Source organism: Lygodium microphyllum, chromosome 15 (assembly GCF_053477565.2).
Source record: "Lygodium microphyllum isolate KBCC chromosome 15, Lygodium_microphyllum_v1.1.10, whole genome shotgun sequence".
NCBI lineage: Eukaryota > Viridiplantae > Streptophyta > Polypodiopsida > Schizaeales > Lygodiaceae > Lygodium > Lygodium microphyllum.
In genome coordinates, this window is record NC_141149.1 from 142016006 (window position 1) to 142160184 (window position 144179).

General features: G+C 40.9%; 1 protein-coding gene across 5 annotated transcripts; it reads right to left on the reverse strand.

The window, feature by feature from the left end:
- Positions 1-46650: 46650 nt before the first annotated feature.
- LOC148025156 (beta-glucosidase 25-like) lies at positions 46651-110514 on the reverse strand. 5 transcript variants are annotated; one of them, XM_087694905.1, is made up of 13 exons: positions 110107-110514; positions 109479-109542; positions 74468-74529; positions 74295-74370; positions 74128-74202; positions 53143-53230; positions 52650-52914; positions 52363-52481; positions 51969-52192; positions 51461-51492; positions 51271-51367; positions 47183-47285; positions 46651-46985 (listed from the first exon to the last, which is right to left on the reverse strand). In XM_087694905.1, the coding sequence occupies exons 1-13, from the start codon at positions 110347-110349 to the stop codon at positions 46949-46951; spliced, it is 1485 nt and encodes a 494-aa protein (XP_087551031.1). In that variant the 5' UTR covers positions 110350-110514; the 3' UTR covers positions 46651-46948. The 5 variants fall into 5 exon arrangements, with proteins under 5 accessions (XP_087551031.1, XP_087551030.1, XP_087551034.1 ...); XM_087694904.1 differs by having other exon boundaries at positions 46651-47050; positions 110107-110513; XM_087694908.1 differs by lacking the exons at positions 109479-109542; positions 110107-110514 and adding an exon at positions 104948-105249 and having other exon boundaries at positions 46651-47050.
- Between the last annotated feature and the right edge of the window lie 33665 nt (positions 110515-144179).

Below are 144179 nucleotides of genomic sequence, written 5' to 3' on the forward strand. Positions count from 1 at the left end.
TCTTTAGCGCACTTAGCGCGTACGAAGTGAACGGCGGGTTTATTTTAATTTTTTTTAAAAATGGTGTGTTTAGCGCGAATACGGGTGCCAGGGTGGTGTTTAGGTTTTATTTTTTATTATTTGTTTGTTTGTTTTTTGTTTGTTTGTTTTTTTTCATTTGTTTTTTATTTTTATATTAACCGTGGGTTTTGGGATAGCTGAAAAATATAACAAATAAAAAGGAAAATACCTGGTAGTGGGTGTATGGAAATGCAAAGAATGCGCTCTCCTCAATCCAAAAATATCTGGATTTTTTTTCTAGATGTTTAGTTCATGTTGGATGAAAAATGTGTTTTTATTTTTTTTATTTTTTTATTTTTAAGAAATTTAGGTGGAAAATAAAATATTATGAAAACTGAGAAAAATATGCAAAAAATAAGGAAAAATGTTGATGGAAGTGTTAGGAATTTTAATTAATTTGGAAATTTTAAGCATTGTTTAATGATTTTTTTTATATTTTTTGGTATTTTAAAAAATATGTAATTTTAAAATGTTTTGAATTTTTTTTTCTTGAAATTTACAGGTTTTAAAAAAATAGACAATTGGTTGCAGAAATAGTAGGAAGTTTTCTAGATTTTTCTGGATTTTTTTTAGAATTTTAAGTGCTTTTTTTTAAATGATTTGTTTGTATTTTTCAATGTTTTTGTTTTTTGTTTTTTTTTTTTAATTTAAAAAAGGTTTGCGGGTGTGTGAATTAAAAATCTGGGAAAATACCCAGAAATAAGCTGCGTGGCAGCTGCATGTTAGCAACCGACGATCAAAGTCCCGCAGCCGCGCACGAACACGCACAAGCAATCTCAATCACGCACTCGCGCGTATACACCCGCACGTGTGTCGACGTCTCGAGGGAAAACCGGGGTTTGGATGGGGTTGTGTGCGAGTTGCTGCGTGACGGGGGGTTAAGGAGGGGTCAGGTGCTGCGGGGCTGCTGGGGTAGGACAGGGGGCTTACAGAAGGGTAGGGGGTTTTGTGTGTTTGTGGTGAGAGAAAGGGGGGCGGGTGTGGGACGGGGGGCTTGGGTAGGGGTTGAGGGTGTGTGTGCTTGGGTGTGCTTGGGTAGGGGTAGGGTGGAACAAGGGGGGGAAAGGGGGCTTAGATGGGGTAGGAGTGTGGGTGTGTAATGGTGGCAGGGGGGGAAGGGGGTTTAGTGGGGGGGGTAGGTTTGAATGGGGGTGGGAAGTGGGTTTAGTGGGGGGGGTAGGGTATGGGGGGTGGGAACAGGGAGTAGAGGAGGGGGGGGGGGGGGGGGGGGGGGGTAGGTTATGGGGGGTGGGAACAGGGAGTAGTGAGGGGGTAGGTTATGGGGGGGAAAGGATTTGAATTGGCGGGGCTAGAGCGGAAGGCGGCAGGAGGTGCGGGCGGAGCAAGCTCGCGAGGCGGGCACTGCGGGCGACACAGGGCGAACGCAGGCACTGCAGGACGATGACGAGGGCGGCGGGGTGGTAGAAGACGAGGCAGGCCGGGCGCTGCGAGCAGGAACGGCCGACGACGAGGCGGCTCGAGTGGAGCACGAGCGCTGTGCACGACAGCGAGGGGGCTCGGCCTGGAGCACGAGCGCTGCGACACGGCAGCGAGGCGGCGCGGCCTGGAGCGCGAGGTGACGTGTGGCGCTGTAGGGGCGGCCAACGACGAGGCGTAGGGCGGCGTTGAGGGCCACAAGGCGCTGCTGCAAGGTTGGCCGGGGAGGGAGGACGAGGGCAGGAGGGAGAGGAAGGAGGGGAAGGAGAGGGGAGGAGGGGAGAGAAGGAGATGGAGGTAGGGAGGGAGGGCACGCAGAAGGAGCGGGAGAGGGAGAGAGGGAAGGGAGGCAGTTGGGATGGGGAGGGGTCGGGGGAGGGGGGGAGATAGAGAAGGACATGGGGGGGGTGGAAAGGGATAGGGCAGGGGGGTCCATAGGGGGGGTGCCCAAGGGTTGGGAATGGGCGGGGTGCCCAGGGGGTGGGGGAGGGGTAGGGGTTGGGGGTAGGGTAGGGTGGGAAGATGGGCAGGGCCCAAAGGGGGAAAATGGGCAGGGGGTCCCATAAAGGAGAGGCGTACCCCCCGGTCCCGCGCGTGTGCACGGGGCGGGGTAAAAAAAATTTGTCGTGACGGGAGTGAAAGGGCACACGGATACGGGGACGAGACACGCGGATGCGACCGGGGCGCGTTAAGATGCGTAAAATCGAAAACGGACGCGTTCACGCGTAGGACGGGGCGCGTAAAAACTCATAAAAATAAAGAAAATTTAATAACTCCCAATCCGGACGTCAAAATGAAATGACGTAAAAACAAAAAGTGGGCAGGACGGCAGGGGGAAGACAAAGAAAATATGCAACGGAGTTTTCGGGAGGGGTAAAGGACAGTCACGTGCAAAAAACACAAAAAACGTATCAAAAAACACAATTAAAAATTAATATCAGAAAATTCGTACATCGGAATGAGGCGCAGAAAAAAGGAAAACTGTGCAGAAAGGCGTGCCCGACAATCGTATCACATTAGAACATAGTTCCGACTGAGATAAGACACGTTCACGTGGGAAAAACCCAAAAAATAAACCTAAAAATGGGATCGGAAATTAATACTAGACGAACCGGTCACCGGAATGACATGCAATAAGAAGGAAAAATCTCCCAGGAAGAAGTGGCACAGGGTTGTCATGTTAAACCACAGTTCCGGTGGAAATAGGAGGAGCTCACATGCAAAAAACACCAAAAATACACCCGAAAACTCATTTAAAAATTAATAATAATAAACACAGAAGGCGAAAGAGGGTGGAGGAAAAAGGAGAAAGGTGGGGGAAGACACAGGGACACGACTGTCAAATCAAATTGGAATTCCGATGCAATTAGGGCAGGTTCACATGGAAAAATGTCAAAAAGATGCACGAAAAAATCTTAAAAAACTGGAAAATTAATATTGGACAAACCGTGCATCAGAAGGACTCGGAATAAAAAGGAAAAATGTCAAGGAAAAAGTGGTTGTCAGGGCTATGATGTCAGATCACGGTTCCGAAGCAAGAAAAGCGTGTTCATATGGAAAACCGGCTAATTTGCGTAAAATGCTTCAAAAATTAATAACTCGAAAACCGTGCATCGGAACAGGGGTAGGTAAAAAGGAAAAATGGTCAGTTCAGAGGGAGGTACAGAGCTATAAGGTTGGATTTGGACTTCGGTGAACGTAGGATCCATTCAAATGACAGGACCTCAAAATCAGGGAATGAAGGAAAACTGCAAGGGAACAGCCCCAAAGGTGGGTGGAAAATAAACGATCGGGTGGGAAGGGACCCCATTAGGGTAACAGCAAGTCATGGCATACATGCATGAGCAGGTTGAGGCATATGCAGAAGGGTATGCAATGAAGACGCGCAGGGATGCGTCCCCACACTTAAAACCTTAACGGATAAGGTTAACCAAGCAACAGGGACCTAGGACCATGCTACAGACCATCCACTAACGTCCCCACACTTAAAACATGAACGTCACTGAGAAACAGACTGTGTAGGGTTAGAAAAACTTGGCCCATGTTGTAGAGAATCAAGGTTGATTGTCAATGGCACTTCCTGTGTCGTTGTCGGCTGCTAGAGGTACCAAGGCATCTTCTCGGCACACGTCCTTCATGGCAGGGACCACACGGCAGCACCTAGGGAGGTAGCTGGTTGAAGGAATCGCAGAAAATTTATCGATGATGAGGGATGTTGCACTCAACTCACAATCACTCAAATGGAATGAAAGAACTGTCACTTGCCCCATGACTAATATCACTCAAGGAAGAATGATTGACACCCATATCTCATACCCGGTTTAGAAATCGATAAAGGAGAATGGTGCAGAGGGAGTATGCCAGGGTGCATCACGATCACTTGTGCAAAGGTTGTATGCCTTGTGCGCATTTGATGGTGCAACTATGCATCCTGCCTTGTGCTGGCATACGGTGCGAGAAAGAAGGCCAGGGAGCCTTATAGTGCAGTGCATAGAAACAAATCGTGCTTTGTGCATTGAGAGGCCCATCCCATGCGTACAACACTTCATTCACACTACAAACCTCTCATTTGATTTGAAGGAAAAAGACTGGTCACTCGACCCACCCTCTGTCTCACTCTTTATTGATAGTTACAGAGGGCAACCCTACTCACGTCCTCATCTGGTTAGGATGAAAACTCACATCACTCGATTGTTTGTCGATGAAGATCGCATCATCAGTTGTTGAAGAGGCGTACCCAGGGAGATAGCCATCAAATCGAACGTTGAGTTGGATAGGACATGTCGTCTGCTAGAAGACAGTTAGACACTCTGCAGAGAGACCCAGGACACAGCGTATCAAGGGAGGTAGTTTCGGAACTGGATCCTAGGGATATCAATTAATGAATCCACTTTCTGGACTGCTGGGTGTTGCCACCTTTTCCACAGCCAGCTTCCCATCCAAGGGTGTGTGCCACCTTTTCTTGGAACGAGGCCTGCTATGACAGGGAATTGCTTCCTTTTCTCCCATAACAGATTTTTTTTCTTGTTTTTTTTCTTTCTCTTTTTTTTCTTGTTTTTCCCTATTCCCGAGGGTGTTTCCACCTTTTCCCGAAGAATAGGTCGGCATGACAGGGACCTAAGTCCTTTTCTCCCATGACCGATATGTATATCTTTTTCTTTTTGTTTTTTTTTTTTGAATTAAGCAAGGGAATGGTAGAAAGACCACTTATCAGAACCCACCTCGCCACTGTCGCCGGTGAAAAATAGAGGATAAGAGATCGGGGCTGGAAGGTGGGGTTGAGGGGACAGAGGGTTGCGTCCACCTCATCAGGATGGGTTGAAGAATGGCTATCAGAATTAGCATCATAAGAAGTACAGTGCCACGCCAACGAGGGAAAGGATCAAGTGACCGTAATTGTCAAGATCCCCAAGGAGGGAAGTACTTCTTCAGACGATATCCATTGATCAGGAAGGGATCATCAGAGGCATCAACGGTATGCACTTGGACAGAGCCATTAGGGTTGACGGCAAGTACCTTATATGGGCCCATCCACCATTGTTGGAGCTTGCCAGGAAACTTGCCAAATCGTGAATCATAGGCTAGGACCAAATCACCTTCTTTGAACTCCTTGTGCTTGATGAAGCTGTCATGGTAAGCCTTGCGTCGAGCTTGCGTGGCTTCCATGCACTGTAGAGCCATCCTACGAATTTCGTCCAAACATTCCAGGTGCAGGAGACGGCGTTGAAGTGAATCATCGTCCCCCAAACGCTCGTTGATAGCCACTCTCAAAGAGGGTAATTCCAGTTCAACAGGGAAAACAGCTTCTGTACCATACACTAGCTGGAAGGGTGTCTGTCCTGTTGCTGCTTTATGGGAGGTTCTGTACGCCCAGAGGGCCTCTGTAAGTCGATCATCCCAATCACGACGATGTGCGGCAATTGTTCTTGTCAAAATCGAGCAGAGGATGCGATTCGTGACTTCGACTTGGCCGTTAGCTCTGGGGTAGTAAGGAGTGAACTTGCGATGGCGGATCTTATACAACTCTGTCAACTCTTCCATGACTTTGTTAAGAAAATGAGTACCTCTGTCACTGATCAGCTCTAAGGGACTGCCAAAACGGGTGATGATATTCTCATACATGAACAGGGCCACGCTGTTACCATCGTCCCGCTTTAGGGCTTTAGCTTCACACCACTTTGTAACATAATCTGTACATACGAGGATGTATCGATTCTGCTTCCTTTGGGTAGGAGGATCGATTGGACCTACGAAGTCGATGCCCCACTTCTCAAATGGCTTTAAGGGAAGAATAGGTTGTAGTGGCATGGCACTTGTCTTGGTGGGTTTCCCCATTCTCTGACAAGCATCACATCTTTTACAGTAATCATAGGCATCTTTATGAATGGTAGGCCACCAATATCCTGCTAGCAGAGCCTTCCTGGCTGTAGCTTCTCCTGCAAAGTGACCTCCACATGGCTCGTCATGGCAAGCCTTCAAAACAATCCCAATCTCATCTCCTGCAACACATCTTCTGAGCACTTCATCTTTGCCTTTCTTGTACAGTGCACCGCCTAACAGGGTGTAGGGGGCTGATTCTAGCATAAGCTTCTTCCTTTCCCGACTAGAAATGCCAGGAGGGTACTGTTGGGTTGCCAGCAGATTGGCAATGTCTACATACCAGGGGGTTACAGTTTCTACCAGGAATAGGGAAGCATCAGGGAGGTCTGGATCCTCCCGCTCCTCATCTGCAGTTTGTGGGATACGCGACAGATGATCAGCCAAAACATGGGAACGACCAGGCTTAGTAATCACCTCAAAGTCGAACTCCTGAAATAGAAGGAGCCATCTCATCATTCGTCCTTTCACATCTGCTTTGTTCATTAGGAAGGACAGGGCCTCATGATCCACATAAAATTTAAAGTGGGTGGATAGGAGATAGTGGCGGAACTTCTCTAGGGAAAACACCATTGCCAAGCACTCCAGCTCTATCACTGTATAGTTCCGTTCCCTATCAGTGACTTTTCGGCTTGCATAATAGATCGGCTGATCCAGCTTCGAGGAACCCTTCTGGCAGAGAACTGCGCCTAAGCCTTCAATAGATGCATCAGTATGTACATGAAACTCCTTCGTTCAATCAGGAGGTTGTAGAATGCGTACCTCAATTAGACACTGTTTCAGAGTATTGAAGGCTTTGTCACATTCTTCCATCCAAGTAAACTCTGCATCTTTCCTCAGAAGCTTGTGCAAGGAGGTTGCCTTTGTTGCAAAATGGGCTATGAACCTCCTGTAGTAACCCACATGGCCTAGGAATCTCCTCAAATGTTTGAGGTTGGTGGGTGCTGTCAAAGCTGTGATCTTTTCGATCTTTACAGGGTCTGTTGATATCCCTTGTGCAGAGACAATGTGGCCCAACAGAACTCCAGAAGAGACCCCAAAGATGCATTTGTCGAGGTTGAGGGAAATCCCATACTCCCGGCATCGGTCAAAGCATTGTTCCAGGTGTCCCCAGTGTTCTCAGATCAAACTATAGACACAGAAGTCATCCAAATATACCTCAATAAAGTCGTGCAAATGACTTTGGAATGCGGCCATCATGACTCGTTGGAAAGTAGCAAGGGCATTGCAGAGCCCAAACGGCATCACTCGGTAAGCGTAGGTCCCCCATTCTGTGGTGAAGGTTGTTTTGGATTGGTCTTCTTCTGCGATTTGGACTTGGTTGTATCCACTGAATCCATCCAGAAGGGAGTAAAGCTCATGTCCTGCCACTGTGTCCAACAGTTGGTCTGTGAAAGGAATCGAAAATTGATCCTTCTTCATCTTGGAATTGAGCTTTCGAAAGTCAACACATATTCGCAGCTTGCCATTCTTCTTGGGTACAACCACGATAGGTAAAACCCATTCACTATTTGCCACTGGATAAATGAACTCGGCTTCCAGAAGCTTCAGCAGCTCTGCTTTCATCAATGTGGAATAATTCGGGTTCATTCGCCTCTGTCGTTGCCGTACTGGCTTGGCATCGGGCTCCAAGTCAATATGATGCTGACATATTGTGGGATCAATCCCCTTTAGGTCTTTGTAGGACCATGCAAACACGTCCAAATTTTCTTTCAACAAGTTGTACAAGGTTGACAACTCCTCTTCTGGGAGGCTGCTACCCACCTTCAAGTGGCGTTCAGTGCCATCTGCATCCACAAAAGTTAACTGCCTTTCACCTTCTACTTCATGGATGAAGGTTCTGCGGTTTGCTTTTGGATACAAATCCGACTCCTTCAAGGGAGTGGTATCCTCTTCTGATGTCCCACTAGACCCAACTTCCTCTTTTGGTGGAGAATTAATTTGCTCCTTGAGATGTTGAAATGGGATTAGAGCTGTTTCGGGTTTGGTTTCACAATTAATTACCTCTTGGCTGGAAGACTCATCTTCGGATGACACGTCCAGGAACGTCACATAACATGGACCCTCTGATTTCTGTTGGGATTGTGGGAATGGTGCTTGTTGGCACGGTGCATCATCATCATCTTTTCTTGGCAGAGATGAGTGAGGACAGCAAGAGCCACTGCTGAAAGACGGCTTGTTCCTCTTAACCCATGTCTTATAAAGATTTTGCATATGAGAAGATCCATTTACCAGACCAAATGGTACCATTGCCATTCTGTCCCATAGCATGAGCTCGTCTACTTCTGATGCTTCTGGAACTTCTTCTTCATATATATCCTCTTCAGGTGGGATAGACTCTTCCGTCTTACTTTCATAACCTTCTTCATCCATATCATATCCATCCTCTTCTGTCTTTGTCTCTGTCTTTGCTTCTGTCTCTGTCTCTACTGCTGCTTCTGTTTCTACTTCTGTCTCTGTAGGAGCTCTGTAGGAGAAGAACAGGTTCTCTGTTTCCTCTTCTGCCTCTATCTCTGGCTCTGCTATGGCCATGTAACAGGGAGAGCAGTACATCCATGCTTCTATCTCACTGTCAGAAGTGATTTCAGAAATCATTCCTGGTTCAGGCAGGAAGTATTCACCCATTGATAATGGCTTTGCATCTTTTGGAAGTCAGCTTACAGTATCCACTGTTAAGGAACGTGCCATTGTTTTCTTGGGAAGGATCTGTTTGACAGCATCTTTGTCTGCTGATGTTCCATCTGTAGCCTCATTAGGGGAGTCAAAAGATAATTCCAAGGAGGTGGATCCATGTCCTTTTTGAGAACCATATAGCTTCAGCACCACTTTGTTGGGTCCTCTACCCAAGGTCAAGGTTCCTTTGAACCAATCCGTCCTTGCTCTGGCTTCAAAAAGCCATGGTCTACCCAGTAACAGAGGGTAGGATGTACCATAAGAGTTTGGCTTCACCACCAGATAGGTTAGCCAATAATCTTTTCCAGCCACTGTAATCTTCACATATGGGAGAATGCCCAAATGCTTGATTCTGCTCTGATCTGCCAGTCTGATGAGCCATTGGGTTGGTTGCACACCTTGTAGGCCTAGATCCTTCATTGTTACATCCGTCATAATATTCACTGATGAACCTCCATCAATCAGTGCATTTGCAATAAAGCAGCCTTCTATCCACACACCAGTCTCTGGAGTACCCGGATCTAGGAAGGCGTTAGCTACATCCACTTCTTTGATAGGCTCTAGAGCTTTATTGGACTTTGTTGCTGTTGAGGGAGCAATCTTTAAGCCACGTCTTCTTGTCAGTATACTTTTGAACCTTTTTCGGCAACTGGGAGACAACATCAATAATTGTCCGAATGTGAGGTTTGGTTTAAAGGTATCTAGATCTCTGACCAGATCGTATTCCTTAATAGGATCCACTGGCTTCTCTAACCGGTTAGGGAATGGGGCAACACCCATTTTCATTTTCCCTCTTTCTTCCGACAGAGGAATTATGGGAACTTATTCTGCCACTAATGGCACTTCCTCCTTTTCTATCTCCTGGACCTCTGGTCCTGTCTCTGTAACTATCTCTGTAACTCTCTGTGGCACTATAGTGCTCTGTATGGCACTGTCAGGCTCTGTTCTGTTATGTCCTTCTAGTGGAAGATTGAACTTCATTGTTCTGGCAGGAGGGTTATTTTCTTTCTAGATAGGTGGTTCCTTCTTCTTTGCACGTGTGATGGTAGCAACTTCCAATTCCACTAAATTGGAGGTAGGCTCTTGGGCCTTAGCCAGATTATCAGTAGCATTGTTTTTCACTGGGGCTGGGCTTGGACAGTCTTTTGCAGTGTGGCCTTCTCCTTTGCATCGACTGCATAAGGGCTTGTAATCCACTGACCTTCTGGGATTTGGACGATTTGGTGAGATGCGTCCCTTTTCTCCACATCTGTAACACTCCACTTCTGTTCTCTGACCACCGCCAGACTGTCTTCCTCTGTAACTTTGGGAGGGAAATCTTCTGGGTCCGAAATTAGGACCAAACTCTCTAGGCTTGGGTCCAATATCCTGTGTTGTCATTTTGGATTCCAGCAAGTTGAATCTTGCATCTTCTTCATTCCTTCTCCTATCATGCATCTCCTTTAGAGAGCAAATGTCCTCTGTATGGTTCTTCCGCAAACAGTAGGAACAGAAGGCCCCAGGAATAGTTGGTTTTCGTGTACATTCAGTGGCTAAATGGCCTGCTTGATGACACTTACCACACCAAGTATTTGACCGCATCACATCTCTTCCTGCTCCTGCAACGTTGGATATGCTAGCGATATTCACTTTTAGCGTCTGTAGCTGCTCTGTAATCACATCCATCAACTCCTTTTTTATATTTGCAATTGAGTTGGATAAGTAATCCTTTAAGCTTTCTCCTCCTGAGGTACTGGCAGGAGGGTTTTGAGGAGTCTCTTAGAAACTAGAGCCTAAATAGAACATGTTATGATGGTCTTAGAAGATTCTTAAAAATTTATCATTATTTATAATGGTACTACTCCTATCATTGGCAAAATGGCCAAGGATTAGTTGGTCTTAATTTGAAAGTGATATGCTTAGAGGGTATCTAAATTGACTTCCTCCTACATCAACTACCCTAAAGCATTGATACATATTGCAAAAACAAGGATAGCCAATGGACAACCCTATTTGATGGACATTCTGAGGATAAAAGGCAAACCACCACCCTCCATCTTAATACACAATACATTCACTATGCTATTTCAAAATTGATGATCATTATATTATGTAGACCATATTTATGAACTATTTGTATTAACAAAGAAAAAAAAAGTCTACAAATAATGAATTTGAAAAAAGAAAGAAAGAAAAACCCATTGTGTGCCCTCCCCACCCTAACCTATGCCCTCTATCCCCTCTCTCTCTCTCTCTCTCTCTCTCTCTCTCTCTCTCTCTCTCTCTCTCTCTCTCTCTCTTCTTTTTCTTTCTTCTTCTTTTTCCTCACTTGCCCCACTCTTTAGCAAGAGCTTCACCATAAAGACACCATCACTTATCCCTTGTCCAAAAAAGAATTCATCCAAGTATTGCTAGCATCTCCATAGGTAGTCCATTGCCTTTGCCTCTCATCCTTGAAGAAAGAACCATGACAAGAAAAAATAGCATAAGAAGACGACGATTACCACAAAAGGATACGTTGCATAGTTAGGCCATCTTTCAATCTTCTCATAGGCTCAATATTAGAAGAAGAAGAAAAAGAACATGAATAAACATATGAAGAAGATAGAGAAGGAAAAGAGAAGAATGAGGGTATTGCAATCAAGTTGAAAAGACAGAATGAAAAGGAAGCATCGATGAAGAATCCCTTTGGATCGAATCCTCCAATTTGTTAGTCAAAGATGAAGAATCCCTATGGATTATTAGCTTGGCCATGAAAATTTTGTTAACAATGCTTTCAGCTCTGCTGACATCCTTCTATGAACAATAATTTTATAATTATTTTTACTTTCGTTGATTTTAACAAGGATACTTATATGCATGATCTTGATTTTCATGATCCATGGCCTTGCATTTTAAATTGCAATTGGGGGTTTTAGTAACTTCACTTATTTTGATGGTTTTCTTTCCTTTGAGAAACTTATTTATGTCACCCAACCATTTCGCTCTCTTGTGCTTTAAGAAGTATCTAATCCTCCATATGGGCCATTAGGATATTCTCTCTACTCTTGATAATTTGCAAGATGACTTTTATTGGCCAAATATGGATAAGGATGTTGACAACTTTGTTTATGAATGTTAAACTTGTCTCTAGGTTAAATTACACTATGGGAAACAATATGGGTTGCTCATACCTCTTCTGATTCCTAGCCTACTTGCGAAACAAATTTTAGTGTATATTATCTCATTGATTGTTGGACTATTGTTGATCACTTTAGTAAACAAGCTTATTTTCTTCCTTTTAAGGAAACATTGACTATTTATTAAGCTGCTCAATATTTTCTTAAGACTATTTTCATCCATCATGGTTTGCCTAAAGTTATTATTATTTATTGTGATTCTCATTTTTATTTGTTGCATATACACACCAACTCACGTCTTGGACTTGGGACACATACATTCATTTAGTTCAGTTTGTATAGAACCATAAACCGCACATTACTACTAAAAAGGTACAATTTAAAATTCTTTATAGTAGATTTATGCCCACACTTGCATTTCATTTGTTTAATGACATATGAGCTAAATTTGGTGCAAAGATCATTTTGATATTTTTGAGCAAGTGAAACAAGTTGCTAAAATCCAACAATCATGTATGGCTCAAGTCAACAAGAAAAGGCAAGCCATGGAATTTAAGAAATGTGCTTCTGTATGGTTAAGAATTGAGAAACATAGACGAAAAAGTCTTGGGAGAAATCCAAATGTTGAGCTTGTCCCTAAATTTTATTATCCTTTCAAAATCACTAGTGAGATCCATAAAAGGGCATTAAACATGAGCTTTCTTTACATTGGAATATTCATAACACCTTTTATGTTAGTCTTCTTCGACCCTTTAGTGAAACTCTAGATAACACATTTGGAATATTCATAACATATTTTATGTTAGCTTTCGTCCACCCTTTAGAGAAACTCTACATATTTACTATCCTTATGATCAACCATCTTTGATAGAAGAAGACAAATGTATATTGCTAGGAGGCATTAGCTAGAGGCATGATGGCCTTAGATGGTTCTATTCCATGCATCAAGGCACGTTTTCATCAAGAGGATGATGGTCTTAGATGGTTCTCAAGGGGATTCCTATTTTCTAAGTGAACTTGCTCCATTGCCATTTCCTTTAAGATTCTGATTGTTGCTTTAGGCTCCAGCATAAATGGAGGTTCAAGACGAGATGAACAAGATTGGTCAAGTGCAAGATTGTCTCGCTTTTGAGGTTTTTATATTTGTTAACCTCAACATAAGAAGAAAGCGGAAAGAAATCATGCTCGATGAAAAAAGTAAGAAGGGAAATTGCCAAAAGTGCAAGGGTGGCTTCAAAGATCAAGTCAAAGGAAAAAACACATTTTTAAATGCAAGGCGCCCCTAAAGGAGCACCAGGCTCCCTCTTGTGCAAATTGTAAAAGGTAGGTGGGCATAGGTAAAGAGATAAGGCAAATAGAAGGAAATGGAAAAGAGGACCTTGCCACAATGGCCGGTCATGTAAAAAAGGGATGACTGCCTGAAAGGGATTTAGGGTTATGTATAAAAACCAAAAAGTGAATAGAGAAGCTCATTCTTTGGTGTGTAACAAAAGTGGACTCATCTTCTTCTCTTCTCTTTGCTTGATTGTGTGTGCTTGAGAGAGGGAGTGTGAGGGAGTGAGTGTGTGAGGGTGAGGGATCTTGGAGGTGAAGCTCTCCATCTTCTCCTCTCTTCTTCTTCTCTTCTCTCGTCTCCTGTGTGACTATGGGGGATGGAGCTTGGAGGTGGAGGTTTGAGGATGCTTGAGATTGCATCACGAATCGTGGAGCTATGGGCATGCTTGAGGGAGGAGGCAACTCATTCGGGCATCAAGGTAAGCTCGCTACACCCTAGTAGGATTGAAGGCGTATCGGCTAGGTGAGAGATAGCCATAGGTGCTCACTTGAAATGATTGAAGGGATGAGCGGCCCGTGGGTCTTAGCGGTTGAGTGGTGAGCTCGCTCTCTACATTTTGGTTATTCTGTTGCATCCGAGACAAATGAATTCAAGCTTGAGTGCCTAAACTCGAGCATCAAAGTAAGGGTTCATCCCTGAATCGGCACTTGAGATAGATAGGAGGTTTTGGGTTTTTAATTTTTGAAGCAAGTAAGTATTTTGTGTTTTTGATGATTAGGCAAAAAGAAGAAATCATTTCAATACTTTACTTTTTATTTTTGTTGCATTCAGAGTAGGTAGGATTGAGAAATCGAAGTAGAAAGCTTAAGGGTTGTTGTTGTAAAATAAGCCCAAACAGGGCACAAATCAAGGAAAAAAGGGGAAAAAAGAGTGCTTGAATGGATTTATGCCACTAAGAGAGTGATTGTGAAGGTCAACCTTAGTTAAGGAAGGGTTGATAACCCAAGAAGCCAAGGGAGAGCTCATTTGCAACTAACTGTAGCATTGAGAGAGAGAGAGAGAGAGAGAGAGACCCGTTGCCTGCATTGGATTGATCTCTTCACCCAAGAGTTTTTTGCGCATTGCATGTATATACAACTCTTCCTCTCTATCCATAGCTTTGATCTGGAGGTGCGTGCTACATGTAGTGACCGAAATCATGCAATTGGATTGATTCATCATTGTATTTGCCAAAATCGAGTCGAGTTTAGCCCGTCCGAGTGACGGTGATTCTGGGGCAAACCCCAAAATCGGAATCCCAAAATTGATCCTTGGCCCCTCTTGTGTTCAGCCAGCCATTTGTCCCACTACCATTCAGACATTCACCACTCAGCCCAACCCCACTTGAACAAGTTGACATTTGGCCCCAACCGAATTAACCATTTAGACCAACTTGGCATTCGGCCCTTCTGACTCGGCCCTTGGCCATTCATCCATTGGGCCCTCAGACAACCACATTCAGATAGTCTGACTTTGACATTTAGCCTAGTTGCATTCGGCCCTTTCTCATTTGGCCGTTGTCCATTTGGACAATCCGAATCAGACATTCAGCCCTTGCAATTTGGACCTAATGGCTGAATTTGGATTTTTTCAAAATTTTAACCTGTAGACCTTGGTTGACCCAAACCACTACCATGCGAACCCCCGAAGGCCATACAAACTCTTAAAACACCTTTCTAGCATGAGAAATAGGAAAATCGATGAAACATAGACTTAGAAGCGACTCTAGTCGACTAACTAGTAGTCCAAGCCACTAGTAGCACTAGACTGAGGCATAGATCCTCAACCAGATCTCGATCGAGCTAAAAAACACAGCACAAACCCTAGGACTAGTGAGAACAGGGCCAGAAGTCAAAAGTACAGCCTATTAGGCCAAACTCGTAAACGAGAGTGTGAGAGCCGCATACTCCCTTTACCTTCGCACTTGTATTGTTTTCCAACACTTGAAGTACACCTAAGAAAGGATGAAAGACTGATTGCACACAATGCATGGAAGAGAGTGCACACTCACACACTGAGTGACTGTAAATTGAGGATTGTTTGTAATTAACAAGGAACGTGCTCAGACGTAACCCCAAGACCTTGAGACATAGTCGAGTGATCCAAACCCCAAGCGTAGATGCAACAAAGAAGCCAGATGCAGCAAGGATAGACACCATTGGAGGAGTGGATCTACCCGACCTAATCAATCTCATTGATAACCGTGGTGGAGAGACAGACCGCTGACATGGCAAAGACAAGCACTAACCACGGACGGGACAAACAGCTCAACCTAGGCGGTTTCTCGACATAAATCCAACGGCTAGTCGCAAATTATGATCTATAGACTTGGACAGACCACCATGGTAGGATGTTAGAGGATATCATAGTAGACCTAGAAGAGGAGAGGAGACTAGCACAGGAAGCTTTGCAGGGCCCAGTAGCCTACAATCAGGAACAACAAGCTAGGAGCTTGTGGCAGGGCATGAAATTGCGCAAGGTTCAGGGTCCAATGCTAGCCCTAGCAAACAGAAATAGGACAGGCCTTGATGCCTAGAGGGAAAGAGCGTTGGAAGGAGATCTTACGCTGAGTGAGCTTCTTATGAGGCAACTACTAGACAACACTTTTGCCGAGCAAAGTGCCACTGCAATGGCAACCTCATTGCTTGTAGGATTAGGAGTTACCCAGGGCTCCAAGAGCCAATCTAAAATCCCTGTAGTCGTGATGAAGCAGCTAGATAAATACAAGCCAGACAATGATCCCTACAGCTTCATAGAGCAGTTTGAGCAGGTCTATGAAGCCAACGGTCTCACTGATCTCGCTCAACGATCGCAAGCTTTCAGCCTATTCTTAGGCAATAAGGGAAGGACTTGGTACACTGGTCTAAATGCCGCAGAGTGCAATGACTTCAATAACCTCAAGAATCTCTTCATTAAGAGATTCTCGGAGGAGGCTAGGTACTTAAACAACCTGATTGCACGACTCATGAATGTGAAATAGAGAGATAAGGAAGACATCAAGGAGTATGTGACCCATGTGAGGAGTCTCTTTAAGAGAATTCCATGATGAACAAACAACCCATGAAGAGAGCGGTGTCCATAGTCTTCATCAATGGGATACGAGGTGAAGAACTCTACAATGCCTTAGCAGGCAACTCAAGCTTGCAGCAAGATGCGCTAACTAGGGTCTTTGAAGAGGCCATTAGGGTGGATGACCACCTCAAGGAGAGAAGCTCAAGGAGCTCAAGTTGAGAAGAGCCTAATTCCAGAAACTTGGAGAGAGCTTCAATGTCAAGTGAAAGATCAGGCCTAAGTACTCAGGACAAAGGAAAGGATGTTGACCCAAGTCAGGAGCTAGCGGAGATGAAGATGGAGCTAGCCAAACTACAAGAGATGATGAGATGACCAATACGCCCTCACATTCAATGTGTGTATTGTGGCAGAAACTGTCTGCTAGCTGAGTGCTAGGACCCTAGGTCCTAACCTTACGCAAATTGTGGTAGGTTTGGTCACGATGCCATGCATTGTAGACTGCCAAGGAAACTTTTGTATACTCACAACCTTACAATCAACCTTACCTAGCGAATAGGCCGCCAAAATTATTTGGAAGGGAAGCCCCATTGGGTCTCCCAGCACCCAACGACACCAAACTAGCCATCCCTAGAATGGAGACAAACCCCACAGGAATACGTAGACCACTTGGACCCTACGTAACCTATTCACTGAGTGACGCTCCAGTCCACTATGTGGAGGAGCTGAATGATGAATAACCTTACGTGAACCCTTGCGTCTCATATGACGAAGAGGGTAATCTAATCCTTATGCACTACAGACCAATACCGGTAATGGCATTGGGTAGAGGTAGAGGTAGAGGCCTAGGAGGTAGACCCAAGAGCTGAGATCTCATGTTCGACTTGCAGTCGCCGAGGACATATCTCCTCACGCTATCCCGAGAGGGAGCAGGCCAACTGTGACAAGGTAGATCTTAGATGCGCGGAGTGTGGAATCACTCATCTCTTTGCCGATTGCCCTAGACGAAAACCATCCTCTAGTTTGACAATCATGCCATCAGTCCCCTTGGGGTTGTTTGGTGTTGAGACACTTGACAGGGAGGCCACCCCCATCCCGTTGCATGTCATGACCCATGCGCAGACAAAGTAGGCTGGCATATCATTGCTAGGGCCTAACAACTTAGGCACAACCTCAATTGGAAAAAAGAGTCGTAGGCGAAGAAAAAAGAAACTTGGCGCAAAGGTCATGCTAAAAACGAAGAGTGTCACAATGCTGCCTACTGGAAAAAATTTGACAGATGTAGAGGCAGAAACGTCGGCTCCTAAGATGGCTGAGAAGGGAAGTCTGAAGGTAGGGGAGTACCCCAACTCAAAGCGCCAACTCGAAGCCATCGAGAAAGTGAAGAAGTGGGTGAAAGAGGCCCAATAATACTTAAATGACATGGAGCCCATATTGGACGATGAGATTGATGATCTCTTAAGCATAAGCACACCAATCTCACCACCATGACCAAAAACAAGAGACATGACTGTACCATAATCAGTGCTGCTTAGACAGAGCTCGAATGCTACGGGCCAACAGATCCATGAAGGCCATTGGCTTGGAAATGCAGGATTTGGAGAAAAGCAAGCAACTATCAACCTCCTCACCACACTAGGGACCACCCCTATGATGCTAAGGCTAGGAGACCTACTTAAGGCAGCATTCGACGTTGTGGCAAGAGATGAAATGGTGGGTTGAATGTTCGATGGAGCAAGCTGCCACTGACTTGCAAGAGCATGATACAGAGACCCAAATATCGAGTTTGACATTGCACTCAATGCCCAAATCCTTGCACATTAATGATTTTTGGAAAGGCACAGAAATGCTTGTTGTCTTACCGATCTTAGCTCTTGAAGATACCACAAGAAAGGGAATTGTAGACATGGGGGCACGCAGTACTCCAGGCTTGGGGTAACTCGCTTGTTGAGAATGCTAGGTTTAATGTCACACTAGCTAATGGAATGAATGTGAGGCCATTCAGAGTACTAAAGAGCTGGTATTTGAGGATCACATGAGTCCAATTCTCCCTTGACTTTATAGTCGTGAAGGGGTAGACTATGGCATCTTGCTAGGCCAGCCCTTGATGCGCAATGCACGGGTTATAGAGGACTGGGGTAATGGTCTAATCTTCTTAGGCAACATAACAGAAGCAGTGAGGGTAGAGATGGACACTTGGAAGACATTACCAGTCAACCTAGATACCATCTCAACTTTGCTGAAAGGTGACGCCCAAATTAAAAAATCTTATCGGCCATTGACTAAGTATATCAATTGTCTAGAAAATGAGTGAGATTGCATGCACGTGCTAGCCACTATCCATCTGCCATTCTCAAATGGTGAATAGTACGAGTAGGCTACTAAAGCAGTTGGTAGGACGAACCTTCAGTGCCAATCTACATGATGGCTAAAGGCTCAAATGAATGACCAAACCCTATCAAATTCCACATCCCTAAGCAACAAGAAAGAACTCATTGAGATCCTAGAGCATCTGACAAACAAGATAGCAAGCAACCTAGTCGCTAACCTTAAACCTCTCCAAGATCTCTTGGACACGAACCTAAGTGGTGATGGACCAAAGTTCACGACTTAAACTTGATGTACAATTGGGCTTTTGTCTCACCAATGAAAAGGAGGAGTCATATCAAGACTTAGGAGATGATGAACAGTCAAATGAAGATAGTACTAATGATGAATATGAGGACTGTTGTTCCTTTAATGACCAAAGCAAAGGAGAGATGGATACCATAGAATATGACACATCGAGGGGAATGAGTGACAGAAAAGATACGAGCAGACTCCAAACCAAGCAAGAGGAACGCTTTTAAGATCGAGAAAGGAGTCATGCGCATGGATTGCGACCACACATGGTTGGGGCACGAGCGATAGATTACGAGCAAGTAGGCCTAGTCCAACCAAGTGCTGCACCATTATTCAGGATGGATTCACCCTCTAAGCTGGACCTCTAGGAGAGACTCCCTCTTCTAGTGAAGACAGAGAGTTTGATTCTAAGTTGGAAGTAAGCTCAGATAGTGATCCCAAAGTATCTCAACCTCCTAAAACACTATATTAGGGAGTTTGGGAATCTCCCAATTCCCATTTTTTGAATACTAAAAAGGTGGCATGCGGATAACATGCCCATAAGTTTCTCAAAACCATATGATGTGACCTATCATTGGAAAGCACTTGAAAAATGGAATCTATTGAGCTATAGAGCGCTTGGTTTGGAGTTATAGTGTTTAAGTTATGACAAAAACAAAGATTTGACCACGTGTCCCAAAATGATGGAAAATTCCCATATTCCCCAATATAGTGTTCTAAGACTAGACACACCAAAGGGGACCTACCCGTTCACCTAAGGCGCTGAAGACTGAAGGAGGAAAGGAGGAAGCAGCCCAATGAACCACATTGCTGATGAGCAAAGAAAGTTGCAAGACCTACCAAAGAAATTCACAAAGTTTAAAAAATGTAATAGGGTAGTGATCTTGCTGGGAGTCAAACGCCAGGGGCAAGCCAGTGAATCAATAGAAGGGCTCACTAAGGTTAAGGAGGTCAATTCGGCCAAGGAAGGGGAGATACCCCAACCTATGTTTATGATTGATTTCTTGATTGAGGAAGAGGAAGCAAGTCTCATTGCTCTCTTGCGAGAGCATATAGACGTGTTTTCTTGGTTTCTCGATGAGCTAAAAGGGGTATATTTGAGTGTAGTGACTCACAACATACCCATGATGCTTGATGCAAGGCTGGTTAAGCAACGACCATATCCAACGAATCCCAAGCATGCTCATGCAATGGAAGAAGAGGTTGATAAGCTGTTGAGAGCAAGATTCATTTACGAGATTGAGCACACGGACTGGGTCTCACACATAGTGATCATGTTGAAGAAGAATGGAAAGATCAGAGTGTGTGTCAACTACAAGAAGGTAAACATTGCTATGAAGAGAGACAATTATCCATTGCCATACACTGAGTACATGCTCGAGAGAGTGACTAGTAAAGAAGCCTACAATTTCCTAGATTGATTCTCAGGATACAATCAGGTCCAAGTGCATCCTTACGATATGCATAAGACTACATTTGCCACTGAGTGGGGTGTCTTCGCCTACATAGTCATGCCCTCCTTTGGGTTGACTAATGCACCAACTACCTTTCAGAGGCTCATGTGTGCCATCTTCAAAGACATGCTTAGGAAGGAGTTAGAGGTTTTCATAGATGATTTGTGTGTTCACCCTACATGGAAGGAACATCTAGATAAGCTCCGAGTGGTCTTTGAATGATATCGGTTATATCACCTCTCGCACTAAACCCCTTGAAGTGTCAGTTGTTCTGGGTAAAGCACAGATGTATCCTAGGGCACATTTCAAAGAATGGCATTGCTATGGACTTCTTGAAAGGTAGGGTTATTGTCGATCTCCCACCAACATTTGATTACAAGGGAGATCAATGCTTCCTAGGCCACATGCGATACTATCGACGCTTTGTGTTGAAGTATGCATTGATTGCTAGACCTCTATACAAGTTGCTGATTATATTTGAGTGGATTGAGGAATGCCAACACACATATGAATAATTGAAAAAGGCTCTAACCATTGCATCAATTCTAAGAGGTACCAAACTAGACAATCACCTTCCATGTCCACATCGATGCTTCGAAATTTGCTGTGGGAGCTGTGTTGTGCCAATCTGGTGAACACAACCTAGACTATCCAATGAGCTTTGCTAGCAGACAACTCACGTATACATAAATGAATTACTCAACAATAGAGAGAGAGGGTTTAGCCATGGTATTTGCTATAAGAAAATTTTGGCATTATCTTTTGGCCACACCTTTTACCTTCTTTGTTGACCACCCCATCAGGCGTTGCTTTATCTTGTTAATAAACCTTGTGCTACGGGACACATTGCTCAATGGTTACTTGTGCTTTTAGAATTTGACTTCTCCGTGGTGGTAGGTAAGGGGACGTAGCATTACATGGTCGACCATATGTCTTGCATACCCATAGGAGAAGCCGTTGGACATGGCATCCTGGACGAATTGCTATATGTGCATTTGTTTCAATTGTCCAGTGCAAGTGATCTATTTAGAGCTGATTTGATGCCATATTGGGCAGACGACATAGTCCAAGTGCTTGAGAACAAAGTCCCTAGTCGACCTATCGAGAAGGCCCAACTTAGGCAACTCATCCTTAAAATCCAACCCTAGCTAATAAGGAGCTAACTTTATAGATTGGGGCAAGATGGGTTGATGCATAGATGTTTGTGCCAGCATGAAATGCATGATGTACTATCAGAGGCACATGGCGGGATGGCAAGAGGACACTTCATTGGAGATACGATAGCCCGCAAGGTATTGTAGTCTCAACTGTGGTTGCCTACTCTATTCTGAGATGCAACATGATTCGTAAAACACTGCAATAAGTGCCAATGGACCAACGTCCCGATTCGCAAGGATCAAATGGAGCTAACCCCTATCATTGCAAGACAACCTTTTGAGAAGTGGGGAATCGGCTTCATTGGGGCCAATTAGTCCTGTGACACAGTATTCACAAGCCAAATACATCAACGTTGCCACGGATTATCTTAGCTAGTGTGCTGAAGCACGAGCAACTCGGAAGGATGACGCTAGGAGCAATGCCAAGTTCTTATGGGAGTAGGTGATCTCATGATTTGACTGCCCCATCGAAGTGATTAGTGACCAAGGCGGCACGCATTGCATTAATGAAGTGATCGTTCACCTCCTATCTACCTTTCTAATCATCCATCGAAAGTCTTCGCCATACTATCCTTAGGCGAATGGCTAGGCTGAGTCTACTAATAAAATCTTAGTGAACATCCTGATGAATGTAGTCTTTGCTTTGCACAACGACTGGGATAACAAATTGATGGCAGCTTTGTGGGCCTACCGCATAGCCTATAAAACGACTATAGGACAGACTCCCTTTAGGTTGGCCTATGGGACTGAAGCAATTCTACTCGTAAAGTTCTTCATTCCTAGCCTAAGAACTGCTCTTCAAGGGAGATGGGATGGAAGGGAGCTATGGATGGAGGGTCTAATTGAGCTCGAAAACTCAACTTCTAGCTAGCCACGCACTCATATGTGAGAAAGCAAGACACAAAAGATGGTTTGACAAGCATGTCAACAACGATATTTTGAACAAGGAGACTTAGTACTCTCGTACTATTCAATCAAGGATCATAAATAAAAGATGAAATTTAGAGGGTTGGGGCCTTTTAGAGTCCGCGCCATTAGTAGAACTGGTAATGTGGAACTCGAAACCCTAGAGGAAGAGGGCATAGGCTTTTTCAATGGCAATCGCATCAAGAAGTACTGCCCTCCCACGCACCCATTACATGAACCTCCAATGCTAGAGTCCCTTATCAACATACGAGTGGCCACAATTATGAAGATTGAAGATGAGGATGAGGAAACTATAGAACCAGCTTACCTAAGCATACATTGCCAAGCACACGACCACCCTCAATGCACTAATTGATGAGGGAGCTGACTTTGTATACCAATGATCTGTTATGTGTTTCCAAACACTAAAGACATTGGTACGGAATCTTTGTTAGGACACACACTTAAAAAGCAAGCCCATTGTAATGTCGACTACAAGTCCCAGCATATTCACCTCACCATAGGTAATGTGCGTATAGTCACTACTTTCAGTAAGGGTTGCGCAAGTCCTTCAAAGTCTGCAAAAGCCACTGGTAGAGAAACCCACCATTAAGTCTAAGGAGGGGGATTGTGACCCGTCACAACCTACCAAACCTCAAGGTAAGCAAATCACTAGAGCAAAAAGCTAAGGCCTAGAACCAAAGCTTCAATGGATACCTAAACATCAAGGCCCACCACCTAGGAGTAGACTCCCACGACCCCACAAGGCTAAGAACCCACACTCAAAACCTAGAAGGCCAAGCTAAAACTATTGACATCGACAAACGGTCATTGGGTCTCCAAGACCTTATTGCAAGCTCAAGGCTTTTACAAGGGTAATAAATGGATATGGGTACCTAAAGCCAAGCTGACCAAGGGCATTACTGAAACTTCACCCTCAAGCTTGACCACCCAAAGCATCAAGATGAATTAGACACACATGCCACGAGAGGCTCAAGCTGTTGCGAAACCCATAGAACCTCAAAAGGCTAGGCAAGTAGAGCCTAAATCAAGCTATCGATAAAAATTGCAAGCCGCTACTCTTAGAAGCTACCTCAACCTAATCCCACTTGTGCCCTTAAGGCCTCAAAAGCATCTAGTAGCATGACACTTGTAGTTCCAAGAGGCCAAGCCACAACCTTAGGAGCAACCCAAGATGCAACTGCTGAACTATCTAGTTCTGGTCAACCCCAACCACCAATCGGCCTTAGATGCTCTTATGAGTGGATATCAATTCTAACCTTGGCCATAGACTTAACAGAGAATACAAGGGATGACTTGGTTGCTTGCCTTAGACACTTGGATGCTACCTTTATGACACTTGCTAAAAGCTATGACAAGCTAGATTTAGGTCTTTTAGGCGAGCCTATAGCGATAGAAGTGTGTACACTCCCTTGTTCTTGGGAAAAATCAAAATTTGTATTCATTAAGGCTTACAAAGCAGCTAAGGAGCTAGTTGCCATCGAGATCCCTAGAAAACATGCACAAAACTGATGTCTCAATACATCCTATCACAAGAGCAGTATCCTTGCTCCACAGACCGAGAAATCGAGGAGTTAAAATAGCTCACTAACACCAACTCCTCTTTCTTGAGAAAATGGTATGCTCTTTGTCTTCAATGGGAGCTAAAGGGCTACCAAATCATGACTAATGCTGAGCAATGACATGCCATCAAAACCTCGGAGTATGACCCCACTTATGTATCTCCAACCTCTTATAAGGTATTTACCACCATTCCTAACCGACCCCTAGAAGAGCACTTCTTGAACCAGCTGCATTTAGATCAAATTCTAATTGAGGAGGAGTTACACATTGCCAGTCGAGTAGACTCTGGTGACTTCCTCATGGATGTTCTCACCTACATCACTCAAGTAGGCATCCATCCTTTCGACATGGACCACTATGCTGATCTAGAATACAATCCGAATTTCTATGCTTGGCTCATGTGGAAGTAATGCACCAAGAACACACGCTGATGAATGCCCTTGACCTCTCAACCTCTAATCCTAGAAAGGATTCTTCTCATTCACAAGGGGGGAGGGGGTGAGGTGAAGTAAGGTAAAATGAAGTAAGATGAAATCAAGAGGTGAAATCAAACATGTAAGGGGAATGAAACACGCAAGGAAAAATTTAAAGTCTCAATCAAAGTCCAAAATAGATGAAAATTAACTTGTGATTAAGGAGAAGTGTCATACAATTTTGAAAATTAATAGAACTAATCGAAGGAAAATTCTCTTTTTGTGCTTAAGCATGTTCTTCTTTCCATAAAAGCATGATCAACTCCTGTTTATCTTCTACCAAGAAAGTGTCTTAAGAACGCCAATGGTGAACCATGGTTTCATGACAAGACCTGAAGATGGAAACACAACAGGATCATGCCCATTGTCTTCCGTCACGAACTAGGAAAGAGAAAAGTATGACATTTTTCTCGAAAACTACGCCTATAACCAGCTCAAGTTCTGAAGCTCCACATAATATTGCAGAGGTGGTGGCTAAGGAGGAGGCTGCAAAAAGGGTTGTGGAGTAATGCAACCTAGCCAAGTACCTTGAGAAATTTGGACAAGAGCCAGACCACACCAATGTGTGGAATTTTTGAGGACCTATAACCCTGATAGGGAATGTGGGACAATGACTGTGGGGAGGGGAGAAGGAGCTAAGCAAGTGCAGATTCGGCTCAATAAGGCCTTGGTGGAGAAGGTGCTGGGTCTAGAATCCAAGGTGGAAAGGAGACAGAAGTAGGATGTTTATGCTATGTTGAACATGAAAAAGGAACAAGTCTTAACAAATGATGGCATAAGCATTCAAGACATCCCCGACCCAAAAATCAGAATGCAAGCAAAAGTCATCCATTCCCTCTTCTCCATCTAAAGATACAACTCCCTTATGCACAAAATCAGTGTGCCCATGCTGGAGAGCTTGGCACCTTGCTCATTGGATGAAACATATTGGAATGGCTACGTGTAGAAAACCATTGCTCAATCCACTAAGGCACTAGCCTTGGGAAGCAAGCTGGGTGGTGGGGAATCCCTGGCATCAAAAGGGAGTTGAGAAAAAGAAGCTATCATCCAAAGGCTCATTCATCAGGTATGGGGGAATTTTGATTGCTCTCATCCAGGAAGCTATGAAGGAGGTGCAAGATGGAGGTGATGAAACACTTGGAAGGTCACCTCCCCATCATGAATGAGAATAGTCAAGTGAGAGAAAAATTAGTGAGGAGGAGGGAGAACTAGAAGCCTAGTCTAGCAAAAGAAAACAAAAAAGACCCAAGAAAAAGACGACACGAGAGAATCAGGAAGAGAGAATGACAAAGAAGGAGAAGGAAGAACTACTAAAAGCGCAAAGAAAGTCCAAGAAAGCCGAAGAAGAGAGAAGAAACAAAGAGAAGACTGAACTACAAAGAATAGCAAAGGAATCTAAAATGGCAAAAGGAGAAGGAAGGTAGAAGAAGAAGACGAAGCATTGAGGAGGAAAGAAGAAGAGGACTTGGCACAAGTTGTGCATATGTCCATTGAGCAGCAATGCAGATACGAGGAATTGGCAGCAATGAGCCCACCAAGGTAAGACAGGATGGAGACCAGTATAGTCAAGTTCCAAAAGACTTGCCTCCACCTGTTCCAAAAGGAAAAGGCAAGACCTCACTCCATCCGTGCCCACCCACCATGCTACAGCCACCCCAAGCATTGCAGCAACACAAGGCACCCCAACCACTGTTGATGCGATGAGCATGTCAAGGAGCTTTACTCTCAATTGAAAAGAGAAAAAGAGGAGAAGAAAGCCATAGTGGAAAATTTAGAAGCTGAAAGAGAAATGCTAGCTACCTTCCATTTATAAAAGGCATGCCAAGTGGCCATGCGACAAAAAGAGATCAAGGAGTTAAAACCAAAGCTCAAGGCCAAGGAAGATAAGGAGGAACACTAGCAAAAATACTAGAAGAAGAGAACCAGGAGCTGGTTGGAATGCAAAGGGGAATACAAGCTCCTAGTCCTATAGCAGGCGGAGCTCGAAACGTAGATGAGAAGGCTCCAAGAGGGCATGGAAGAGCTCACCGCACTAGAGGCAGAGAGAGCACAAGAACAAGAGAAACTTCAAAGAGAGAGGGAAGAAGTGGAGCATAGAGTGCAAAGGGAGATAAAAGAACAAAGGTGATTGGAAAGAGAGATCGAGCACCTAACAAAGGAGAAAGAAGAAATGGCACATAAATTGAAGGGGTAGGAGTTGACGATAGTGCCCTTGTCACAAAGGCAAAGTGAAGGCTTGGAAGAAATGAAAAAGAAGACATAGGAATGGGAGGCCAAGAGTGAGAAGAAAGTGAAAGACCTGGCGAGCCGTTTGGCCCTTATGTGGAAGAAAGTAGAATACTAGCAGAAAGTAGGGCAAACACCACTTAGGCAAGTCTAGAGGCCCACCAACATGCCTTCCTCTTGGACATCACACTCTCTGAGGAGGGAGTTGATGCGCTTAAAAGAAAGCTAGAAATAGCTCGCAAGGCAATAAAACAAGGGATGTGCTCCCAAATCTACGACACAAGACACAAGATCAATGAGAAAATTTGCTAAGAGTGGGATTGACATAGTAGGAGGTTAATGCATTAGGACTCCAAGAGGAACAGCCACAGGAAGCAGAAGCAGGATGATCAAGCCATGACAGGGAGCAACAAGATGAGGAGTGGATTCCACCACCTCTCTCGCCACAGCTAGAACCCCCTCAAGAGCAAGATACCACAACTGAAAGGAAAGCAGATGCTAAAAAGGAAAGAGCTAGAATGATTGAAAAAGCACGCAAAAGAGCAAAGGTGCAACTGCCTTCAATCCTAGAGCCTCCTATCCCACTGAAGAAAGACTGATCACCCCATGAACTGGAACTTGGAGCTGTCAGTATGGGAGCAGTGGGAAAACCATTGCCGCCCTTTGATTTCACTTTGTGATACCAAGCAGCTCCTGAGCAAAGTGCTATCCATTGAAGAAGCGGTAAAGGAAGTGATCGGCAATGGGAAGAAGACTTGGTGACTGATGGCTCACCGAAAGATAAGAATCCAACCGCATGGGGGACGGAATCTCCTGACTACTGGGAAAATAAGGTTGAGGAGGTGCCCTACACAGTGAAAGGCTATGAATCCCAACCTAAATGGAGGAGAAGAGTCTAGAACGGTAATGTAGATGCCTAGATGTTGTTTTGCGGTTCCTTTCCCTTTGAGTGGAATGATCTGACCTACCTACCATATCCTAGGAGAGTAGGAGTAGAATTTGATCCTGACATCCATGGCCGATATGATTTCCCCAAGATCTACAACATCAATGCCACAAAGTCCGAGGAAGCACTCGCTTTCTTAGAACAAGATTTATGGGACTCCATGGCCCACTTCTTAGGCGAATTCTCTTCTTGCCTAGACCTTGCCTTTATAACAACATGTAACTATATTAGATTTCTTAGAACACTCCTCAAGCAACCCTCTGCACTGGCAGTGTACCATCTTCCGTTGCTCTTTTTTGACATCAATGCAAGAATCGATAGTTGTGCCATGATTCGATTGATGCTGCGTGCTGCTCTACTCCCATCATTTTGCATGGCCCTCCTTGAGGACATGAAGGACATCCGTTTCACCAACTATAGCCATTTATTTTTTTTCCACCACTCCTCTCCATGTTAGGATAGGCCAAAAATGGTATATACTAAGTAGGAACTTCCTTAGTAAATCATTGAAGCCCCCTACCTCCCCATCTCCACCCCACGCAGATGATGAAGACTAGCTCTCGTCGTGACCATGTAATTCAAAAAAAAAAGGGAGAAGAAGCACCTCACAAGCAAAGCAGTTAGACCATCTCACTTTACATTAGCCACAAGCACTGCATCTAGCGGTTCTCAAGTTAGATGTGTCTGATGGTTTCAGTCGGCTGGCTCCGTCCCTAAACCCCTAGCCCTTTTAATTCCCCACTACACATGCTTAGGGCACATCAAGGGCAAGACACACCTAGGGAGGTCACACTCTAGTTAGACTTGTCTCCCTAAGCCACACCCACCACACCTCCCTTATGTATGAACTGCGTCCTCAAGTGTGGGACATCACCCAGGCTTTTCCTGCAGTAAGACCCATCTCCCAGTTCCACTCGCATGAGCACAATGCACTACACGGTAAGCTAGACACATCCCCTAGGTAGCACACTTCTTCTCTTTTAAGTAATGACCGCTACTACAAACCACCAACATCAGAGGCCCCACCATCCACACAACATATCCTCAACCTCCAACAACAGAATCATTTGCCAAGCTCCTCACCCAGTACCCACCCACACAAGGCCCATCATCACCTCGGCAACCACCCTTCCAAGCACCAAGCCCTCACATCAAAGCTCCACAAGTGCCATGGGACTGGCACTAGGCTAGGAGGGGGTAATGTTAACCTCAACACAAGAAGAAAGTGGAAAAAGTGGAAAAGTGCAAGTGGGGACTTAAAAGAGGTAACCCAGGAGGAAATCAGGCACGATAGAAAAAGCAAGAAGGGAAATGGCCGAAAGTGCAAGGGCGGCCTCAAAGATCAAGTCAAAGGAAAAATCACATTTTTAAATGCAAGGCACCCCTAAAGCTATTATAAAGGAGCACCAGGCTCCCTCTTATGCAAATTGCAAAAGGTAGGCAGGCATAGGTAAAGAGATAAGGCAAATAGAAGGAAATGGAAAAGAGGACCTTGCCACAATGGCCGGTCATGTTAAAAAGGGATGACTGTCCAAAAGGGATTTAGGGTTATGTATAAAAACCTAAAAGTGAATAGAGAAGCTCATTATTTGTTGTGTGGTAAAAGTGGACTCATCTTCTTCTTCTCTTCTCTTCTCTTTTCTTGCTTATGTGTGCTTGAGAGAGGGAGTGAGTGTGTGAGGGTGAGGGATCTTGGAGGTGAAGCTCTCCATCTTCTCCTCTCTTCTTCTTCTATTATCTTCTCTTATCTCGTCTCGTGTACGACTATGGGGGATGGAGCTTGGAGGTGGAGGTTTGAGGATGCTTGAGCTTGCATCACAAATCGTGGAGTTAGGCGCATCAGCTAGGTGAGAGATAGCCATAGGTGCTTTCTTGAAACACTTGAAGGGATAAGCGGTCCATGGGTCTTGGTGGTTGAGCGGTGAGCTTGTTCTCTACAATGTTTATGGGAGAGACCAACTGTTACACAAGTGAATTAGGTTCCAAGATGGAAGCTTGGACTTATAAAGACAATCTTTTGTAATGGATTGACAAAGACAAGACACTTAACTGAAAGTACAAAGCATCATGACATTGTATTCATTCTATATGAAAAGTGGTAGTCAAGTACAATGCTTTATAGTTTTTGGATGGCTACAATTTTCCTCTTTGTGCATATGGGATTCAGTCTGCCTACATGTCCTAAGCTCAGAACTGCCTCATAGAAAGAGGCTACAATAGGTGTGATTGCAAATATCTCAACACCCCTCCTCAATCACAACCAGAAAGTACAAAGTGTATAGAGGCTTTAGTAAAAGCAACACCTGCAAAATGTGGGCACACCATAAACATGGCAAAACACCAGAGGCTGTCATAGAAAAGGCTAAGTGTGTGTACCACAAACATGATGGTTATCCTGAGGCTGTAGTAGGGGCCTTACACAGAGGCTGTAGTACAAGGCTATATGAGGAGTTTACAAGCTTATGATAAAGACATTTGGGCTAGGCAATACAAAGCTAAAAAAGTTAGTAAAAAATAAGATCAAGGACTGTGAGGCCCTTGTGGTTTTTTAGCATTTCTTTTGACATAGATCTTCGATTCATTGCGGTTCTTCTTATCTAACTTCATGTACTTGTACTTCACTTTTTTTGCCACTTCAAAGTCTTCATGATTTTTATGCTTCTTCTTCTTATTCTTTTTCTCTGTGTTCTTTTGGTCCTCTTGATCTGCTTCTTCATTGACTTTGCTTGCACCAGTTGTATTAGTCTTTATGTCCATGTCCACCTCAAGCAAAGGTATCATCATCTTTGAGGTAGCAGAAATGTCTTCAAAATCTTCAAATAAATTAATTGATTGCTCTTCAAAACAAGTAAATCCATCCATCCCTGCAAGCGGAATAAACAAGTCTTCCATGTAGTTGAATTGAGCAACAAGAGTAATGTTACTCTTAATGAGAAGCATCTTCATAAAAGACTTGATTTTGGTCATTCCCATGATGGAAATCAGCTTCAAATGACTGAGAATAACCAGCAATAAGTTGATCTTTGTATGTGTCAAAAGACACAAGCAATGGCAGTGAAGTATCAAAAGATACTAGTTTGAAATTTGATGTTTGTTGCTTGAGTTTGACTTGATGATCTTCAAAAAATCTTCATAGCTTCCCCTCCTTGCTGATTTGATGGTTGAATACTTGCTGAAACTTCAGATCAGAGTGGCCTTGGCTTGGTTTAAGTGGCAGGAGAGAGAAAATGAAGGAAAAAATGAGCTTGAAGGTAAGTGGCTATGACTGTCCTATCAAAACAGGGACCAACGACTGGTAAATGAGTTTCCACGAGCTCCACAGGTCGAATCCACTCAAACTCTTTGAGAGGGACCCTCACTAATGGTTCTAACTGCCCCTAAGAGGGTTTGTACTCATTTTTCCTCAGTTGAGAGATCTAAGCCTTCAAAGTGGTCACTGTCAAAACTACGCCCAAATTTGGAAAAATGCAAATGCTGGGCCTGGTGTGCATCAATCTCCTTGATTTTTGTGCCAAGAAGTTGCGTCTTGACCTGAAGAACAACTCTCAAGAATAAATATTTAAGAGATATGGCATGGTTGATGAGATATGGCTCCTCCAACAGAGGTAGGTAGGTGCTGTCCACAGACATAGTTATGGCAACGACTCTGAAAAGAGGAAATGTTGAAGCTATAGTTGCCCATTCTCAATGATTGAGGTGCCAGGGAGGAGCTCTGGAAATAGAGAAATACTTCTCTAGAAGGAAGTTTAGAGAGATTTGGCATGTGGAGAGAGATATGAAAGCTTCAAGCTGACAGGATGCTGCTAGCTATGGCTGCCATGGAAGCTTCATTGAAGGTAGGAATGCAAATGAAGTTGGAGATAGGATCCAGTACTCAAACTGAGCTGAGCTGAGATGGAAAGGAGCTGAGAGGAGTGAAAGGAGAGTTGGGCCATACTCAGCTGAGCTCTGATACCATGTGAAAAGCACGGATCTAGAGCATGGCAATAGCTATGGAGGATGGAAGATGAAGACAAGAATCATGTTGACATAGACAAGGAGAGACCAACTGTTACACAAGTGAATTAGGTTCCAAGATGGAAGCTTGGACTCATAAAGACAATCTTGTGTAATGGATTGACAAAGACAAGACACTTAATTGAAAATACAAAGCATCATGACATTGTATTCATTCTATATGAAAAGTGGTAGTCAAGTACAATGCTTTATAGTTGTTAGATGGATATAGTTTTCCTCTCTGTGCATATGGGATTCAGTCTGCCTACATGTCCTAAGCCCAGAACTGCCTCATACAAAGAGGCTATAATAGGTGTGATTGCAAATATCTCAATAGTAGGCACAAAAGCATTCATAGTTTGGTCTTGTGACAAGTTTACCAACTCCTTGTTATCATTGGGCTTCAATTCTGTGGCTTTTGTAGTTGCTTGCAGCAATAATTGTTTTCATTGTTTTATTTTCTTGCGTTTAGAGAATGAAGATGCAAGCTTTGGAGATTTGGTGCTTTCAATCGGGTTGGTAGTTGAGGTGCTTGGTTGGTTATCATTTTGTGGAATTCTTAGGTGAGCTTAATTGCCTTTGTCCAAGCTTGAGTTGGGCTTTGTCTTCCCATGAATTGTTGTTCTAGATTTTGTTGATATTTTTTAAACATATTTAAATTTAAAAAGACAATCCCCATGAAACCAACTAGTGGTAAGCTTTTTGGAAAGGTTGAGAGAAGAATTGTAGAAATGTAAGATTTGTCTAACATATCTTAGCCAGAATGTTCACATTGTTTGTTGTTTGACCATGTCAGCCCTATGTCTTTCCCTACATTTTCTAATGTGTTAAAGGATTTATAACACCAAGTACTTAACACATGAGGGAATGTTGCCCATTTTTGTTGTCTCTATCTTCTAAGGCTTCAACTATGTTGAAGTTGCCAAATTAAATAATTGTGATGCCAAAAACATGAAGGGATTGCCATAAAGCTAGTCCACTCTAGTTGGATTGTCTACATATATGAAAATGATTGAAAATTCTTGAACCATTTTTATTGTGATAGCTAACTTCTTGTTATCCAAAGATATGGCAAATGGAGTAAGAGAGCAAGAGAGAGAGAGACATAGTATGTGGGAACTCCAACAATGACAATGTGTGACCGTGACCTTTTCTTATTCTATAGTCATTGTGGAAGAATAAAGAGTAAAGTGAAAGTGATGGGCACTTACCACATCCAATGTACATGTGTGCAAGTATAGTGTACAGTGAGTAAATGTGGGTAGCTAGGCACATGTGCCTTTACCCCCAACAATCTCCCACTTAAAGGCAAATGTCCCTAGCTACCCACATTTACTCATTGTACATTGTACTCGAACACTTATATATCGCAAGTGGTGGTCACCCATCATTATCACTTTATTATTTATTCTTTCAATGACCATTGAATAAGGGAAGGCCACTCACAGATTGTGATTGATGGAGTTTCCACATACTCTCTCTCTCTCTCTCTCTCTCTCTCTCTCTCTCTCTCTCTCTCTCTCTCTCTCTCTCTCTCTCTCTCTCTCTCTCTCTCTCTCTCTCTCTCTCTCTCTCTCTCTCTCTCTCTCTATCCCATAGCTCTTGCTTTGTAGGGATTATACACGAGGAGATTCACCAATCATTTGTATTAATCCATAAAGAAGCTTTAGCTCAAGGTTTCATGGCACCCATTGTTTCTCCCTCTCAAGATATGCATTGAGTCTCCCCTTCTTCCGACTTATTCTAGCTTGCTCTTGGCTTTGTTGAGGAGTAGGGCTTAGTTGAGCCTTGTTGAGTGTTTATTGATCAAAGAAGCAGTCATTTTATCCATTCTAAGTGGATTTAAAGCATGTTGCAGAAGTCATGGACAACTATGGTGGCTTGATAGAACTTTCATATTTTGGCCATAACTTTTGTATATGATATTGGATTCACATGTTCTATCATTAGAAATGAAGGGAAAAGCAAGAGCTATGGCAGATGGAGAGAGAGAAATTATATGTGGAAACTCCATGAGTCACAACATGGGACCAGCCTTTCCTTATTCAATAGTCATTAAAAGAATAAAGAATAAAGCGGCATGATAGGTGCCCGCCACCCTTAGTATACAATTGTGTAGGTATAATGTAGAATGAGCAAATGTGGGTAGCTAGGTACATGGACCTTTACCCCCAACAAGTGTAGGGAAAGAAAAAAGGGAGATTTGGATTTGCATTGGTGGGTTTACAATATAAGTGACTACTTACCACTAGGGTAGTCAATTGACTTTGAAAGAGAGAGAGAGAGAGAGAGAGAGAGAGAGAGAGAGAGAGAGAGAGAGAGAGAGAGAGAGAGTTATATTAACATCTACAAGAGGCCAAGTTGACCTATGAGACCAAAAGGTTACATACAAAATGTCTGGGAAGTTTTCCAAGTCCCAGTAAAGCTACTATCTGGTGTGATGGTGAACTAGGTGAGTAGGTAGAAAATAGTATACAAACTCGATACAATCTAGATGCACTTCAAGTGTAGTGTGGAACTGCTCATGGAGGGTGGTCATCTTAAGATGTCCTGCATGGGCATGTCTAGCATGGAGAGGCTGAAGCGGCGGAGTATGGCTCCCCGGTGGTGCTGTAGTATCCGTTGTATTTATAGGTGATGTCTCTTGTGGGGGCGTGGGCCTACTAGGTGTGGGCAACGAGCTCTGCCTCTCTCTTTAGCTCTATCCAAGGTGACTCCTTGGGGTGGGGCCGTTGAAATGACTTGTTTTTGGGCTAATTTTTGTTGTTTTTGAGAGCTGAATGGTTGATTTTATGAGATGATTGATTTGTTTGGAAGTGGTTTGAGAGTGTTTTGGATGATATTGATTGTGTTTTGGAAGTTCATAATGTTTATTAGTGGTTATGTGATGTTCTGATAGGTTCTGATTGGTTCTGTATACCTTCTGTATAGCTTCTGTTTTGATCTGTTTTGTTCTGATTGTCTTTTGTAAGAAAGGATGGAGTATTGATTGATGAAGATTGAGATCTTGTGAAAGTTTATTGAATGGTTTTTGAGAGTTTGGAATGGTTTGAGTATGAGTTAAGTGGGTTTGATGACCTTCTGTAACCTTTTGTAGGTCTTCTGTAGAGTCTCTGTTTCTGTTCTGTTCTGTTCTGTACGGTAGCTGTTCTGGTACTGTTCTGTATGCTTCTGTATGTGTTCTGATGGATGAGAGTGTAGCTTGGGAAAGTTTTTTAGCCTTGGAAAGAGGTGAATACAAGTGTAAAAGAGCTGAAAGAAGTGAAAGAAGTAGCTGCTGAAGACTCAAGTGAAGACTGAAGTGAAGTGACAGTAGTGAGCTATGAAAGAACACTGTAGTGGCTCTGGTGACTCTTCATATCAGACATACCTCTTGGGAGGGGTATCCACGACCTAAGAAGGATTATTGAGAGTTATTTTGAGAGATTGTGGTGAGGAGATGATATATTATTGATGGAGAGAGAGAGAGAGAGTCAGAGATAGCCAATTCTACAAAAACAGAGTGATTGTATATGAGAGATTGAGAGAGAAGACATTGAAGACATTGAAGATGAATATTATGTGATGTATTTCCATTCAAAGATGGTGTATTCCTTTGCTTTCTTTGTTTTATTGATGGATTTTGTAAAGTTATTGAAGAATATGGTTGATTCTATCAAATCCGTGGGAGATCTACATGATGTTGTATGAAGATTTGTTGTGCCTGGTGTTCTTTTCTTCATTGTGATCATATGAAACATAATAAAAAAGCTTGTTGATGTTACAAGATATATTTTATTGCAAGAGAATTCCCTTTTCCTTGGTGTTCCTCTTGGGGCTCCATGTTTTTGGTGCGCAGCCGGGGAAACTTGCTATCAACAAGCACCAGAAGAGGCTGAAAATGAAGGAAATTGCATTGCCAAGAAGAGAAGAATCCAATGGATGTTTGTAAAGTTCCTTCTTCCACTGAAGAGTTGGAGTTTCTCATAATCAAAGCTACTTTCCACAAGAAGTTCATCCTACAATGGCGGAAATACATCACCATCATGATGCATGCTCTATGTGGTGGACAGTTTCCTCTTCCTGTTGAAGCAGCAGAAACTTGCATCTTGGTGGCAAACTGTTTGGGAACAAACTGAAGAGCAGAAATAGAGAGAATGACCATCCATGGAAGATTTGGCATTCATTGAGAAGTTTCCAGACATCTTCAAGTGGGAGATTGTGAAGAAGCTTCAGGAGTCTTGGTCTATGGAGGTTCACAGAGACAAGAAGGAAAAGAGTTGGAATTTGTTCGTGGATGCTCAACAGCAAGATACATGGGATACTTGGTGCACTGATAACCTTCTGTTTTTTCAATTAGTAACCCACTGGAAGTTGGTAGACAGAGTGTTTTTCACAACATACACTGTTGAAACCATCAGAACCTGGCATTACTATGATGATGGCACCACCACAATGCTTAGACGTATGCATTTTGACACCTTCAGAACCGAATACCTTCCTCTGTGTAGTGGCATGAAAGCAGAATTCAGAGACGTTGAAAAGGAAGAAGTAGAAGAAATGTTAGCAAGATAGTCCTCCAGAGACTGAAGCCTTCTATTAACCCTCTGTGGAGCACTAACAACATAGTGGAGCCAACCTCCTGATGAATGACGCAATAAAGAGGCAAGCGTTAGAACGAGTCCAGAGGTACGTGAGAAGAGAGAAAGTAAAAATCAAGGCTGAGAACGAGCTCGCAGCAGAAGTTGCCTTTGACGCCCGTGCAGAACTATTTACAGAAGTCCTAATGGCACATCAAGCCCTTCCTCCTCCTGGAGGTCCACTTCCAAGCCAGATCCGTCCTGGAAATATTGATGACAGGCCAACAAATGTAGTTCCATTGCCAGTTTTTAAGGGAGAGTACAATGAAGACCCCGATCTTCATGTAGCAGAGTTTATGGTATCATGTGTGGCTAATAATGCCAGAACCCCTGAGCATTGGTTAGCAATATTCCCCGCCACTTTCAAGGGCGCGGTGTTTCAGTGGTATGAGAGACAAGCAGCAGGAACTTTTGGCACATGGGACGACCTGAAGTTGGCCTTCCTCACTAAATTCAAGCGTGAAGGTTTTGAAGAGCGGATGCGAGAGGAATTTATGAACCTAAGTCAGTCCTCTGGAGAAAGAGTAGAAGCTTATGTCTCGCGAATGGAATCCATCCTGAAGAGATGGACTAACCATAATCTAGATGATGGCATTCAGAAGGGGGTGTTTCTCAGAGGATTACAACCAGAAGTCCGTAAGTTTGTGGAGCTGCAAAGACCAGCCACACTGCAAGCTGCAACAGAAGGTGCAAGACTGTACGATGAAGTGGAAGCTAGATTGGCGATGAATTCAAGAAGAGGAGTCCTACCTCCTTTGATGCTAGGAATGATGTACCCACCAAATGCAGTCCTAGGGACAGTCCCCTACCCTTACCAACAGATGCCCTCAGTATCACAGTACAGTGCACTAAATCCACAGTGGCCACAATCAGTGCCTCAAATGATGGTTCAACCACAACAACAATGGTCCCAACCGATTTCTCCAATGCCAAATCAGCAGCAACAGTATAACCCTACCAATTGGAGCCAATAGCCAACATTTCAAACAGGAGCTCTGAATCAGAATCAGAACAGAGATCCCTCTGCACCAACCCAACCTGTTTATGCAGTGTGGGGGTCAAAATCTTACATCTAGGAAGAGCCAAGATGGTTGATTGACATGGCTAACCAAGTTATCCCAAAGGGTCAAATTTTTAAATTGCTTACTATCGCAATTCCATTTAATGTCATTCACAAAGATGTGCATATCTAATGGACAATATCAAGTCTAAAATGGATAGGACCATTGGGATATAGCCTAATATGGTTGATAGAGCTATTTTTATCAAACACATATTGGTTGCCTATACTCTTATCCACCTTCGCTCTATATAACACATCTTGGTTGCCTATACTATTATCCCCCTTCATTCTATGTAAAGAAATTTTAGCCAAAACTTGAGAGAATATAGGAGAGCAAGACACGAGTGTAGGATAAGAGAATGGGTATAGTCTCCCCCCGTGCTGATGTGGACATCTCCCTCATGTATTTAATGATTTATTTCTTTAACTTTTGTGCTCAAATATAATAAAAAACCATATTTTTGGGCTTTTTTCACTCTCGTTGATTGAATTGATTAGCTTTTTCTAATAATTCATATGGTCTAGCTTTTCTTTTTTTGGCTAAGGCCTAAATCATAAATTCGATCATATAAAAGTAATGTTCTTATCCTAAGGCCATAATATAAAGGTTGCCATATCAATAAATAAGCCCACATGTAAGCATGCAAATAAATCTACACACTAAAAATGGCAGCAAAGTAATTAATCCCCCACATCAAAGAAGCACCATTGGTAAGCACCACAATGTGACTGTGGCCACATACATACATGTGCAACTAAGTTAATATTATACATTGAATAGAAAAATTATATTGCATATCTACAAAATAAATAAACATCTTATTTTCATAGCAATAAGCCAAATATTGAAACATTGCTTGGGGGTTAAAAAACAAGTGATCTCATTGACTAAAAACAAACCAAAGAGCAAGATGATTAGTCACAAGTTAGTGCTACCTCATGCAACGAATGTGCACTAAATCAAGGATAAGTTAAAATATGTGCCCCTCTTGTAGAAAATCTACATATCCAATGTGAAAATAAAGGAACTGTTGATTTTCAAACACTAACTCCAAACTCAATGTGATTGTGAGCAGTATGCAAATATTTGATAATCATAAGTTGAAGTAATAGATGCCTTCTGAATCCACTCAAATTCCTCAACATACTAATTTTATTACTTAAATTAGATACTTATGATACTCTATGTTTACTCAAGTACTAGTATTGTCATGTTTAAGGATAATTTTAGTACCAAGATTTTGTATCATCTTCAAGCAATGGAGGATCATCTATAATAATTGTGACAAGTGGTGTTCCCTTAAAGGGTTTCAATAAGCTAAGATAGCATAGATTATGGATTTGTAGATGAGAAAGGATAGCCAATTGGAATGCATTATCATTAATCTTATGTGCAACAGGAAGTGGCACATATCTTCAAGCTATTTGACCTTTGGATGCATTCTAGTGGATTTTTATCTTCTCTTTTTAAGAAAATCCATACTAAATTATTTTCTTTGAATTTCATAGCCTAACATCTCTTGTTGGGGCTAGAGGAGCGTATCTAAGTTGAGATCATTTGTTTATGTCAACTAACTCTCTTAGAATTTTGATGTGATCTATTGCTTAGGTATCAATGTGCTAAATTCTATTTTACTAAGTGAATCCCTTGAGTAATTTTCTTCCTATAATTAGTGTTTGATCAAATTCTCTAAAACTAAGGTCATAGATTTTATGAGCCTTTAGAAGTCTAGGGATGTGGATTGTGTTTCAACCTTTTTTTCTTAAGAGTTTGTTTATATTATTTCCTAATGCATATGAATCCTTATTCAAGCTAATTCTTGGGGTCAAGAATCAAGGGGATAGCCTAGGGTCAATCATTGACTCATTCTAAACTCCAACTACTATTCATAATATTTTAACACATGGCTACATTAACTTATATCTTACAATTTGGGCCCGTTCTATCTAATAATTACAACTTAAAAATATAACTTACTAAATTTTTTGCTTAACATATTTAATTTAAGGTATTTAAATTTATGTTTTTTCTTAGTACTACAATCTTAACTATTTTTCTTTTGTGGAATATTTTAACTTCGAGAATAAATTGTCCAAATATAAGCAACATGGAGTATGTATTTTTTGTATATTATAATAATTTGGCCTATTATTTAAGCTTCTAATTAATATATTATCTGAATAATATTAAGCCTTAATAAGCCCAATTTTTATTTAATAAAATTGAAAATGGAACATAGACTTTCAATTTTCTATAAGGTTTGTTTTTTAGGACGATCTCAAAGGATCTATTTGGCTAACCCCAAAGCTTGCACACAAATTGCTATGATTGCTAATCTTAATAATCTCAAAAACTTGAGTAGGTTATGTAAGCATACTCCTTGATGGTAAATATACACTTCCAAAGAACTTTGTAGGCCCACTATAACATGGCCACTATAAGTTGTATGTCTTGCCACTATAAGGTGTGTGGTTGGCCACCTAAAAACTTCAATATAAAGCCTTAAGAAGGCTTAATTTTAAGCCTTCAAGTGGTAATATTTAAAGAAAATTATCAAATTGCTGAGTTTGAAGCCTTTGTAAATAAGGCTTGTGATGGAGTATTGGGGAAAAAAAAGAGAAACCCATCAAAAAAGAAAAAGAAAAAGTGGACTAGACTTGTAAAGGTTTAAGCTAAACCTTTACAAATAGGCTTAAAGGTTTAGGCTAAACTTGTATAAGGCTTAAAGAAAAGCTTGATTCAACAAAAGACTAGGGTATCTACATAAGAGAATCAATGCAAATAATTTTTAGTCAGGAGAGAGGAAAAAGACCATGGTACCTGCATAAGGGAATCACTATTGATGACTATTGCAAGTCAAGAGGGGAAAGAGAAAACCACCATTAAAAAATTAATTATCATTTGTTTTAAGGCTTGAACATGAGCCTTTTTTAAAATGTTTTAAAGAAAAACTGATAACAATGGCTTTCTGAATAGGCACAATGAGTTACAAATGAAGCATGCTCTATTGCATGGTGGCTATCAATCCAATGGTGGCTATTGCATGGTGTGAAGAAAAGGCGAAAAAGTGATTTGACGGGCTGAGCGCTTGTACATTCATGGCTTCCACCAATGGTAGTTTTAGCAATGGTACAAAACCACCTAGAAAGAGGAAAACCACGTGTTGTTTGAAAAACAAGATGATGAAAAGAGGGCTTGGTTTAAGCCTTTAAGATCTTATGAAAACTTCATCAATATTGAAAGATGAGGATGAAAAGCAAGGGCATCACTGATCAAAGAAATGTTAGCCATCTAGTTTATGGTGGCACCTAGATGTTGGCAACAAGGGTGATGAAAAGAGGGCTTGGTTAAGCCTTCAAGATCCTATGAAAACTTCGTCAATATTGAAAGACAAGGATGAAAAGCAAGGGCATCATGGATCAAAGGAACGTTAACCATCTATTTTATGGTGGCACCTAGATGTTGGTAATGAGCATTCATCTCCCTCATGCAAGAGCAAGGTGTAGACATAAAAGAGGAAAGTGAACTCAAGGAGGCTCAACACATGGATGATGGAAGTGAGTACGAAACTGACACTGATTCCATTGACTACAACACTGATGGTGGCCAAAAAATGGAGCAAATCTCAGTGGATCCAAAGCCCCTTCAAATGGAAGGTTTGCTCATAGATGTATGTGCTATTAGACTCAAGTTGGTGCACTTAGAAGTGCTTGATTACAAACAAACATAACATCAATTTGAGGATGTGATTCCTACCTCCAAAGTCCTACTGATTCAAAATAAAATTGACATAACCTTCAACACTCTACCTATACAAAACACTAGCTCAAATATAAACAACAATGATTATTTCAACCTTGAAAGTGCAACTACTATAAAGTCTCATAAGTTGAAGGCAAAATACTCGATCCATCTTAGGCATAAATAGCTTAAACATGTAGCAGCAAATAACCACTTGAAGCTCAAATTTAAAAAAAACCACAAGATCTCCCTAAAGGCCTTGCAAAATACAAGAAATGAGATCGTTCTATTGTCTAGCTCAATGCCAAGAGAGAGGGGGAAACCAACAAACCCATTAAGGGACCAAGAAAGGTGAAGTAGGTAAAACTTCGTGAGCTAGGGAAATCTCCTAAGCCAATTTACATTGCCGAAGACCTTAGTGCCAAGGATGAATAACACCTTATCAATCTTCCAAAAGAGTATAGTGACATGACCTACATAATTCAATTTGAAAGGACTTGCTTTTCACTAGGTGTACAGACAATTGATTTTGTTTCAAAAGATTCAACATTAAAGACAAGTATTATTTGTGTTCTTTTTCATTTTTAATGAAAATGAAGATATCATCAAAGAAGAAGATTACATAATGCTCAAATTTCAAAAAAATATGATTCATCATACAACTAAAAGTTGTTGGAGCCTTAGTCAAACTAGAAGATATAACTAAAAATTCGGAATGACCATATTGAGTATGGAAAGCAGCCTTGTAGATGTCAAGTGTAGTCATATGGACTTGTTGATAGCCGAACTTAAGCTTATCTAAGAGATCATCAACTCTAGGGATTAGATAGTGATTTTTAACTATTCTTTTTCTGACCATCTATATTCAATACACATGCAATAAGGTTGGTTCTTTTTCTTGACAATAAAACAAGAGCTTGAAAGTATGAATATAATTTCTAGGTTTATTTTCCTTATAGCCTTTTCATAAATGAAATCATGAATATGTCATCACCATGCAAGATAATCATTTTATTATCTTTGACCAAACAATCTTAAGCAAGGATTGATAAGGAAATGTAATTGGAATTTGATATGTTGAATATAGTTTGAATTTGAGAGCCTCCTCATTGAAGTCACACATGTAGTTTGAATCGTCACCAGTATCATTAACTCCCAAGAAAATTTAGTTGTACAAGTGACTTTCGTATGAGTTTGCAATTGTGCAATTACAAGCAATGTGACTTGACATATTAGATCAATAACAAATGATTATAGATGCTCTAGCGCGTGAATTAGATGATGCAATTGGTTGGTGATTACTTTAGCCTGTTCACAATATCTTGCATGAGTCATTGTTATTGTCTTGGGTAGAGTTTATATTCTTTGGCCAAGACTTGCAGTTAAATTTTCCCCTGATTAAATCTAGATCTTGGAAAGCAATTGAAAGTATTAGGAATACTAGAAAAAAATGTCAAGAAACTAACCTAGTTTTGGAAATGTGGTTACAACCTCTCCTGCTTTATATTCTTCCTCTTAGTATCATGCAGCAAGGAAATAGCCTGATCAAGAGTAGTGGGCTTAAACATGTTCACATTCCAAGTGAAGAATTGTGTTAAGCCCAGACATTAATGTGTGTTTAAGGACTTCTTCCATGATATGCAACCAGAGCAAGGTGCTCCCAAAATGCTTGGTATACTTAGGTAGTAATTCTCGTTCTCACTGAGTAAGAATGTCCCACTATTGTTGAGCCTATGGATTCAATTGCGAAGGTGAAAAGCACTCCAAGTTCTTTTGAAAAGCATCCCAAATAAGAGAAGTTCAATGCTTTTATGAGTAATGTTTCACCATAATGATGCTTTGTCCACCAAGTGATGCGATGAACATTTAATATTTTGTTGTTGTTAGTCTCTCTCATCATGGAAATAATCTTTGAAGTGACTAATCCAAGATAAAACATGATAATCATGGAAACAGTTTTCTTATTGATATTCACCTCCTTGTGTTGAACTTGAATTTTAAGGGTAGTAGCTCAAGCAAAAGTAATTTGATTTGAGTCTTCCATCATGCAACCTTTTTAGTATAAGAGTTCCTTCGAAAGCCAAATACACTCTTTGCATTCTTTCTCTAGCTATATCAATAGGAGAGTGAGCTATTGCTCCATTGTAGGTGGTGGCAAAGAAGAGTCGAAGCTTTCAAGCATCAACATAGAAGGTGTTAGATCTCCCATGATGAAGAGTTAACTATGTTGTTGAAATTTTTCTATAGATGTACTTCCAACCACAAAAATAAAATGAATTGCATGAAATGCACAAAGTCGGGTTTTCAAGACCCACACTTAGTCTAGAGGTCTCCACATTACAAAAAACCCCTATTACTTGAAATATGGAGTAAATTAAGGCTTAGAATGAAACCAAGAGCTTCCCATTCTCTTCTTTAATTCTAAATGGTCAACCTGTAGGTACAAATCTCCTTTGAATATAAACATAGTAAATCTTTTGATTGAAGGCTATATACCCTATAACCTTAAACTAGCCTTAAAGGCTTAAAATACCTCCTGGTCTTCTATATTGCTCAATGGCTATTGTTAGCCCACCAAATGGTTGAAAATCTAGCAAGGAATAAAAATCACACATGAATATGTTGATATGCAATCACAAATTCATATATCATTTCAGCTTTGTAAGCTTTTAATTGTTACAATTAGTATTCGCCTTTGTACAAACTCTATGCAACTTACACAACACACTTTAAGGATTAAGGTGAGAGTTCTAATTATTCTAAGTATGTTTCTCAAATTATTTAAAAAAGATTGAAACAACCATCATTTTAGTATTTCTTTTTATACTTGTAATAAATGAGTCAAAGAACTTTATTTGACATGCTTAGAAAGGAAAAATAAAAGGAAAATATTAATCCAAATATCAATGAAAATGTTAATCCTGATATAGATTTCAATGTTAATTTAAACAACAATCTAGACGATAATCCTTTCCCTCCCTCTTCCTCCTATTCTCTCTTACCCTCTCCCCCTCTCTCGTTGTTTTTCTTACCCCCTCTCCCTTCCTTAATCTCTCTCTCTCTCTCTCTCTCTCTCTCTCTCTCTCTCTCTCTCTCTCTCTCTCTCTCTCTCTCTCTCTCTCTCTCTCTCTCTCTCTCTCTCTCTCTCTCTCTCTCTCAATCTTTCTCTTTTCCTTACCCTCCCTCCCTTAATCTCTTTTCCTCCCTCTTAATCTTCCTCTATCTTAACCTCCCTTTCTTTACCCCCCTCATAGTATCTCTCTTACCCTCTCTCTCCCTCTTTTCCCCCTCTTTCCATCTCTACCTCCCTCTTAATCTCCCTTCCTCTCTCCTTTTCATCTCTCCCTCCCTCTCCCTCTCTCTTTTCATGTCTCCCTCTTTCTTCCTTTTATTCTCTCTCTCTCTCTCTCTCTCTCTCTCTCTCTCTCTCTCTCTCTCTCTCTCTCTCTCTCTCTCTCTCTCTCTCTCTCTCTCTCTACACATAAACAACAATGTACAAAGGAAATAAGGAGAGAAGAAGAAAAGGCTTTATCTCAAGGCTTAACAAAGGGCATTCGCTACCTTAAAGCTCCTCTACATGACCTTCTCCTTCTCCTTTCCCTTTGTCCTTTCCTTGGCACTACATTTCACATTCTCTTTAAACTCTCTCTCTCTCTCTCTCTCTCTCTCTCTCTCTCTCTCTCTCTCTCTCTCTCTCTCTCTCTCTCTCTACACATAAACAACAATGTACAAAGGAAATAAGGAGAGAAGAAGAAAAGGCTTTATCTCAAGGCTTAACAAAGGGCATTCGCTACCTTAAAGCTCCTCTACATGACCTTCTCCTTCTCCTTTCCCTTTGTCCTTTCCTTGGCACTACATTTCACATTCTCTTTAAACTCTCTCTCTCTCTCTCTCTCTCTCTCTCTCTCTCTCTCTCTCTCTCTCTGTGGAACAATCATAGCATTTTGTCATTGCAATTGTTTCAGCTCTTTACTTTCCCATAGTATACCATCAATACCAACGTCAATATTGGCATCAATACAATCATTGATATTGGCATCGATACCAGAGTCTATTATCACTATCACTAAAAAAAATAGATATCAATTAGATATACAATTTTTTTAAGTACTTTAAATACATGACGTGTAATTGTTAGCAAGATGTAATAAAATGGAAGGTCATCTGAGCTAATGCCTTCAGTTTTGATATTTGGAGAGAGAGGTGCACAAGGTTGTGTCAAAAGCTAAGGATCTAAAATGTTTTGTTCTAGATTTACTAATGTTTAAAAGAAGTTAAATCTCTTAAAAAAGAAGTTTTAAGCTGCTTTGGATGTCACAACAATCATTGGTATGATTAGAGACCATGAGATTTTTAAAAGAAAGTTCTTCAAAGAACCATTTGGAGCAAGTACTACATAACTAAGCAAGTTCATGAGATTGATGCAAGAGGTATAGTACATGCATCATGAATATACATGCATCATATGAATGCCAACTCCTCTCTCAAAAAAGACAACAATAAAATAAAATAAATACCATTGTTAATAATGAAAGGGGCAAATTTCATATCTCAAGGTTTGCTTTGGGGATCCCAAACCAACCACAAGACTCCCAAGCCTATGTGGGACAAGGAGAACTAGTTTGGTATTCAAGAAATAAAGAGGGTTTCGTAGAGGGTGAGTTGAAGTTATATTTATTTACTACTCTCTCTCTCTCTCTCTCTCTCTCTCTCTCTCTCTCTCAATTGAACACACACACACTCTCTCTTTTAATTGAATGCACACACACTCTCTCTCTCTCTCTCTCTCTCTCTCTCTCTCTCTCTCTCTCTCTCTCTCATATTTTAATACACAATATTTTTTTTAATGTTTGAACATGTATACACAATATAAATATATATACTCTGAAAACATCTACAAATACACCTATCCTATTAAAAAGGGGTTGATTTTATTTTTTATTGAGTATATGGGATGGGATACTAAATTTGATGGTTAAACATGTTCATGCAATGTACACATACTATTAAAACACACAAATGCACGAACTATAAAAACACATGGACAATGCATACACACATACACACACATGCATACATTTTATATACACAAAAATATATACGAGTGAGAAAAAATGAAGAGAGTAGAGAGAATGGATACACTTGTAAAATATGCACTTATAAACATGTACACATGCACATCTACAAACATACGCATTCACACATAAATATATACATGTACATATGCGTACAATGCATACACATATATACATGTGCAAACCTCAACACACATGGGGTGAAGAAATGTGAGACGAGGAAGAAAAAAAAATGAGTGTAAAAATAATGAGGAAAAAAGACAACACATTTATAAGATCACACAAATAGATAGACATATATTAAACACACATACACACACACGTACACATGTATACATATATACGAACATATATTAAACACACACAAACACACACGTACACATGTATACATATATACAAACACGTGGACACATAGAATAAATAAAACAAAGAGAGAGAGAGAGAGAGAGAGAGAGAGAGAATATATACATATAAGTATTTTATTTTATATATATATTGATAATTGCCTAGGCCTTGGTGTATGAGAAAAGTAACTTATTAGTCTTGCTATTATGCGATGTTACATACTCAAATTCAAGATACATACGATGGCCAATAATGTGGCAACCTCCAACACATACCCCATAAAACCTTTTTGCAAGCTTATGCAACATGTCAATTTTTAATGGATGTTTATGAGTTGGTATGAGATACATTACAAATCTTCTAGGCCTCCACCAACATCCTATTGATTTGGGATTTTTCTCCTTGATTTTTGTGCATGTTCATCAACATTGGCAACATCGTAATACATTTGTATGGTGCATTGTTAATGGATGTTTATGAATTGGCAACAAATACAAACCAACCAACCTTCTAGTTCACCATCCAACTAATCTAAGAGTGTTTTTTATCTTGATTTGTGTACATGGTCATCAACATTGTAAATCTATTCCACTCAAACAAGTAAAATTGCATTTGAACATAACCAAATGGGGTTGATAAGAAACAATTCTTTGAAAGTCTCATTTGGCTCTTGTTGGGCTTCATGCATTGGTGAAGGTCAATGTTACATTACTTTTTGATAAAACCATCTTGTGCCAAAGAGCAGATAATCTCGGGTGTCGTTCCATGTCTTCATCCACATAATAGAGCCCAAAACGAGTTCCCAAGCCTAAAAAAAACTCAAACCCATCGATCAAGGACCACACGAACACCCCTCTAACATTTCCTCCATCCCTGTAGAAACATTTAAAAAACTATTGCCATAGTGCTCAACCAAGTTAACAAGTTGACAATGAAACACTTCTACAATTTAGCTTTAATATTGATGAGTTCTAGATTGTGTTGCAAGGCATTGAAATAGACTACCTTATAGCTTCACTCAAAGTTGCATAATAAGAGTAGAAGTATTGTATGCGTTCCGTGTCATTTAAATTCAAGTCCAAGCTGGGTTCAAAAGCAATACCCCATCCTGTTAAATCAAAGAGGAAAGGATCAGTAGAAGCAAACATCATTACTCTTGTATTTCCAATATATCTTGCTTTCTTTAATAAGAGCACCTTTGTTATCTACCATGCATTATTGTGTTTTTCTATCTACTTGAAAAAATTTGTGTATTATTGCAAATTTTCTAATTCCAAAAGGTAGGCTCATTATGATTAGGAAAAAACTTGCAAGATGTTAATGTTGAACATATTCATAATAGACTCTAAAACATGTCTTTTGTGAACTTCACAGCTCATTCTTTCTTTAACATCTCTTATGCTTATGTTATCAAAGTACAGCCTCTTCTAACTTTGAAAGCGAGAGAGAGTTTCTTATTGGAGAGTGTGTGTGAAAATCATTATAACATGAAAGAGTGTGGTCCTGTGGGGATGTAGGAATGCATGTACATCCAAGAGCATGCACCAAGTGCTTATTGATAGATAGAAGCTTTGCCAATGGGTCAAGTGTTTTGTTCGTTCCTCCTCGCAAAATTATCGGAGTACACAACTCATTTGTATTTTCTAATATGATTTTTGGCAAATTCTTTTCACCTGCTTCATAAAAATCCTTATTGTAACTTGTTAAATTAGCTTTTTTGATTGCCTTTGCCATAGCATTCACTATGGGGGGTAATTTTTCCTTATGATTCAAAAGTGAGAAAAAAATAAAGATTCTAACTTTCTTTTTTGGAAAATGGTGATTTGAACCATTCCTACAGCCCTTCGTCCTCTTTGACATCAACCAAGACCTCATAAGCCCCCCAAGCACGAGCAAGTCCACAATTTTGGATATGAGAGCTTTTTGTTCCACCTTGAACTATGCACTTTCGATATCTGGATGTGGTATGGAAGGAAGACCAACCTCAAATGTTTAGAATTTCACAAACTTTAAGCTATTCTTCTAGTACATCCATATCTTTCATGAATCCATCTAGGTTTGCAAAGTTGACTTTAAGCTATTGTTCTAGTACATCCATATCTTTCATGGCATGGGTTGCTATTATGATATGTGAACTTCAACATTGCATCATCTAGAGAAGTGATGTGTGGACTTGAACATTGCATCATCTAGAGAAGTGATATTTAAGTAGTGTATGAAAGAAATGGTCAAAATATCTGCTTGGATCAAAGCATCAAGAAAAGTTCATAACTCTTACATTGTTAATATCTTGTACATAAACCTCACATTCAAAATATGATAAGATATATAAGAACATTATTTAGCTACTATTTGGTAATGTTGTGGAATGTAAACTAGGTACTAAATTAATATTACATTTTTAGTGTGGACTAGATCCCTTTACATATACTAATCCTAAATGCATGGGTTATTATAGGCAAGCACATTGTCAACTATTATTTGCTCATGTTGTGGATTGTTGATTTAATGGGAACCTACTTTTGATGTGGTATAGAATCGAGACCTTCATATACTAATCCTAAATGGGTTACTTCTCTCTATGTACTTTTACCTTAATGTTAATTATACAATTCTTAATTAGCTAGTATAACTCTATTGTGTAACTTCTTATTGGATTGGCATAAGGTTGGGATGGCTTATTCATTAGTCTTTTAATGATGTACTATTTAGAATTTTGATGGTTGCTCTAGCTTTGTTAAAATTAGAATGATACTTCCCTTCAAAATATTGTTACCAAGTCTCTAAAGATTAGGTGAAAACTAACATCATTCACAAGATAGTTGCATAGATAAAATTGTTACTTGCTATTACCATTTTTCCCATTGCCCTCTAACATTTTTAATATTAAATTTGTGACACACAAGGTTTTAGATGGCCTTACAAACATGATGGAATACTATACTTTGTAAAAGTAGAGAATCGAAGTCATCCTAGTTAATATTATTAAGAAATTTCCAAGGAAACCTCTAAACTTTATTATCTTTGTTCTCACAAATCCCTTAAAAGAGCCAATTTAGAGTCAATAAAGGCATAATTATATGACTAGTTTAGAAAGTCACAAGAAATACATTTGATAATAAGCTTATGCTCTAAAGCCTTGTGCAATAAGTTGTGGCCTTTGTGAATATAGCCCGTTAAAACTTTGGTGAAATTAGTATGAGACTATGATGATATCTACCCATAATCCACAAAAATGCTTTGTAGAAGATGGCATCTTACATTAAAGTTAGTAATGTAGTACGATGATCACATCTCATTCACCTGGATGAGATATGGTTTTTCTACCAATTCATATCTTCAATCGCACATCTCAAAAATGGAGCAATGTTTTTACAACAAACAAAACCTCCATCAAATCTCCAAAACAAAGGCTTAAAATCAATTATTATCCAAGATTTATACATGTAAAGGGATGCCATTAAAAGAGATTGTCCCTAATGGAAGATAAATAGGGTGCATTTTATTCCTTTTAAAATCACAAGTACAATATTTAAAGAAAAGTTTTTAATGCTAGTGACATGAAGTATTTATATACAGTGAACCCCAATGTTCATCAACTCTCTCCCTCAAAAATGCATTTAAAGAGTGGTCATTAATGCTAGTGACATGAAGCATTTTTACATAGTGAACCCCCTATGTTCATGGACTCTCCCTTAAAAGTGCTCTCATTAGTTAATCTACTCTCTTCCCCCTTCAGCATACAAATATCATATATGTATGTATCTATAGTTCTTTTAGGAATTTGGACCAATGTAAACAACCATACTCTCTCTTTTTTACTTTTCTATTCTTGTGAGTACACAAGTGAGCTAGGTAAAGCTAACCTTGTTGTGAACTCAATGACAATTACATTTTATTTGTGAATAGTATCAACATTTTGTTCTTTTTGCAAAGGCCAAAGTTTAACGACTAGTCATTTTTAGTGATGTGTTTTAATAAAAGCCAAACATGGTTGCAAGTTCATACCATTGCAAAATTTATATATGTGGAGAGTAAGAAGCCTCTTAGAAACTTCTAAAATTCAAAATCCCAATAGGAAACACTATACTAAAATGTGAAGAACAAGCTTGCAAACTACCATGAGTTTTTTGGCTAGGTGGGAGGGATCTTCATTTACAACACATTCACTGTTGAATACTAGTAAGACTAAATTAACGGAATGGCTTTTTGCACAATATTTACTAGGAGTGAACCCAACAGGCAATAGCTATGAAGGTATAACTTGTTTACAAAATTATCAACTAGTGAGGTCTAGTCAAAACTCCTTCCACACCTAACCATCAATGATTACTATATCAATGTAAGGCTAGCATCATTTTTTAATAGATTAGAATCCAAATTCCCCCTAGAGTGATTACCAATCAATTTCTATGTGCCCTTTCATGAAATACATGAGGATAATGTAGTTATAACCCCACCTTGTAGCCTTAGAAAAATTAAACATGATGTCCAAGATAACAGTAACTTGGATAGGGCCTCTCTATGCATCGTGTATGATTTATGGAAGAAGAGCCTAAGACAATGAGTTGAAGTCTCTGCTTTGTGTCACACAAGTAATTAAGAAGGATGCGATGTGCCACCACTAAATCAACTCTTGTTGATTTTCTATACTAGTAGAGGTGACATCATCTCCTGAAGGGAAGGGTTTGGAGACCAATCCCCCCCTTGGGTACCATTCTTAAGAATCATTCAATTTCTATGACTCCCCCTTCTTACAACACCTTGTGATTTTGTCACCTTCTCTTTATTTGCATGGACTAAATTCCCACTCACTCCATCTCTTGGGGTCTGAGTCTTTACGAAAATCCTTTCTGTGCTTTCCCAATGTTCTCGGAATAACTATTTGTGCTGCAGACTGAATCTAAAGTTAGGATGTCCATTGTTCAGAGACAGGCATTAAGGGCAAGCAGATTATCAGTCTTGGAGCCGGCAGAGATGCTACACCTCTTCCACGATCTCAATGTGCCAGAAGTAAATTCTTTTCAAATCAGGGGCCAAAATCCCCTGTTCAAACACAAAAACACACACACCCAAGGGCTAAAGATATGCACCTGTCTCTGTAATGTACACTGGGGTACTGTTGTAATACTCTCTCATGTATGCGACAATCCTTAAAAAACACCAAGGAACCGAGTGCTCCAATTCACCCTGCATCGAGCAGACAAAACAATAGCAACAATTTTCTTTATTTACTTCACTACTTGATTTTGTTTGAGCCTGCTATTTGAAAATGGAACCCACCATGCCAATTATACTGCCGTCAACACCATAGGCTGCAGGAAGAAAGCATGGCAGAATTAGGTCAAATCATTTACTTACCAAACAAAGCTGCACTTCAAACCGTCATAGTTGATTGTACAAGGTAAAAGCAATTGCATAGAAGGAAGGTAAAAACTAAGGTCATCACTGATGATTGCTTGCAGAAACCAGCAGACAACTGAAACTCCATGCTGAGTCAGCAAATGAATGGCTCTTGGAGTGATAGGGGCATGCTGGGTCATCCAAGTTCCTAGGCCGCTAGTCAAAAGTGCTTCAATGCATTGCAAAAAATGATCTGTCTGCCTTTCCTCTCAGATAGCTGGAGAAGAAACTCCAGAAGATTAGAGGGGAGATCAAAAGGGTGGTCGGCATGTGAAACAAGCAATAACCCATCTTTCATGGCTTTGAAATGCTACCTCCTCCTAGATCTCAACCAAGCCACACCGTCCACATTGACTGTGTGACAAAAAGCAAGAGTACATAAAATTACCGGTAGTCCCAGCACGCATCTCTTCATAGTACCCATCATTAATTGATTGCATTTGGTCCTCAGTATCATCATAAGCATACATGGCAGTGACAGCATTGAGGCCCACAAAGTCCAAGGATTGTTTGAGCAAAGAAGACTGCTCATCAGTGAAGGTTGGTAAGCGCGGTCCCACTATCTGACGCATGCTGTCTGGGTAATCCCCAAATGCCAATGGATCCATAAACCTTCAAGCAGTACCCATAAAAGGAACATGATCACTATCACCGTGTCCATTTGCAAACTTTGTTACACAGCAATAGATGAAGGAACTCCTCTCGAAACACAGCTATCCATGTGCAAACTTGAATAGAATAGTCAAAAGAAGAAGTGCTATCACGACACACAGCTTGCTTACCACCCAAAATAAAAATCTTGTGCCCTCTTGGCAGCAGCAATATCACCATTGTCTGTGCTGTTGCGAGGCTCATACCATTTGAACCAAAGTGCTATGCCAATGTACCCTCCTTGAGCTTCCTGCAACAGATTATCCAGCGTTACAAAAACAATGGCACTGGCACTCTTCTGTAGGATCGAGTCATGAAAGTGTATGTTGGTTGATGGTAATGCTTACATAAAACTAACTATAACTTTGAGGTCTAGTAACACCCTACTTTTCCACATGATACATCTGCCTGATAATACCTGATAACTTTGTTTGTATAGGTTTGCAACTGCAGCATGTGCAAGAAGCAGATTGTGAGCAGCAAGATATGGCTCTGTGGAAGAGTTTCCAACAGTGCAGTTCCCATGGTGGAAGATGCCAGCAGCACTGCATCGCCCTGGAGGGCTCTGTGTGGATGCATATGCTAGCCCCACATAGTCATTGGGCTCATCCAAGGTGATCCAGTACTTCACACGATCTCCAAACTCAGCAAAGCACACATTTGCATACCTCACAAAATCATCACTACCATCACATCCGCTCAAATTCAGATAGAGAGAAGAAAAAGATGTGCCAGTTAACAAGGCAATTCCAGCTTATGAAATGAATGATCAATCAGCCAAACTTGTTGCCTTTACCTCCTTAACATTCTATTTCTAAATGCTTCATCAAGTTTAGAAAAGCAAACCAAAAAGGCAATGGCCTCAGCTTCCATGCTTTTGAAAATTGTTAGTTAAAATCTCAGATCCTTACATGAACAGTGAACTCAAGGGTCCCCTGTAGCTATCTTCCAAAGCTTGAGGATGATCTTCTGACCATAGTGTTGCGTGAGGCTCAATGCCTGGTAAGAATATCAACAGCAAGCACCAGCTACCAAAATTAGCACATAAATCTCACACCCTCAGCTTCTATTAGCTAATAAGTTGAGGAGAAAAGGAGAGTTCATGTTGTGCCTTTTACATGGGACTTACTTCCCTTGACAAAAGGAACAAATAATTCAGTTCACATTCCAACTTTCTTATACCGAAAGGTCAACATAAGCGAAGCTCCAAAAGCATGACAGAATTAAAACCAAACTTTTGTCTAGTCTCCATAGCCACTCTAGCTCAAAACCAACAAGAATAAACTCAAATACTCCTGTTAGATCTTCCTCAGTTTTTCACTGATGAAAAGCTAGTCATTGTTCTAAGCAGTTTTACAACAACAAAAGCCTCTCTAAGGGCAGGTGAAATCAAGGGGAAAATTGAAAATTAAGGTTGCCAATAAAAAGGATAGCAGGGGTTCAGAATTGATAGGGGTTGCATCTTGATTTGTTGGATTTAAAAAGGGAATTTCAATTGATGGAACTGTGAGAGTGCACAACGGAAGAAGGAACACAAGCACAAAGACAGAAAAGAGAGAGAGAGCAGAAAATGAAGCAAGAAATACTGCACTAACTGAAAATGAATGCTGAATACAGTGAGGTGGACTGATCAGTCCCTGTACACAGCCCAAGGCGTCAATGAAGGAACCAAATCAGGCTGAGTTTATGGCAGCACCATGTCAGAGTGTCCAGGAGCCAGAGTGTGCTTCTGCAAGAAGAAGTGATCAGCCAAGTGTGGGCAGTGGCTATAAATAGCCAAATACCTCTAAAAATGGCCAACTGCTAAAAAAGGCCTCTAAATCTGGATGACCTGCTAAAATAGACAATATGACTGCAATAAATGCAGTCCAACTGCACATAAAATGGGAAAATAACGACAAAATATCCCAAGCAGTCGTGGAGCAAGTAGGCACTATCAGGGGGTGAAATCCAACTGACAGACAAAGGAAATGCACAAGAAATGTGCCTGAAATAGAGGAAATGCCTAGAAATGCACACTAAACTATCACAGCTCCAATGTCTCTGTTAGACTCTGACAAGAGCTCACAACCAAGAGATGACAAACTGACATGACTAAATAGCGCAGGCTAACACCCCCTCTCAGATCTTGGGAGTGTTTAAAGACCCAACAATCGCATATGATGAAGCATAGAAGTTTAGGGCAAAGGCTTCGTGAAGAGATCGGCTGCATTGTCCTCCGTGGGATAGTAGGCCACCGCTAGCTCGAATCCACAATCCACTCACAAACATAGTGATACTAAACTTCAATGTGTTTCCTGTGGGCATGAAAGACTGGGTTCCTCGCCAGAGCAAGGGCACTCTAGTTGTCTACGTGCAGCTCCATAGGTCCTATTTGTGGAAAGCCAATCTCTACCAACATACAACGGAGTCAAACTACCTCCATAGCCGTCGAACATAGGGCACAGTACTCAACCTCTGTAGAAGAAAGGTCCACAATAGGCTACTTCTTACTACTCCAAGAGATAGCCCCAAATCCAAGGGAGAAGGCATAACTAGTAGTGGACCATCTCGAATCCGCATCACATGCCCAATCAAAGTCACTTCATCCAGAAAGAGTAACCCCCTCTGCATACATGATCCCATAGGATTGAGTCCCCTGTAAATACCAAAGAACACACAAGGCTGCCCTCTAGTTAAAAGAGTCTTCGTAAAAGAAGACTAGATCCACCACAAAAGAAATATCCAGCTGAATGTAGATGAGCCAGATAAGGGAGCCAACAAGGCACCTATAGTGGGTAGCATATGAAAGAGAATCTCCTGCAGCCACAAGCTTGGACTTGGGGTCCATGGCGCAAGAAACAAGCCGACACTTGACCGTACCAAACTTCAAAAGTAACTCAAAGATATACCTGTGCCGTGAGATAAAAATGCCTTGTACCATCTCATAAATCTCAAGACCAAGAAAGAAGTGTAGGATCCCAAGAACTGTCATCTCAAGCTCTTGTCTCAGAAATCTCGAATCCAATGTACCTCCATAGAAGCCCTCCCTAAGAAGATAAGATCATCCACACATAAGATAATCAAAACACACCTGTCACCCTCAACCTTATAGTAAAGGTTGGGGTCATGAGCTGATCTCTGGAAGCCATTGTCACAAAAGAAATAATCAATCCTCTAGTACCAAGCTCTCGGAGCTTGCTTCAAGCCATAGAGGGCCTTTCGCAATCGATAAACATAGTCCTCCTTTCCTTGCACAAGAAAACATGGAGGCTCAAGGACATAAATCTCCTTGTCAAGGACTCCATTCAAGAACATAGACTTGACATCCATTTGATAGACAAGCCAATGGTGATTGGCTAAAAGAGCCAAAACAACTCGAAAGGTAGATATATGAGCCGTAGGTGCGAAGGTCTCAAAATAATCCAAATCTTATCCTCTATCCAAAACCCTTAGCAACAAGCCTAGCCTTATGCTTGTCCAAGGAACCATCTACAAGATACTTACTCTTATAGACCCACTTTATACCAATCACCTTCCGTTCTCAAGGATGCAAAACCAACTCCTAAGTCTGATTTGACTCGATAGAATCGAGCTTATTCTACATAGCTTGTCTCCAAACATCCTGTCCAAGAGCCTCATCAACTAAAGTCGACTCACTGTCATGTAGAATCTAGGTCGTAAGAGCATAGTCCACACAAAGTGAACTATCCCGCTGGGCTTGTAAACGAGCTGATCTACCAGGACCTAAAGGAGTAGTAGGAAAATAGGTAACACTTGCATTCTCCATGAGTTGAAAATCCACCGAGGAATGGTGAGAGGCTGATCATGTTGCCAAAAAGGCTATGAAGCCTCCAGTACCTGCAAAGCACTTGTCTAGGAAAGAGATTCCCCCCTCATTAAGTGAAGGTACATCCTCCTCATCCAAAGGAAGCTCCCCAATTGACGGTTGTGCATCCCCAAAAGGCTCAAGAGATGCAGAAGGGGTAGGGGCAATGCATCCGGATTAACCTTCATAGAAGCACTCCTTGAGAAGATAAGATCATCCACATATAAGATAATCAAAACACACCTATCACCCTCAGACTTATAGCAAAGGTTAGGGTCATGAGTTAATCTCTAGAAGCCACTGTCACGAAAGAAGCGATCAATCCTCTGGTACCAAGCTCGCGGAGCTTGCTTGAGGCCATAGAGGACCTTCCACAATCAATAAATATAGTCCTCTTTTCCTTGCACAAGAAAACCCAGAGACTGAGAGACATAAATCTCCTTGTCTAGGACACCATTCAAAAACGCAGACTTGACATCCATCTAATAAACAAGCCAATGGTGATGGGCTATAAATGGTAGACATATGAGCCGTAGGTGCAAAGGTCTCAAATTAATCCAATCCCAATCTCTGTGCAAAATCCTTGGTAACAAGCCTAGCCTATGCTTGTCCAAGGAACCATTTGCAAGATAATTGGTCTTATAGACCCACTTCACACCAATCGCCTTCCACAGCCGAGGATGCCAAACCAACTCCCAAGTTTGATTTCACTTGATAGAATCGAGCTCATCCTGCATAACCTATCTCCAAACATCCTGTGCAAGAGCCTCATCAACTCAAGTAGGCTCACTATCATGGAGAATCTGGGTCATAAGAGCATAGTTCACACAAAGTAAACTATCTCATTGGGCCTGTAAACGAGCTGATCTATGTGGACCTGTAGGAGTAGTAAGAAAGTGGGTAAGACAGGCATCCTCCATGAGCCACCGATACCATCAAGGAATGGTGATAGACTCATCATGCTGCAAGAGAGGCAATGAAGCCTTCGGTACCTACAAAGCACCTATTTGGAAAAGGGACTTCCCCTCACTAAGTGAAGGTACATCCTCCTCATCCACAGGAAGCTCCCTGGCTGACAATTGTGCATCCCCAAAAGGCTGAGGGAGACAAAAAGGGTAGGTTTAGTCTTTGAAGGAGTAGAGGAACATGTCAGCGGTGGTAGGGAAGCAGAAATAGGAGGAGAAGGAGATGGTGGTGAAGGGGGAGCACATGATGATGAAGGAGGGGTGCGGAGAGAAAACCTAAGGAGAAGGAGAGGTATAAAGGGCAGCAAAGGGCAGTCGATGACGAAGAATCACCTGCACTAGAACCATCAATTAGATCCTTGAAGGCCGCAACCTTGTCGAAGATCACATCCCTACTCACCTCAATCTTCCCTTTCATAGGATCATACAACCGATATCCCTTCATGGTAGTGCTATACCCCACAAAGAGAAGCTTTCTCGACTAAGAGTTGAGCTTGAACTTCCTTTTCTTCTTGTCCACATGGATAAATGCATCACACCCAAAGATGCAAAAGTGAGACACGGAAGGCTTTTGTCCAAAGAAGGTCTCATATGGAACCATGTCCTGCAAAACAGCAGTAGAAGAACGGTTACGGATGTGAACCGCGATCACCACTGCCTCACCCCAAAGGGAATGAGGTAATCCTCGATGCTATAATATCCATCGCGCAATCTCCAACATGGTCCTATTCATACACTCCACCACACCATTCTCGGATGTTGTGTTCAAATGGATATACTCCACCCGAATGTCATGATCCCTCCAAAACTTAAAAAAGGGAGGCCGAGCCCATAGATCCATAAAGGTTAGTGTGAATCAACTCGAGCAATGTAGAAGCCCTCCAAGTGACAACGTGTGGATGTGGCTACCGGTATTGCTTACCCCTCAAGCAGCTAGGGCGAAGGGTGTGAACAAGAGAAAAATCTTTAAGTCCCACCATCTTCCTCCAAGAACCTCTGTCTTACCCTGAGTGCTCACATAGAGTTAGCGATCACATCCATATTCAAATGACCATACTGAGTGTGCCAAAGTAGTCCAAGCTCGTGGAAAGACCTCGCAACTAAGGCTGTAAGCGTATATAGCCCACCCTCCAACTGCATCTTTGGTAAAGACCACACATGTACCTAGTTGGGTGAGACCATAGACAGACAAAAGGTTAAAGCCCAACTCAGGTACATAAAGAATTTTGGCAAAGGAAGACTGCCTGTCTGGCAATAAGGGAATAGTCCCCAATCCACAAACTTTAATCGTAGGGTTGTCACCAATGGTGCTGGTGCCCCCTTGGGAACTCAAGTCTTGAAACCAATCCTGCCAAAAGATATGTGAAAAGAAGCTCCACTATCCACCAATCACAGCTTTTCCGAAATGGAAGAAGCAAGGGTTGTATCCTGCTTGGCAAAGACATGCATGAAGACAGACTCTGTCATGGGGGATGTGACTTTCAAATCCTTCTCCTTTGGCTTCAAATGGGGATACTTATGCTAGCACTTCTCCACGGGGTGAGTGCCCTTCCCACAATGTGGGCAGTTGGACTTCTCCTTCTCATCCTTCTTGTCCTCCTGCTTCTTGTCCTTGGCCTTCTTCTTCTTCTTCTTTCCGCCACTAGTACCTACAATAAAAGCCTTGGAAGAGCCAGAACCACTAGCCCCTACCTCTCTAAGTCGCTTGTCATGCTCCAAGACAAGCAATGAAAGCTCCTCCCATAAGAGCCTTTCGTGGGTCCTCGATGGGAAAAGACTGATGTAGTAAACATGGACCCTAGAAGATGACACCTGCATCAATAAGACCGTAGCCATATCCTTGAAGGATATCTTCCATCCAAGAGAGACAAGCTCACCTCTCATATCCTCCATCTTCATGATGTGCTCCTTCATAGACTCAAAAATAAGCTCCCAACCTAAATAGAGGGTATCAAAGAAGGCATCTTCACATTAGATGGAGCCTTTATTTCAGCTGGGGCATAAGATGAAAAATAAGATAGATGGGTTCAAGAAGGTTCCACCAATCGAAACTCCCTATAATCACGTCTCCACTCAAAAGAGTGGTGAGACAAAAGTTCCTCCTCTAAGTCATCAAAGCCTGTAAACCGGTAAGACATCTTCCAAATTTGCAATCACCCAATAATGTTGCAATTTGATGGAGACTGTGTGAATGTCAAAAGGCAATCAGCTCTACAAAATGTGTAGATGTGCCACATACACAAAGAAATATTGTCGCCTGCAGCCAAAGAGGTGCCACCTCCCCCAAAAGAGGAAAATCTGGTACAAATGCTGACATGGCAGCAATAAATGCTGCCGCTTGCGGGAGAAAAGCTACCGCCTACACCAACTAGCTGACAATTCAGCACCAAGGAAGGTCACCTCCACTAGAAACCTCCAAAAATGGAGGCATTTGCAGCAAATGCAAGGTGTTGGGCCTGCATTTGATGGCTGAGTATGCTCCTCTGCAAAGAAATCTGCACTCTGTGCTCTCATTCAGGCAATGATACCATGTGAGAGTGCGCAATGGAAGAAGCAACATGAGCACAGAGAGAGAGAGAGAGAGAGAGCAGAAAATTTTACGGGAAAAAAAAGAGAGAGCAGAAAATGAAGGAAGAAATACTGCACAGACTGAAGATGAATGTTAAATACAATGATGTGGACTGATCAGTCCGACTGCACATAAAAAATGGAAAAATAATGACAAAATATCCCAAGAAGCAACCGTGGAGTAGGTAGACATTGTAAGGGGGCAATTTCCTACCAATAGAGGAAATTCACAAGAAATGTGCCTGAAATAAAGGAAATGCATAGAAATGCACACTAAACTGTCAAAGCTCCGATGTCTCCGTCAAGCTCTGACATGAGCTCACAACCAAGAGATGACAAACTAACATGACTAAATAGGGCAGGCTAACAAGAACTTGGAGGGAACTCGAAGGGATTTTTTAGTGTTGTAGCTCAACAAAATTTGGATTTATTCTGAAAAGAAATACCACAAGGAGGCTCAAGTTTTTGGAGACATTGGTCTATGCTTGTCTCTTTTCATGAAGGCAATCTATCCCAAAGATGGTAAAGTGCTGAATTTCATTTTCATTTATTTTGGATGTTAGGTGGTGGCTGTCCCAAGTAGAACCCTTTCCAGGTCTAGCTTTCCACTTGACCAAGTCTCGTTTTTGAACATGATGACATGTACGATGGTCATGGAAATCTAATATCCATTCTGATTCATGAGGTTGAACTAATGGTTCAATAATTTCTACTAACACTCCTTGGTCCACCAAACTATCATCATTACCAAGTTGCCTTCTCCATTGGCTAACGTGAAAGACTGGATGGACTCTATCAGAGGATGGTAGATCTAATTTGTATGCAACCCCACCAACACGTTTAAGGATTGTAAATGGGCCACAAAGCGGTGGAGATAACTTAGGAACCGGTCCAAAATTCAAAGTTCTTGAATATTCTGAAACATGTAAGTAGACCTTATCACCTTTATCAAAAGTGACCATACATCTATATTTGTCTACATATTTCTTGTAACGGTCCGGTCTTCAGCTTGCTTAATATTCAAGCATGCTACTTTTAGCATATCAAAAATTCTTGGAGAAAATCCTTGACATGTTGGATTTTTCTCATTGACTAATCCCAGCATAACTGGTGGTCAAGGTTGAAATCCATACATAAGCATAAATGGACTAAAATCTTGTACTTAGCATTGTTGTAACCAAACTCTACTATGGGTAAATAATCTTTCTTAATTAGATTGTTTATTGTTTACATATGCTCAAAGCATATCTTCTAAAACCCGGTTTATCTACTCAATTTGCCCATCCATTTGAGGGTGATCAGCAGTACTTTAGATTAAGCATGGTATCTAACCTTTTGAATATAGCTCTTCAAAAATGGCTATTAAACTTTTGATCGCGATCACTTATGAGATTGACTAGCAATCCATAGAGCTGATAACTGTTCTTCACAAATAGCCTTGCTAATTCAAGAGTCTCTAACAATTGTCTTGATTAGCATAAATCTACACGTCTTAGTGAGTCTATCCACTACTACCCAAAAGGGTGATCAGCAATACTTTAGATTAAGCATGGTATCTAACCTTTTGAATATAGCTCTTCAAAAATGGCTATTAAACTAGCCTTGCTAATTCAAGAGTCTCTAACAATTGTCTTTGTTAGCATAAATCTACACATCTTAGTGAGTCTATCCACTACTACCCAAAAGGCATCATGACTATGATTGGTAGTAGAAAGTCCAACAATAAAATCCATAAAGAGACTTTTCCACTTGCCATTAGGAACCTCTAAAGGATTTAAAAGCCTACCTACCTTCAAGCGCTCGACTTTGTTCACTTAACACCTAGCATTGAATAACATATTTCTCTATATCCTTATGCATTCCAAACCAATAAAAGTGTCTATGAACATGTGCATATGTTTTTCTTATCCCAAGATGACCTACACTAGGACTATCATGACACTCATGAAGAATTTGGCGTCGTGTGTCCAAGTCTGAGGGTATACATATTCGACCTTTGTGAAACAAGTACCCCTCATCAATGGTAAGTGTGTGAAATTCACATCTTGTGCATGAGTGGGTAAGGGATCCATTCTTCTAACCACATTTCATACATTTTCATAAGATTGATCATGCTCGCATTTGCCTCATAGAGATTCTAATAGATCACTCTTCATATTGTAAAAAAGAGTGTCAATCTCAAGCATTTTACTCGGAGCATCAGGTACAACATTATATCAATCTTTGAGATACCATAGTGTGCAATCAAACTCTTAAAGAAATCCAATCCATTGAGCCTTTCTTCCTTTCAAATCCTTTTGGATAGTAAACCATTTGAAACTCTCTTAATCAAATACTACCTCAAACATAGCACTACACAAATAATGGCGCTACTTTTTCAAAGCACAGATAATTGCGTAAATCTCACGTTCATAAAAAGAATAATTTTGATAAGCCTTATCTAGCTTGTTACTTTTACAAGCCACAAGTCTAACCTCTTGGAGTAGCATGGCTTCAATGGCTATGACACTAGCATCAATTTCCACCACAAAAGGTTCGTGTGAATCCACTATAGCTAGGTGGCTAGGTTTGGAGCATTAGCAATAGCTACTTTAAGTTTATCAAAACTATGTTGTTGTTTCTCACCCCAAGAGAAAGTACAGCCTTGAGCTTTCAATTGGTTTGTCATAGGAACACTTACCTTAGCATATTTTTTTATAAACTTACGATAAAATCCTGCCAAACCAAGAAATAATAATAATTCCTCTAAATTAGTCAGATGAGACCAGCCACCATTGTAAGATAGTTTGAATCTTTTCTGGATTCATTCTAATACCTTCTTCAAATATGATATAACCAAGTAAAATTTATCTTTAAAAACTCGCATTTACTTTCCTTAGCATAAAGTTTATGCTCCTAAGCAACTCAAAGACTAAGTGAAGATGTTTCCATTGTTCTTTTTTAAAACGACTATAAATAAGGATATCATCAAGGAAAACAACAACAAATTTTCCAAGATATAAGCATAAGATACTATTGATATGGGTCATGAATATAGCAAGAGCATTAGTTAGCCCAAAGGACACAACCAAAAACCCATAATGGCCGAAACACGTTCAAAAGACAATTTTAGATACATCCTTCATGTGTATTCGCACTTGATGATACCCTGACCTCATGTCAATCTTTGAAAAATGTCATGCTTCTTTAAGTTTATCAAAAAACTCATCCACACAAGAAGGTGGATAATTATTTTTTATTGTGAGCACATTTAGACCATAGTAGTCTTTATATATGCGTGGACCTATCCTTTTTCTTTATCAACAATATTGGAGAAGACCATGGAGAACTAGGGTAAATTAATCCTCATTCGAGATAATCAATTAGTTGCTTCTCCACTTCACTGGCTTAATGAGCACGAAGTCCATAAGATGGCTGACTAATGGGTTTACTTCTTCATAAAATATCAATACTATGCCTTACATTAAGTTCAAGGGATAAACATAGAGACAATACAAGAGGAAATATATCATCGAATTTGTTAAGCAATCGGCGTATCTTATCATATACATATAGTAGAAAATGAGAAGAGGAGTTTGTAACAGAATACTGCGATGAGGAATTTTCTTTTAAAGAGAAAGAAGAGAGAGAGCATGTACTTAATGCGTCATTGGATTGTAGTAAAGAAATATCCACAACATTATTAATAGAAGACAAAGACTTATGCTAAGAAACAAAGGAAAACAATACATAACAAAAATAGACATATTCTATATGTTTGGCCCAATAATGGAGTTCACCTACACATATAAGGGGGGACATCAAAACATTCTCCTCACCCTAAAACAAAACATGCACATCATTGTCCTCAAATGTACTTCTAATGTAGACTTTTGTATCCTACACATCCTTGTCATCCCCATTCATGAGAGAGATGACATAAGTATAAGTACTAGGTACTTGGGGCAGATGTTACTTATTAACCAACATATAGTTAATGAAGTTGTGAGTCAATCCATTATCCACAAGAATACGGACTTCTCGTCCATTCACCATACCATGCATAAGAACCCAGTTGTGGGAGCCAAATGTGGGTTGCCATGGTGCAACAATCAAGCAACACTCATGCTCATCTACTTGATGGCTAACTTGTACATCCAAATATTTAGAGCAAGCTTCCAAAGAAAGCATATGCACCATATGCAGTACTTTCTCTTTATTCTTATTCTTATCAAGCTCATTGCCTTTGAGTTTTGGACAATCCCTTTTTTCATAAAATGCCTAAGTAATTAAGGCATTTCTCCTTCCACGCTCTCGCAAGCTCTTCACTTAAGAGTAGCCCTCTAGCCCCATTAGACTTCTTAGTATTCTCCTTTTTGGATATGGCATTGAACTTTCTCTTCCCTACTAATGCTGATGCAATTTTTGAATGTGCAAACGTATATGCAAATGTTTTACTATCTAACATATCATCAAAAATCTATGCACTCTTGATGGCTTCTAGTGTTTTAGGCTATTGAGTTTTCACCTTGGCCTTGTACTTGTTGTCCAAGCCTCAAATGAAACCTTTAACATTTTGAAATCATCTAAGCCATCAAGTTTAAGAATCATTTCTCTACGTTTGGAGATGTACTGGGAAATGTCAGACCCTCCATCCAACACTTAACCTAAGTAATCCAAATTCGATCCTTTTTCATTCTCAAGAAAAAACTCATTTCGAAACATTTCCTCTAACTTGGACCACGTCGCAGAACAAGTAGTAATATCTAAACTCATCCACCACTTGTAGACCTTGCCCTCAAGTGTGCGGCTTGCCTCAAGGGCTCTAGCAGAATTGAATGTACAACACAACTTATGCAAGCCACTCCACTTTTTACAATCTTGTTCTTCTCCTCGAAACATAAGTGACTTCATGTTGTTTAACATATTATTAACCTCGTGTATCGAGAGAGCCTCACACCTCGATGCCTTGCAATAGCCCTATTCCCCCAAAGCTTGTTCTTATACCAAATGTTTAAAAAGCTCCGAGATCTGTGTAACATTTTCATTGAGAATAGAAATTTTTCTCTAATTTCACCATGCAAGCTACTAAAGCACCAAATTCTCCCTTGTCCATTAGTTCAAATGCATCTAAATCATTCATAGTTTTATTCTCATGCATGTTTACAAGCTCATCATACTCTAAATGCGAAGGTGAGGACATGGTGTGATGCTTGAAATTGAGAGAAAAAACTTACCAGTTACCCTAATGTCTTCATAGTGAAACAATTCACAAAACTGCAAGAGCAATTCCATAGGCATTGTATATCAAGAGATAGTTGACAGGTCCTTGAAAATCTCTTTATCTCCTCGCTTGCTCAGGTGTCGAAAAAAGTGGGATGGGTGACCTCCTGGAAAGCTTTTTCTTCAAGCAAATGCTTCCACCTTGCACATAGCCGACAACACCAACAAAGCCTTCGTAGTCTCATTGCTAAGTATGCCAAGGTCTATGCCTTGGTTGCCGCCTTGGTTGTAAGTTGCAAGAGGACACCCCAACGTGGTTCACAATGCAGCAATCGTGCAATTACAAGGCCAATGCGAACCATCTATCGAATGTTGTTGCACACTCTCTAATCTTTTGTTGAAGCCTTGCTCTAATACCAATGTCATGCACACATAGGTGTCTCGCCTTCAACGAACACAATGTTAGGAAAATCTCAATTCACCTTCCAACCACTCAAGATGATAGTCCCTTTTAGCACCACATTGGTATCTTTAGACAGATCCATGGACTATTTTTAGACCAACTTTTAGTGAGTCTATTCACACTAATTGCCTATCCTTTGTTCCTTTGGTCCATATACCCTTATGCCCTAATGTAGAGTATCTCTTGACCCCTTAACCACACCAATGACTTTGCATAATGCTCCATTACATGCTATTAGTGCTACGGTCAAGCTATTCTATGGATCACGTCCACTCAAGGCCCTTGTCTTGACAATGATAGAGATTATACTTACTTTGATTGAACACTAAAGATTTGAGTGTTGTTTGCATTTATTATTTATGCTTTCATGTATATTACATTTCATCTCTATGCTCTTCACCTTACAAAGGGGTTTTAGAGTTGAATATCTAAATCACATCATCTACAAGCTTCTAAAACTAAATCCAAGGATGAGCAATTATGTGATTATTACCCAGCCCTGAGCTATCTTTCACCTACTTAAACAATCAAAGCAAATATTTGATAAGCTTGTCTCTATACAATTAACTTTTGATCATGATTTTATTACATCCATTTGTTTGTTATTTACCCTTTGTTGTTCTTGTCACATTGGCATCTTAGTATATAACTGAAATTCTATACTATCATCCAGGCATATATTGGCTAATTGAGTTAACAATTGTGGGACTTAATGAGAGTTATCTAATCGTTTGAGTCTCTTTTTTCATGGATGATGATTAAGAGAGCTTTATTAAGGTTGATCTTATGGTTGTTAGAAGTCATGATCTCGATCAAACTACTAATGTCAACGTGAAACCTGATCACCAATATCAAAGAGCTTATTCACACAACAAGAGCCACTACAATGCCAATGAGCCTAAGCGAAATCCAAAACATCCATACACATGGTTTTGATAACAACAAATGTCTTTACCTTGTGTATCATGACCTTCATCAAGTATAGCAACCTCAACTAGACTTGGTTTATTGGTACTTGAGCCTAGACACATCTTGTTGTCTCAAGGACCAACAAAAGAGTATGGCCACATTATTTTTAAATGATTCAACTAGTGCACTTTCAACTATTTAAGACTAAAAACCTCGCTCCCTACCCATCGCATCACGAACACTGCCCCCAAGTCACGCCTCCGCTGCCATCGCGCCCACCCAATGCCTCCATCGCGCTCACCCAGAGCTCCCCCCGGCCTTCCTCAGCATTCGCCCCCTCCTCTCACCACCCAACCGTCCCTCTCCCTTCGCCTTGCGGTGCTTTATAGCAGGCGCGCTGCACCTACCCCTCTTCCGCCAGCTTTCATCAGATCCCCCCTCTTCTACCAGTGCCTTCTCTGTCCCCCCTCCATTGTGCTCACCCAAAGCTCATCCCCTACCTTCCTTAGCATTTGCCCCCCTCCTCCTCCCGCCACCCATCTGTCCCTCTCCCTCCGCCCTGCACTACTTTATAGCAACGCTGCACCCACCCCTCTCCCACCAGCTTCCGTCAGCTCCCTCCTCTTTCGCCAGCGCCCCCTCTATCCCCCCCCCCGGGTCAAGTCCTCCCATTTCCCCCCTCCACCCCGCCGCGCCCGGTTGGCCACCAGGACTTACTGCGCGGCCCAAAGAGTGTAATCGCCCCCCCCCCCCCCCCCCCCCCCGCCATCGACCACCCCCCCTCCCTCCCCCCATACCATTGCTCCCTCCACTTGTAGCAACACCCCCCCTCTCGGCAGCACAGTAGAGGGATTGGTAGGTCCTCAACACGGTTGCGCAATGGAAACCCCTGGTCAGACGCTAGTGCATTCTGCGAGTGCCCCCCAGTCAAACACATTGCGTGTTGTCCTCTCTGAGGAACAACTCTTGGCCGTCTGTGCCACAAAGCTTGAGCTTAAAGAAACAGTGATTTTAGATTAGGTAATAGGACACTATCCATCCAGGGCCCAGCTTCGAGATTGGCTTCACTTCACGCTACACATTGACACAACGCAAATCATGGAGCCAATCCTCATGGGCAGAAGGATCTTCATGGTTCGTCTCACCTCTGTGGACGTAGCTCGTGAGTTAGTAGAGAGCTTGCCCTATGCCTCCACGAAGGGGATCATTCACATGGTTCCCTGGTACAGCGGCTTCACAGTGGAATCATTTGAGCTCCACAACAGATTTCTCAGACACCTAGTCACTTTACTTTTCCCCGAATTGGCGGTAGAGTACCGCCAGTTAGTGGAGGACTTTGGACGGCTCTTCAGCACAGTTCTTCCTGCCTCCTTCACAGATGCAATGACAACTGCAAGAGTCACCAAGGTACAAGTGGCCGTAAAAGACACAAAGGGTATACCCAAGTTCCTGGAGATTGAGGTAGGAGGTCACTCCTTTGGGCAGCAGCTCACTGTGACCGGGCAAACAGGGCAGTGCCTGCACTGCCATGACTTTGGGCATCAGGCAGTAGACAGTACGCACTTTGGAGCCAAGGCGGCTCTGCCGACAGGCTCGCAGGCGGACACTGACGGCTTCACACAGGTCCAAAGACGACATAGAGGGAGACGACAAGGGGGGGCGCAAACAACTCCTCAGACACAACCTCGACACCAAGGAGTAGGAAGGCGAGCGATGCCCCCCCGGTAGAGCACTCCGCAACTCGCCCCATCCGACAAGACCGCAGCCCCCCACATCCACCACCTGCGCCACAGGCTACCCTACCTGAGATCCCAGAATCCCCACACACACCTCCCAAGCCCCCCCCCACTGACCCAAGCCCACGCCCCCCCCCCCCTTCCAGGGCCACCAAACCCCCTCCCACACCCGCCACGTACCTCCAACCACCCCACCATCCCCCGATCTTCTTTCCCCCCACCACCTCCCTTGCCGAGCACACCCCCCCCCCAATGCGCCCCCGTTTCAGGTGATCCCTCCCAGACCCACCCCCCCCCCTCCCACAGGAGGTGATGAGCCACTCACACCTACATCATCCTCGCACCATCAGTTCTCGCCCTCCCACACAACCACCAACTCATCTACCCCTGCCGCCCGTCACACCTTCCCGAGACAAGCACAGTTGTTGCTACGAGTTCTTCCACAATGGTCCATGGTCCTACCTGAGAGTTGGGGAGCGTGGAGAGTTCCCACTACCTCTAGAGGTGGGGATCTTCGTGGTTCGTAAGTCGAGGAGGGGCAAGGTCCATCTACTAGCACCACCTAATGGACCAAACTACACTTTCTTCTTTCAATCCTCTCAATCAGGGGATTGGACGACGACACAGATAGAGCAGTTGAAGAGTCAAGTGGAGGACCACATCTCCCAGTGGATGGGAGAAGAAGGACTAGCACTGTTTGCACAACAGTGACCTGGCTGTATGATGGACATTAGCTGGTGGGCTGGTGACGAGGTCCCACACTTTAGCATTATCTTTCAAGCCCTCCACAGTAGAGAGCTCCGCGGGATGTGATCGAGTAGCCCCTATTATAGGCGGCCCGTTTCTACCAATGTACAGAGTCACGACTCTCAGCATGGCTGATAGATGCTTTGATATTACCACCTGGAGCATCTATCACCCCTATGGTTCGGCCGAGGGCCACCATGGAAGATTGGAGTTCACCGTCCAGACCTCCGGCAAAGCGTACTTCCATGCCCCATACTTTCTCCTCCTCATCAACAACCTCCACACCGAATAGATGCCTATTTGGTTAGTCACAGGTTTTCCCATGAGCTTACACCTTGCATCCTGGAATGTGAACAGTCTCCACTATAGTGGGGCACGTAGGTCCAAGAAGTTGATAGTTTGGCAAGAGCTGCAGTCTGCCCTTGCAAGACGTATCGACATTCTACTTCTACAGGAGCACAACCTAGGCCCAACGGGAAGGAAAGGTACTCCCGAGCAGCTCGCGCACTTTCTGGAAGCATGCCATAGGTACCCACAGCAAGAGTAGAGACGTATGCACCTCTATCGGCCCGAGTCTCACCACTTGTGTATGAGACCACGGGACGATAGTGGCAAGGAGGGTTCTATGGATCAGACTCGATATTGGGGACTCATGTCTTGGAGTCCTCAATGTCTATGCCCCTACAGAGGTCAGGGCACGTAGCACGTTCTTGGTGAAGATCGCGGAGGGACTCCCAGAGGTGGACTCCTGGATCGTTGGAGGAGACTTCAACAACATGGAGTCTTTGGAGGACAAGCAGGGCAAAGGCACGAACTACCAGGGCATGGCTAGGGAGGAGCAGGAGGCATGGGAGGTCTTTCTACTAGCAGTAGGATCACGCGATGCCTGGAGAGACCCTACCTTCCACAGGAGGGAGAGGTCACTGGACTTCTCTTGGGGATACAGGCGGCTAGGTGGAGTCCAGCTGGAGCAATTGGACAAGTTTTATGTGGGAGAGTGGGGAGGCTCTCGTGGAGGCCAAATAGGGCAGTTGGCGAGTACCACATTGTCGGACCATTGCCCGGGACCATTGCCCGATCCTCCTAACACTTGATTCCCCAACATCTGTCCTAGACACACGATCCTGTCGAATCCCTGACTCGATCTTTAGGAGGGAGGAGGTGACGAGACAGATAGAGCAAATTTGGAACAAGGAGTGGAGCATGAGGGACTGGATCGCAAAGAAGGTTACAGAGGTCCTAGCCGAGTCAAGCAGGATTTGCCAAGAGGCAGCCATACAAGCCAGGCAGCAAAGCTGAGAGGAGAGAGCATTGCGGTGGGACCTTACAACCACGCAAAGATTATTACAGGAGGCACCAGGGGATCCCACCCTCCATACACAGGAGGCGCACGTGCGAGCAGCTGTTGCTGGCCTAGAGAACAAGTGCTCGAGGTTCTCTTTCCGCACCTTAGCAGTGTTCTGGGTGTGGAAGGGAGATACAATGTGCAAGGAGTTTTTCCATGTACATCAACCTCGTACCTCAGGAGAGCAAATATGCAGCCTTCCAGATCAGTATGGGAGGACTCATTCTAGCTCAGACAAGGTGATGGAGAATGCCACCAACTACTACAGATGCCTTTTCCAGCAGGAGACAGCCTCAACTAGAGTGCAGCGATAAAGACAGCAAGTCTGGGATCACATCCCCTCCCTCGTCACAGAGGAGATGGGACACTCCCTTCTAGCCCCCTTCACAGAGAAGGAACTAGATGAGGCTTTCCATACACAGGACGAGTAGAAATGCTCGAGAGAGGATGGCCTCTCTAAGGCTTTCTTCACCACCTACTGGGAGGTGGTGAAGGACCCCCTACTGATGGCCTTCCAAGAGATTTTCACTTCGGGACAGATACCAGGGAGTCTCTCGACAAGCCTTATCAGTCTTCTCCCTGAAGGGGGAGACTGGTTGGAGCTCTCCCAATGGAGACCTATTATCTAATTGTCAGTGGCCTATAAGGCACTAGCAAAGATGGTTGGTAGGGGATTATGCCCCATGCTTCCAAATATCATCCATGACACACAGACAGGCTTTGTCCAGGATAGGAGCATCCTACACAATGTATTCACCTTCTTTGAGGCGATAGAGTGGGCACAACACAGTGGGCAAAGACTGGCTGTACTACTCTTGGATTTCGAGAAAGCTTATGATAGGGTGGACTGGGATTTCCTAGAGGGCACCATGGTGAGGTTGGGTTTCCCCCAGGCCTGGATTCACAGGATCTCCGCACTTTAAAATCGGCCACCAACAAGGTTCTCATAGGTGGTAGGCGAGGGGTAGAGTTTCAACTGGAGAGATCAGTCCGAGAGGGCTGCCCCTTTGGCCCCCGTACATGTTCCTACTCTTTGTAGAGGCCATGTTTCCTCAGGTCACGCATGAGTGGATTACGCAGCCTCCAACTTCCCATGAGAGAAGAGACTGAGTTGTTAGACTCAGAGTATACAAATGATATAGCATTCTACATAAAGGATGGTGAGTTGATGTTGGGGAGAGTGAGGTTGGCTCTTGAGGTGTTCTTTTCTGCAGCCGGAGAAAAAATGAACTGGCGAAAGTTGGTTGGTTTCCTCACAGAATCGAACTCTAGCACACGGAGTGGAGCGTCCGCCTGGGATTTAGATGGGTGAGCAGAGGGAAGACCGTCCGATACATAGGTTCCAGGTGGGACTTGACATCACTCCTACCCAGCAGTTTCTTCCAATCCTCAATTCTATTCGGAGGAAGCTGACCTACTGGAGTACGGCTCGCCTCTCACTAGCAAGCCGAGCCCTACTGGTTAACCGGGTCCTCCTAGAAACGGCCTAGTACATCGCTTCGTATTGGTGCTTCTCCTTGTCCTGGGTAGTGCAGCTTCGCCGCCTAGTGCGAAACTTCCTTTGGTCCGAGTCAGACGGCTCCAAGGATTCCAGGGCCAAGGTGGCTTGGGCGACCATCATGCAGCATCGGTGTCAAAGGGAGGCCTGGGGATCATAGACCCAAAGTATCAGAGTATGGCCCTCTTGGGCAAGCTAGTTGTCCACGGCCTCACACCAAGAGGGCAGACATGGAAGGTCTTATTGCAGGAGGGTCTTCATGATTGTAGACCAAGGCTTGGTGGTGAGTGGAGACCATCCCTAAGATGGATCTTCACGGCAGCCCAGATCACCCCGCCCAGATCACCTTTCCTACCCAATTTGCTCCGCATGTGGCAGGGCCTCCGTAAGGCCCTAATCCAAAGCCCCCCAAGCTGCCACGAGGAGATAGATCGTCAACCAATAATCTAGAACCCCCAGGTCAAAGATTAAGAAGGCGCACAGATTGGCGAGCACCCCACATCCAGTGGGCTGGCTGGGAGCCCGGTCCGGCTCGTACCATCAAGACATCCCCCTATAGGTGGCAGATAGAGTGGGCGGCGCTCCACCTGGGACCCTCTTCACTGTACATGAGGGGGGAGTGTCTGGCCCTTGACAGAGGGCAACAGGATGAGGGGATAGCTATCCTTTCATGGAGGAGGATCTGGGTAATTGGCATTCAGGGAAAGACATGAAGGCTAGACCCTTTTGTCTTCTGGCAGGAACTCCGGGAGTGGCGCCTCTGGATCTGGGAGGGCATGCCATTAGATGAGTTGGAGAGGGACCCGAGAGAGTAGCTATGGCCGGTCACAGCGGTCGCCAAGAAGCCACCAAGGTCCCTGGAGTACACATCCAGGATTGGCAAACACGTACTGATGCAGGAGGATATGAATTGGGCGTCGTCTCATAGCAAAGTACTAGGCAGAGCACGGCATCACTGAGCCTTTCCGACGGACCTTCTGGCTTCGCCTTTGGGATAGTTGGAGGCCAAGGAGGGTATCATATTTCTTATGGCCGGTGGCACATGGAGGCTTGGCGGTGAGAAGTTGGCTTGTCCAGATGCAGAAGGAGGAAGGTTGTATGCGTTGCACATAGCAGCATCTAGGAACACCAAAGCACTGCCTTTGGTCATGTGAGGTGGTGCAACTCGTGTGGAGAGGTGCATGCCACATCCTTCGCCATATAGCACCCAACCTTGGATGTATCTCATGGGGAGCTTTCTGCCAGCATGCAGTCAACCAGGGCCGCCACCTTCTGTATGAGGCCAGGATGCAGGACACGATACTCATTATCGAGACAGGGTCGTGCGCAGTGGTCAGTTTGGAGGCTCTACCCATCCGCCAAGTTCTGGAGCCCATAGCAGACCGCTCTGAGGTATGTGAGATCATAGGGAGTCTTACTGGTTGGCATATCTAAAAGGCGCAGTGTCAAGAGGCTTTCGACGGAGAGAGACTTTCAGTACAGGCGACCTTAGCAAAGCTCTAGACCTCCATCATCCACTCCCTCCGCGGCCGATGGGATCAAGTGCAAGGCGAATCCAGGGCTCATCAGGAGCTCTGATGTCATTTCATGCGCACTTGGGGCGGCCAGGACCTGTTTTTCGTAATGCAAGCAAGCAGCCCCAATTGGCGATACACCCCCCCTCCATGGCTTTTTGTCCCCCATCCCCCCCAAACCGCCTTGAGAGGCTTGTATATATGATGTACTTGTGACTTTCATCAGCTCTAGCTAGTCTGTTGAGCATGAGCACTCCATTGTAATCTGTTTTCCTGAGTAATATGATCAGCCACATAAGATTTGTCAAACTTGACTTATTCTTTCTTTGACATTATCCTTCAACAACTTGGGTTCGTGTCAATAGCTCCTCGTTAGAAGCTTGGCCATAGACCAAGTATAAGAGTGAGAGCTTTCCTAGCTCACAAACCTCCCATTTCTCCAACTCTAGGGTAATGTTATATACAAACGTTGATACTAATGATTAATGAAATCCTTAGTTTTGATGTTTTTACCTTACTTTATTTGCAGCCAACCACTTTACACCATTGAAGACTCTCAATTGGAATATCAAGTCCCCCATCCACAAGTTGCTATGAGTTACTTTTATGACAAGTAACACCATCATTTTATCTTAGGATGACAACTTAACTTCTTTCCTTTCCCACTAGAGCATATCCATGTTAGTAGGTGCATATTCTAGGTGTCAATTGGGACACTATTAAAATGCGAATAGTTCATGATTTTGAGACACTTGATTATAAAGTCCCAAGACTGACGAGACCGAGATGAATAGAAACATATTGTTCTTGAGCTAATTGTGGGGAAGATTCTGCTAACTATGCATCTCATCCAATTTTGTGCTTTTATGACTCTCTTTAGGAGTTTGTACTCTTTGACGAGGGATATTGTAGAATAGTAGAACGAGATGGGAACAACACATTGCATGGGTCAAGGTTAATTATCCCTTTACATGGGCCAAGGTTAATTATATGCGCCTAGAAAAGCTTACTTCCCCATCGGTAACTAGTGGAATATCGTAATCATGGAAGTGCTTGGCTACACAGGATGCCAAAGAAAAACTTCAGAATGCGCGTGCTAGAAACATGCAAAATCATGTCGAACTCAACTAAAAACAAATACCGTTCTCAAGTAAAAGGTTAATCAGGTCGTTGTAATGTGCAATCGCCTCTGCATTAGGAGACTCCGATGGGCCATCTGCATTTTTTTCCAAAAAACTTACACTCAGCATTTCTATGAGATATTGTTCCTATACAAAGCACACAAATCTCAGAAGGGTAGCAGCTTACCCGGGAATATTCTGGTCCATGCTATCGAGAATCGATAGGCATCCATGCCCATATCCACCAGCAGCCCAACATCTTCCTGATCGTAAGTAAGAAGAGGAAGCAATTATGAGAGGGCAAGAAGCTTGAAAAGGGGTCGGTGATGATGAGTATGAGGATGATGACATGATACTTACCTTGTACCGGTTGTATTGATCACCTGCATTTCGGGGCAGCGAACCATCCAACACGAAAGAACCTATAATGGAACACTATTAACCTCATCACAGAACCATCCTTAAAGATACTACAGTTATAGTCTTCAGGTACGGACATCCACAGCCCTTTTGTGATATAATGACCACCTACTGAAGTGAATTAACCCCAGTATTTTGTGAGTGAAAACCAAGGTTTGAAGCAAAGTGAGTTGGAAAAACTTCAAATTTTAAAGAAGTTTAAAACCTCAAATCTTTTATAAATTTCAGTTATAAAAATGACAAACACATGTGATTTGATTCAAAGCTACCAAAAATATTTTCACATTAGGTGTGGTTAGGTTGTTGACAGTTTTCTTTTAAATTTAAACAGTACACATGTATTAATAATAGTGAAGAAATAGATACGACGCCTTAAGAGAAAAGCCAACTTTTTTTCAACGTTGATTAGCATTACATTAAGCACATCATATTAGTGATATGTTGGCATTACATTAAGCACACCATATTGCTAGGCTGATATGCACATAGTGCAACACTATTGTATAGTTGATGTGTACTTTGGGTAGAGCAATCAAATTTCGTTAAAAGTTTTTTTTAAATGCAGACATGTATTAATAAGAAAAAGAATAATTATTTACATAGTGTGAGTGGCTTCAATCACTTGTAGAGAGAGAGTACTCTTTTTGGCCCTCTTTGTTGCATCTTTTTTTTAATAATCCGACCTTATATTAGGTTAAAGATAAAGTAAGATAAGAAGTACATTAGCCTAATTGACAACGTGTCAACTGCTCAACAGTTTGTCCTGCTAAGAAACCCATGATAGACTCTATAATTTGCCTTTCTCTTCCCTAAGCCGGTAAAAACCATCAAAACAATTTCTCTGCATCTAGCAAAGTCCAAGTCACAGTCACAATACCTCTTATCAAAGGCCTTAGTGTTCCTATGGTCCCATACATGCACTATTGTGACTTCTTTGATTACATCCCAGAGCTCAACAACTGTGTCATTCAGCCTACCAAATTCACCAAAAAGGACACTTTTGCAATCTAGCTTTCCATAGAAGCCAGCCTGTTCCATCGTCTTCCTCCATAGACGTTTCACCTCTTGACATTCCCAAAAGAGATGCTGAAGTGTCTCCACATGTCTCTTGCAAAGTCCACATAGGGGTGAGTATTTTCCCCCCTTGGCCAATCTCTCGCTGGTTGGCCATTTATTCATGATGGTCTTCTAGCACACTAGTTTGAGTCATCGAGATGGGGTGCAGCTCCAGACCCTTCAAACTCTTCTTTTCCACATCCTTAACTTAGTTCTAGAGTACCCTTTCTTCCAAAGCTCACTCAAGCTAAAAGTGAATCTACCGCTTTTGTTTGGAAAGTCCTTCCTCTTTTTGGTGTCAAGAATTACAACTCCCTACTCAATCTCGAAGCGTCTTAGCAAGCTCATCTCCTTGTGCATGTAGGGTGTGAGCCAATCCCTCTTCACCATCATAATTATGCAGCTCACCCATGCAAACTCGTTCTCCTTTAGTGTGTACCATCTTCTCACCTCCGCTTTTGGAAGCCAATCCAATGGCTTGGATCCCATGCATTAGCCCAAGTCTTGAGCCCTTTGTTAAAGAGTTTGCATGCCATCTTGGGTCAGTCCTTCACTGAGGTGTATCCATCCTCAAATGCTTCACAAAAGGGTCAAATATTCCTTGAAAGGCTGGTCTCATCCCTCCCTTCGTTGCTTCCTATCCATGTTGCAGCATCTATCACCTTTTTCCACTTCTTCACCAAATTGTTCATTATCTCTGATCCCAGAATTTTGACCAAAAGGCATTGGTAAAAGAGTATGTCCTGCCAATTAAAGTTGTGCCACTTAGCACCAGGGATTTCTCTCCCCAAGCCAGATTCTCTCATTAACACAGCCCGTGACTAATTGGTGTGGAGTCTGCTTAGTGCTTCTAAAAGCATCTTCTTGCCTTATCCCTAAGGGGCTCTATTCCCAATCCCTCTTCTTTTTTTAATGCAGTAATCAAGTCCCATGCAATGGAGTGCCATTGGCCATCGGTCCACAAGAAATTTCTGAAAACCCTCTCCACCTCGTTCTAGCACTTTGCACTAAATTTGAAAGTGGCTGCTATGAACACTACAAGTGACACCAACATGGAGTTGAGGATGAACAATCTTCCTCCAATCATGGCTTTCTCCTCAGCCCACTTTTGCACCTTGCCCTTGGCTCTCCTTGAGAACCAGTTGGATCTTTGCTCTGCTGGATGAGGTCCAACCCCATTGGGTAACCGAGGTATCCAAAACCTTGCCCTTTTGGATCACCTTGCCCCCATAGTCCTTCAGCCATTCCAGCACGTCATCCAAACCTAGGTACAAGGACTCTGTCTTGTGGAGGCTTATCATGGAGCTTGACACGTCGGAAAAAAGTTGGTATACTCCAAAAAGTTCATCCAACTGATCTTTGTTGGTCTCCACTATATTCAAGCTTTCATTCCCAAAAAACAGTGTGTCAAAGTGGTCGCCTTTCGACAGCTTGAGCAGCCTAAGTGTCCCTCTTTGGGCTAGCCACTCTATGTGGTGTATCAGTGAGTCAGTTACTATGGTAAAAGGTAGTGGGGCCAAGGGACACCCTTGTCTTATGGAGCTTTGCAGTGAGAAGGGTCAGATAATTCCACACATTGGTGCCCAAAGCCAATTATCTCTAGAGTTGTCAAGATGAAATGTTGGCTTACTTGATCATAGGCCTTGTCAAAATCCATGTTCACCCACATTGTCTTCTGCTCGCTATTGATGCTGCTAGGTTTAATATTGCATCTTGAATCCTCCTCTAAAATACAAATCCATACTGCCTTGGATCGAGGACTCTCGAGAGGATGTGCTTGAACCTAAGTGCTATCGTCTTTGCCATTAACTTGTAAGCCACATTTAACATCATGAGTGGCCTCCATTGATTCATGTTGAGGCGCTCCACCAATTTGGAAATCAATTTGGTCATGCATACATTTCTCTCAATAGGAATAATCCCTCTTTCATACTTGTATTAAAGAAAGCAACAAAGTCTTTACCACAAGTATTCCAAATAGCCTTGTAGAACTCAACTGGCAGTTTGTCACATCTTGGAGACTTGTCGTCTTTTAAGAGCTTCAAAGCGAACTCTACCTCCTCCTCTATGAAGGGCTTGGTAAGAAGTCTTTTATCTGCTTCAATGAAGGTGGCAACCTTATTGTCATAGTCAGCGGCCCTCTCGTAGGCTCACCCCACTATTGATGAGAGGTATCCATGAAGGGCTCTTTTAATTTCTTATTGATCTGACAGCAAGTATCCCTCTACATCTTCAATCCTTTCAATGCACTCTCTCCAAGCTTTCCTCTTTAGGATAGCAAAATAAAAACTTAATGGAGCATCCCCTTCCAACTCCCACTAGGTCTTCAATTGTATTTTTTGCAGCTTTAATCCAATGGGCCTCTTGAGCTCTAAGGTGAAGCTCAATTTCCTGCAAAATAGTAACAAGTATATTTTCATGAGAAGAAAAGCTAATAGCATTAAAAAGAGCTGCCCTAGCTACAGTAGCACAATCTGCAGCAACTCTCCTTTTGCTCACAACTCGGATGTGCTTCTATGAAGCGTTTATTACCGCCAAATTGCATTTGATCTAGGCCTCCTTGGGATCGCAAGTGCCCTCTTTTGTACTTTGCCACACATGCTTGATTCGGGCCAAATATTTTGCATCATTCACAAAGAATACATTGAGGTTGAAGAAGGATTTGGGGGGGGGAGAGAGAGCGGCATCCGTGCCATCATTCTGAATTTTGAATGTCAATGCCCCCCGCATCATTCTGAATTTTGAATGTCACCAAGATTGGACAATGATTTGAAGAGACCATCTCCGGGACTGATGAGATGTGTAGGTTAGAGGACAGCCACCATGGTCGAGTCTAGCCACCCTCCATTGACTCTCTTTTTGTTGATTATGCCGTGTGTAGATGGGACAACACTTGATAAAAGTTTGAGCCACATCCACAACTGGTGCCCTTTCACCAACCTCTCCCATGCAAACTTCTCCTCTTGCAACATTTGGCCAATGCCCTATGAGTGATCCTCCAATTCTATTATCATATCCCAAACACTAAAGAGAAGTAAAGGGCTGGGCTGCAACTTGCTCTTGGTCAACCTCCACTGTAACTCGAGCAGCTGAGATGTTTGATACGTAAATGGACAAGCACTTGATTTTTTCTCCAGCAAGATTAATCTCAACTTCCACCAATGACCCCTCCTAGTTTGCCCACAGTATTCTTGGGGCGAGTAAGTCCTTGATCAGTAGTATGGCTCCACCTTTCCCCCTTCCGCAACCCTTTGCCAAGGCTACGTAACTAAGCATACCTAGTCTCCGTTGCATCTAGTTTGATTCCTGTAGGGCCACCACATTTGGATTTCTCCTTCTCATCATGCTTCTTAGCTCTTAACTTCCTTTTCTCAAAGCATGAGCCTTTGACATTCCATGTGATAGCAGTGATTTTCTTAATTTACTTCATCATGGAAACTCAAGACATCATAGAATTTGCCTTTACCTTTGATTGCTGCATAGTAGTTATGATCCACAAGTGGCTATTGGGCTTGCTCCTTAAGGGATAGCTTGCCTTGCTGCTTCTACTTAACCGCAAAGGCGTCCTACTTGATGTCAAGTGTGCAAGGATCGAGACAGAGTGTAGATCAGATATAGTGCAAAGTTCAAAGTAGAGAGCGAGCAAAAAGAGTGAGAGCACGACACTCAAAGTCTTTCGATACAATGACGAGGTGACCGCAAAGGCATCCTACTTGATGTCAAGTGTGCAAGGATCGAGACAGAGTGTAGATCAGATATAGTGCAAAGTTCAAAGTAGAGAGCGAGCAAAAAGAGTGAGAGCACGACACTCAAAGTCTTTCGATACAATGACGAGGTGTACCACTTTAGGTTTTGATAATATATATAAAGTAAAAGTGTAAGGGTGAGTGTATATCCAAATACCATAAAAGGCACGGTAAGCCTTTATTTCCAACAACCTCCCACCTAAAGGCAATGTGCCTAAAGGTAGAGGAAAGAATCAACTAAGACTACGTATGTACAAAGCTGAAATACACATATACTATCCAACCCCCATCATTTGGTGGCAATAAGCAAACTACTCTACTGGAAGACTCTTGGTAAGAAGGTCAGCAAGGTTATCATCTATATGTACTTTGTCAAGCTCAATGCTCTTACCGTCAAGTACATCCCTGATAAAATGATACTTCACCTGTTTGTACATTGTCTTTGCATGAAAGATAGGATCCCATGCCAATATGATAGCACTATGACAATCACAGTGAAGGATAGGAACCCTCTGTAATGCCAAGCTCTCTCATCAAACGTGAAAGCCATAAAACCTCTTTGCATGCCTTAATGGCAACCACATACTTTGCATCTGTAGTATACAATACAACACACTTTTGTAGCCTGGATATCCAAGAGACTGCACCCGAGACTGCTCCCCCTGTGAACATAAACACATATCCTGAAGTAGACTTCTTGCACTCAATCTGCATCCATGAAGCCAACAACAGATGACTTCTGCTTCCCAAAGTAGATACACAAATCCTTTGTGTCATTAAGGTATCTCATAATACCTTTCACTGCTTCCCAATGCTTTTTGCCAAGATATACCATATACTTGCTAACCACCCACCGCAAATGCAATATCAGGACATGTAGCAATCATAGTATACATCAAGCTATCAACAGCTGAAGCATAAGAAATCTTAGCCATCTCAACCTTTCTATCATCAAATGTAGGCCTGTCATATGCACTAAGTTTCACATATGGAGACAATGGTACACTAATGGCTTCCCCCCCTCCATATTGAAGCGTTGCAACATCTTAGTAACATACTCCCATTGTGACAAATAGAGAAGACCCTTTGATTTGTCCTTGAGTGTACGCATGCCAAGAATGTGATTGGGCTCACCAAGATCCTTCATATCAAAGCTGTTGTGTAAGCTTTGCTTGAAGGAGTCCAAGGAATGAACATCCCTGTCTGCAATCAGCATGTCATCCACATACGAAACCAAGAGAATAAGGCTGCCATCTGCTGCCTTCTTGGTGTATTAGTAGTGATCAACTTGAGAGCGATTGAATCCTTGAGATTGCATAAATGTATCAAATTTATGATACCATTCTCGTGGTACTTGTTTCAGCCCATACAAACTCTTGTTGAGTTTACATACCATGTACTCTTTCCCCTTTGCAACAAAACCCTCAAACTGCTGCATATAGATCTCCTCATGCAAATCACCATGTAAGAAGGCTGTGTAAACATCCATCTGTAGTATGAGTTCCATATCTTCAGATGCAACCAAGCCCAAGATAGTTTGCAAAGTAGTCATTTTGACTACAAGAGAAAAGATTTCATCAAAATCAATTCTATGTTCTTCCTTGTACCCTTTAGCAACCAGTTGTGCCTTGTACTTTGGCAAAGAACCAAAAGTGGCTTTCATTTTGTAAACCCATTTGCATGGTAGCACTTTCTGCCCTTAAGGCAAATGCACCAAATCCCAAATGCCATTTTTCATGAGAGATTCCATCTCTAACAACATAGCCTTATGTCATTTCTTGCTGTCTTTTCTGTTCATTGCTTCCTGGAAGCACGATGGTTCACCACAATCTGTCAACATGACATAATTAGCCACATAATTGACACCAGGGACAAACCTATCTAGCTATCTTTGCACTCTGGTCGACCTATGACCCAATGATCAAGATTCTCTAGCTATTCAGCCTGCAAATCTGCATCAACAGCTTGCTGTTATGCAGGGTCCGCATGTTGTACAACTAGTTCTGGTTGTTCTAAAGGCATTTGTTCGTACTGAATTTGTGATACATCATGGGCAATATCTTACTGATCATTTTCAGCAGTATTCCCTGCATTTTCAAGGACATTTACAACAGGTACTTGCTGCTGTCTAATGGGCATTCTTTATTGTCCTATCGGCACATCCTCTTGGAATACAACCCTTCTGAACTCCTCTATCTTTTTGGGCTATTTGTGCATGAGATCTTCCTAGAAGATAACATCATTGCTGCGTACTACTTTCCTTTTCTCGAGATCCCATAACCAATACCCCATTTTACTTTCAACACCAAATCCTAGGAAAATACATTTCGAAGACTTTGGCTCAAGTTTGCTACCTTCTTCCTTGCGAATGTGCACAAATGCCTCATAGCCAAACAATCTCAAGTGAGCATACAAAGGTGGCTTGCCATAACACGCTTCTTGAGGAGCTCCCCTGCCCCCCAAGACCTATTTGGTGATTGATTAAACAAGTGTACGGTTGTCATAACAGCCTCTACCCAAAATCCATCAGGTAAAGCAGTATGTGACAGCATTGACAGCATTGTACGGGACCTTGTCTTGAATAGTCTTGTTCATACGCTCTACAACATCATTTTCGGATGGATTGTGAGGGGCAATGAGCTCCCTTTTAATCCCTTTGCTATCACAAAAGTCCTGAAAGACTTTGGACACATAATCCCCACTATTGTCCAAGTGAAGTCACTTTAATGTCTTCCTGGTCTAATTTTTTACAAGTGCCAAGAATTTTTTAAATTTATCCAAGGCTTCGTCTTTACTACAGATTGAATAAACCCATACTTTACATGTGGCATCATCAACAAAAGTAATGAAATACTTCTTTTTCCCTAGAGATAACCTTGGCATCCGATATACATTTGAATGTACAAGCTCAAAGGGTGAAGACTTTAGAGAGAGAGAGATTTTCTATGTGACATTTGAGCATGCTTACCATAAATACAATGATAACACTATTCAAAATCAACATACCTCAAAGACGGCAAATAACCCAAGTGAGAAAGCACTTTCATTCCAATTTGACTCATATGTCCCAACCGACTATGCCACAAAGAAACACTTGGCTGCTCAATTATGGCAACTACATGGTCACGCACACTAGATCCATGCAAAGGATACAAAGTATCACTTTTGGAGCCCTTGGCAACAATGCAAGAGCCCTTACAAATTTTCCATTTGCTGTCTCCAAAGGTAGTGTAATAGCCTTCATCATCTAGCTGCCCTATGCTTATCAAGCTCTTCTTGAGCTAAGGTACATGCCTCACATTATGCAAAACAAACACGAAGCCATGCTGAAATTCCAATTTCACACTACCAATGCCTGCAATTTTACAAGCATAGTTATCTCCCAAGTAGACAACACCACATGTACCACCATTGTAATCAGAAAACCACTCATGATGTGGTGTAACATGAAAAGAAGCACCTGAATCAAGTATCCAAGTATGCATGTCATCCTCAGAATTTGCAATCAATGCATGTGCACTCAAAGAAGAAGTAAGAAGTACGTCACCATCACTGTTATTTTCATGAGTGACTACATTTACCTCCTCTATCTTCGCACTGCTCTTCTTTAGAGGCTGGTTGTCTTTTTTCTTAGCCTTGTTGTCTTCAGTGTTTTTGTTCTTGCCTATCTCTTTCTTCAATTAATCCTGTTTGTAGTGCCCTTTCTTGCCACAATGATGACACTCCACATTTTTGCCACAAGACTTGCTACGTGCTCTATTTTCAAAACTGCCTTTTTACTAAAATCTGCTCTAAGCTTTTGAGTTACTCAAGGCTGTCCTGAAAGTGTCCCAACTTTCAAGCAAAGTACATAGCAAGAAAGTAGCCTTGAACTCATCATCAATATAGAAATCCAAAGCAATCAGCTAACTAAAAAATGAGTTGAACTCATTCAAATGTTCAGACATGGCTGCACCTTCCTTCATGCGAAAGTCCATCAACTTTTTTAGCCAATAAACCTTGCTAGCTACACTTTTCCTAAGCATACAATTCTTCAAGTCTTTGCCACATTGCATTTGCTGAATTCAACTTCTCAATGTTAAAGAGCAAGTTGTCTGACATTGAGAGCTCAATGGTAGAGTGTGTAAGCTCATCCAAATCATCCCACTCTTCTTGTTTCATACCTACTAGTTTTATTCCCTTCGCCTTGATGGGCTTCACCTATTTCTGCTGCACCAAGATATTATCACACTATTTTTGCCATATTGCAAAATTGTGTGCACCCTCAAGCTTCTTGATGTGCAAAAGATTGCTTCTATCACTATTTCCAGCCATGATTTGCAGCACTAAATTGACTCAAAGATCAACAAATGCAAGCCCAAATGTCGAACAAGTGACCACGGTACACTGAAGTACCAACTAGCAATGAAAATCAAAAAATGGCAAAAATCTTAGATCTGCAAATTGATTTCCAAAATTAGAGAATGTCTGCTATTGCACTCCACGAGCGATTCCAGCCACATTTAGAATCCAATGTGCCCATTACATGTGAAATCCCTAAAATTTTGCTGCACTTACTGCTTCAAATGCATTTTCGGGCACAAATTTGACAATTTCGGTCAAAAGTCCCAAATTTTCTAAGACAAATCCACTCGAATTGCATGAATACATGTGCCCAAGTGCATATACCATGCAATTCTTACACAAATTGATGAAATTCTGCAAAAGCCCCAATTTTCTCGAGTTTGATGTGCACAAAATTCAGTGAAATTGAAAAAAATTCACTAAAATGTAGAAAGCCCCAAAATTTTCCGAGCAAAAGTGCATTGATTTTACAATCTCTAAGTCAAATTATCCAAATCCAGGAAAAGCCCCAATTTTTAAGGTCAATATTGCACACTATGCATATGGACGTGAACACCCAGTAGTGGGAGAGGAACAAATTTCAGATATTTTAAAAAATGATAAAAATTTGAATCTATATTCATGACTCGTGGCCCATCTAGTCACACTTGACCTGTTGCATCAGTTTCAACCCAGTAGTCACAACCCGTCACCTACGCATGCATGTCACACTTAACTGCGCTACCTTCCTATCGCCTACCTCATCACGTGCTGCCTGGCCCCTGCTCACTACGCCTGTCAACTATAGAATATGTGCCTGCTGGTTCAACTGCTTTCGTCACGTGATCGACTAGTCACTCTGACCTGCACCTGTTGTGTTGGTGCACACATGTTCGTTGTCTTGAGAAGCGCGCACTCCTGAGCTGCCTCTTGCCCACTAATCCGATACCAGTTTGATGTGAAGTGTGCAAGGATCGACATAGAGTGCACATCAAATTTAATGCAAAGCTCATAGTAGAGAGTGAGAAGAAAGAGTGAGAGCACGACACTCAAAAGTCTTTTGGTACAATGACAAGGTGTACCACTTTAGATTTTGATAATATAAAGTGCAAGTGTAAGGGTGCATGCACATCCAAACATCGTAAAAGGCACAGTGAGCCTTTATTCCCAACTTTGGGCTAACATTTTCCCTAACCTTGTGCTTTGCTTCTCTAAGAGGCAGGTTTGGTGGTTTAACCACCCTTGATTGTTGCTTGCCTCAAGATCCCATGTCTCCTCCTTCCATTGGTCTGCCTTCTCAACTCGTTCATTTTTTGCAGCCGGCTTAGATTGCTTTGTTGTCTCTACCTTCACTGGTAGGCCCTGAGAAACAACCGCTTGCCCTTCCTACTTTGGAGGCTCTTCCTTCTTTGAAGGGACATCCTTGGCAAAGTGTTTGCACTACTTATATAGGTAGCAAGCATCAGGGAAGCTTCCACAATCTCAAATCCCTTTTGTTCATAGAACTCAAGGTCACAGGTGCCTTATTTTTTCTGTCCCAAAGCATGCATGCACTTTCCTTTCTCACTTAAGGTACCAATTAGGAAAGCCATTGCCACAACGTACAAACCCTCCCCAAAGCGCTAGCAATGGTAGCCACTTCATCATCCAGCCATATTGGCAGGTCTCAGAAAGATACCCATACAAGGCATCCATGAAGGAGGATTGCAGCAAGAGAGAAATTTGGGGACCATGATATTGTCAAAACCAAGCTGCCATTATAGCCAACAGAACAACCCAAAACCCATTCCCTCTCTTGGGGGGGACCCCATGAGAGCCATGAAGAACCCCTTCCCAACAAAACGGAATTGTTGCATATAGGCCCTATCCTAATAGATTGCCGAGAACCCCCTCCCCATAAAATAGAAGAAGATTCCCATAGAGTCATAGTTGGCGAAGCGATGCTTGATACAATCCATGGATGGATTGACCTCCCCCCGTGGGCATCACCTTCCATTGCCTGCAACTTTTTCTTTTTGTTACTTGTTGAAGACACTCTTTTTCTTCTAGACCTTGATCTCCATCTCCACCATGTCGACACCACTCCTACGAGCAACAATAGCAACAACAAAAAAATCCATCTCCATGGCTGTTCCATTTCATAAAGCTTGTTTCTTTCCAAAATGTACTTCATTGATCTCCTCTTCCACTCCCCATTTGCTAGCTTCTAGAGCCTGCATGCATGCAAGGCTTGGGAGCCACCACATGTCGAGGGACTTTAAGGGATTTAGAAAAACATGTCAAAACTATTTAATGATCTTTAAAACAGCCACCACTTCCTAACCCACACTCTCCTTTTGCTCAACACACCTTTACTCTTTTTGCATATTTTTCCTACAATCACTAAGGTGTGTTCTCTATTTTCAAGAGCCAATACAAAAACCTTGAATCGTGCATAGTACCATATGTGCCCTTGTTTATACTTCTAAACTATAATCTCTTTCAATACATTGATTTAAATGTTGTGTTTGCATGAGTTTAACCAGACATGCACGAGTATCCAAGGTGAATGATTAGAGCAATGCCTCACTTAGCTCATATTTTATCATCAAATTTTTACTACATGCCTTCAAATTTTTACATTTTTTATAATAGCTTGACATGAGAATCACAAGTTGAACCAGTTTCTAACTTTAACTACCAAAGGATCAATGCAAGGACACACAATACATCTTTAGTAATATATTATTTTGGTTGTAGATTTGGGAAACCCCAACCCTCCAAAGGGCTTCCCAAACCTATCCGCTTCTCTCTCTCTCTCTCTCTCTCTCTCTCTCTCTCTCTCTCTCTCTCTCTCTCATGTGTAGTCTCTCTCTCTCTCTTCCGTCTCTTTTGTAATTAAATCAAATTATTTATAAACGTCTCTTTCTTCCCCTTTTCAAATCAAAAGTTTCTATCTCTCTCTCTCTTCTCCCCCTCTTTTAAATAATCTATACTAATATATTATTTTAGTTATAGGTTTCAAAAATCTCTCTCTCTCTCTCTCTCTCTCTCTCTCTCTCTCTCTCTCTCTCTCTCTCTCTCTCTCTAGCATTGCTCTCTCAATCAAATCAAACATTTTTTGAATAACCTCCCCTATCTCTCTCGCACGTAATCTCTCTCTCTCTCCTCTCCCCTATTTAATTAAACCCCCCTCTCTCTCTCATGTGTAGTCTCCCTCTCTCTCTTCCCTCTCCCTTTTTAAATTAAATCAAATGTTTTACAATCGTTTCTTTCTCCCCCTTTTTAAATATAATGTTTCTCTCTCTCCTCACTCTCTTTTAATTTAATATTTTTAATTAAATTAAATCTTGTAATTTAACTTCTTTTTTTCTCTTCTCCCTACTCTTTTAACCAAACATTTGAAAAAGCCTTTTTTTAATTTCCCACCCCTTTGAGTTAAAACCCCCCTCTCATGTATACCCTCTCTTTCTATCTCTATCTCTTTCTTTTAACTAAATTAAAAGTTTCTTTCTCTCTCTTCTTCCCCTCTTTTGATAAAACATTTTTAAAAGCCTTTTTTTAATTTAACCTTTTTTTACATAGTTTTTGGCATACTTTGAGAGAGGAGGAATGGGAAAGAGAGAAGAAGAAGAAGGAGAAGGAGAAGAAGAGAGAGAATATGAACACAAAGAGGAAAGTAAATATCTAAAGAGAAAATGAAGAGAGAGAGAGAGAGAATAAAAAAGGAAAAAAAAACAAAAGAGGGAGAGAAGGAAAAGAGGAGAAAAAAACAATAATGAAAGCAACGAGAGAGGAAGGGAGAAGAAAATGATATAAATATACTAATATCAAAAGGCTTTGCTCTCTCTCTCTCTCTCTCTCTCTCTCTCAATTAAACGTTTTTTTATTAAATTATATTTTCTGATTTCAACTTCTCCTTTTTTTCTCTTCTTTCCTCTCTATAATTAAACATTTTTTTAAAATTTTCCTCCTCTTTTAATCAAATCCCCTCTCTTTCTTTGTCATTTCATTAAATCAAAAGTTTATTTCTATCTCTTCTTTCCCTCTTTTAATTAAAACTTTTAAAAGTCGTTTTTTAATTTAAACTTTGCTAAACATAGTTTTCATATACTTTGAGAGAGAGAAAGAGAGAGAGAGAATTTCGAGAAAAAAAATGGAGAGAAACAAATAGAGAAGAAAAATACGAAAAAAGGGAGGGGAGAGAAGAAAAAGAGAGGAGAAAAAAAAAGCAATGATGAAAGAACGGAGAGAGGAAGGAGAGAAGAAAAGGAGAGAGAGAGAGAGAGAGAAGGAGGAGGAGGAAAAAGAAGCATTTTTTAAATATAAACCTTTTTTAACATAGTTTTTGAAATGAGATAGAGAGAGAGAGAGAGAGAGAGCGTTATAGAGAAAATAGAAAAAGAGGAAGGGAAGAGGAGAGAGAGAGAGAGAGAGAGAGAGAGGAAAGAGAAAAATAGAGAGAAGAAAAATATATAGAGAAAAAAGAGAGAGTAAAATATGAGAGAGAGAGATACATAGAGAAGATAAAAAAAGAGGGGAGAGAGAGAATTATAGAGAGGAAATAAGGGGAAAGAGGGGAAAAAGGGAGAAAGAGAGGAAAGAGAGAAAAGAGAAAAATTTAAGAGAGAAGAAAAGACATAGATAGAAAAAACAGCAAGAAAAAAAACTTAAAGGGAGAGGAAAAGAAAAATGAGAGAGAGAGAGAGAGAGGAAATAAAATGGAAAGGGAAAAGAAAAAAATAGAAGGAAGAGAAAAAAGCAATGAGGGAGAGGAGAGAGAAAAATAAGAGAGAGACAAAGATAATGATAAACGAGAAAAAGAGGAAAAAAAGGGGGAAAAGAGAAAAAAGAAAAGCCTTTTTTTAATTTAAATCTTTTTTTATAGCTTTTGAGGACAGAGAGAAAGAAAAAGACAGAGAGAGAGAGAGAGAGAGAGAGAAAGACACAAGAAATATTTACGAAAAAAAAAGACAAGAAATACAAAATTTAAGAAAGAAAAAGAGAGAATTCTAGAAATATAGAAAGAGAGAGAGAGAGAGAGAGAGAGAATGAAAAGAGAGGAAAGAGAAAAAAACATTGAGAGAAAGAAAGAGAGGAAAAAATGAGAGAGAGAGAGAGACAAAGAACAAGAGAGAGGTAAAGAAGAGAGAGGGAACGAAGAGCAAAGAGAAGAAATAAAAGAAAGGGGGAGAGACTAGGAAAAGAGAGGAGAGAGGAAAATAATGACAAAAGCGGAGAAAAGAAAATAAAAAAGACAAGGAGAAAGGGAGTGTCAAAAGATGACGTACCACCGAGACAGTAGGGTTTGCAGGGAGAGGAGGAGAAAGATGTAGAGGATCCCTAAGATCCAAGATTTCCACTTGAAAGGTAACCTGTAGTAAAGAACAGTAGACAGAGTGAACTGGAAAACCCGAAACTCAACCTCGAGAGAGAAGCCACTAGCTCTGTGCATCAGGCTTCCACCAAGGTGTGTGAAGAACTGAGCGATGGGTGGAGACCCCCTCTGAAACTAGAGGAATAGGAGTCCCCCTCTGAAGTTGCAGCAGATGTAGATACCCCCGTGAAGAGCAAAGAAAGATCATGGATCACGGACTCCGAAATGTCTGAGGATGGAGAAAGTGCCGCCAGTCGTGTCGAAGAAGGTATTTGGGGTGGTGAAGAACGCCCAGAGTTGGCCTCTCGAACCTGAGTAGGCGAGGGTGAAGGGTGGGGCTCAGACTAAGCAATGAGTGGGTAACAGTCGCTGCTTCTCAATGGAGCAGACCGGAAGGCCGAAGAAGAGGAAGGAGTCGAGTAGCCAATGTCTCTCAAAGGAGCGGATTGACGAGGAGACGATATCAAACAATCACAATCTCGCGATGGAGCTGCAGAACCGCAAGCCATGGTAGCCACTGTACCCGGAAATAGGTGGAAGAAGACTGCCGCTAGCATTGCGACTTCGAGGGGGTGGGGAGCAAAGGTTGAAGTTGGCAAGCATCGGTGGTGTCCAGTGATGCAACAATAGAAGGACCCAGTAGTCTGGTCATCTATTGGTAAAGAAGCCATGGGTACCAGTGTGCTTTGCTAAAGAAGGAAGAGGTCAACCACGAACCATGAACTACAATGTCCGCCTCAAGGGCTAGGAGGGCAGTGAAAGGGCTAGAAGTGAGCTGCCGGTGGGAGGATGCGACCAGCAGTAAGAGGTTACAACCAGTAGAAAAAGCGAGGAGAGAGAAAGACAAAAACGTAGTTGAGGAGAGAGAAAGACTAAAAACGCAGGCTACAGGAGAGAAAACAATGAACACAAGCTGTAGGAGAGAGGAAGACTAAAAACGCAGGAAAAACCAACAGCAATAGTTAGCATGCTAAAAATCAGCTCTGAACAGTGTGTCGTAGACTGGAAACAAGCGCCAAATTGTAGATGACACCAAGGGCAGCTGAGATTGCGATGTCCTCCGCAAAAGGGGTGTGGGCAGCAAGCTATAAAAACCTGTGATGTGCAGAAACAAGATTGTTTTCTGAATGGAGAGTGATCAGCAACAATCGCTCTACTCTAAACAGCTGCAAACTACGGATGGAAGGCTAGAAACAAGTGCCACACTGTAGATGATAGCAAGGGACAGTTGACACTGCAATGTCCTCCACGAAAGGGGTGTGGACAACAAACTGAAAACACCTGAAACCTGCAAAAACGAGATTTTGATGCAACAGAAGAAGAAAAGAAGTGGATGCCGAACCCGCCACCGGTCTTTATTGTCACTGGAGTGGAGGATCCTTGCCACTATTTGAGCAGATCCAGTTCTGATACCATGTCAAAAGATGGCATACCAGCAAGACAATAGGGTTTGCAAGAAGGAACACGGAGTGAACTCGGAAAACATGGGAAAGAGAAGAGAAGAGAGAAGAAACTCTGATGAATGGAATGATGAAGTTCTAAATCATGGAGTGAATGTGATACAAGGGAACAAGGGTGTCGTAGCACAAGGAAGATGATGAAGACAGCCACGAACCACGCACCACAATGTCCTCCTGAAGGGGTGTGAGGGTAGTGGAGAGGCTGAAGAGAAGAGGTGATAGACTAAATGAATCAGCCGTAAGGAATGAATGAGAGAGTGACCTATAAATAGGCACAGACACTCTAGGGTGGCACCCCTTTTTGGGGCTGCAAACCCTAAACGCAAAACGCAAAAACGCAAACTGCAGGTGAAGGGTGAAGGGTTTCTCAACAAGGAGGAGAAAAGAAGAGAGAGAAAGACTTAGGCAGTCACCTTATAGAAGTCCTCTATATAGCATGCATTCACGTGACAGTTCAAAAACCCCTTTTTAAAATTTTTGTACCATTTTATATACCCCTTCTATGTATTTCGAAGGCAATAGTTATATCCCTTCTGTAAATCTAAAATTCAAAGAGTGTGCAATTTCATGGCCCCTTCTATATAATTCAAATTAAAACATAATACTACAATACTTCAACCATAGAATTTTCACTATGATCCAAGATGGATATTTGGACATGATAATATGATAAATGCTTTACAATAGCTCTATGACATCGAGCTATACATAAAAAGCTCCAAGATCCACATGTCCAAAGCATGTCCTATACACAATGTGTAGGGTTCCTGGTGCACATGTATAGATTTGGATCAAAGGGGGTAGAATGGAATCCATGAGTCTGTAAGAACTCGTCCATCCTATGGTACTAGGATCTCAACGCTTGCTTCAATCCATAAAGAGCTTTCCGCAAGCAAAATACCCTGTCAGACTAGTCAACGAAAGAAAAGCCGAGAGGCTACTCCACATAAGCTTTCTCCTCCAAATAACTGTTTAAAAATGCACTTTTAACATCTACCGGATAGATCGGCCAAACGTGGCGAGCGCGAGCGCAACCAACAAACGAAATAAGATCAATCGAGTTGTAGGTGCAAAGGTTTCTTCATAGTCAATGTCGTGCTTTTGTCTAAAACCTTATACTACAAGATGAGCCTTGTATTTGTCTTAAGTACCATTAGCCTTTAGCTTGATCTAAAAATCCACTTCGTCTCGATGACCGACTTGTAACAAGGACGATCCACCAATGTCCAAATCCCATTTTGATCAATACTATCCAGTTCCTTCTCCATAGCTTTTTACCACATAGAGGGTCATTCAGAGCCTCCTACCAACTATTCACCGCATAATGTGCAATGTAATCAGCTATAAACGACAATGTATATGAAGCGTGAGGAGCGAACCAACCAAATCTTCGAGGGCCCTCTGCAATGAAATCCGATACAAGGATCCTCGAATCCCACATGATCTATTGGTACTAGCGAGGTAATGGGCCTTCCCAAGGAGGCTTGGCAGCTCGAGTGTCTACTGGAAGGGCAAGAACACATAGTAGACCTGGATCAATAGACACGATCTCAAATGATGTGAGTGAAGGTTAGGACAAAGAGTCATGTGCAGAAGACTGCACGATATCCCTCTCATCAAAGTCGACATCTTGCCTAACGATTATTTTGTTCATCCAAGGATCGAACAAACACTAGGCTTTCGCTTCAAAAAAATAGCTTATAAGATAAGAGATCTGCTCGAGGGATAAGCTTTCATATCTTGTCATCTAGAGTATACATATAAGCATGACTATTGAAAACTCTGAAAATAACAAGCTGAGAGCCAAAAAACTGCCTCATACAGAGTCTTTTAAGGGATCGTCGCAATCAGACAGATCGAGGATATACACTAAAGTGTTAATAGCCTCCACCTAAAGGTGCTAAGGGAGCTTTGCTGCGAATAGCATAAAGCGTACCATATTCAAGACTGTTTGCTTCCTACGCTCTACAACTCCATTCTATGCAGGAGAGTTGGTAGAGATGAGCCGATAGGCAATGCCCTACTCTTGTAGAAACTCAGAAAACTCATAGCAGGTAAACTCGCCACCAAAATCACTCATCATAGTACCCATACGATGACCATTCTAATATGGACTTAGCAAAACCCAAGCCCTGAAATAAGTGAAAGCATACGACTCATGCTTGAGGAAGTACATCCACATGTATCTAGAGAAATCATCCACTATCAAAAAAAAGCAACACGTCATTTAAGGCAACAGTAGATGTGAGACCACAAAGATCATGAATGACCCTAAGGGGTTTAATAGCATGAGAGACACATGGCTGAGAAAAGGATGTACAATGTTGTTTACCTAGTTGACATGCTTTTATAAACCTCTCAAAATAGTTTTAGGTATGGAAGGCCCTCAACCACCCCCTAACATGACAGTTCATAAAGAGAGTTGTAGCTAAGATATCCTAAGTGAAAACACCAAAGACACTAAGAGTCTGTGGGCTCCCGTGTGATGGCCAAAGTCTAGAATTGATGAAACTTCGAATCATTGGCAGTCAATAGTAAGAAAGTATGACATGTGATAAAGGGCATTAGACAATGCCTTGCCTCAAGTAATTACTAAACCAATCTAAGAGTCTAGAACCTCAACTATAGTCGCAATGAAAAAAATTGCTCATCCCAACTAGCAAAGTTGCTGAATGGACAACAAGTTTACCTCAAGTTGAGATACGTGATAAACATCATCCAGCAAAGCGAGACCTGGACCCAATCAATGGAAAAACTGACCTTTAGACATGAATCTTGACCAAAGAGTTATTTCCTATGTGAATACTCTTGGCTGCAGGGGCTTAAGAAATGAAAATGCGCTATAAGAGTCATGTAATAGGTAGCTCCACTATCCACAAGCCAAATAGGTGTTGATATGCTCAGCTATGACAAGTGGCCTCTACAGACATCTCATCAGAACGCAACTTGCAAAAATGAATGAGACTCACATTCAATGTGTCTAAAGAGATGATATGGGCCTCTACAAACCAAGCAAACAAACCCTTTGGAGTTGAGTAGTTCGTCGACTGTGATGACTCACTGGTGGCAGTATGGGTTTAGCCTCGACACTGCCCCTACTAAAGATTGCCACCACCCTACTTTTCCTATTGGGAGTTACCTAGCTGAGGTGCAAAGGTCTAATTCTTGGATTTTGGCTGTGTATCTTTTGCCTTAGATTGACACTCATCGTCAAAATGACTAGCCTTTTGATAATGTTGAGATTACCTATTCTTTTTAGACATATTCTACCATCTAAGTTTAAGTGTAGATTGAGTGTTTCCTTGGGATTCACTAGCCTTGTTTTGATTTTGATTTTGATTTTAATTTGAGTTTTATCTGCCCTTGCCATGTGGCCCCCTGAGAAGAGGCAACAAGAGCCCGCTCTATCGATGACACATTATAAAATTGATCGAACCACCTTACATAATGCAACAACTAACACTCAAACTTATAAAATATAGACATTTGAGGCTATAAAATCACCTATTGCACAAAATAGAAATATTTTCTTTGCAACGTATTAAGAAACACGATAACTTAATCGTTTGAGAACTTAGGAGCCTCAATGGTTTGCTCAACTAACTTGACTTTTAAGTCATCCTTGTCTGTGATTTTGAAGTTTTTGAGCTCAAGATTTAAATTTATGTGATCGGATCCTATCTTGAGTTGCATAGCGGTCAATCAAGTGTGCCCAACGCTTGTATGCTGAGGAGATGCTAAGTCGAAATGCTAAAGCTGAGAGTAAAACTTAGGCAATAAGCCCTACATAAGCTCAACAATAGCGGAGGTATTAAGATCCTTCCATGAGCAAACGACCTTGTATGGAAGAAGAGTGGGATCATGTTGGAGTTCCAACCCTTGCAATAAATCCCATAAGTTTTGAGAGTCTAATACATAACTCATCAAATTTCACCAAGTGTTGTAGTTTAGCCCGTTGAAAGGAGTCTTTTCATTAAAAGCGTGCTTCACGAGTGAGAAGCTAGAATCATGAGGTGTCTGTATAGAAGGATAGATGGGATAAGGTGGAGGATAAGATGGGGTAGTGTTGGTGGATAAGAGGGAAGGGGAAAGGTGGATATGCCGAAATAAGCTCTTGATGCCCAATGAGTACCGATTACTACGGAGGTACTGAAACGGATATAGGCCCATATATTACCGTAGGTATAAGGTGGAAGCACTAGGACACAATAGGCTTGTCTAAATGTCGGATGGGGCACAATTTAATGATCGGATGGTCCACTAGGTAATGCCATAGAAACAAACTACAATACCAAACAATCAACACTCGAGTATGTCCAAGGTGCACTCCCAAAGAGAGAACCCAAAAGTGAATGTGTGGGAGGTCGAGCCTCCCTCACAAGTACACCACCCGAAAACAAGTATGGAGAGGTCCTAAAGGCTATGCCTAAATGTGCAGAACTCCTCTCCCTGTGGTGTGTGGTGGATAATGTGATGCACTTAATGAAAGCAAAAAGGAAGGTACAGCGAAAGATCGGGAAGGGGTGGGTGGGAGCCCAAATGGATTTGTGACGAATGTGGTGGAAAAAATGATTGGTTTCTTTTATCCACTAAATGCATTAGATAAAGATGCACCTACTCCATATTGACCATGAGAAATAAAATCTTTTTTAAGAAAAAAGAAGGGATCAAATACTTACAAATTCTTCTTTTAGCTTCTTATCTAGTTTTGAGTTCATAAGGAAATACATGTCTTCTTCATTACTCATAAACCAAAGTTGGTTTTGAAGTGTCCCTTCTTGACATCAATCCAACAGGAAATACAAAATCTGTTGACATAGAATCTAAAATAATAGAATTTATACCTAGCATTCAAGAAAAAAAAATATTGTGGAAGTCATGTGTAGTCTGAGCTAGGTTCAACTTGTGGATGGCCGGTCCATTGTAAAGATTCAGAAGGTCCTACAAGATCAATAGTTCTATATATCTAATCTAAAGAAGAATCTCAAGCTATCTTCAATCTCCTACTGAGCCATATGCATAAGGATGAGATCATACTCAACGGGTAGAAATCTAATATGGTCTATGGACTTCATTGTGATCCCATGGTTCTCCGTCCATGTAAATTTCAATGGTAGCAAGCAAAGAAGCCTACTTCTAATCATTTCTATCCATATTTAGCTATAGAGATTGGAGCAATGTTGTGGATGTGTTCGAAGTCATTTGACCCTTCTGTCATTCCTACTTTCTCGAATGAGCTTTTCAATCAAAGCCTAAGGCTTCTTAGAGAGTACCTAGCTCTGATACCATGTGAAAAAACACTCTAAACGCATAACACAAAACCAATCATATGACAAAGTATAGATTGATAAACACAGAACTCAATTAGGGTTAGAGTTAGGGTAACTCAAAGACAATAAACACAATGAATAATAAAGTAAATGAATATTGAATATAAGGTGCTCGTATAACAAACACACTATGTAATGAATAATGAACCTCAAACTCTTGTATCTCTGGGATCAAAGCAAAGGTTATGAGCTGCAAAGTGTCTTGTACTCCGAACGAATCTCGAATCGCAGCAAAGGCAACCTCTGAGTATCGAACTAGCAAATGCAACCAAAGAAGACTAGATCTAAAGCAAAAGAAACTGCATGAGATGAAAGACTAAAAACCCAAGTACCTGAGAAGAGAAAATTTGAGCGAGAGCTGTTAGGTGCAAACGCAATTTGTGGGGAGAGAGATGATCAAGATGATAGCCGAAGACTGTAAACCCAACCTGTGGAGAGAGAAGATCAAGACGACAACTCTAGATTGCTAGAGATGGCACTAAATGCTAACATCAGCATCAAACGCAACAAATAAATAGTAGACGGCAGCTCCATGGTATTAGGCGACAACTACGAACGCGTGGCAAAGGCTGAAATCATGTGCCAGATAGTAGCAGATGGCCAGCCTCTAACCGTGATATCCTCTGCAAATGGGGTGTGGGCAAAGATATAGCTCTTGAAACTTGCAAAAACGAGTTTTAGAAAGAGTGGTGGACTACATGCCTATTTATAGAAAATTTGGGATCTCCAAATTAATGTTTTTTTAAAACTAAAAAGGTTTCTTCATTAATTAAGCGTATTTTGGAGGTATTTAAGTCAAGCCAGTACAATTTTAGCTCAACAGAGGCATACCTACCCCATCTCACCATCCACTCAAACTCTCTAGCATTGGAGAGTTATAAGGGATGACCGCATCAATGGTACTAGAAGCAAAAGGAGGGGCTGCCAAGCCCGCCCGTGGTCTAAAGAAGAAGACCTTGTCCACGCCTTAGTCTCAACCGTGACTAGAGGGTCCAAGTCGAAGTCTGAGAAAGAGAATAACTCAAGAGTCAAGATTTTTGCGCAAATGTTCCTTTTTAGCACAGTGATAACACTAAGCCTTCAACTTCTTCTTCCTGTCATCCCTCTTTGAAGTTGTAAAGGCCTCATTGGATCCGCTAGACTACGAGGGAAGTCTCCCTATAACAACCACAAAGACGTCTTGTGGTCAAGTAGCATCGAGGATATATATAGAAAACTAACATGTGTCAAAGACATTTGAGCTTGCAAAGCATTGGCCTCTCCATTAAACACCGGAGGAAGCTTGTAGAGCATAATCCCCACAAGATGAGACTCTAGAAGGGAAGACCGTATGTGTCAAGCTGGTCCTATACCTGTATGATAGTACGGATGCCTCTTGCTTCTTGGTAACATGCTGAAGAGAAGATTATACTCAATGTATAATAGGGATTTCCTTGCTGTACTTGAGTGAAACAATTTGGATATGAGCTACAAAATACAAGTGGCTCGGTTATTCATGGAGAGTATGTGCCAAGACATAAATATCCAAGAACATGAAGCTACCAAACAAAAACCAGAGAAGATGGATGACTTGGTGATGCAAGCATCAAAAGATTGATGAAGAGATGCAACAAATGGAGCAATGCAATATAATCGACCATCTCAAAGTTTTTGACAAAACAATGCAACAATTTGATATTCTAAAAGAACAAAGAATTAGCTATTTTAAATATTGTGTTTAAAGCAAGATCAAGCCACAATTCCAAGAGATATGACGATGTGTACAGATAAACCTAAGAAGATTATAAGTATGCTCTTAAAGTCAAGTTTAGTGTGCCAAGTTATGACTTATTCATTGAACCATCAGATCTTCCACATATATTTCCATCAAATATAGACGAGACGCAGAATATTGATGATGTAAACACTATGATATTGGACCTAGATACACTTGTTGAAATTGCAACCATGTTAATAACAAAGATGTATGAAGAGAAAGAGTCAAAGAAAGCTGAAGAAGAGAAGGGGGCTAATTCAATTCAGCCTAAAGAGATACATTGTAAAGAATTGCCTATATATGAAGCAAGTTTGATCGAGCAAGTAGTAAATATGACAAAAGCACTAATAGAGAATGCTAAAGAGGCAAAGATCTTGACTGGGACCTATGGTACAGATGTTGACATAATTGGAGATGCAATACTAGCAGAAAAAGTTTGTGAGATATAGATCGTAGCTTCTAATGACACCTTGGCAATGATAGATGCTTTGATTGAAGATGACCATGTGCAAGATGCAAAACGTAGAGAGGGGCGCAAAGAAGATATGCTAGATTTGAGTATAGATTGCAAGATTAGAGGGGGTGAAGATACTCCATCAAAGATTTTGCCTATGTTTTTGTAGGACATGCAAGAAGCGTCTACAGAGCATGATATGCTTGATGTTTTACCATTTGATCTAGGATACAATATTAAGAATTGATGCATGATTGATTATCCAAGTATATTGTGGTTGCTAGACCCATGAGGCTAATATGGCTATTGTCGACTACAACAGACAAGCAAGGCTGAACTAAAGATATTTCAAAATGCTTTAATTGGGAGAGGATTAATGATGACCAATGCATTGAGAATGGGGTTTAATACTTGGAGAAGAGGCCTACAAAGTTTGATGACCATCCGAGTTCATATGCAAGAGATACACAAATAGAAAGGACATTGTTTGATCAGGACTGTGTGCTGTAAAGAATAGTTGCAGACTGCACAGAACATTTTAGAGGCTGATGCCTTAGTTCAAGGGTCTTTAACAAAGTTAAAGATCACAAGCAAGGCTACATCTTTGCTTTTAAAGCTCCGCAATCCAAGTTCGGCATCGAAAGATACTAGCAGTTTTCTACAAGGTGGTCCTATAGGACAGTTTTCGGATAGGACAAGACTAAGTAAAGGATGTAAACGCCTGCATGTGACATATACTTTGTCAAAAATGATTGAAGCTTACTTGCCGATACTCAAGGAAGAGAGAAGGTTCAAGATATGCGAGATAAGAGATGTAGAAGAGGTGGATGCAGAGGAGAATCCAGCAAACGATGAGCGATTTGACAGTGAAGATGAGGATGAGGAATATGCATTGATAGACAAGCTTGAGCTTAAGATACCATATGATCCTAGTGGATTTACATAGCTTGTCTTACGATAGAGGTTGGATGAGCTATCATTAGATGCAGAGTGATATATACATGATAAGAAGATTGAGCTCTTGATGCTTTATGATCAGGGTGGGAGTGATTGAACTTGTAATGTGATGAAGACAAGTGTTCGGACTGATGATCCTAGAGGCAGAGTGCTCCAAAGCACAATACCTTGGGAAACACATATATGGGTGTCTGATCCAATTGGACTACACTGTTGGCCCATTCAAAGGATGTGTGGGTTCAGAGGGGGATGGATGTCGTAGCGTCACATGTCCATTGTTAAACCGATGACCAAAGACCAAAGTAGCGTGAAAACAAGCTGAAAATTAATTCTAATGGAGCTTGTAGGTGTGGCATACCTATAACTAAAACTAGTTCACTACAATAGAGTGTGAAAACCTTTAAATTTGAACTACTTCCAAGGCAAACCAGTTTAATTCTGAAAGGGTTAAGTAAACTACTTACTAATGATTGACTATGATGGGAAGAGATTAAAAAGAAAGTTTTAGAGGCTTCTTCATGAACCAGGAAAACGTCATTCAGTTAACACCAAGAATTTTGGGCCCTGAAAGGATGATTTTAATCACGATTATTAGTGATTCTTGTATTGTCTTCTGCCTTGGTGTATGGATTCCATTTCCCCAGCATTCTCTTCTTGAGTTATTCGTTCTTTGCAATGTTTCTCTTGTTGTGTTTGTGCAATTTCTTACAACGGCTTCTTGAAAGACATCAAGGGAAAATTCTCAAAGTTGCTGCCTAAAAAACTTTGCATATCCTACAATACAATTTTCTTACATGCAGTCTGCTATAGTCGTGAAGTTTCTGGAGTGTGCATATCCCAGTTACTTGCTCGGTTTGCTAGCAAACTTGACAAGGCTATTCTTTAGGTCTTAAGGCATACTGTAGATATGCCTTCCACCATCAGAAGAAGCTCTTTAATCAACACCAGATTTGAAAGTACTAAATCTATCCAAATTTGTTATATTACAACAATCTACTTTGTGACCCTATATTTACACTACTTACAAACTTTTTACATGATTCTACAAATGCATTTCTTGAAATGAAATCAACTGATCTTCTCATGAATTGTTCCATCCAGATCTTGCAATAGATAAGTGCATTTTCGAAACCAGCCGTTCTCATTCTCTCATCCCCCTACTACCATCTCACGCCACACTGACATGAAGAGCTGCATGTTGGGGCTGACAGCATTATACCTTCCGCCATTGCAGTCACATTGTTTCCTTCTCTCATCTACATTCTCATTCTGTCTCTTTCTTCTCTCCATGTTCACTTTCCTTTTCATTGCACTCTCACATAGTATCAAGGCCATGTGTGCAAGCAAAAGTCTATGAAGTGAAGCATGTTGTCCACATTACAACCAACTAGGTGACATCTCTAGGTGCTGAAGACCTTGTATTGGCTATTCTACAGTGTCTAACCACTATGGCCTTCACATGGGTATCAAAACAGTTCACCCAATAGGCTTTTGTCCCATCCCATTGTCATCGTAACATACTAATATCTATAGCATACTCTATGTGTGTTCACTATTTACAGCAGTCTGTGTGTGTGTGTGTGTGTGTGTGTGTGTGTGTGTGTGTGTGCATTTCTGTTCATTTCTTACAGCATACTCTCTCTCTCTCTCTCTCTCTCTCATACCGAGAACATATCACCACATTCACCACCATCAAAGGTATTGGAATATCCAACTATGAGAGATTCATGAGCATCAATATCCCAATTTCTCCTTGCATAACCAGCCTTCCTTCAGGTCTTTTTAGAAGCAATATCATCATTGTGGGTACCAACAACAAAAATGGCTCCACCATTCTCAAAGTCACTACTAGATGAAATAGCAAATCCATTGACTAGAACACCACAAGCATCTATATCTGGTCCCCAATCATTATCTACTAGATTGTCCATCTCAAGAGCATCTGTCACATCAACATGGTCACAAGTATAACTTGCATTAAAACTAGCACACATAGCAGTACTGGGATGATTAGCAACACGCGCACTGATGAAGATCATTATAATCAGCATCAACCTCAATCATCACAAGGTCCACATTGCTACCTTCATAAAGAACATGATTATTAGATTATTGATTGTCATCTTGATTTAAAATTGAAGACATGAAAAGTAGCACTGAGTCCAATATGTCTACTAACTACAAGCCAATTCCCAACATCATCTTGATCCAAATGAATATTCAAAACATGCAGATGAGATGTCTTGTGTCAAGGTTCATACATAAGGCACTAAACCATGTATTGCTGGAAAAGTCTATCGAAAAGCTACAAAAGCTCTTTGCTTACTAAAGGAGCATCCTATGCTAGTGAACTCCCATGTGTCTTGCCACCAAATACAAAGATGCATCTAAACTCATCAAATCAAAGATGAGATAGAGAAAGAGAAAGAGATATTAAAATATACACAAGCCTTAAGAAAATGAAGAAAGATGAGTCTTCTCCAAACCTACCAAATGCTTCAATGCTCCCTGTTTGACTCTCTCCACGTTTGCCTCTACTACCAGCTTGGCGTGCTCCTAAACCATCCACCCTCGTATAGGTTACAATACATGAAGCTTGTTATAAATCAAATTGACATATCCATGATGTAAAACCTTCTTGATTGGAATCCAAAGCCCCTAGGTTCAATTTCATCAACACCAGCTCTCTATTAAGGCATTATGTATGAGATAGAAATTGTAATGGCAAGAGAATCCCTCTCTATGAAAATAGCTTTCCTTCTTTGGAAGAACACATGGAGAAGCCTCCTAAGTACAATTTCAAGCTAATGAGAAGTATGACCTGAGCTTTTGATGAAGCTACATCTGCCTAAAGGCAAAGAGGATGCCAACACGGCTAGGTTGCCACATCATGCTCGACTTATTATTTTACCTTATCAATGCTTTAAATTTTTGGCTTTTGCACCAACCTTTTGGAATCCATCCCATAAAGGTCAACCTATGGACTCCGCCTTCAGATTCCTACAGATTAGCTAAGAGATCATGCACATCTTGATAGAACAAACCAACATGAAAAATAGGCTAACTTTCAAACTTCACCAAAATGAAAATTATTCAATCTTCAAAAATATACCATGCAAGCTATTATGTCATTGACTACATGATATACAATACTATTAGATGCAAGGAATCCACCATTGCCACCACTGGAATCTTGCATACCATGTCGTTCCATGTTGACATTGCTAAAAAGAAAGTGAGCACAAATTCAATGAAAGAAAGAAGGTTAAAACCATAGAAATCCATCCAAAATGTTGGTGAACTTCATGTCCGGCAACACTATGAAGCAAGTCTTGAAAGCTCATGAGGGAGAACTTGGAGCAACATCGCCATGCCCTTTTCCAAATATCTATTTGCAAAGCAAAAAGCTCTCCAAATCAAGATATTCATATTGGTGATGCTCCAAAACATTTTGAACACCTTTTAACAGCATGTTCAAGTCCACTGCATCAAGTTGAGTGTACAAATGGTACATGTAAAGATTGCACCCTATTGATGCACATTGAATCTTTTGAAGTCTTGCAAATCTATTGATCCTATTGTAACACCACACCATATTAAAGCATGCCATTTTTCAAATATGTATATGCAAGTAGAAAGCTTAACGTACCTAAAATCCCTCCATATCAAGAAATTCAAGTTAGAACACACACACAGAGAGAGAGAGAGAGAGAGAGAGAGAAAGGGATGGGGGAAAGGAGGTTTGAATGCCATGGAATATGTCAAGAAATGGAGAGAATGAAAAGTGGAATGGACCCATGAAGACATGAGAGAGAGAGAGGGAGGGAGGGAGGGAGGGAAATGGTAATCACTTTTGAAAATTTGTGAAAGTCTTGGAGTGGGAGTACTATAGTAGGATCAATCCTAGGTTTGAGAGCCAATGTGGGCAGTAGAACCTACCTAAGGAATGCCATTGTGACATCATTTTAGGGAGATTATGGACTCACTTAAGCCCCATAGAAGCAAGCTCCTAGACCTCCTCTTGACATGGATGGCCCGGGCTCAAGATGAAGCCATTGTAGCCTTGGATATCCAATTCATCTATCATGACTAATCTCGATCGTGAAACCTATATAAGAATCAATATAGTCCCCATTGACTTGACCTAGCTGAGCTTTTACCACTTTAGATAATTGCTTGAAGCAAGCTCTAAGAAGCTTGTGGTTGCTAGAGCATTCCCAAGCATGTTATGCCACGCGGCACAAAACTAACAGAAGCAATAGGAATGGTGATCCCAACAATTTTATTGGACGGCTTTCTAACATGTACATCACTATGTCTACAGGAATGGTAATCTCAACAATTTTATTGGAAGACTTTCTAGCATAGACATCACTATGTCTAAACCCTCTATATGACCAAGCACTAACTATTGGCCTTTGAATGACTCATACATCATGACACTAGTTAGTTGTTGCAAATATAAAACAATGTCAAGCCCTTACTCTCTAGGTAAGCGACATCTATATACACTATGTCCAAATCAGAAAATCCTCCATATAGACTACCAAATCCCTTTGACAACACTACATTTATCAATGACTTCAAGAGAAGACGGTTAAAAATTGATCATCACAAAAGGAACATGACAAACAACAATAAAATATTTATCCATGATTTCAATAGAAAAGAAAAAATAATAATAATAAGTCCCTTTTGAAAGAACAAGAGAAACACGCTTTTAAAACATATATCTTACACCAAACAAGAAGCGTTAAATCAATCATGCAAGCTAAAACTAAGTAGCTATCTGCAATATGGATGATTTGTTCAACAACACCCATTACCTATCTCTCACGTTGCCAATGTTCATTGTCCATGTTGCTCATCCAAAGCTAATTGACAAGTAGATGCACTAATGGCCATCATTAAGATGCCTTGACCTTTTGAAGGTGATCCATGAACATGAAAAAAGAGAGCTACCCATGACGTTATGTCTTGCTGCCTTTCAAACACTGTTAAATGACATTATGTCTTGCTACCTTTCAAACATTGTTAAATATCTCACCCTCATCTTACACAAGTAGCTCTCATGAATCCCAATCGGTACTATTTAGGTTGCACAAGTCTTCTTCTTTGGAGCTTTTAGCTTAGATCAATAATGCTTCCACTAGGCCTACTAGTAATCACATTTTAGACCGCCCATGGCATTATGATTTGACAAACATCTCAACTATCAAGATGAATAAGACAACCTCCACTCCTCTTCTCATCAACCTTGTAACACATCACATTTCCATGCAAGCATTGGAAATCCTCACAGACGACATTGATGCTGAATTTATGTAAGTCTTCCTCTTTGGTCCTTTGTACAACACATGTCAAGATGCATTTGCTTCCTTTTGCTTTGTTTCACATTGGTAACCAATATGTTGTTTAAACATCCTTGGGGGGACTGCTTTGTGTGGAGCACACACAATAGATGGCTATGGCAAACCTCTCCATAAGAATGATTGTGCTTAAAAAGTAGGCTGCTTTGCTTTGATGCACCTTCTATAGGCCCTTTGAGATGGTGCTTCCTCACTACTCATATGGACTAAAATACCCAAATAAATGTCACCATCTCATAATCTGTGGCTATCATCATTTGTGCCTGAAATGGCTATAATTATCATTTTGTTCATATGCAACCCAACCTTCCATTTTCCAAAATGCAAATGCACAATATATTGTTGAGATGAGGATTGGCCATTGCATAGTTACTCTATTGGAAATTGCATGGAATTGCAGATGATCTGATTCCAATAGACTCCCATTGAATGTGCTACATTCCGTAGATACTATGATGGCGTAGCACACATACTCTAACAAATTGTACGATAAACGGATTGCAACTCTATGATTCTGCAATGGAAATATGTAAGCTAAAAAGATGGAAAAGCTATTGATGTGGAAGTACAAAATAAGTGAATTGATTTGACAAATCCATTGCAATGATTTTACCTCTAGCAGATCCTTGATGTGCTGAAAAAACAATAGCCCTATTCATGATTCATTGGCTACATTTTTGGTGCCTTCTGCATTGAGAGCGCCTTCCACGACTACAAACCCCTGGCGCCTTTACCTCATGCATTGATGGCGAAGACTCATACTTGAACATGCTCAGTCATTCTTTATTTTGATATGCATATTAGCTTGCCACTATAAGCTCACGTACCATCTACTACTCTGTTGCACCTTTTCAGTTGTAGTAGTCATGCCAAGATGGACAGAGAGAAACTTAGACTTGGGGCACGCGAGAGAGAGGGAGAGGGAGAGGGAGAGAGAGGTATTACGAGCAAAAAAAAAAATAGAGAGATTGAAATATTTCAGTTCATTACTTTAAACTTCTTCACCGCCCAAAAGAATGAGAAACATGTAATGGACTAATACCCTGCACTTAACAGCGTCGTGGTTCTATAGTTCTATATCTTTCAAATTTCTCCCTCATTTGTTAATAGATGTGCTAGAATACATGTTCATGAAGTGATTACCTTGGGTGTGAAATGTAGTAATTGGGACTAGACACCGTGTTAAATCTTCAAGTTAAATTTCGAAGTCTTTTAGAATAAATGTGCCCCACCTATGAAGCATAAAGCATTAAATAATACTATAGATCTTATAAATATTTTTTTGTAAGTTTGAATAATAAAAATCCCCCTCATTTTGAACTCTTGTGGTATACTTACATTTCCCTTGGTGAACTCCCCACGAGATACACACACACACACTCTCTCTCTCTCTCTCTCTCTCACATATGCCCGAGACTCCACTCTAACATGGGGTGCATTAAAGTGTCCAAAGACATATTGAACAACTTGGAAAAGGAAAAGGAGATGTTTTTACTATGATGAATTGAAACAACTACAACAAGCACTAATTTTGTATTGCACAGAGAGAATGATTGAATCATTGATGCTACCATTGATTTTGATTGTTGTTTATGTGAATCTCTCTCTCTCTCTCTCTCTCTCTCTCTCTCTCTCTCTCTCTCTCTCTCTCTCTCGACTGACGTTATATATCGGCTTGCTACAGGCTGTTGCTCGTAGAAAGGCCACGTGTCGGTGACCCCGCACTTTTTAGGGGCCACTTTTGTTTTTATCATAAATCAGTTTACAAAATTGTTTTTATCATAAATCAGTTTACAAAATTCATCTTATGTCAACTCACAGGTGCATAGGTGAGATGGTATAGTGTCTGATTATCAGTTTGAAAGGTGCAAGTTCAAGTTCTGGCAATAGCATCGCATCATTTTGGTGCAAAGGGAGGGCTTTTCATTGTCACCGCGAGTACCACGTCACCAGGCAAATCGAGATTTAACGTGAGCCCTCTCTCTCTCTCTCTCTCTCTCTCTCTCTCTCTCTCTCTCTCTCTCTCTCTCTCTCTCTCTCTCTCTCTCTCTCTCTGTGTATGTCAATCCAAGCCTCCTTGTGTATCTTCTTACATGGCCCAATGCAACCCAACAATCCTATGCCGATGAAAATCACACATCTTGCTTTGTATACCACAATCACTCCTCATTTATTAGCTTCTTCATAGCAATAGCTACCCTATCAACAAAGCTTGAAGTAGGCTCACACTTCCCTTCCAAATAAACCCTTCTCAAAAATAGTCTCCTTTGTGACATATATGTTCCTCCTCCTTCATATGGATTTTTCCTCAAGATGCCCCAACAAAGCAATAGCTCACAATTTTAAAAAGTCTATCCCATAGGCTAGAAATTTAGTGTACGTTTAGTTTATATAATCTAGCACCACTTTTCTAATACTCCCTCTTGGTGGGAGCTTAGCCTATAATCCTAATTATGTTACACAAGGATGTGATTCTCCATTGAGTGCTTTAGTCAAGCAATGTCATAAAGCTATAGGTAAATAAGTATATATGTAAATACGAGTGAGTTGTTTTCCAAGCATGCATGGATTTTGGTATGTTAATTGATCAACCCCCTCTCTTGGGTCTCTCCTATAAAAGTACCTAATCACTTGGAGAAACATCCCCACCCCACACCCTCCTCCACAACCCTTCTTCTCTCGCAAAAGTATGCTTCTAAAAAATTTGAAGTAAAAAGATCCTTGATATGAGTTTTACATTAGGTGCATTTATAAACTCCTATTTTTGGAAAACTAGAAGTCAGTAGAGTAAAAATACTATTTCTTTTGAACTTACCTGGCACATTACATATTCCATAAGGTAGCCCTCTTCCCCCCAAGAGAAAGAAAGAGAACAGAAAAGAGGAGAGAGAGAAGCAAAGTGAGAACTAATAAACAATAGAGAAAGAGAGAGAAAGAAATGATAAAAGAGGAGAGGGAGAGAGAAGGAAAAGATAGGTGAGAAAAAAACAATGATGAAAGAGGAAAGAAGAAAAAAGAGAAGAGAGAAAATTAAAAAAGCAAGGAGAGAGGTAAACAATAAAAGGGGAGAGAGAGAGGAGGAGGAGAAGAAAAAGAGAGAGAGAGAGAGAGAAGAAGAAGAAGGAAACAAAAAAGAGGAAAGAGAAAAAGGAGGGAAGAGAGATATTTGGGGAATTGCTGAAAAATAGAGAGAGAGAGAGAGAGAGAGAATAAGGAGAATGAAAAATAAGAGAGAGAGGAGAGGCAAAGAAAAAAGAGAAGAGAGAGAGGGAGGGAGGAGGGAAAAGAGAGGAGAGAAAAAGGAGAAAAGAGAGAGGGGGGAAAAAAAGATGAGAGAGAGAGAGGAGACAAAAGAGAGGTAAGAAAATATAAAATAGAGAGAGGTGAGAAGAGCGAGTAAGAGAAAAAGGCTTGAGAGAGAGAAAAAGACTTGAGAGAATGGGTGTAAAAAATATAAGAAGGGAGAGAAAAAAAATCAAGCAAGAGAGAAAAGTGTGAAAATTTTGAGTGAGAGAGAAGTGAGAAGAGAGAAAATAAAGAGAGAGAGAGTGAGGTCCGATTGGTACCAACTTTGTGTATAGATGAGATTTTATAAGTTTGATGCATAAAAGGGATTGAATGTACATCTACTATTGTATATTACAAATTTTATAAATTACTTTTTGTTTTAAGTTTGATGAGAGAGAGAGAGAGAGAGAGAGAAAAATAGAAATAGAGGAAAAAGAAGAGAAATGGAGTATTGAGCAAAGTGAAGCTACCATGAAGTAGCCTAGCATTCCACGTGCTTCAAAATGCAAGTTTAACTTTAAATACTTGCTATATTTTGAAGCTTTCATTGTTCATATATACAAAAATTCACCCTCCATATGCAAGTTAACGATTGTCTCAACATCCATATGTTACCCAAGAGAATCCATGAACGTATCACCCAATGCCTTGTGTAAGACTTTTACCAACTTCGAAGACTTCATAAATACAAGTTAAGACCATTTATGTCATCCAACCAGGCCTAAAATTTGAAGGTTGCAACACCCTTCAAAGGGGGTTTTGCCCTTCTAGAGAAGGGTGATACATATATCACCCTTCAAAAAAAAGGTAAGAATTTTAGAAAAATAGTTATATGCCCTTCCAAACTCTTTTTTTTAAAAAGGAGAGGTCCTCTAAGACCTTCTAAATGAAAAGTTGGGTAGCCCTTCATCCAACCACAAGGCACATGCCCCATGGGTGATGATGGGCAATCTTCCACACAATCTACCAAGTGCATTTAAGAGGAGAGAGAGTTGGGATTAATGGCTATAAGAAAGGTTCACTCTTTGGATAAATCCTAATCGTTTACCAAAATGTCACATTGTACAAGTAAACTAAGGCAAGAAAGTAAACTAGGACAGTCTGAAAATTAGCACTATTGTTGAAAAAATAAAAACACAAGAATACATAAGTTAACAAAAACCTTTGAAACATGCATTTAATGTTGTCTAATGGCTTAAAGCTTTGTGCTATATTTACGAGGTCATAAGTTTTTCCTTTGTAAAATTTTCAAGTATTTTATTTCTATCTAATAAATGTTGACAAGTTTAGACTTTTAAAAAGCAACTACCATATTTAAAACTTTAACTTTTCTAGAAGGACTTTAAGCTTCTAAAATCAAACTATCTTGTGAAAAAGATTAAGTATTGTGCCGATTTTTCCATGGCCTAGTTTACTTCCACAATGTAACATTTCAAGGAACAACTAAGATTGATCCAAAGAGCGAGCCTTCCCTTTAGCCATGGATCCCAACTCTTCCCCCTCTTAAAAGCCCGGGTAGAATGTACCATGGTGTGTCTTTATTCACACAAGCTTATGGAAAGCGAAAACACGGGGAAAACGTGTAGCTTGGGTTTCCGCCAAGTCCAATATTGTCGCTACTACTTTGAACTTCTCCCTACACAGATGTGGCTTATTACTATCGGCGCCATCTATCTATCTAAATTGTATTAAACTGGCATCTTCTTTTCTTACAAGTTTAAGCTTGGAAGTTGTCCCTTCTCACGAAACTTCATTCTCATCAATCAGACTTCAGGTTCAACACTTGAGTAGGTGCAGCGACGCTCGCGATAAAATGCTTGTGATGTGACATATTAAGCGTAAACTATAGTACGTACCATTGTCGACGGCGGCGTATGCATCCCAAATGCTGTCGGCTTTTCTCCCTCCTCCTCCTTCGTGCTACATCAGGATTCAGGATTCTCAATGGCAGTATTAATATAGACACATTCTTTAAGTAGTACAGTAGAATTACTGAAAACTGTCTTTTAGTGTACTTCTTCCCAATTACATTTTCAAAAAACCTATTCAAATTCAGCATTATCCTTATCAATAATACTGGTCACTGTTTCTGCATTTAAAATTTTAAACTCATGCGTTTCAATCTCTTTCTTTCTCCCCATCAAAGGTTTTCCCTGAACACAAGAATACGAAACATGCAACAACAAAACAGCCATGCAATAATGAGACCGTGAACACAATAATACGAAACATGCAACAACAAAACAGCCATGCAATAATGAGACCCCGACAGATTACTGACGTGAACGACGGTAAGCAGCCATAGAACACACGCAGGCTGAGAGAGAAGCCACAGATAAGCAAGTCAAGCAGTACGGCACACGTCGTCGGCTACGGTGAAGAGACAGCGAGACGACCAAGCCGGTGTCGTATTGCCCCACATGTCATAGGCTACATATTTATCGAGAGAGAGAGAGAGTGTGTGTGTGTGTGTGAAAGGGGCACCTTGACAGCCATGGTCATGGCTCCGAACTTGAAGTAGGGCGGAAAGAAAGACCGGTCGATGTAGGTATCGGTCGGGAAGCTCCAGTAGTCTCTCCTTGCTATATCAAAAGAAGAAGACGACGACGACGACGGGGCAGCTGCAGCCGGCTGCGAGTAACAGAGAAGATTACAGAAGCTGCTCACGAGAAGAAAACTGCTAAGCAGCGGCAAAGCCTCCAGATCCATCAGACCATCCAACACCATGGTAGACTAAGGCACCGACTCAGCTACACAGAGAGAGAGAGAGAGAGAGAGAGAAGGGTGTGCAGGCGCAGGTGTCGTCCAGCCTCTGCGTCTCTTTTGTTTCCATTTGCTTCTTCTTTGCGTCATCGTGGTACCTCCCTCACATCTTTTTCTTTGATTCATCGTGGAACGTGTCTGTTTTTTCTTTTGCATTGCAATTTGGAAGCCTCACGAGAAACAGTCCCCTCCTCTCACGTGTTCTTGATTACCGGCTCTTCACAATTCAGATCTCTCCGACAAAAGGTACATGTAGGCTATGCAATTGCAGAGCTATAGGCTAAGGCTGGTTACACACCGCCATTGCCATTGCTTGCCCAATCTCCACCTAGTTGGTGGGTACTGGAAAAGTTGACCTCGGCGGTCACTTGTCCGTCACCTACTTACACATTGGGCAGCGGACACTTCTCGTGGTCATTACGTGTCCGTCTATCTTTTGTTCATAATCGTTTACACACCGGTCACCACCTATGCACCAGACACTTCTCGACTCATGTGTGAATGAAGGGATGCTATGGATATTGATCGTTATTGATATAATAATTACTATTTGAATACCTATTTAAACACAATCATTGATGCTAGATTTTAAAAAATGACTATTAAAATTGAAAAAAAGTGATTCATCAAACTAAAAGCATTACTAAACTATAAAAAGCGACTAATAGAATTAAAAGCATTACAAACTTTAAAAAAACGGCTTATAACACTAACGCAAATTAGTAATGAAAAATAGAGCAAGGGAGTTGAACCCCTTCACCATGCTATTGAGACATGGCTCTACCTAGCTCTCTGCGGAAAGGTGGAAAGAGGGAAAATTTTTAAGCACACCACCCCTCTTTCCACCTTTCCACCTGCACTACAGATGCTACTGAAGTTTACTCACCATTGTCTTCATCGTCGATTTCCTCCATAGAGTCAGAATCACCAAAGATTGTTCTCACATTTGCGTTCTCCCTCTCTCGAAACATGGCTCGAGCAATGTTGTCTCTTGGAGATGCCCCCCTAGGATGGCTTGCCTTCGGTGTTGGCTCCCCTGCTTGAGCTCTTTGTATTGCTTGCGTGGTACCTGTGTTAGTTAGCGTAGCAACCTCTACTAATCCATTCCTCAAACTATTTTGCTGGTCCATATCTTGACGAGGTGCATTACTTTCTCTCTCAAGTTCCGCTATCGCTTCACATATCCATGCATCATCAAAACTATCTCCATGCACAATGCATATATTATGTAGAACAAGGCATGTTGCCACCATCTTCGAGACATTTTGTAAAAGCATATCACATCTCTTCAACAAAATACAAAATCGTGCTTTAAGGATGCCAAATGCCCTTTCAACTGCCATACGAGTACTTGATTGTGTGTAATTTCAATGATAGCGTTCTGAAGATAGTCCATCCTTACCACCCTTGAAAGGAGGAAGCATCCAAAAGCATGCACGATAAGCACAATCACCTAGTAGATAGTATTGTTCCAAAGCTTTGTTTATGCATCGTTTTCCTAGGTCTGAACATTGAAAAACATTCCAGTCGTGCATAGAACCTACCCAGCCAACGTCATAGTCCCAAACAACACAATTGGCTGCCACACTTATCTATAGAATAATTGAGTGGAAGCCCTTCCTATTAAAATAATCTTCATGGTTCTCTCTTGGGGCAATGATGGGAATATGACTATCATCTACTGCACCAACAACATAGGGTATACCTCGAAGGGCCTGAAATGCATCTACATTTTTTTACATTTGTTGTGATGTTGGCCACTTTATGTACATATCATGCAATCCACATGCGACTAGTGCATTGCAAAAGTCCAAAACAGCCATCTGTGTAAAAGAAGTCGGGACTCCGTACAAATCAACTATGAGTCCCAAATTTGAGCCACTCACAAAGCGATGTAGAGCCACACAAACCCGCTTCTCCACAAGTATTGCTCTTCGATAGTTCATGTTCTTGTGTCGCATTTGTGGTGCTAACTTTGTGACGAGATATTCAAATGTACTCCTACTAACTCATAACTTGCTTTTGAACATTCGGTTTGAATAACTCCCCAAAAGCCCTTGCTCCATAAAAGTTTGTGGTCTTGGATAGGCCCAGCATGACAGTCGATCGTGCCTTCACTGACCTATCCTAGCTCGACATGCAACATAACCACGAGCCATACACTCCATCAAAGTATGCAATTGCATACTGTCATCGTCCCCGTCATCCAAATCACTTAACAATAGCTGAAACATTGCCATGACAGCAACTGTAACACCGATGACACACATTATCAAAAGACTTTCGTCATCCATTCACTTGTCAAAAGATTTGCTGAAACTCTATGAGAATTGAATAGAGATGTTTAGGTAGAGTAAAAAACATTTTTTTTAAAAGTTCCAAATTCATCTAAAGTTCAAACCATCATTCCTTTTTAAGACTTTTTATTACATCTAACAAACCAGATATAGAGGAGGCAAGTGTATCCATGATAACGAGCTTGCGCTCTTCAAATGCTTTATTTTCCTGTAGGTTTGATTTCTGGTTGGCTAACATAGATCGAGCGGTGCTAGCCATGTCACTAAGAGACTCCTCTATCTTTCTACCCTTCTTATTGAGTGCTCCTTGGCTAGTTGTTTGATCTTGCCCAATCTTCGAAGGCTCATTAGATCCAATGCCTTCCTAGGTATGGTCACATGGATCATTGGAGATAGATGTAGTGTTGTCTTCTGGAGGCATGTGCATCGCTGACAACATTTGCACAATTCCACATATATTCATCCACAAGATCATACCATTGACAAATGATCCTACAATCATTACCTGATATGGCATTGTGGGCCTTATCTTTTCTATATGACTCATAAACGCATCCCCAGCGTTTTTTGCATGCCTCACCATCTTTGTTGAACTCTGGAAATAGTGATGCTAGCTATGTGGCTACCTTTGACCATATATCTACTCCTTGCTTCGGTGGCTTTGAGAACTCTGCACTCATGGATCCTCGGATGTGAATGAGTTGTACTGTCCATGTGTCCTTCCACTGCACAAACTGTTTTTTTGTGGTTGTTGAATGATCTTGTGTCTCAGGTCCGTCATCCTGATTTTTTCCTTTCCGCACCCTCTTTGCTCTAGGAGGTTTTGGCGCATCGAACTCAGATGAGGTTCGCTGTTGACGTTGCTTGTTGGAATTCTCGGAAGATGGCACCATTGGTTCTTGAGTTTGAACCAAGTGAACCTCTTCACATGTGTCTTGGATTGCATCATAGGAACTTATTGCTTGTGGTTCTTGTTGTGGTGGTGCCGAGGGGCCATGTTGAGGACTATGTGCGATTGGACGACGAATTACATGATTGTGTATTGTTGTGCATCCCTCTACACCTGAATGTCTTGGTCGTTGGAACGGTGCGAAATGAGGAGGACGAGGATTGATCAAAGGAGGGCAGTTTGGAAACACATTTACCAGAATACTGCCAACCACACTATGGCTTGGAACACCCAAACTTTGGCTTGAAAAGTACATAAAGTCTTTATTGCATATTGCATCTTGGCTCATTTGAGACATGAACTGTTGAAACTCCTCCATGGGAGTGCTCTCTTGAGAATCCACCGAGCTCCACCTTATGCATAAAAATTATCCATAATTTACAATACGTAAATGGACAAATAGGTTTATTGTTCAATAACTTTATTCTATCCATAACTATGAATTGTAAAGTTAAAATAGCTTTAATGAAAACTAACTACAATATGTCAAAACTTATCAAGTAAGTAATATGTCAAAACTTATCAAGCAAGTAGAATGTACTTAGGTTTTTACAAAAACATAATTTACTCTGCAAATGTGTTTTATGAGCTTGGCTAAACCATGATGCCACCTATCTAATATTCTTGCATAACTTTACGAGAGTCATCATTATGAACATGCTTATGAACACATGCCAAAGGTTTCATCTATTGTCGCTTTAGAGTCATCAATCAAAAAGGTTTGTCGTGGGTGCCATTTTCCTTATCCCATAGTTTCTACCAAGGTTGTACCTCTTCGCTTGACATGTATGCCATGTTGCTCAATGCCTTCTAAACATCTTTTATGTATAAAAGATAAGATTATCTATATTTCTTGACCTCAATTTAGAGCACTTACATAATGGCTAATGTTTTGAAATGTCATTTTTCGCCTAGTTTAAACTCAAAACAAGAGCCAATTTTGTCATAGGCCGCACCAAAAGAGTATCCATGAAATTTTTGCCTACTTTAAATTCAAAACAAGAGCCAATGCGTAATCCTACAAAAATATGTTATTGTGATAGCCAGTTTGTACAAAAATATGTTATTGTGATAGCCAATTATGGAGTGGCATTGTATCGATATCCAAAAACCCTAGACCGGTTAGATTCCATTCATGAATGATGCATGATGCATTGCTCGCCAGTGTAGAAAAGAGAGAGCGAGAGACACCATTGATGCATGATGCATAGTTCACATTCATGGCGCAGGCAATACATGTTTAATCGTTCTAGAAATTCAAATTATCATCATTCGAGAAATTCAGACCATGATGTATCATTCCAAAAACACAATCACGGCACCATTATCATGATGCATCACAGTGCACATTTAATTAAACAAAAAATTATGATGCATTGCTCTCTTGTGTAGAAGAGAGAGAGAGAGAGAGAGAGAGAGAGAGAGAGAGAGAGAGCATTCATGCATGATGCATATTTAACAATTATGGCGCTAGCAATACAAGTTTAATCATTCCAAAAATACAAATTATCATCATTTCATAAAATCTGGAACATGATGCATCATTCCAGGAACATAATTAAAGCACGATTATCATGATGCATCATGGTGCATGTTTAATCAAACCAAAAATTCAGAGTTCACAGGTTACAGACATAAGGAGCAAAGAAGGACATGTTGAGCAATGAAGAAGATGATGCATGTTTAATTAAACCATAAATTTAGATGATGTGTAACAGGGGGCACCCTTTTTTTCATTTTGGCCCTTCTGATTGGAGTTCACTGGTTACTTAAACCAGAAATTTAGAGTTCACAAGTTACTTAAACCATAAATCAAACCAATCGGAAAGGCCAAAATGAAGGACATGAAATTAAACCAGAAATCAAACCAATCGGAACAATGAAGGACATGTTGAGCAATGAAGAAGATGATGCATGTTTATTTAAACTAGAAATTCAGATGATGTGTAATGGGGGGCACCCTTTTTTGCATTTTTTGCCCTTCTGATTGGAGTTCATAGATTAACTAAAACCAGAAATTCAAAGTTCACAAGCTACTTAAACAAAAAATTAAACCAATTGGAAAGACCAAAATGAAGGACATGAAATCAAGCCAGAAATTAAACCAATTAGAGCAATGAAGGACATGCTGAGCAATGAAGACGATTATGCATGTTTAAACTAGAAATGCAAATGATGTGTAACAGGGATGCCCTTTTTTTCATTTTTGCCCTTTTGAATCAAACCAGAAATTCAGAGTTCACTGCTTACTTAAACCAGAAATTAAACCAATCAGAAGGGCCAAAATCAAGGACATGAAATTAAACCAGAAATTGAACCAATTAGAGGAATGAAGGACATGTTGTGAGCAATGAAGAAGATGATGCATGATGGATTGCTCTCTTGTGGAGAAGAGAGAGAGAGAGAGAGAGAGAGAGAGAGAGAGAGAGAGAGAGAGAGAGAGAGAGAGGAGAGAGAGAAGCATACCTTGATTTGCTACGAGACGTCATTTGTGCAAGCATGGAATCTCTCCTGTTCACGTTTTTCTATAGCGACATCAGCAAACAGTGACGATCATCACCCAGGGAGTAGTGAACAGCAACGGCAAGCAGCGATTAGCAACGGCTCCAAGCGCAATGGACTGCTACCTTCGACTAATAGGCGAACGACAGAGGAGCCCACCTCTCCCATAGACGAGTTCGGACGAGGAAGCTCCCTTGCCCTATGGAACAGGGAAACAGGGCGAGGGGCATTCAATACCCCCCGTGACTCTTGCGGCCGGGCTCCCCCGATGTGTAATGGGAGAGCGCCTTTTTTTCTATTTTGGCCCACCCCATTGGCCAGTTCATTGGGCGGCCCCTCCCCGATGTGTAACGGGCCTAACCAGCCTACAACAAAAGGCGCCATACATGAGTCATGATACGCGGGACCCCGACTCCCGAGATTCAGGTATTCACACTACCCTTCAATTACAAATATTGTATGGTTAAGTTTTTGTTTCAATAATGCAAGCTATATTGTAACGTGGCGCCGTGTAACTAGTAGAAAAGTAAGGAGCATGGATTGCCAACGTGGCGGTTAAGGGCTGGCCAATCAATTGGAGTGCACTTCTTGATAAGTAACACTGAGATGTATAAAGGAAGGAAGCAATAATAAAGAGGGGGGTTCGTTCTCTACTTCAGAAAATTGGTCAACACATTTGGTGGAGATGACGGGTTACACTCTATTTCTTTCTCTGCTCTGCTCAAAACATTCACCCTCCTCAACCCCAACAAATGCTTTCAAACCACACACTTGCAATGCACAACCCCAACATGCCCCTATGACAAAGTATTACTAGGATTAGATTGGTTACTTGATACTCAAACCATATTTGACTTTAATAAGAAAGACATTAGATCGGGAAATCAAATCGCCATTCCATTAACCGCATTAGCCATTGGCACAATCACATGCACACAACTACTCAATGAGACACTACAATAACACAATCGACATGCATAAGAGAGATGTGTGAAATCCTTAAAGCTTACAAGACATTATTTGATCAAAAAGCAACAACTAACAAAAATAAACTTGCCTATCTTTCATGAAATAAGAATGAGATTTGCACAACCAATAAAGATGGCAATGAGAAGAAGGTCACCAAAGGAGAATCAATACATCCAAGACACAATCAAAGAGATGGTAATTAAAGGTGTAATAATTCCATCCTCTAGTGATTGGAATTTAGAACCCCATCTAGTGAAGAAGGAAGATAGCACATATGGGTTATGCATTGACTTTAGTCCACTAAACGATGTTACTCACCACAATGTCTACCCTCTTCCATGCTTAAATGGCTTATCGGATACATTGGATCCTTCTAGATACTTCACCTCTCTCGATTTGGCATCCAGATATTGGTAAATACCATTGCCCTAGCTAATGCACATAAGACATACTTTTTCATCACCATAGACCTATACCAGTTTACATGCATGCCTTTTAGCCTATGTGATGCAGGTACTACAGTCTAGCACATGGGCTAATAGAACATTTGGAGACATGATTTAAAAAAGGCTGCTAGCAATTTATATGGATGACATTCTCATTCATACAAAGAGCTTGGAAGAACATAAAGAGGTCATCAAGGAAGTCTTGAACAGGATACAAAAATACAACCTACAACTGCAACCAAGAAAATGCAAATGGGGATTGACTTGTTTAAAATTCCTAGGTTTCATTATTTCAGCATCAACAGGTTTAGAGTAGACCCCGTAAAGATTCATATTGTTCAATAGTTCCTAAGGCCAACAACCATTAAAAAACTACAAAATTTCTTGGGGTTAATCTAATTATCAACAGGGTTTATTCCAAACTTGGCAGCCAAGACAAACCCATTAAGAAACCTTCTAAAAAGTAAGGACATAAGTATCAATGGACACAACAATGTGAATATAGCTTTGAACAACTCAAACAAGAAATGCAGAAATCAATTCACGTTAGCTATCTAGATTTTACAAAAGATTTCAAGCTACAATTCGATGCCTCAAATTTAGCTGGTCCTTCACAAAAGTAAAGGAAAACTACAAATACCACTGAAAAGGAACACTTAGCAATAGTATGGGCAATGAACAAGCTATATCCTTACTTGCATGAAAAAAAGTTTCTGATTGAGACACACCATCAACCCATACTACCTATGATGTAGAAATTACAACCACTAGGAAGACTCCTACAGTGGATTCTAGCACTATAGGAATATAATTTCACAATCAAATATATGAAACACCAAAGAAACATCATCGTTGATAGCTTGTCCCTACATCACAAGAGTCTAAAACACACAGATATGTCAGATACCCACCACTAACATGAACACATTAGCATCTTTGCAATATTAGGCAGATAATCAAATATAGCAAATCATTCTTACAATAAGGCAAAATCCAACACATCCATTAACTAAACACTTTCAAGTTAAAAATGACTTTTTTATTTTGTTTAAGAAAATCCAATGTTTGCCCACCTGGGGTTTTATAAGATGTTGGAAAATTGTAGAAATAAATATTACTAGCCAAAAATGAGGACAACAATTTCATAATACATCAAAGGATGCCAAACATGTCAGTCCCACAGAACTCCACCCACCAATCATGGCAAGCTACAATCCATCACAACATCAAATCCTTATGAGATAGTCAAATGGGACCTAATTGTCCCTTTTCCAAAATCATTAGTAGGCAATAAATACATTATTGTGGCAATGGATTATGTGACAAGATGGTGCAAAAAAAAAGCATTACTAGATAGCACAATAAAAAGTGTAGCAAATTTCATGTTGAGGAAGATCATACTCCAACACTCTTGCCCAAAAACAATCATCTCATATCTATAATTGGATAGACCAGAGGTCATCCATCACCTTAAGTTTTTGGGGGCTAGATGCCTAGCCCAATTATGGGAAACTTTCAGTTAATTGTGCACTAGTGTAAATATACTAGGATGGGTGACCTCTTGGAAAGGGGAGGTACAACGGACCCCACCTAGTTTCTAACTAAGGGAAGGCTCAAAGTATACACATGCCTACTTCAACACCTAAAAAAAGGCACCCAAATAGTAGCTCATGTCCATTGTATAAAGCCATGTTTTCAACCGTTTATAGTAGAAGCATAATGCAACAAGCCATTGAAGAAAATAGACAAAAGGAAGATGAAGATAATCATAGAGAATCAAAAGATGGCATGATGCATCTTGTGAAAATAAGAAACAACACCAACATCACAAAAGAGGATGCAACACTCCATCAGACATCTTCATATGACAACACCTGTAGAAATGTAGTTGTACTTAGTGCATAGAGAACAAGGAACAAACTAGGAATGAAAGAAGGCATGAAAGATCGACCTACTCACTAGCATTGGACAACATGCACAACATAAACATCGTCATGAAACACACCAACTATGAGTGCATGCAAAAAAACCCATAACACACACTTCCAAGCCTCAATAGCAATAGTACCTTGTAGAAAGGAGATGACTCACTAGCCACACCAAACAACATGTTCAAGATAGGCTTGATAAAGGCATGAAAGATCACAATTACATTATATTTCTTTTTTTTGGGGGGTGAGGTGTTACATAGTGCCCTGTAAACTTGTAGAAAAGTAGGGAGCATGGATAGCCAACGTGGTAGTTAATGGCTAGCCAATCAATTGGAGTGTACTTCTTGATAAGCAATACTGAGATGTATAAAGAAAGGAAGAAATAATAAAGAGGGGGATTCATTCTCTACTTTAGAAACTTGGTCGCCACAATACTAAGAAAGTAAAAATGTATTACAACATTATTTGATGCTACTAGTTCATGCTATCATAGATAGTGGAGCTATTCCTCTGTGGGTTCTCCATAGGAAATAGTTTCCCAAAGAGTTCCCTATTTCCAAAAATAAATTAAGGACACATAAAGGTTTCAAACTTCCTCACCCCCCCAAAAAAAAGAAAATTTTACGCTCATTTTATGTCCCCCTCTAAAGAAAACATTAGGGAAGGGGAAATCTTTGGAGAAATCCTTGTGGAGGGGGTTTCTCAATGGGAAAGGGGATTTTCTAGAAAACTAAACTACTACTTTTTTGGACCCCTAGCCCCCATGAACAACTCCAATTTCTCCTGAAAAAGCTTACACACCCAATGCCTAGCCTTGATGACCTAAAGTAAAACTAATGTTTCATGCTTAAGTGCATTACAAAGATTAGCAAAAGTCATATGTTTAGCCATCTTGAAAATGATTTCATTTCTCTTGCCCGAAATCAAGTTAAGGGACATAGCACTGATAAGACTGATAATCTTCCAATTGTTTGGCATCATCCAAAAGACCCTTATCTTTAAAAAAAAGCGGTCATTCCAAAGCTTATCATTAAGTTCACTACAACATATAGACCCAATAGCGACGTTTAAAGCGACGGAATTATTCATTGAAAAAATTACCCTCGTTATCGCTATTCGCGTTGCTATTAGCAATGCGATCGATTTGTCGCTATTAGTGTCGCTATTAGAGTCGCTAATTGGGTAAGCGATGCTTATAGTGATGGTTATAGAGTAAATTTTTGATACAAATAGCGATGGTTACATAGGGGAAAAAAATTAGGTGGCAGGGCCTGCAGCCCTGCTACCCTTCTAGCTATATGCACTAAATATTCTTGCATAATTCATTTGCCAATGTCCCCTACACCTAATGTCTAAAAATTGTGTATTAGATTTTCAAAAAAAAAAAGAATCCTTTGATTGCAAAAGCCACTTGCTTAGGCCCGAGAAGAAAAAGAGCTTGTGATTGCAAAAGCTAGATATAATCAATTCAAAAAAGTATTACTCAAGGAGCTTTTTTATCACTTGTTAGGCCCAAGAAGAAGAGCTTCACTTCAAGCTTTCATTATATCAGGATCGTGAGGTATGAATAAGTCCCATTGATCTTCTGCTCACTCCAGCTTATTCCAAACTTGTTCAAGTCTTTTTGGGGAAGCATTTGGACATATGTAAGAGTTATACCATGGTGTTGGAGCTAGAAACACTTATATAGGGAGTGGCAGTGTCTATAAGCTCTGCTTCTTCCTTCTTGTTTTTACCTACATCTAAGTCATATTCTATCTCTTCTTTCTTGTCTTCACCCTCAATCTCAATGGATGGAAGTGTTTTAATATCAAAAGAATCAAGCTCATCCTCCCCCTTCTCAAACTCCATTTCTTGAGCTCGGACTAGTTGTTGTACTCCAAGTAGCTCCCTGAAACGAACTTTACCAAGTGATTTGGTAAAGATATCAGTTACCTGGTCTTCTATCTTCACATGAAGTAGATCAATCTGTCCTGAAAGTATCATTTCTTTGATGAAATTGTAATGAATCTCTATGTGTTTGGATATAGCATGATAAACGTGGTTGCTAGCTAGCATCCATATACACCTCAGGTTGTGTACATAACCCTCACGCTACTCCATATATACCTCTTCAAGCAAGTCACCATTCATGAATGCATTTTTGATATCTATTTTTCATAATTTTCAGCCCTTAGAAGCTACTAATGTAATGACTACTCTTACCATTTCCATCTTGGCAACCGAGCTGAAAGTCTCCTTATAATCTAGGCCATATAGCTATGCATATCCCTTTGCAACAACCCGAGCTTTATACCTTTCCAACAAACCATCTAACTTGCATTTCTCTTTATAAACCCATTTGCTTAAAGACATCGAGTACCACATCCTTGTACTTCTGAATGTACAGCCATGTGTATCAGTTGAAATCATCTATCCAACCGATAGTAGATTCTTGCAAATTTTGTTCTGCCATCTGTCCAATCGACAATAGATTCTTGGTAATAGAAGGTACATGTAGTACATCATGTAGGCTCTTCTTTCTGTCGTCATAGTTGCAGCAGTCTACCTTCCTACTGGTGGACCGTCCCGCACTCGTGCCCAAAATCTTTCCATCCCTTTCAGCTCTAAGTCTTGCATGACTTCCCGAACAATGTCCTTGTGAAAATATCTTTTCGGGATGAGAAGCTCATATCCACACTGCATTCTCCTTATCTCCCGAAGGGCGATAGTGCCCGGTTTCCATCTCCTCTTTTTCTTTGGTGGTCATTGTGCTCTATGGGGAGCACCTGTTGCTACACTAGAGAAGGCTCCACCTTGTGCTTCAGGTGGCGGGCTTTGGCATGAGGCCTTTCCATGGCTGAGAAACGGGGACATGCTTGCTTGGTGCTTGCCATGCAATCTCGAGGAGGGCAAGATGGAGAAGAGACAGAGGTTGGGGGTTCCCTCCTTCTCCTTTGTAGTTGTCCCCTCTCTTTTAGTGGATGCGGTGGCAATGGTAGTGGCAGTGGCAGCGCCTCTCTCTCTCTCTCTCTCTCTCAATCTCCGTTGTGTTGATCTGTCTCCCTTCTTCTCTCTATACATCTCTTCATCAACAAAAAGAAAGAGAGAAGTAAAGAAAAGAGAAAAACAAAGAGAGAAGAGATAATGCATTTACCTCAAAGCTTGAAGAAGAATCCTTTCTCACTTCTCTCCTTCTTCTTCTTCTCCTTCACGGGTTCCCTCCTTCTTCTTTGTAGTTGTCCCCTCTCTTTTTGTGGTGGATTGGCGGTGGCAGCTCTCTCTCTCTCTCTCTCTCTCTCTCTCTCTCTCTCTCTCTCAATCTCCCTTGTGCACGTTGATCTCTCTCACTTATTCTCTCTATATACACTCTTCATCAATAAAAAGAAATAGAGAAGTAAAGAAAAGAGAAAAACAAAGAGAGAAGAGATAATACACTTACCTCAAAGCTTGAAAAAGAATCTTTTCGCACTTCTCTCCTTCTTCTTCTTTTCCTTCACGGGTTCCCTCCTTCTTCTTTGCAGTTGTCCCCTCTCTTTTTGTGGTGAATTGGCAGTGGCAGGGACCTCTCTCTCTCTCTCTCTCTCTCTCTCCCCCTTGCGCTTGTTGATCTCTTTCACTTCTTCTCTCTATACACTCTTCATCAACAAAAAGAAAGAGAGAAGTAAAGAAAAGTGAAAAACAAAGAGAGAAGAGATAACGCACTTACCTCAAAGCTTGAATAAGAATCCTTTCGCGCTTCTCTCCTTCTTCTTCTTCTTCACGGGTTCCTTGTTCTTTGCAGTTGTCCCCTCTCTTTTTGTGGTGGATTGGCGGTGGCAGCGACCTCTCTCTCTCTCTCTCTCTCTCAATCTCCCTTGTGCATGTTGATCTCTCTCACTTCTTCATGCACTTACCTCAAAGCTTGAAGAAGAATCCCTTCGTACTTCTCTCATTTTTTTCTCCTTTGGGAGTTCCTTCCTTCTCCTTTACACTTGTCTCCTCCCTCTTCGTGGATGGCAGCAGCGGCGGCGGCCTCTCTCTCTCTCTCTCTCTCTCTCTCTCTCTCTCTCTCTCTCTCTCTCTCGCTTGTTTACAAATCTGTAAAATGCTATGCTTGGGTTTTGACACTTTTTTATGAAGCCCCTGTCTCTCCCATTTTTTATTTCTCTCCATCTCTCTCTTTCTTCCCCTCCCTTCTTCTCTCTATTTTTCTCACTCCTTCCCTCCTCACTCTCACTCAACTTATCTCATTGCAAAGACAATCAAAGATAGAAAATAAAAAGCTTAAGAAACAAAGTTATTAAAAGAAATGTCACCCCACCTCTCTTTATCTCTCTCCCCCCCTCTTCCTTTACTTTTCTTTCTTAACCTTCTCGCTCATTCTCTCATTGTTTTTGTATTTCTCTCTCTCTCTCTATTTTTTCTCTCTATCTATCTTTCTCCCTCCCTCTCTCTTCTTTTCACTCTCCTTCCTCTGTTTACCTCACCCTTCTTTTCTACCTCCTCCTCCTCTCTTCCTTCCCTCTCCCTCTTTCTATTTCTCTCTCTATTTCCCTTTCTTTGTTTCCTCTCTCTTTGTTTCTTCCCCCCCCCTCTCTCGTTGTTTCTCTCACTCATCCTCCTCTCTCCCTTCCTTCATCTTTCATTTCTCTCTTCCTCTTTCTCTTTGTTTCCTTGCTCTCCCTCTTTCTCTCTTCCTCTCCCTTCATTCTTCTCCCTCCCTTCCTTCATCTCTCATTTCTCTCTTCCTCTTTCTCTTTGTTTCCTTGCTCTCCCTCTTTCTCTCTTCCTCTCCCTTCATTCTTCTCCCTCCCTTCCTCCCTCCCTCTCTTTCCATGTATCTCTTTGCAAAGAAAAACAAAAAAAGAAAACAAGAGAACACAAAAATAAAGCAAGAAGAGGTAATGTACCTACCTCAAAGGCCTGAAGATGAAACCCTTTGTACCTTCTCTTTGCACCTTCCCTCCCTTCTCTCTTGCACACTTCTCTTTCTTCTTCGTGTATAGCGGCGGCGGCGGCGAGATGGTGATGAGCTCCCTCTCTCTCCCTCTTAAAGCTTTAAGCTCTCCCGCTCTCTCTTTCATTCTTTCTCGCAAATGTTTTCTCATCAAATGTTATGCTCGGGTTTTCGAAACTTTTTCCTCAGATCGGCGTCGCTATTAGCGTCGCTAATAGAATTAGCAAATAGCGACGCTTTTAGCGACATCACTTTTTTGTGTCGCAAATGGTTGTCGCTATTGCCTCATTCCCTTGTAGTGGTTAGCTTTGTTCGAACATCTTTTAATGCATTTCCAAAGAGAAGCAATGTGCAACCATTCCCAAAAACCACTAGCACCCAGAGAGAGAATTCTGCCCCTTATCATTTAACACATGCCTTTTAAAAGAAGACCTTGATATGGGTAGAAACCCACCATGGAGAACACCCTATTGACAAAACCAAATTGCTAAAGAAGTAGGCAAGGAGAAACTAGATAAATTCTTAGAAAGAGAACCCTTTCTATCTCTTAGTGCATAAGGAAAGTAGTCAATTACGCTGAAAATTAACTATATTTCATTAACAAGATCACCATGAACCATTTGATAAGGTGAAAGCAAATAATATTCAATAAGATTAACTTCAATTCTACATATCATCAAGTTTAGATAGTTGTAGATGCTATTTAAAACAATGATAACTATACACAATTTGGCTATTGTGAATTCTTTGGATGATTGTTTGGTATTACTAATACCCATAATGACATATTTAGATCTAGTAAAAATGGGGAAGAGTATAAGGAGAATCTTAATATTCATAGAAGTATAACTCTAACTTTATCTTAAAATTTTATTTCTTTCCAATTGGTTTCCAATTCAAAGGTAATATATGCTCATATTAATTTTGGTGAAAGGATATGGGGTGGAACATAAGTCGAAACCCCAAATTCACTCTTCAACCGACCAAAGAAAAACATTGCTACAGATAATCCATAAGGTATTTCCATAATACCACTTTCAACATCGCCAAAACCCTAAAGTACTCCTCGTGTAGACTCCCTCTATCACCAAATAGAGCTTTCTTCTAGTTGATACTGTGATGTTGCCTAATGACTATCATAGACTTCATTCGTTTATTTCGACACTACACACATCTTTGGAGTCCTACAAAGTATGCTTTGATTCCTCAAACTTCTTTAAAAAATGTCACAATGGAGATATACCCATGAATTTTATCCTATCCTTGGTAGGCAATGTGTTGGCCAAAATCCTCCAAAAAGGTTAGATGGGAGATATAACCATGAATTTCATCCTATCCTTGGTAAGTGATATCTTTGGCCAAAATCATCCAAAACATTAGATTAAGTTTGAAGGAAGGAGTAGCTTTCCATACTCGAAATCCTTTCTTTCATGTACAAACAATGTTTCTAGGATCAAGGTTTTCCTATTCTTTCTTACCTTTATCCAGCCAAATACTTAAAAAGTCCAAAAATATTTTCATTTTTTGAGTCCATTTGCACACACTTTCCTATAGGTTGCCCACTATTTGGTGAGATCTTACTAGCCTCATAAATCATAGTAGGCAAATCTATTTTCTTCTTAGAAACAACCAACCATCACATGGTCTCTAAGTTGCTCAGTTGAGTATAAATGATAGAGTAACTTTATCCCATGAATTTGACCATTTGCAAAGACCCTTCTCACTTATGGCATTGGACAATACATGCTCAACCCTAGCCAAAAAGGTTCCTCCACACAAACTTTATTTTGAGACCAAATTACTAGAAAAATAGACACATCTACCTTCATAGAGCTATCTCATTTCCACTTTAGATTACTTAGTACTACCTTCTTCGCATCAACTAGCCTCCAGGCCATTGAAAATAGGTTAATCTTAACTTTAATATTTTTAGAAGACAAATATTATTATTAGCAATCCAATATCAAATAATAAAGGACCAAGGTTGATTATTATCCAACCTTTGAATCATAACTTGAAATAGTAATCTAGTGTTCTCTAGCATATCTTGGAGACAGGATGTATGGATCATATGCAAACATTTGGGATGTAAGGATGTCTTTATCTAGAAGAGAAGGCCTTCATAGTTTTTTATTGTGTCTTTTCGAGCTAAGACGATCCTCAAGATGCTATCTAACTAATGCAAACAAGAGGGCTAAGGAACACCAAATACATATTGATCTCTCAAAAGAAAAGGAACAAAAATTAGAACCATTAGTTCTGATAGTTGTTGTAGTAGCTACACCTATATCTTAATGCTTAGACCTTAAGACCTTACATTTTTACATAGAGAGAGTACATTTAATACATTGAAAACATATCCTTTAGCTTGAAGATGGAGTATCATGCATAAAAAACAAGATCATCACTATTGAGAGCATATATTTAATACTTTGACAACACCCATAAAAAGGAGAATTGTGCACCCATAGAGTAGCTCATAATGTTTTATCCATGTACTTGCATGAAGATATGTTTTATTCCACTTCTTCATCACTTCCTAAAATGCCCTCATCACAACTTGATGACCTCTCTCCACTTGTAGTTGCTATAAGTGAATCTAACTTTTCTTGCATGCTCACTCTTTTCTTCTATTCAATAGAGGGGAAAGTTTTGGGATTCTCATTAACTAGGCCACACCTTCTCCTTGAAGCATGAACTCTCAATGAGAAGTCTTGCTCTCCTAAGTCTATTACCAAACCCATTCTCAATGGACTTAAATGTAGTGCAAGGATGTGCACCTATATTTGGAAGGGATACTTTGTATTGTTAAATATCCTTTTGTAGTCGCATCAAGAGTCTATGGGCATAGGTTTACACTCTTCTATCATCCTCTTCATTTAAAGACCATGTTAGCATTTAATTCAATAGATAAGGACAATTAAAAGTATGAGTCTTACATACCTATATTAGTACGAATTTGCATGTATAAGGTATCCAAATCTTGCATTTGAGGGAGCACGTTCTTCACCCGTGGTAGTTACTTGGTCAATATCAATCGCACCAATATCCTCTACAATGTGTATATCAACTGATTCAACATGTGACACAATCTCCTTTGAGAGTAGTACTCGTCCTATATCCAAAATAAGAAAGAACTTAGAGCATAGATATTAGGAATTGATTGGACAATTTCTAAATTAGTCATGATAGTGATATATTGAATGCATAATTTCATGCTCGTGAAATTATGCACCATATAGCTCCATGGACTTTCCTACAATGGTCTCCACTTCTATTTAGGTTAGCATAAGAACCTTTGTTTGATGTTTACATATATTTCCTGTTTGTGACCAATCACAAGTACAACATGCCCAACTACAATCAACATTTTGAACATGGTACCAATGGCCATCTCTTGTGCAACTCTGTACAAAAGCCTGACTTCTATTAACAAGAACAAAATTCACATGAGAATCTAGTATTTCTTTTGCTCTTTTAATGGAGTTTTCCATGACCTTTAGAACATTAAAGTTCTTCTTAAAGCCAACATCTTTTAGCACATCTTGGTATCGATAGTATGCATGACAAGAGCACACCAACTTCTCAATCAACCAGTTGATGCATCGGCCATGCAAGTTGCGTCACTCACTAAGAAATCAACTCTTCAAAACCAAGTGGTAAGACTCAATGCTACCATGAGTCTCCTGGTTTGCATGAGGACTCATTCTTGTTGCATGTATCCACATTCCTATATAATATACGTGAAATTATAAATAAAATATATTAAAATTTTCAATTTGATAAAAATTATAGTAATGTAAACATATTATTATATATAGGGTTACTATACAAGAGGACCGTGTATCCTTGAAGTACTTGATGAATGATGCTTTCTCCTTGTATTTTTCAAAAAACTCTGAGAGTAGAGTATGAGCCTCATCTATCCTGGCATTATCATGTGAATGAGGTGTACCTTGCATGTTCATAATGTTGCCAAGTGCTTTAAATATATTACCACAAACTTGAAAATCATTAACTTTGCACACAAGGTTTTTAAGCCAACTCATTCTTACATGCCATATGCATAGATAAATAGGAACACCAAAAGCCTCCCTAAAAATATCAATGAATGAAGTATTTAATAGTTAATGAAAACAACAAAAGATAATAAATGTGACTTGTATAAAAAACCTTACTGAATAGCATTATTTTTGCTTGAGCATCATCCACCATAAAAGCATTTGGTTCCCATGACTTATTATAGTCGATGACTCAATATCTTAGTGTAGCTAGCCATGATGTTATACATGCGGCACAAGAAGGGGATGTAATGGTCCACACTATAAGCACTCCATTGTAAAAGTGATTAAACACAAGAATTGTGTACAAATAAAACTGCATAGAGAAACTATATACTCAAAAAACTTATGAGTAACTGAATTAACAAAGTTTAAACCAAAAAAGAGTAACAAATATAGTACCTTATATTTATTAGTGCTAAATGTTGGATCCATCACTAGCAAGCTATTGTGCCCATATTGAGCATTTGAAGTTGCCAAGTTGTTTGTATACCCAATACCAAAAGGTTGTCTACATCACCATATGGTTGATAAAATAAGGTATTCCTAGGATTATCCAAGGCCCAATTGTGGATAGTTTTTGCATCATCTGAAGCAATTTTTAAATATAACACTTCTAGCTTCTTAGCAATATTTAGTATATCACGAAGTGTCAAAAGCTTGTCTCTTATGGCTTGGAATGTGCCCACAATAGCACCTTGTCGAATCAATTGGATATGTTGCATAAGCACTTGTTGAAGAGTGAATCCCTTAAGTAACATTTCACAAATCCAGTCCTTTTATGTGATAGCCACGATGCAAATGTAAGGCGTAGTAAATCTAACACACACAAGGAGCGATGGTAAATATCTCCAGCATGATATGTATGTTGGTATTGCACATTATTAATTCGAGTGATCGATGACCATATATACAATTGTGATACCACAAAGTGGCATAGACATCCACAGGCTCTCACTACAAGGGAATGGGCAAATAGCGACCACAGGACTTATCTAGAGGACTTTGTAAGTTTTTTTGGTTCTTCTCACTTTCTTATTTGCAATATCACTTGTACTAACAATCATGTTTCTAACCATTGTATTATGTTTTTTTTGTAGCACTCTATCACAAATCGCGATCCCACAGGTTTGGAGACTTGATATGCAGAGAGACATAGTCTCATTGCACTCATCGATAGATTGTATGCATTATGTATGGTGGATTGATGTGTGATTGTTCATTTTGTAGAGTCTGTTCAATGCTCCTTTGCGTCGGGATGAGCTTTCTAATGGCGAGAATCTGTAGCTCCTGCTTGGGTTTGTGGAGACCACACCCTCTTCCTTTTTGGTCATGTGATCTGTGCAAGCATCTTTCATGCACTATTCCTTAGATGTACTTATCATCCTTTGTATAAAATCACATCTTGCGATAATTATAGATAGAATTTCATGTTTGCTTTGGCTCTCCTCTCTCTCCATGGTTCCATGTAATGTCATGAGTTGTCATCACCAGTCTTGTACTTATTCTATGAATTATTAGTCTTGTGGATTCAAGTAGTTTTTGCGCTCAACTTGACGACCATTGCATACCCAACATGTAATTGCTTTGCATAATATTATACAACACATGGTGCTATGTGGTGGCAGGCCAGCTTTGCCACAATTTGTTTTTCCTTTGTAACCATCACTATTAGCATTGTTGACTTCTTTGCACATGTCGCTATTGGTGTTGATATGCACATCGTGAAGCGTCACTATCTGCATCACTATGTGTGTTGCAAATGCGATGCAAATAGCGACGGTTTTTTGCAATGATTTTGTAGAGATGTTTATACTGATGCTTCTAGCAATGACAAGGGTAAAATTTTTAATGAACATTTGCATCACTTTGAACGTCGGTATGAGGCCTGTATCTTGTAGTGTCTTTTCCCTGACACAACACGTCTTCTTTTTGGTAGTCGCGGTTCCAAAGGCTTAACCCTCAAGACCTTCGGTCCATATGCACAACAATATCTACAACATATTCCAACAAATATTTTTATGGGAAAAAACTTGAATACTTTTGTACACGATGTCATATGAAAGTAAATTTACTCACGCTTTTAGTTCCTTGAAACTATCATGCTTTGGTTTTTCCAAGATCCTTCATTTGGTCTTTTGGTCCATTGGACATGAAAGTTTGTTGGGGCACTGGACCTCTCATTTTCTCCCTATAAAATTGGCAATGTGGTCCATAGGGATATGAACTCTGCTCATGATTTCATACTTGGAAGAGGCATTAAGTAGCTTCTCCCATTGCAAGGATGAAGCAGAGATGGGCCCTGGTGGCATCAATTGTACTTTCATGGATGGCTGTGCATCAAAACAAAAAAGGTATTGGCAATCTTTAGTACAATTTTGTTCCAACTTTTTTCTTTTAGCAATGTAAAAATTTAGCTTGCATAGAAGGTTTTTAGCATTTAGAAATTGGAATCACAAAATTAATACTGTAAATAAAATTTTTATAAAGTTGTACTTAAGCATCAATTACATAGATTGAGATTTAATAAATTTCAATCAACTAATAATGAATTGAAAATAAATATTCACATGCACCTCACCTCACTCAAATTTTTAATAGTAGATGGTTCATCGTGTGTAGTCATAATAAAAGTATCCACTATATTTCCATTGAAAGTTTACAATTTCATAGACAAGATTACATCAGATCCACTCTCAATGATGTGTTGGCTATGGACCAATGACTATCTTGATGATAAAACTTCAAAGAAATTGTCTTTACAAGGAATCAAGTGGATATCAATGAGAGATTAAAAAAGAGAGGATATCTGCCAAGCTAAATGAGAATAATTGTAAGGAACTTTGGTGGGAAAATGGCATCATCAAGGGCATTATTGCAAAAAACACAAAAAGTAGTCATTAAGGTGAAGTAACACATCAATGCATGTATGGTAGAAGGGAATAACACTTACAAAGATAGTAGCATGCCTCCATGAAACAAGAATTCCATTTATCTTCCTTCTTCAACAACCATAACAATGTTGTTAGCGAATGACAACATCTCCACCTCTCAACAACCTATAATTACAATCACTTGTTATCCTTGAGTTACTCTTCACAAATGACAAATCCATAAGTAACAAGTCTTCATAGAGTCAATCTAATTTTCAAAGCATGTGATAGCATTTATAATTAAAATGTTTGACTTGTATGCATAATTAAATTTTACAAATCCATTCAAGTTGAAATCTCTCTCTCTCTCTCTCTCTCTCTCTCTCTCTCTCTTATGTGGCCCCCAACCACTTGTTTATAATGTCTCTATAACATGTGGTAGCACCTTCCTTATTTGGTACTTGATGGATGTTGCTAGAGGGCTCAATGTAAGTGGATGGATGACATCTTAAGGATGGTGACATGATAATGCTTGAGGTATGATAAGCAAGTAAGTATGCTTCAAATGATGTGAAAATGGCATATTGTAACTTTGAGACAATGTGAAGTGTGCTAAGCTTTGATTAGAAGACTGATGGAGGAACTATGATGTGAAGTGTGCTCTGCTTCTACGGGCCAAGAGATAGGACGTGCCGGTACTAGGATGATAAGCCTCACCATGTGACGAGCGACTGGGAGCACATCGAGAGAGAGGCTGAGAGGCCGGGGTCTCTCGTGCTGCAGGACTACCTGTCTTATGGTGAGATGTAGATGATTACGACACGAAGATGCGGCTGCCCGTGTTGCCTTGAATGGCACGGCTCAGGCTATATTTCAAGCCGCATCGCCACATTGGCGATGGGGCCACATAGGTGATGGGCCCTCCAACCTTTACCGTTTCCGAGCGGGATGCCACTGAATAGCCAAGCTGCCATCATCGTGTGGGGCAGCATTCAATGCAAGCTAGCCGAATCTCCACCTCCCACCCTCCCCCTCTCTGGCTCTCTCTCTCTCTCTCTCTATGCCTTCCCGCTTTGTGCACCATCACGCTCTTCTGCGGTAATAAGATAGTACTCTCTTCTGCCTTCCCGCTTTGAGTACCATCACCCACCTACTTGTTGCCGAGTGCCACTTACTCTGCCTGTGAGCTTTTTGCACGCCTAGTATCCATAGCACAACACAGCTTCTAGGCCATATTCTACATAACTAATCATCATCGCTTTGGGGAAGTCCAATATGGGTGCTAAGGTTGATCTCATGTGCGATGCTCAATGTAATAAACCACATTCGTAGCCTCATGCCAAGAGTTGCCTTTCTCTCTCTCTCTCTCTCTCTCTCTCTCTCACAATGGAACCTCATAGGGAGTCCCACTTGGTAACAAGGGCTTTTGCAATGACTAACAAGGCTTCTGAAAGTCTCGATCTAGGTGGGCTAAGGTGGTGTTTTTGATCTAGAGAGAGTAGAGGATGTTGGCGGATGCTTCAAGCCACGACTGCAGCAAAAAGTCACTCCTTATATCCATTATTATACTATAGGCCAGCACATGGAGGTTTCCATCAAGCCATGGAGGTTTCCATCAAGCCATTTTATGATTTGAGGAAGCAACAGATTTGTGAGCTTTAATGGAACCCCGGAGTTCCTATAAACATCTAAGTAAAGCAATATATGTAAATGTACTACTCGATAGACAACCTGATAGTTATTGTTGGCAGTACCCTTGGTCTTCCATAAAACACAAATAATATTCTTATGTGCCCAGTTGATGTTGTTAAAACTCTTTCTATATTGTGGTTTGTTGCTATGGATAGTGTTGCAATCAGTAATATATACATTAGCACTAGCTGAGTGCTTTGTATTGATCTTTTACTACACCGTACTAATTGTGCTTTTGTGTTTTTGTAGAGTACTCACGCAACACATTTGATGCTGCCATGATTTTTTTATAGTTCTTCAAGATTCTACTCATTTAGTTCAACATGGACATCCCCTCTTTTTGTATAGCCTATTGAATTGGCCTTGGCACCATGTTACTTCTAAAGAAAAGTACATTTGAAGATTTATTATCAAGGAAGTCATTGGTCCATAGCCAAAAATATAATTGGGCATGGCTGTTGTATTATGTCATCTATGAAAGTGTAAACTTCTTATGGAAATATATTCAATATTTTCATTATGTCTATACACTATGAGCCATCTACTTTAAGTGTCGAGGTGAGCTACGTATCATTGCTCATTTTGAATTTGTTATTATTTGAACAACTACTCTAACACAATCTATGGAAGACATACTTAAGTGTAATTTAAAAAAAACAATAATTCAATTTATTAATACTAAAATCATTCAACAAGAGAGCTAGGTTTTTGCATCCTTTATATGAAAAACTACTACAAAATTATATTTCAAAATGCCAATACCTTTTTGTTTTTTAATGCAACCATGCATGATAGTATAGTGGCCACCATAAGGGACCATATGTGCTTCATCCCTACAATGGGAGAAGTTAGTGCATGTGTAAGGGATGTTGTAGAGTTTTGTAAGCTATGGAGGTGTAAGCCTAGATATCAAAATAAGATCTTAATCCATGGTGCATAATACTCCTTTTGCAAGCTAAAGGATATGTTTTCAAAGTATTAAATGCAAGCTCTCTATGACATTGAACTAGTTTAGTAGTTAATATATAACTTGGCTTACTTTTTGAAAGATGTTATGTCTATGCTCATGTAAGGGATACCATAGACATTTGTCAATAATCACGGTGTAAGTGTAGATGCATGTGTAAGGTCTAACGTTATGTATATGCATGCATAAGGTATGTGTCATGTAAGGTTATATAGGGTGTAAGGGATGGTGTAGAATAGTGGTAAGTGTATAAGGCTACAGGTGGTTGTGCAAAGGATAGTATTGCGGTATGTAAGATATATATTGTGGTGTAGGCATGTGTAAGAGATGGTGTAAAGTTATGTAACACTATAAGGGGGTAAGGTATGGTGTAGAGGGGAGTAATTTATACATTATGGTAGAGAGTTTTGTAAGGTATCCAGGTGCAAGCCTAGATGTCAACATAAGGTGTGTGATATAAGGGATGGTACATACCAAAGAAAAGCCTTATGATATTATTCTTTTCTAAAGTAACAGTGTAAGTGGAAGGTCTAAAGATTTGTGCAACATTACCATTTGGAAATTGTAGTATAAAGCTTTACGAACATATGATAGTGGTAAAGATACACTTTTCAAAGGTGTGGTCTTAAGCTATGAGGCTGCAAGGTATGGTGTAAGGATAATGATGTTAGAAAATGGTATAGGGTGTAAAGTGTAATGGTATATGTGATGCATAGGGCTATATAGAATGTAAGGGATGGTGTACATTTGCAGTTTATATATGTGTGGTATAAGGAATCATGTATAAGTGTAAAAGGCTTTAGTGTGCAAAGGAAGCTGTAAAGATGTATAAGATATATATTGTGGTGCATGCATATGTAAGGGATGTTGTAGAGTTATGTAAGGCTAAAAGGGTGTAACCTATGGTGTAGAGGCATGTAAGGTGTACATTGTGATGTATGTGCAAGGTTTGGTGTAGATGTATGTAAGGTTTTGTAATATTCCCCTCCCCTGCCGAATGAGCCCCTGTAATTAGCGAAAAGTTAAACAAAAAAAAAGAATTAACGCCCCCCTTACTCACACTGCCAGTTGGCGGATGGAGGGGGGGGCTGCCATGTGTTGACGAGTGGGAGAGGGGCTACCGTGGGAAGACAAGATGGTATGGCGGAGAGAGGGGAAGTTGCGTGGTGGCCGACAAATGCTATGTGAGATTAGGACAACATGGAGCTAGAATGCTGTTAGGAGACCTTGACAACTACGGACTCAAGTTTCAAGTCGATCCTAGTGGATTTGGCCGAGGACGTTCCGTTGCGAGAGGCGGGGGACTCGAGAAACCCTGGGGACAAAACCCGTGACATTTCATGGGAGTGCCGGGCGGCAACGCTTAGATTCGTTTCTTTATGGACTGCCAAAATGTGCTTGGACAGTTAATAGGCGGCACGTCACATGCTTTAAGGATGTAAGTCATGATGTAAAGATGTAAAGTCTTAAGGTATAATCCTATAGGAAATAGTTTAACGAGGGATGGAATGGCTTATAAGTGTAATACTATATGTTACAAACGTGATCTTCCAGAAGGGTTCATATCCTGCTTCATCATTAGCACCCTCTCATAGTTCTGGTGAGGCTCTCACATGCCCTTCTATAATGGGTGTTTTCTACTAGACTTAAATTGCAATTTGTGCTTCAATTTGATCTTCCACAAAGACTACATCATGGGTGCTTAGATTTCTTTATCATAATCCCTATGTTGGAGCACACATATAATCTAAACATTTGGCAAGGAAATGTAAAGATACACTTTTCAAAGGTGTGGTCTTAAGCTATGAGGCTGCAAGGTATGGAGGATAAAGATGTTAGAAAATGGTATAGGGTGTAAAGTGTAATGGTATATGTGATGCATAGGGCTATATAGAATGTAAGGGATGGTGTACATTTGCAGTTTATATATGTGTATGGATATATGTGTGGTATAAGGAATCACGTATAAGTGTAAAAGGCTTTAGTGTGCAAAGGAAGCTGTAAAGATGTATAAGATATATATTGTGGTGCATGCATATGTAAGGGATGTTGTAGAGTTATATAAGGCTAAAAGGGTGTAACCTATGGTGTAGAGGCATGTAAGGTGTACATTGTGGTGTATGCACAAGGTTTGGTGTAGATGTATGTAAGGTTTTGTAATATTCCCCTCCCTTGCCAAATGAGCCCTTGTAATTAGCGAAAAGTTAAACAAAAAAAAAAAGAATTAATGCCCCCCTTACTCACACTGCCAGCTGGCGGATGGAGGGGGGGCTACCATGTGTTGATGAGTGGGAGAGGGGCTACCGTGGGAAGACAAGATGGGATGGCGGAGAGAGGGGAAGTTGTGTGGTGGCCGACAAATGCCATGTGAGATCAGGACGACGTGGAGCTAGAATGCTGTTAGGAGACCTTGACAACTACAGACTCAAGTTTCAAGTCGATCCTAGTGGATTTGGCCGCGGACGTTCCGTTGCGAGAGGCGGGGGACTCAGGAAACCCTGGGGACAAAACCCGTGACATTTCATGGGAGTGCCGGGCGGCAACGCTTAGATTCGTTTCTCGATGGACTGCCAAAATGTGCTTGGACAGTCAATAGGCGGCACATCACATGCTTTAAGGATGTAAGCCATGATGTAAAGATGTAAAGTCTTAAGGTATAATCCTATAGGAAATAGTTTAATGAGGGATGGAATGGCTTATAAGTGTAATACTATATGTTACAAACGTGATCTTCCAGAAGGGTTCATATCCTGCTTCATCACTAGCACCCTCTCATAGTTCTGGTGAGGCTCTCACATGCCCTTCTATAATGGGTGTTTTCTACTAGACTTAAATTGCAATTTGTGCTTCAATTTGATCTTCCACAAAGACTACATCATGAGTGCTTAGATTTCTTTATCATAATCCCTATGTTGGAGCACACATATAATCTAAACATTTGGCAAGGAAATGTAAATTCCTAGTAGGTCGTCAGTAGTAGTAGCTACCACACTATTGGCCCTCTTTTCCTAAAGCAAATTTTTTTTTTTGAGAGAGAGAGTAGGAACTAGATGCAAAACTTGGTAATGGGAAAGTGTCCCGTTACATCTCATTCTTCTCCCACCATATGCCTTTGTCACAACTACAGAGGGGCTTGTATGCATCTCAAAATGAAATCTGATATTTTGCATGCATCAAAGTAGCCTAGGAAAAAGAAGTAACCTGCAGGGATTGAAACATGTGTCTGCAAGTCATTATATTAAATATGGACACTTAATTGACTTAATTTTCGAATTTCCAAAGTTGGCATTTTGAGTTTGAAATCCTTCACAACAATATATCAAGCAAATGCTGTTAGGGGAAACTATAAGGGTTAATCACAAGATTAAAGTGGTCAAGCAAATGTTGTTAGGTGAAAATGCAAGGACTAAGCATATAACTAAAGTAGTAGTAATCATACTTCCAAATCGGAGATAAAAGACAAATGTTGTTTTATTAAAGTGCAAGGACTAAGCATATATGGTTGTGAGAAGCAATATCGTCACAAATAAATAGAATGGATTGTCCTTCTAAGTTAAATATAAAAAGGAATAAATAAAATGGTTCATACTTCCAAGGTAGAGTCAGAGAAAGGGCATCAAGTGACATTTTTCAATGAATGGCTACAGGTATTAAGAAGAGGAAGGCAAATGCGAAGGCTGGAGATGTTAATAAATTGATACGAAAATGGCTAGATTTCTTTTTGGGACTCTCTCAACCTCATTGTAGGGCCTCTCATGAAGCACGTGTTGGTGGGGTAGGGCCTCGTAGGCTACTGCCCGCAACCCACTGGGGAGGGGGGGAAGCGGCTGCTAGCCTGGTAGGGTCTCGCCGGGCCCAATGCAAGTGGTGGCCCATCGTCATGCTTTTCTGGCTGGAAGTGCCACATCGGTCCCATCACCACATAGTCAATGGGGCTTGAAATTTATCGGGAGCCAACCATTGCACCGGCAATGAAGGATTTTACATTGGATATGCACTCGACAAGTCAAATTGGGCATGTACTAGACACGTGTACAAGCTATGTGGTACAAGAACAAGAAAAAAGTAAAACGGTGCAATGTGAAACTTCCTTTAAAAGTTTGTACATTTGAATTGAGTTACATTGAAAGTTTTACCTTTACGATCAATGACTAAGTCATTAATTAGTCCTTGATAAAAAACGAGATTGGATTAAGAAGCAGCTAATGACTCATGTACAAAGCTAATCTTAGCTTCTTGGCATCTCTTTCTCTTGCATTCTGAGAAGCACAAGTTTGGAGATAAGCCATTCTTCTCTTTTTTGCAGCAGAAATTGCAATTTTCAGCCACCATGAAGCATGAGTTGACAATGTATATGGAGTCAAGACATCATCCGATCTTCTGTTTGCATAGAGAATATATTGGGCAACTCTATAACTCCATTTACAAAAATACACAAGTTTATGATGGGCTGTTTCTTGACAAAAAATAAGATTGGCTCCTAATCTATGCTCACATGAAGGGGGACACTATGGTGGTCTTAGCCGGAAGCAAGGAATCCTTGGTCATGTATGCTCAAAGGCATTGCTAGGTCTTGTAACCTGAAAAGATGGCCTATAAGGAGAGAGAGAGAGAGAGAGAGAGAGAGAGAGAGAGAGAGAGAGAGAGAGAGGACTCTTGCAAATACACAACAAGCAAAATATATTGATGTGGTAGACTATTGATGAGTGTAAGAATGAGGGCCTCATTATACAGCCCAAGGGGTTCTCCCAAACCTTTGACCGTTATTCAATTTTGAGAGATGTAGAAGGAGTTCACACCTAAATACACAATCTAACACACCCTAAGATGTGCTAACACATGGAGGTGACAAAATAGCTAACATTCCCTTTGATGATACCGAGCTCCATCAACCATTTCCAAATAGACAATATCTCTACTGCCATACTAATAAAAATAGTGAAGATCGATAGAAAGAGGGAGACACATGGGTAGAACTTTGTTAATGCATTCACATGCTCATCTTGATATTATTATTAAAATTCCCACTCATTGCATTATTGCATTTTATAGTCCATCAATGTAAAGTACTAGAAACTAGCCACTCTCAACCATCTCACCTATATTTTATTAAGTACAACTCAGTGTAGAACCTTTGACATAACATGAATCTAGGAGCCCTTAGTCTATTAACCAAGGGCAAAGCACAATCCATCATCCACCGAAGTGTAGGTGAGCTTCACATCTCCCCTATTGCACTAACTTTTATCAAATTGTGTGCATCAATGACAACAAAGAGATTGAGTTGATAGAAGTATTGTAAACACAAAGAACTATAAAAGAGAACACAGATGCATGAACTTGAAGAGAATAAACATGAGAAATGGACTCTATATACCAAGGCATAAGAGTGCAAACAAAGGCATCAGCTGCGGGCAATCAACAGAGTACTCCCTCTCTCCAAGAGGATGCAATGTGCTTGTATAAATGTAAAGTGAAGGAGAGACACACAATAAACATGTGTAAATACATCAAAAGTAGCAAGTCTACCAACATCAAATGTGGCCATAAATTCAAGTCGACTCACATTAAATACACCACCTTAGAAATGCAATGCACTATAATTATAAACCCTATCACACAAGATATGTACTAACACCTATAAAGAAATGCTTGAACAAAGAATGAGAACTCACAGTGTACAACAAGAACACATTGAATACAAAAACTTAAGGTGAAGAGAACTAAGATTGAAAAGAGAAATCCAACTTTGCTCATAATAAAATGAGCCTCAAACCTCCATATCTTAGGTGGACCAAGGATGAGATGAGCTGAAAGAGAAATAGGAGACATTGATAGTAGCTGCTCAATGGTTCATACCTCGAATGGATCCTAAAATCAACAAACAATATCACATGATGTCGATGAACTTGCCACAATATGTATCCCAGACTATTGAAAACACATGTCTAGTTGGTCCAATGATAACAACAAAAGGGTTTAACGTGTAATGCACTTTTTTAGCTCAACAATACCTTCTCTCAAATCATGGGTCGTAAGTACAATAGAATATAGAATGATGAAAGGTGCACCATAGCACATACAATAATGATAATCAAATAGGAACATGGATACCCAAGTAGTGGATTATCAAGCCACCAACGAGGTGCCTTGCAAAGACATTGATGTCAATGTCAATCGTACCAATCCTTGATTACAGAGAGTAGAAATAGTTGAATCTCAATACCTCTCACAAAATCAACTCTACAGAAAGCACTATCAAAATCATGGATTCCTTGCATCTCTGAAGTGTCCCCTCATGTGGGAATAGACTAGGAACAAAGATTGTTCTCTATCAAACAACCCACCATAAATCTGAAAGACAAATCACCTATGGGATTTGAATCTACCAGACTTAGTTGATGCATCTAGAAAGCTATGCTCAAGTTCCATTAGACCAACATATGGATGAGGCTCAAATGCCTTCGGACCACCACTGACTCTCACTTTCTCTTTGGCACTAGAGAATCATTACGGTTGACAACACCACTAGGGCTAGAATGCCATCAAGGCCTTTGCAACCTTTGCCACATGGCCGAAAACTCAAGGATGATGATCATTCAAAGAAGTCCTTATAACTCTCCTCCTCCTCCTCTTTACATACTACCACTAGCTTCTAGCAATCCTTGTGGAGGTGCGCTTCTTACCACAATGGTAGCACTAACCCTTCTGCTTCTATAGCTTGTCACCCCTCTTTGAAGTAGCCAATGCCTCCTAAGAGGGGCCACCAAAACGAGTCTTGTAATTGAAGCTCCAAGAGAGACACCAAGGAAATAGGGTTTCTACTGCAAGAAAATCTATCTTTTCATCATCAACAAGCTTTTTTATTAGGTTTTATATGACCACAATGAAGAAAAGAACACCAGGCACAACAAATCTTCATGCAACATCATGTAGATCTCCCACGGATTTTATAAAATCAACCATATTCTTCATAATCTTCATAATCTTCATCAAAATAACAAAGAACACAAGGGAATACACCATCTTTGAATGGAAATACATCACATAGTATTCATCTTCAATATCTTCATAGTTCTCTCTCTCAATCTCTCACATACAATTACAATGTTTTGATAGGATTGACTATCTTTGACTCTCTCTCTCTCTCTCTCTCTCTCTCTCTCCATCAATAATACATCATATCCTCACTACAATACTCAATTATCACACTCAATAATCCTTCTTAGGTCGTGAATACACCTTCCAAAAGGTATGTCTGGTATGAAGGGGCACCAGAGACTTCATAGTGTCCTGTGAGATCTGTCTTCTGTCATTGTCTTCGGTAACCTTCTGTAAATCTTCTGTGAATCTTCAGCAGTTACTTCTTCACTTCAATTAGCTTGGATAGAGCTTCCATTCATCCTTTCCTAAGACAAAAACACTTCCCAAAATATGCACGCATCCATCATAACACTCAATAGAAACAACAGAACAAAACCACAGAGCTACAGAAGCTTACAGAACTTCACAGAAGATCAACAGAACTCGTAAAAATCATAAAAACCAAAACAAAACCAATTCAATCTTTCATAAACCTCTTCACACAACTTCAATCATCTCTCAAAACATTCATTCAACCATCTCTACTACCAAAACAGAAACAAAACAGAAGAAAATAGAAGAAAATCAGACCTTACAGAACCAAACATCCTCATAAAAAACCATAAAAAACCCTTCAAACTTATCCAAACCTTTCCAAACACTTCAAAATAAACAACCATTTCTCATCAAAAACAACAAAAAATTAGCCCAAAAACCAACATATTTCACAGTCAACATATCCCCACATTTAGAAAGGAAGCGTCCTCGCGACCTCAGGAAAAATTGAATAAAATCTCTAATCTCTTTGTTAAAAAAATCTTCAATCAGCACAATGTACCAGCTACAATCATGACCCCATCATCAGCTTCATAAAACCTATATAATATGTTTGAGCTTCCAAATCTTCAACTGCAACTTCATCCAGCTAATAAGCAACATCATCAATCTTCACAGCTCCATCTTCACCAGCTCCTCATCCACAAAGAAAAACAACAATACCCAATACAAAAAAATACCCACACACAAATATAATCTGAATGGCACAACTCCTCAAAAATGTTGAAGAGAAAGAAGACATTTCCATTAAAACGAAGAGAGTGGATACAATCAAGAAAACCCTCCTACTAAGTAGGATGAATGTATTTCTTCTTAAATTGCAAACTAATTTTAAGACGGTCTAGCTTTGTTATCATCCACAAAGTATTGAGGTACATTTTGGAGGAATTGTAGGCAACACATCCTTTCCAATAAAATGATGAATTTGGTAGGGAAGGCATGTGCAAAATAATATAAGAGATCCATTTGAGCAACTGCTACATCCTCATTTGGATTAATCAGCATCTAGGGGATACCCTTGTGAGTATTCAAGTGTGACTGATGATGCATGAATGCAAGATACCAACAAAAATGAGCAGCAAGACGAACTGTGGTATCTCTAGAAGTACCATGTACCCTAGCAAAGTGGAGGTAAGAATTGGAACACGTTGCAGAAGTATCCCAAGACGCTGGAATGAGAGGCCAATTAAATACTGGACCTGTCACTGAATCATGTAATGTCCACTGTCTTCTACGAAGGATGTCACCATCATACCCTAGGGTATCCAGCACTGTTTGGGGAGGAAGGTTAATGTAATCTGTCAGAGAGGGTAATGGAATGAAAGGAGAGCATGGTAATGGAGGATAGGACAGATCATAAAAAGAGAGTAATTGAAGGGATAAAGAAGGCGGAAAAGATGGAGAATACATCAAAAATGTATGAAGGGATTCTGTTGGAAAAACTGAAGGAACACTAGGTGGAATGTCAGAAGGAGTAGGAGATACTGTAGGATCATCAATGAAAGGACATGTAGTAAACATTGGAATGTGAGGAAATCTTGAAGGGGTAAATGATAAGAGAGGAATATTATCAGGACTAGATGAAAGAAGAGAAACATATAATGGGAAATGATAAGACATTAGGGAATATGATAAAAGATCAGTAGGATCTAAAGGATAAATAGAACATCGAAAATTTAAATCTTGAAAGAAAGACTCAATAAATAATGGGTTATTAGCAATGAAGCTCAACAACTGAGATTGAAGAGGCTGGATATCTGATTTATGAAAGACACTTCTGAGGCGGCGAGGTTCCAAAGCAACATCCTCCAAAGGTGGATGCCAAGCATATCTCTTGCACCAAGACGTCTGCTCATGATAATTTTGTAAACTCTTTGCTCTAACAGAAGCTCAACTGAATGTACATACATCACTGCCTGTAAGATGACATCTCCCACATAAACGTTTAAATCTTCCTCATCAGGGATCTGTAGATAGCCTGTAAGATACATGAAAGAGAGTAACTGGACCTCATGGGAAATCAAGTCATCCACAAATTTGTCAAAAGCAGCTCATAAGAGATTCACATGCCAGAGATTGGACCATCCATCCTCTGGAGGCTCTAAATCCACATTGCTCAAAGAAATATATAAGGCAAACCTCTGTTGATGATATTTCACCCAAAAGAATGGAGGAGGTGACACTAATTCAGTATAACGGACAAAATCATTCTGCACACAATCCATCTGCTGTCTGCTGAAGGCGATCAACCTTAGTTGAGAACCCATGACAAAGCTTAGCCTTATGTTGCAACTGATTAAGCTCCTCTTGGGATGACACAACAGAAGATACAGGAGCAGGAGGGGAAATAGAAAGAACATCCACCTTCTGATTAAGTTCTTCAATGAGTTTTTGTTGGGACTCTACAGTGTCCTGAGATTGCTGGAACTGGCCCTCACTGGTAGCAAGCTTACTAGCCAAAGTGACCTTCTAATTAAGTTCTTCAATGAGTTTTTGTTGGGACTCTACAGTGTCCTGAGATTGCTGGAACTGGCCCTCACTGGTAGCAAGCTTACTAGCCAAAGTGACCATCTCTGCAAGAGCAGAATTCTTCTCAAGCATCAAAGATACATTCTCTTCCTCTAATTTAACAACCTTAGCTTCTAGCTCCCGAATAGTGACCTTCTGTGAATCCATTAAGGCTGTGGCAGTAGTCATCTGATTGTGGCACTGAGGGTAGCCCTTTTTGAAGACAGATCCTCTAGTGCCTTACTCAATTGACTAGGAAGGG

Bases quoted from the DNA above. Each gene is read 5' to 3' on its own strand.
- LOC148025156 (XM_087694904.1), bottom strand. From the start codon at position 110,349: ATGGTGTTGGATGGTCTGATGGATCTGGAGGCTTTGCCGCTGCTTAGC. The intron at 53,231-74,127 runs GTATTTGTTTTT...TATTCTTACCAG, and splicing joins TAACCTTTTACTTGAGAACG to GCATTGAGCCTCACGCAACA. The intron at 51,368-51,460 runs GTGGGTTCCATT...TGCTCGATGCAG, and splicing joins ACGGCAGTATAATTGGCATG to GGTGAATTGGAGCACTCGGT.